The sequence below is a fragment of the Pan paniscus genome, chromosome 1 (genome assembly GCF_029289425.2).
Source record: "Pan paniscus chromosome 1, NHGRI_mPanPan1-v2.0_pri, whole genome shotgun sequence".
Classification (NCBI taxonomy): Eukaryota; Metazoa; Chordata; class Mammalia; order Primates; family Hominidae; genus Pan; species Pan paniscus.
The window spans coordinates 113,892,198-114,036,376 of record NC_073249.2 but is presented as its reverse complement, the minus strand read 5'-3'; the positions used below and the strand labels follow the sequence as shown (position 1 = coordinate 114,036,376).

Genomic DNA, 144,179 nt, shown 5'->3' with positions numbered 1-144,179 from the left:
ACAGTCATATCCCCTATGTGGTTTTAATGCACGCTAAAAGAATAGGGGGCTGGGCATGCCTGTAATCTCAACACTTTGGAAGGCCGAGGCGGGCGGATCACGAGGTCAGGAGTTCCAGACCAGCCTGGGCAACATGGTGAAACCCCATTTCTACTAAAAATACAAGAATTAGCCAGGCGTTGTGGCGTATGCCTGTAATCGCAGCTACTCGGGAGGCTGAGGCAGGAGAATCGCTTGAACCTGGGAGGTGGAGGTTGCAGTGAGCTGAGATCGTGCCACTGCACTCCAGCCTGGTCGAGAGAGTGAGACTTTGTCTCAAAAAAAAAAAAAAGTGAGACTTTGTCTCAAAAAAAAAAAAAAAAGAATACCACTTAGCATGACTACTGCTAGAATTAGCCTCTCTCCTTACTCTAGTGTAGGTGGAGAGGTGGAGGGTTATTGGTTTATGTCCCTTCAGAGTTATCACCCTAGTACTTGGAAATTGCACGCTGTTCCCAGGAGCATCATATGCTCTCCCCCAACCATCTGCTCCATCATGGGTCCCCACTCACTTAATTGCAGATCACTGCCCCAAACTCCTGGACACACTTTCTTTTGTAGGATATTATTCCCTGTGATGGGTGTAGCAAAAGAGTAAATGTGAGGCAAGGCACAGTTTTCTTTAATTCTTTATCCCCTCATTCTCCACACCTTCACCACATAAGATAGTATAAGTCTATTAGACTTAGTGAATCGTTGAAGTAACTTAAGGAAATAATATTTTAGGAAGAGGGAAAAATTAAACATAACACAGTCTGCTCTGATTGCACAATTATAGTGCATTTGATAGGTAGGAGCTCTATTTAAGCTGTCTTCCTAGAAGTCCCATCAATACTTTCACTTAATCTCATTCATTAGGAACCTAGACTCATGGCCACACAGACTCACTGCTTTAGGAATAAAGTCTGTGTTCCACTCTCAAATTTCTCATGTCACTATGGTTTTAGCTTAATGAACTTTTACCACAAAGGCTCTACAAGGGAGGCGAGCAAAATGAGTCAATTGCCCTGCAACTACCACCATAAGAGGAAGTCAGGTGTTGGGAAACAAAATGAGATTAGTCATACTAATGGATCAAGTTATGGATTTTTTGTACATCCAAGTTTTAGTGTATCAGTGATGGTCTTGCTAAATGACCTTTCTGATTGTCCCAGGAAAGCTAACAAGATATTACTTCCTTCCCAGGGGGTTGCCTTGTAGAAAACCTAATTTATAATCTTTTTACCTTACCCACAGGTCTGACAGTCCTGCCATTTCCTAACTTCTCCTGTGTGGTCATCCACCTACCTTTGGGAACCTCCAGTCATTACTCACAGAGTTGGTCTCATCCTGGGAACTCTCTCTTGCCTCTCCCAGTGGTTCATTCTCCAAGTCTGAGTTATTTGGTCAAAAAAACCCCCAAATGCTTCAGACAACTCTCGCAAACTTGTCATAGCTTTTGGTATTCCAGGCCACAGAAGAGCCCAGGTGGGTACATGGGCCCTCCAAGTGTTTGTTTCCTCACCACTGTGAGTGACAAATAGGCTTCTTTATCCTTAAAATTGTCCAGCCAGTAACTGTTGGAACACACTGACCTAGATCCACACATGCAAACACACCTTTCAAGGGCAAATGTTAATTCACAAAGACAATTGTAAAATCTAAGCTAAAGTTCACAAATGGGAGCTGCCTTTGAAGTGAATTCAGCCCACAGACATCTTTGATTAGCACCGTGTGTTGTTGTTGTTGCTGTTTTAAAATTTTTTTTTTTTTTTTTTTTGAGACAGCGTTTTGCTCTTGTTGCCAAGACTGGCGATCTTGGCTCACCACAACCTCTGCCTCCTGGGTTCAAGCAATTCTCCTGCCTCAGCCTCCCGAGTAGCTGGGATTACAGGCATGTGGCACCATGCCTGGCTAATTTTGTATTTTTAGTGCAGACGGGGTTTCTCCATGTTGGTCAGGCTGTTCTCGAACTCCTGACCTCAGGTGATCCACCCACCTCGGCCTCCCAAAATGCTGGGATTACAGGCATGAGCCACCAAGCCCGGCCCTTAAAATTATTTTTAATGTCTTTAGAAGAGGCATGCAATTTCGGATGGGTGCAGCACTCACGACTGTAATCCCAGCACTTTGGGAGGCCGAGGTGGGTGGATCACCTGAGGTCAGGAGTTGGAGACCAGCCTGGCCAACATGGTGAAAACCCATCTCTACTAAAAATACAAAAATTAGCTGGCCATGGTGGCGGGCACCTGTAATCCCAGCTACTTGGGAAGCTGAGGCAGGAGAATTGCTTGAACCCAGGAGGCGGAGGTTGCAGTGAGCCTAGATCACGCCATTGCACTGAAGCCTGGGCGACAAGAGCAAGATTCCATCTTAAAAAAAAAAAAAAAAAAAAAAAAGAGGCATGCAATTTCCATTCCCCACCCCCCACAGTCTCTACTCCTCCCTATTATATCTAATTGCTTCACCCATGTATAGTATAGCCTGTCCTCTGAAATAATTGGAGTTTAAGATCCCTGAATCTAAACCTGTAAGCAGGAAAATAGATATTTTCCTAATGCCCTATAATACATAAACATGTTTCCTTTTTCTCCTTCGGCTTTTATTTTTATTTTTATTTTTTTGAAATGGAGTCTCACTCTGTTGCCCAGGCTGGAGTGCAGTGGTGCAATTTCGGCTCACTGCAACCCCACCTCCCGACTTCAAGCAATTCTTCTGCCTCAGCTTCCTGAGTAGCTGGGACTACAGGCACCTGCCACCTAGTAGAGGTAGGGTTTCACCATGTTTGCCAGGCTGGTCTCAAACTCCCAACCTCAGGTGATCCACCCATCTCGGCCTCTGAAAGTGTTGGGATTACAGGTGTGAGCCTGGCAAGAAGGAACATTTATGGGTGCTTGGGTGTAGTAGTTAAGAGTGGTTCCACAGAGGCCGGGCGCAGTGGCTCACACCTGTAATCCCAGCACTCTGGGAGGCCAAGGTAGGCGGATCGCCTGAGGTTGGGAGTTCGAGACCAGCCTGGACAACATGGTGAAACATGGTGAAACCCCGTCTCCACTACAAATACAAAAACTTAGCTGGGCGTGGTGGCAGGCGCCTGTAATCCCAACTACTCGGGAGGCTGAGGCAGGAGAATCACTTGAACCCAGGAGGTGGAGGTTGCAGTGAGCCGAGATTGTGCTATATAGCACTTCAGCCGGGATGAAAGGAGTGAAACTCCGTCTCAAAATAAATAAATAAACAAATATGGAAAGGGGGATGGCTAGAATGAACTCTGCAGTGCTGGATCAGAATTGGAAATATCAATGGGAGCACATAGTTTTATAAATTTGTGTGTGTGTGTGTATGTGTGCGCATATGTGTGCATTTGTGTATTAGTGTGATAGTCTGTCCTCTGAAAGGGCCTACAAGCCATGATACTCCAGTACAAATTAGTACACCTAGAACCCAGATTGTTCTAAATACAATTATCCCTAAAGGAACCAGGGCTTTTTTTTTTTTTTTTGAGACAAGAGTTTTGCTCTTGTAACCCAGGCTGGAGTGCAATGCCACAATCTTGGCTCCTTGCAACCTCCGCTTCCAGAGTTCAAGCAATTCTCCTGCCTCAGCCTCCCAAGTAGCTGGGATTACAGGCGCCTGCAACCACGCCAGGCTAATTTTTGTATTTTTAGTAGAGACTGGTTTCACCATGTTGGCCAGGCTGGTCTCAAACTCCTGATCTCAGGTGATCCACCCGCCTCAGCCTCCCAAAGTGCTGGGATTACAGGCATCAGCCACCGTGCCTGGCCTTTTTTTTTTTTTTAAGACGGAGTCTCGCTCTGTTGCCAAGCTGGAGTGCAGCAGTGCGATCTTGGCCACTGCAACCTCCGCCTCCCTGGTTCAACTGATTCTCCTGCCTCAGGCTCCCGAGTAGCTGGGCTTCTGGGATTACAGGTGCCTGCCACCATGCCCAGCTAATTTTTTTGTATTTTTAGTAGAGACGGTGTTTCACCATGTTGGCCAGGCTGGTCTCGAACTCCTGACCTCAGGTGATCCACCCTCCTCGGCCTTCGAAAGTGCTGGGATTACAGGCATGAGCCATGGCACACGGCCAGAGGAAGAGGATATTTACATAGTCTCAGAGTATCTCCTCACAAGATATTTGTTAACTATTAAGGGAAAAGTAAAGGCCGGGTGCAGTGGCTCATGCCTGTAATCCAGCACTTTGGGAGGCTGAGGTAGGCAGATCACGAGGTCAGGAGTTCAAGACCAGCCTGGCCAACATGGTGAAACCCCCATCTGTACTAAAAATACAAAAAAATTTAGCTGGTGTGATGGTGGGCGCCTGTAATCCCAGCTACCTGGGAGGCTGAGGCGGGAGAATTGCTTGAACCCGGGAGGCAGAGGTTGCAGTGAGCTAAGACCATGCCACTGCACTCCTGCCTGGGTGACAGAGCAAGACTCTGTCTCAGAAAAAAAAAGAAAAAGAAAAATAGTCCTTTTAAAGTGAAGAAACCTGGTAGACATCCCCTTAACCAAGTAATCAAAGTTAACTTCAACAGTAATGGAACAAGTCAACTAATATTATGTAGGGGTCACAACATCACTTCTGTGCTATTCCTGCTAAGAATGCATAACCTGAATGTAATCATGAAGAAACATCAGACAACCCAAGTTAGGGGACACTCTATAAAACAACTGGCCTGTAACTCCTCAAATATGTCAAGGTTGTGAAAGACGAAGTGTGGAAAATTCTATTCCAGATTGAAGGAGACTAAAGACACTTGACAACTGAACACAATGTATGATATAGAATTTATTTTATCATAATGGACATTATTGGAACATTTGAGCAAATTCAAATGAGGTCTGTAGGTTAGAAAATATTATTGAATCAATATTGATTTCTTAATTTTTATAATTGTGGTTATGAAAGAGAATATCCTTGTTTTTAGAAAATATACACTGGCGGGGCGTGGTGGCTCACTCCTGTAATCCCAGCACTTTGGGAGGCCGAGGCGGAGTTTGAGACCAGCCTGGCCAACATAGTGAAACCCTGTCTCTACTAAAAATACAAAATTAGCTGGGCATGGTGGCATGTGCATGTAGTCCCAGCTACCTGGAGGCTGAGGCAGGAGAATAGCTGGAATCCAGGAGGCAGAGGTTGCAGTGAGTTGAGATCACGCCACTGCACTCCAGCCTGGGCGACAGAGCAAAACTCTGTCTCAAAAAAAAAAAAAAAACAAAGAAAAGAAAATATACACTGAAGTGCTTAATGGAAAGGGGCATCATGTCTGTAAGTTATTATCAAACAGAAACAAGTTCAGAAAAAAATTACGCACATACACATGCACAGAAATACAGTGAGAGAGAGAGAGCAAGTATGCAGTAGGTATTAGCCTAGGTTGCTAGGAGAATTAAAGTTAACAAGCAATTAATTCATGACTAACACCAGAAACTTGGAGAATATGCCCAATGCCCTTTTATCAAGTGCCCAGTGCCAATTTATCATTTAAGATAGCACTCCACATGGCAGAAAGACTTAAATGCCAGTAAGTCACTCTGTATGTTTGGGACATCTGTAGAACACTTTTTTTTTTTTTTTTGAAAACTCCTCTAGCAAAAAAATGTTTAAACTTTCATCTTCACGTTGGGTGATTGCAGTCATAAATTTCACACAATGATCCTGCTTGTATCATAGAATAACCCATTTTCTGATGAACAGGTTGAATCCAAATAAATTCCAAACACGTGTATAATGTAGAGTTAAAACATTTTAGACTCAAAGCTCAAAGCTAATTAAGAACCGGCATGGGCCACAGTTTGAACCACCACCAACTTGTCTTTGCTCTGTTATTGGTTTGCTGTCTTTGTCTGTTATTCCATATCACTTGCTGGAAGGAAGCAGCCATACTGAAATACAAATTTTGTTTGTTTCTTTTTTAAAAAAGGAAACAAATAGATGGTTTATTCTAAGAATGTACAGGAACTTATATTCTAAACGTCCATAAATGCATATTCTAGGGACTCTTATCATCTCAGAACCCTACTACAGATTCTCTTTAATCTTTTTAAACATCCTGTTACATAAATTGCAGCTGTATCTATAGCAGGAAGAACAATAAGATAATAATTGGTCAAACATCAAAAGCACTTGGGTGGGTCTTCCACAAACCTTTAGTCTTCTCTCCCACCAACACCATGTTCTTAGATTTTTTTTCCAACCACATTAATGTATTTTTTGTTTGTTTGTTTCTTCTTTTTCCTTTCCCCTGAGTAATTACTATGAATTTTTGCCAGGTCAAGAATTCTTCCCAGAAACAAACCCCAAGTATTAAAAAAAATCAAACAAACAGTACCTGAAGATAAGATGTACTCTTTCCAGGCCCACCCCCTCCCTTTGATTTCTTTCTCCAGATTGAGTGGGTTTAATTGGAATTGCACGTCCTCAGCGTTTCATGAAGGACAGATTTTCTATCTGACCTATGACCTGCTAGGAATTCCCTATTAACTTTCATGGGATGAATTTGGAATTGTCCTTACCACTCAGTATTTACTAAGTAAGAAATCACACAAACTCTTATGCAGGCTGTGAATCTAATGTATGTATACATATAGCAAGCATTTCTTGATGATTAATGTTAGAGTTATGGTCGGGTACAGTGGCTTATGCCTGTAATCCCAGCACTTTGGAAGGCCCAGGTGGGTGAATCACTTGAGGTCAGGAGTTCAAGACCAGCCTGGCCAATATGGTGAAACCCTGTCTCTACTAAAAATACAAAAATTAGCCAGGTGTGGTGGTGCATGCCTGTAGTCACAGCTACTCAGGAGGCTGAAGCAGGAGAATGGCTTGAACCCAGGAGGTGGAGGTTGCGGTGAGCCAAGATTATACCACGGCACTACAGCCTGGGTGATAGGGCAAGATTCTGTCTAAAAAAAAAAAAAAAAGTTAGAGTTAGGAAGAGTTTTAGAGGTCATTCAACTTGACGTCTTTTCCATAACTTTTTTTGTCAAATGGTTGCAAGCCAAAAACTCAGTTGTTATAACAAGGAGCTCCATATGGTGTTGGGCAGCTCAATCTATTGCTGGACAGCTCTCATCATAACCCTTGCTTCTTCCTGTGGTTCTCTGGAGCCTCACAGAATATGTCTACCTCTCTTCCATATGACAACCCTTCACACACTGGTAGCTGCTAATTTGTGCCAATTAAGCTGTCACCAGGTCTCATAATGATTTTTCAGATCACATTGGGTAACGCATGAACATCCAAAAGTTAATGTTTAACTCTGGAAGGTAAGATTATGGTTATGTTTTTACTTTCTTGTTTATATGTAAATTCTAAGTTTCACAATAAATATTTACTTTAATAGTGAAAACATTTGGCCGGGCATGGTGGCTCACGCCTGTAATCCCAGCACTTTGGGAAGCCAAGGCGGGAGGATCACCAGGCCAGGGGTTTGAGACCAGCCTGGCCAACAAGGCAAAACCCTGTTTCTACTAAAAATATGAAAATTAGCCAAGCGTGGTGGTGGGTGCCTGTAGTCCCAGCTACTCGGGAGGCTGAGGCAGGAGAATCTCTTAAACCCTGGAGGCAGAGGTTGCAGTGAGCCGAGATCATGCCACTACACTCCAGCCTGGGCAACAGAGCGAGACTCCATCTCAAAATAATAATAAGAAGAAGAACAACATTTTTATTGAGCTTATTCTAGATGCCACTTCCTTTTAAAAAAGGAAACAAATAGATGGTTTGTTTTAATTACTCTACAATAACCCTGAGGGATAGGCACTGTAATTATCCCCATTGTACAGATGAGGAAACTGGGGCATAGAGGGATTAAGTAATTTTCCCAAGGCCGCATAGCTAAGTAAGTGGCTGATATGATATTGGAACCCAGGTTTGCCTGATTTTTAAGTATTCCTCTTTTTTTTTCTTTGAGACAAGGTCTCACTTCATCACCCAGGCTGGAGTGCAGTGGTGTGATCACTGCTCACTGCAGCCTAGATTTCCTGGGCTCAAGTAGTCCTCCCACTTCAGCTTCCCAAGCAGATGGGACCACAGGCACGAGCCACCATACCCAGCTAATTCTCTTTTTCTCTGTTAGAGATAGGGTCTCCCTATGTTGCCCAAGCTGCTATCAAACTCCTGGGCTCAAAGGATCCTCCCACTTCAGCCTCCCAAATTGTTGGAGCCACCGTGCCTGGCCAGCCTCCCAAAGTGTTGGAGCCAGCTTCCTAAGGTGTGAGCCACCGTGCCTGGCTGACCATTCCTCTTATAAGAAAAACAATTTATTTATTTTGGCAGCAACAAGTAGGGCGTTATTTGTTTTGTTTTGTTTTTAGTGTGGTGTCCAGAAATTAATATGCTAGATTTGATGTGAACAGCATAAAGCACACTGGGATTATTATGTCCTTTGATTTGGTGACAGTATAATATATCAATGCCCCTAAGACTGCATTTGATTTTTTACCTGTAATACAAGATTACCGGCTCATACAGAGATTACAAAAAATCCTCTGGTTCTTATTTTACTTTTTCTTTCTTCCTTGACTCTACCATCCCCCGTCCTCATCTACTACCCCATCACCTGTCCCCTCCACCCCCATAATCAATTTATCAACCTAGTTGTTAATATTTTTCTCTATGCTCATATAATCACATATAGACAAATACAAATGCACACATATTCAATGCAGTTTTTTTGTCATTTAAAAAGTGACTACTTTTTTGCCTTTTACTCAAAACATTTTTGTGTGTAAAATCCCTCTAAGTCAACTGGTAGAGTACAAATTCATTCCTCTTCATGGATGTGCCAAAATGTGAATGTACTATAATTTTTACAACCATCACTCTATTGATGGACATCCATAGTATTCACAATTTGTGTGTGTGTGTTGCCACTTAAAATGCTGCAACAAATGTCCTTGTACATACATCCTATAGTGTTTTTACTCCAATAGTTTTATTGAAACTAATGGTTTTTTTCAGAGGATAGATTCCTAGGACTGTAATTGCTGGGTCAAAGGGTATATATATATTTTTATTTATTTTTTATTTTATTTTATTTTTTGAGACCAAGTCTCGCTGTATCGCCCAGGCTGGAGTGCAGTTGCACAATCTTGGCTCACTGCAACCTCTGCCTCCCGGGCTCAAGTGATTCTCCTGCCTCAGCCTCCTGAGTAGCTGGGATTACAGGCACGCGCTATCACGCCCGGCTAATTTTTGTATTTCTAGTAGAGACAGGGTTTCACCATGTTGGCCAGGCTGGTCTCAAACTCCTGACCTCAGATGATCCACCCTCCTTGGCCTCCCAAAGTGCTGAGATTACAGGCGTGAGCTGCCGCACCTGGCCAAAGGGTATATTTAAAATAATAGCTGTTGCCAGACTGCTTTCCAAAAAGGCTATAACACTTCATATTTCAGTAGCAGCACATGAAAATACCCGTTGCCCCCATCCCTGCAGCAATAGGTGTTATAGTGTATTCAGTAGCCATTCTAACAAAAACTGTGAAAGAAAATCAAAAGAAACTACTTCAACATAATAAAAACTATTTACCCCAAATGAAAAGCAACTATGATACTAACTGGCAAAATGTTAAAATTCTTTTATTCAAAATCAGGAACTACACAGGAGTTTTTAGTTAAGGCCGGGTGTGGTGGTTCACACCTATAATCCCAGCACTTTGGGAGGCCGAGGTGGGTGGATCACAAGGTCAGGAGATTGAGACCATCCTGGCTAACACAGTGAAACCCTGTCTCTACTAAAAATACAAAAAATTAGCCAGGCATGGTGGTGGGTGCCTGTAGTACCAGCTATTCGGGAGGCTGAGGCAGGAGAATGGCGTGAACCTGGGAGGCGGAGCTTGCAGTGAGCTGAGATTGCACCATTGCACTCCAACCTGGGTGACACAGCAAGACTCCATCTCAAAAAAAAAAAAAAAAAAAAAAAGGAGTTTTTAGTTAAATAAATCTCCCAAGTCTATTTCACTCTTAACTTTAAAATTAACATATAATAGGCCAGGCACCGTGGCTTACGCCTGTAATCCCAGCACTTTGGGAGGCCCAGGCAGGCAGATCACCTGAGGTCAGGAGTTCGAGACCAGCCTGGCCAACATGGTGAAACCTTGTCTCTACTAAAAATACAAAATTAGCCGAGCGTGGTGGCACATGCCTGTAATCACAGCTACTTGGGAGGCTGAGGCAAAAGAATCACTTGAACCTGGGAGGTGGAGGTTTCAGTGAGCTGAGATCACACCATGGCACTCCAGTCTGGGCAATAAGAGCAAAACTCCATCTAAAAAAAAAAAATGAATTAATTAACATAACACACATATAAAATGTGCACAAATCCTAAGTGCACACATCAATGATCAATGAATTTTTGCAAAGTAAACATATTTATATAACTACCACATAGGTCAAGAAAGTTATTACCAGCACTTCAGAAGCCTAACTCATGCCCCCTTCCTCCTTCCTATAGAGAACCAGTCCTGACTTTTAACACCACTGAATAGTTTTGCCTGGATTGGAAACATACATACATGTGGCATCATGCAATCTATACTCCTTTGTGTGTGTTTGGTTTATTTCTTTCAACATTTTCTTTGTGAAGTTTCTTCATGTTTCTGATAGCAGTAGTTCACTCACTTTCATTGCTGTACAATAGTTTATTGCTTGAATAATATACCACAATTCAATGTCCATTCTGTTGTTGATGAACTTTCAGGTCCTTCTGAATCTGAAACCCATCATCCAATATTTTAGCCATCAATACTCCCAGCTTTGTGTCATCAGAAATTTGGATGATCACAACATTTCTGATACAAATCATTGACTTTTAACTGTTTGACAGGACCAGACAGACTTGTATCAGCCAACTAGAGGTCTCCCTTCAGGTTAACCTTAATACTAATAAATATTATTTGGACAAAATTTAGTTAGCTAAAACTGTAGCTATCTGTAAAAATGTAGGTATCATTCAATGTACCTTTCTGCATTTCAGAGGCCGAGATAGGAGAATCACTTGAAGCCAGGAGTTTGAGACCAGCCTGGACAACCTAGTGAGACCTCATCTCCACAAAAAATTTTAAAAATTAGCCAGGTGTTGTGGTACATGCCTGTAGTCTTAGCTACTTGGGAGGCTGTGGCAGGAGAATCACTTGAGCCCAGGAGTTTGAGGCTACAGTGAGCTATGATCACACCTCCACATTCCAGCCTGGGCAACAGAGCAAGATCGCATCTTTAAAAAAAAACAAAAAACAGGCTGGGCACAGTGGCTCACGCCTGTAATCCCAGCACTTTGGGAGGCCGAGGTGGGCGGATCATGAGGTCAGGAGATCGAGACCACCCTGGCTAACACGGTGAAACCCTGTCTCTACTAAAAATACAAAAAATTAGCCGGGCATGGTGGCGAGCGCCTGTAGTCCTAGCTACTCGGGAGGCTGAGGCAGGAGAATGGCATGAACCCGGGAGGCAGAGCTTGCAGTGAGCCAAGATCACACCACTGCATTCCAGCCTGGGCAACAGAGCGAGACTCTGTCTCAAAAAAAAAAAAAAAAAAAAAAAGCAAAAGAACCATAAATATTTGTGGAGGTCTACTGTGTTCTAGGTACTGAGTGGGGTTAGAGAAGTGGAAAAAACAGACCACACCGAGACTCTCACGAAATTTACATTCTAGTTGATGAGATAGATGTAAATAAAAATTCAGATCATTTTATGAGGAAAGTGAAATGGAGCAACACTAAACAGAATAATGAGGAGAAAGGCACACAACTTCTGAAGGCACTAGCCATGTGAAGACTGAGAGTATACCATTCCAGGCAAGGGGAACAGCAAGCACAAAGTCCTTGAGGAAGGGATGGGCTTAAAAAAACAAGGAGGGCAGTGTACCCAGAGCAAAATGTGAACAAAGGCAAGTAGAGGAAAGGTAGACAGAAACTAGATTATGTAAGGTCTTGAAATTCTTTTATTTACTAACTTACTTTTTTAGAGATGGGGTCTCCCTGTGTCACCTGGGCTAGGGTACAGTGGCTATTCACAGGAGCAATCATAGCACACTGCAGCCTGGAACTCTGAAGCTCAAACAATCCTCACCCCTCAGCTTCCCAATAGCTGAGACTACAGACTCACACAATGTGCTTGGCAAGGCCTTTTATTCTAAATGCAGTGGTGAGATGGACAAGAGATGTACCATCCATATCCTCCTTTAAGGAAGGACTTGATGCCCAGATGTAAAGAGTGTAGTCACCAAACAGCCCTTTCAGAATCTGCCCCAGACACAGAGAGCCTCACTGCTTAAGGATATACCCTTCTTAGAGCAGACCGCTTCTAGAGACTAAGTGAGCAGGGTTATAAAGCCCCAGCTATTTTAACCTAACAATTCTGACGGATAATACTCGTTTTTCAGAGCTCCTTGATAGGTTGGCCAAGGCTATTTTTGGTCTGCATCACGGATTTCTTCCTCAGTCCAACTCAGATTTCTCTTTCTTCCTTGTCACAGATGTTAAACCTTAATAACATGTTGAATCCCAAACTCCACCTCTGCATCTGTGACAAACTTAACCTGTGACAAATGGGAAGCCATAAAAGGATTTTTTTTTTTTTTTTTTTTTTTGAGACAGAGTTTCACTCTTGTTGCCCAGGCTGGAGTGCAATGGCATGATCTCAATCTTGGCTCACCGCAACCTCCGCCTCCCAGGTTCAAGTGATTCTCCTGCCTCAGCCTCCCTAGTAGCCTGCCTAGTAATAGGCATGTGCCACCATGCCCGGCTAATTTTGTATTTTTAGTAGAGACGGGGTTTCTCCATGTTGGTCAGGCTGGTCTTGAACTCCTGACCTCAGGTGATCCACTCGCCTTGGCCTCCCAAAGTGCTGGGATTACAGGCGTGAGCCACCGCACCCGGCTGCCATTGAAGGATTTTTAAGCAAAGAATTCAAATGGCCTGATTTACATTTTAGATCACTCTAGCTGCTGTATAGAGGATGGACTGTGGGAAGTAAAAGTGAAAACAAGACCAGTAGCAGTAGCCCAGGGGAGATGGTGGTGATTTGATCTAGGGAGGAGAAAGCGGGAAGTGGATGGATTTGGGATATAATTTGGTTGTAGAAGTGATAACTGCGCGGTGGCTCACGCCTGTAATCCCAGCCCTTTGGGAGGCCGAGGCAGGCGGATCACGAGGTCAGGAGATCGAGACCATCCTGGCTAACATGGTGAAACCCCGTCTCTACTAAAAATACAAAAAATTAGCCAGGCGTGATGGCGGGCGCCTGTAGTCCCACCTACTCGGGAGGCTGAGGCAGGAAAATGGTGTGAACCGGGAGGCGGAGCTTGCAGTGAGCCTAGATAGCGCCACTGCACTCCAGCCTGGGTGACAGAGCGAGACTCCATCTCAAAAAAAAAAAAAAAAGTAATAACTGGTTCATCCCAACCATTTTGATCAGTTACCTTGCAGAAAACAAATTTAGTGTGTTGAAGGAAACCAAAATATTTCTCTCTAAAATACTGGGGATTTTAGTTTAAAAGCTTAAAACACATGGGCACACCGCCCTTCCTAACTCTGCCTTCATCCGCTCAGAAACAGCTCAGCGGTGCTAGAGGATCCAGGAGCAGACTTTACTCTTCCCATTAATTTACCTTCCCACATTTTCCTGCCTTTTGGAAGCCTAAAGATACTCTTCTTTGTTTCAGCACTTCGTAAGATTCATGGCTCTGGCCGAGTGCGGTGGCTCACGCCTGTAATCCCAGCACTTTGGGAGGCCTAGGCAGGTGGATTGCTTGAGGCCAGGAGCTCGAAACCAGCCTGTCCAACATGGCATTACCCTGTCTCTACTAAAAATACAAAAATCAGCCGGGCGTGGTGGCACACACCTGTAACCCCAGCTACTCGGGAGGCTGAGGCACAATAATCACTTGAACCCAGGAGGTGAGGTTGCAGTGAGCCGAGATCATGCCACTGCACTCCAGCCTGGGCGACAGAGCAAGACTCTGTCAAAAAAAAAAAAAAAAAAAATTCATGGTTCTTTGTTAAAATACTATTTAAACAAGGTCCCTAAGCCACTGCCTGGAGAGAGAAATACTTTTGAACTGAGGCCTCTCCCACTTGATGGGTACAGCATGTTAATAAACTTGTTTTTCTTTTGTTAATCTGACGCTTGTTTTCAAGTGTCTCAACTAAGAACCTAAAAAGGGTAAAAAAAGAAATGATGTTTTCTCTCCAACAGTGTGTTTTTATTTCTTTCATCTACCTGTCCAGTAATCATTTTAAAAAAGAAAATAGCATTAGTTACTGCCTGTGTGATGTGGCCCCTGCTTATCTGCACTCTCCCTCCTGTTTACTGTTCCAGCCACCTCAGCTTTTTCTCTGTTCCTCTAGCATGGCAAGCTTATTCCTGCCTCATGACTCTTTCACATGGTGTTTTCAGATTTTCTCTGTAGCACTCTGCACGCATTGTCCACCTAAATTCTATTCATCCCTCAGGTAGCAGTTTAAATACTGTGTCCTCACAGAGGATTTCTCTAGCACTGCCTCCTCTCCCGTGAAGCTAGTTCCTGTAATTATGGGCTCACATAAATCCCTGGGTTTTCTTTTTTGGCACTTATCACAAGCTGTAATTATACCATACGTTTTATTATTTGTCTTCCTCACCAGAGTTCCACAAGGGGCAGGAATGTGCCTGTTTTGTTTTCTGCTTCATCCCTTGTGTCTTGCACAGTAACTATAACTCAGAATTTGCGCAACAAATATTTGCTGAATGAAAGAACTTGCCCGTAGTGGCCCCTTGTTAGTGCCTAGAGTCAATTTCTTTACATGCTCGTAAAACATCTTTTGATAATCCATGCCAAAATGTTCTAGAGATCATTGAAAATTTTCCTACTAGTTTTCAGAATGTAATTTTTTTCCACCTGGGGAACTTTTTTTTTTTTTTTTTTTTTTTTTTTTTGAGATGGAGCCTCCACCGTGTCTCTACTAAAAATACAAAAAATCTCTCACTGAGTCTCACTCTGTCACCCAGGCTGGAGTGCAGTGTCAAGATCTTGGCTCACTGCAACCTCCGCCTCCCAGGTTGAAGCAATTCTCCTGCCTCAGCCTCCCAAGTAGCTGGGTCTACAGGTGCCAGCCACCAGGCCCGGCTAAGTTTTTGTATTATTAGTAGAGACGGGGTTTCACCATGTTGGCCAGGCTGGTCTCGAACTCCTGACCTCGTGATCCACCCGCCTTGGCCTCCCAAAGTGCTGGGATTACAGGTGTGAGCCACCGTGCCCAGCCTGAGAACATTTTTTAAAATAAAGTTTGATTATTGTATTGTATACATATATATATATATATATATATATTTTTTTTTTTTTTTTTTTTTTTTTTGAGATGGAGTCTCGCTTTTGCTGCCGTCCAGGCTGGAGTACAGTGGCACGATCCCGGCTCATTGCAACCTCCACCTTCTTGGTTCAAGGGATTCTCCTGCCTCAGCCTCCCAAGTAGCTGTGATTTCAGGTCCCACCACCACGCCCAGCTAATTTTCAAATTTTTAGTAGAGATGGGGTTTCACCATGTTGGTCAGGCTGGTCTCAAATTCCTGACCTCAGGTGATCCACCCAGCTCGGCCTCCCAAAATGCTAGGATTACAGGCGTGAGCCACCACACCCAGCCTATATGGATGTAATTTTAAGGTAATACCAAATATTTATAACAACAACAAAACCCTACTCTATTCCACAGTCTTACTCTCTAGATATGCAACTACTTAAGCTAAGCAGGTTTGGTCAATCTCTATCTTTAAAGGAAGTCTTTTTTCATACTTAAAAAATCAAAGACATTTTACTCTCTGACCCTTTCCCCACTGTCAATAATTTCAATAGTATTTCCATTTGCGGTTTGCAACCCCATTGGCAATTTCTTTCAGTATCTTTTAGTATTGGGGACTAGAAATTTTACTTTTTAAAAATTTATTTATTTCTTATTTTTTATTTTTCTTTTTTTTTTTGGTAGAGATGGTGCCTCTCCATGTTACCCAGGCTGGTCTGAAACTCCTGGTCTCCCAAAGTACTGGGATTATAGGCGTGAGCCACCACACCTAGCCGAAATTTTAATTGTTTTAAAAGTAGCAGAATATCTCTTATTATCTCACCTCAATGGTGTTACATTTCTTTTCTTTTCTTTTTTTTTTTTTGAGACAGGGTCTTGCCCTGTTGCCCAGGCTGGAGTGTAGTGGCACATTCGTAGCCTCAGCCTCCTAGGCTCAAGGGATACTCCTGCATCAGCCTCTTGAGACTACAGGTAAGTGTTCCCATGTTGAGACAGGGTTTCACCATGTTGGCCAGGCTGGTCTCAAATTCCTGACCTCAAGTAATCCACCGGCCTCGGCCTCCCAAAGTGCTGGGATTACAAGTGTGAGCCACCATGCTTGGCCTGATTTCAGGATTTTAAATGTGATATGTTTCCCCACAAGCCCCACATTTTCCAGAAGAGCTAGCTTGACACAAACTAAATTTTGCTCATGGGTGAAATGTAAAGAATTTATAATCAGCCGGGTGCAGTGGCTCATGCCTGTAATCCCGGCACTTTGGGAGGCTGAGGCGGGCGGATCATGAGGTCAGGAGATCGAGACCAGCCTGGCCAACATGGTGAAACACTGTCTCTACTAAAAATACAAAAATTAGCTGGGTGTGGTGGCATATGCCTGTAATCCCAGGTACTCAGGAGGCTGAGGCAGGAGAACTGCTTGAACCGAGGAGGTGGAGGTTGCGGTGAGCCAAGATTATGCCATTGCACTCCAGCCTGGGCAACAAGAGTGAAACTCTGTCTCAGAAAAAAAAAAAAAAAAAAGAATTTATAATCAAGCAGCTTCCTCCCCTCCCCAATGCCCTGCCACTGATCCCTTATGAACATTATTTAGGAAGACCCTTTGCCTCTATTTGTTTTTTAAAAAGTGAAATAACAGAAAGTGAAGAGGTTTTCTCAGGATGTTAGCAATTCTCCACTGTTAAGCAGGTCTTCTCTAGGTTTACAACAGAAATAGCTAAGGAGGCAGAGCTCACACCTACTTTGTCTATCTTTCTAATACTGAACAAAACCTTTACTCAACTTTGCTGCTTTCTAATGATTCTGTCCTATTTCTACTCTTTTTTGGCAAACTCCTCTAGCAAATTATCTGCACAGTCATCGTCACCTCTTAATGTCAAATAACAAATAATTTGGTTTTAGTCTCTATTGAAATATAATTAAGGGCCATTATCTACTCCTGAATAGCCACATTAAAATGCCTCTTCTCAGTCTTTACTGAGTTCCCTATTGAGTTTTTTATTGCAAACCACTCTATTAAGGAATGGTTTTTCTTCTCTTTATAATTAAAGAAAATTACATGAACAGTATAGCAACATTAATACAGCTCTAGATAAAAGACAGAAAAAGTCACCCACAATGTCACTACCCATCCAAAAGTAAACATTTTTTAAAAGTTGTTGTTGTTGTTGTTTGAGACAGAGTTTCGTCTTGTTGCCCAGGCTGGAGTGCAGTGGCGCAATCTCTGCTTACCACAACCTCCATCTCCTGGGTTAAAGCGATTCTCCTGCCTCAGCCTCCTGAATACCTGGGATTACAGGCATGTGCCACCACACCTGGCTAATTTTGTATTTTTAGTAGCGACAGAGTTTCTCCAACTTGGTCAGGCTGGTCTCAAACTCCTGACCTCAGGTGATCCGCCCTCCTCGGCCTCCCAAAGTGCTAGGATTACAGGCATGAGCCACCGCGCCTGGCCAAAAAATTATGTTTCTAGGACACTAGTGGCTGGGTGCGGTGGCTCAGCCTGGCCAGCATGGTGAAACCCTGTCTCTACTTAAAATACAAAAACTTAGTCAGGCATGGTGGCGTGCACCTGTAATCCCAGCTACTCAGAAGGCTGAGGCAGGAGAATTGCTTGAACCTGGGAGGCAGAGGTGGCAGTGAGCCGTGATCGTGCCACTGTACTCCAGCCTGGGCGACAGAGTGAGACTCCATCTAAAAAAAAAAATTCTTCACATTTCACCCATGAGCAAAATCTAGTTTGTGTTAAGCTAGCTCTTCTGGAAAATGTGGGGCTGGTGGGGAAATGTATTATATTTAAAATCCTGAAATCAGGCCGAGCACAGTGGCTCACGCCCAGGTAGGTGGATCACCTGAGGTTAGGAGTTTGAGACCAGCCTGACCAACATAGTGAAACCCTGTCTCTATTAAAAATACAAAATTAGGCCGGGCGCGGTGGCTCACGCCTGTAATCCCAGCGCTTTGGGAAGCCAAAGCAGATGGATCACCTGAGTTCGGGAGTTCGGGACCAGCCTGACCAACATGAAGAAACCCCATCTGTACTAAAAATACAAAAATCAGCCGGGCATGGTGGCGCATGCCTGTCATCCTAGCTACTCGGGAAGCTGAGGCAGGAGAATCGCTTGAACCTGGGAGGCGGAGGTTGCGGTGAGCTGAGATCACGCCATTGTACTCTAGCCTGGGCAACAAGAGGGAAACTCCGTATCAAAACAAAAAGGCTGAGTGTGGTGGCACATGCCTGTAATCCCAGCTATTTGAGAGGCTGAGGCAGGAGAATCGCTTGAACCCAGGAGGCAGAGGTTGCAGTGAGCTGAGATCACACCTTTGCACTCCAGCCTGGGCAACAAGAATGAGACTCCATCTCAAAATAAAATAAATAAATAAAATAAAATCCTGAAATCAGTTAAGCCTTAGTGAGGGTCTCTTAGGGCCTCCCCAGATGGGCGTATGTTTTCAGGAAGAAAGTAGAGAGAACAAAAACGACAAGGGGGCCGGGCACGGGGGCTCATGCCTGTAATCCCAGCATTTTGGGAGGCCGAGACGGATGGATCACCTGAGGTCAGGAGTTCAAGACCATCCTGGCCAACGTGGTAAAACCCCATCTCTACTAAAAATACAAAAATTAGCTGAGCATGGTGGCATGCACCTGTAATCCCAGCTACTTGGGAGGCTGAGGCACGAGAATTGCTTGAACCGTGGAGGTGGAGGTTGCAGTGAACCAAGATTGCACCATTGCACTCCAGCCTGGGCGACAGAGCGAGACTCCGTCTCAAAAAAAAAGACAAGGGAAAATAATGATTAGGTTGATGAACAGAAAGGCCCTTAGGCAAAATTATGCTTTTCCTATGTAGTTCTGGAAGTAATGTCCTCCTCTTAGTTTAGCAGAAAGGATTACCTCTCACTGGCAGAATTTCTTGCTAGGTAGAAAGGGAAGGTAGAAGCAAGCCAGTGGAGATGTATTTTTACAATGCATTGGATCTTTCCACACTTCTCAGATCACACTATGTAAAGAGTACCCTCTTCCAATACATAGAACACTCTTTATTTAGGCCAAATCAAGATTTCTGGATACTCTATAATGGTCAGGCTGGATAAACGGTTAGGGAGGGAAGGAAAGGGACTTTTCACATCATATCTGTTATATCTTTTAAATTTTGTATTATGATCATGTGTCATTTATTGAAAAAGTAAGTTGTTACTTTAAAGACTCAATTAAGGCTGAGTAGTGAAATTTAAGATTTAGTTTTTTGGTCAGCATAGCCTCCAGTATTTATTTCTTTCCTTGCCCAACTTGTTCATCCGCTTTGTGATTTTGTACTGTGGAGTTTTAGTTTAGAGACCTCTCCCTGCAAGTGATACCCCCAACCGAAGTTATCAAATCTAATCTAAACAGATCAATTTATGCGTGACATTTCATTTTCTTCCATAAGCTCTGTTTCCCACCAGCAAACAAAACATCTTGTTAAAACAGAGACTGTCCACTTCAAGCTTCAGATGAGAATTACAGTCAGATTCCAGCCCTGCTATTTACTAGCTACGTGACCTTCTGCAGGGCATGTTACCGCTCTGGGATTGGGTTTCCTCATGTGGGGCTGTAGAAGGTGCACTCAATTTACTAGATAGAGGTCAAAGGATGTACTTCAACTTCTGGCTCTGCCACTTTGTTGCTGTGCGACCTTGGACATGCTGCTTGGCCTGTAAGCTTCCGTTTCTATAAAATAGGGATAACGCTTCCTTCCAGGGAGGTTTTGAAAGTGGGATGAGGGATCTAAGATGCCTAGGACACATGAGTGCTTAAGCCATGTTAGTGTCTTCTCCTTTCTCTTCACCTGTTTCTTTCTGGGCTGTTTTTGTTTGTTTGCTTTTACTTTATAAAATAAGAACAGTGAACTACCTATTATGCAGATCTCCTGCCTTTCGTAGTGCTTTATAAACTGTGAAGCAGAAAGCAGAATGTGTGGTTGTTTGGGCACCAGGAGGACAAAGGGCCCCAGGCTTTGAATTTCTCTGACCTCTCTAAATTGTGTTTGAATTCCAGAGAAGAGCTCTGTTTTTCTAGGTGAGAATTAGGCAAGCTTTTCCTGGAGCTCACCCCAGTCAGCACCCTGAGGGCTGAGGGCTGAGGGCTTCCCTTCCACAAGACCTCCCTGTCTTTGTGAGGCTCAGCATCACAAAGCCACCTGGGGAGTCAAGGGTAGGTATTGTTCTTCAGAGACACCTGGATGCTGGCTCACTCCCTGAGGAGGAGGGAAAGCTGCTCTGGCCTTTGAAACATTGTATTGAAAACTCACACACAGAAGCCAAAACTGACAAGGATGATAAGCTGCTAATATGCTAATAATAATAATAATGAACTATGCCTGTTCTTCACATACTGTGCTCTGAGAGAGGTTAAAATGCCTTTAGGCCAGTACTTTGATTTTTTTTTTTTTTTTTTTTTTTGAGATGAAGTTTCAAAAAAGCTCCGTCACCCAGGCTGGAGTGCAATGGCATGATTTCGGCTCACTGCAACCTCCGCCTCCCAGGTTCAAGCGATTCTCCCACGTCAGCCTCCCGAGTAGCTGGGACTACAAGCACACGCCACCATGCCTGGCTAATTTTTTGTATTTTTAGTAGAGATGGGGTTTCACCATGTTGGCCAGGCTGGTCTCGAACTCCTGACCTCAGGTGATGCACCTGCCTCGGCCTTCCAAAGTGCTAGGATTACAGGCACAAGCCACAGTGCCCGGCTAGGTAGAAGTTTAGAAGAGTTCATTAAGACTCTGCCACTCGGTGGATTTGTAACCTGTATTAAACATTAACCCTCTCTGGGCCTGAGTTTCTCTATCTTAAGATGAGGAAAATTGGTGAAATAATACCTAACACACTTCCTAGCTCTAACTAACTTTGCTAGGCCAGATGCTTACAAATTGAAATTCTTTGATGTCAACCCTGTCTTATTCCTTGGACAAAGGGGAAGAGAAGAAAGGTCTTAGTTTTTACAGCGCAACCAGCATGTATGAGGCATTATATGAGGGACTTTATGTACACTAATGTATACACTGATTTCTAGCACAGCATTGCTTTGTTAATTTGACAAATGATCTTCTAAAAGGGTGGGCACGTGTGCCAAGGGTACTATCACAAGGTTCTCTAATTTTAATCTTATCAAGGAAACAAGTAATCAAAAGACAGAAATGGGAGGCAGAATTAGTACATAATTTAAAATTTGCATTGGTGTGATACTGTACTAGACACTGGAAATAAGGTAATCACAGTTAACCTACTAAACAGATATTTTACTTGATAGCAATAGAGAATACATAATATGTCTAAATCAAGTATCCTGTATAAATCACAGGTGAGCTATTTCTCAACACATTATTTGTTTCCTTCCTTCTCTACTTAAAAAAATTATACACATAATTCATAAATCATTCTCATTATAAAAGGGTCAACAACATAGAGCAAAGACTTAGGGGTCATTCTCTACTCAGCCTTCCTTTCAGCCCCCAGCCCCTTACCTCACTCTCCCACCACCCAATCCCCTTAACAGAGAACCACAATGATGTATATTTCAAGTCATTTTCAAGTTAAATTTCATTATTGGTATCCTTACATTTTCCTTTAAGAAAAAAGAAACTCTGGGCCGGGTGCAGTGGCTCACACCTGTAATCCCAACACTTTGGGAGGCCGAGGAGGCCGGATCACGAGGTCAAGAGATTGAGACCATCCTGGCCAACATAGTGAAACCCCATCTCTACTAAAAATACAAAAATTAGCCGGGCGTGGTGGTGCGCACTGTAGTCCCAGCTACTCGGGAGGCTGACACAGGAGAATTGCTTGAACCCAGGAGGCAGAGGTTGCAGTGAGCCGAGATCTTGACACTGCACTCCATCCTGGCAACAGAGCGAGACTCCGTCTCAAAAAAAAAAAAAAAGAAAAACTCTGAAAAGGGTAAGGAGGAAGTGGGATTCAGTAACCTACAAAGCATTTAGGCAGGATGCTTTTCAAAATGCAGTTGGCAGAAATGGAAGTTGAACTGAGTGTGGTTTCCAGTACAGGGCATCTGGCCACCTTCACCTCAGTAAATACTGCTGATCGACTCTCTCTGGCTCTGGCTGTCCTGCCAGAGACAGCCAAACACAGGAGACATGACAAATTACTATCATCTTTTGCTTCTTTATTTTTATTATTATTATTTTTCTTTTTGTGGAGAACAGCGTCTTGCTGTATTGCCCAGCCTGATCTCAAACTCCTGGGCTGAAGCTGTTCTCCTGCCTCTGCCTACCCAAGTGCTGGGGTTACAGGTGTGAGCCACTGCACTCGACCTTTATTTTTATTCTGTATACTCATCAGTCCCCTTGTGCCCTGATAATGGCTAGAAATAGGAGTTTCTTTTATATACAGTAGCAGGGACACACTTTCTCTCCTTCTCTTTCCTTTCTAAAGGACAATGTCAAGGACATGTCCAGGACAGGTCAGAGAATGTTATATCAGAGATACTGCTGCTATATTTACCCCCACTTGCCTTTCAAGCAAAGCAATTTATATGATTAAAAACAAAACAAAACAAAACAAAAAACAGCAGAGGCAAACTGTCCTGGGTATCTTCAGAGAAGAAAAACATTGAATTTTAAAGCTGTATTTTACTTTGCAGTAAATTTTTCTGGGGGCTAAATTTCCTTCTTCTCTTTGTTTTTACTTTTTAAAATTCTATTAGGAGAGAGTTAAAGAGATGTATTAGCCAGGTGCAGTGGCTCGTGCCTGTAATCCCAGCACTTTGGGAGGCCGAGGCGGTGGGGAGGGATCACCTGAGGTCAGGAGTTCAAGACCAGCGTGGCCAATATAATGAAACCCCGACTCTACAAAAATACAAAAATTACCCAGGCATGATGGCGGGTACCTGTAATCCCTGCTACTTGGGTGGCTGAGCGGGAGAATCACTTGAACCCAGGAGGCAGAGGTTGCAGTGAGCCAAGATCGTGCCACTGCACTCCAGCCTGGGCAACAGAGCAAGACTCTGTCTCAAAAAAACAAAACAAACTGTAACCCCAGTCAGCAAATAAGAGTCCCAAATTTTAGATAGCGAATGCTGAGAAAATTAGGAGGGTGTTAGGGGAAGCTTTAAAGGAGAGAGTGGTATTTGAGACGGGAGGGGCCAAGAAGACATTCCAGATAGAATAAAGAAAGGTGTAGAAGAGGAACCATTCAAGATGTGCTTAGGGAACAGTGACTACACCAAACTGACACATGTCAGGGAACAATGGGGTGATAAGTTGGGCTCACATTTGGAGAGGCTAAAAAGTCTGTACTTAATTCCATAGATAATTCCATAGAGTGTCTGATATTTTCGTTGAGAAATGACATGATTAAAGTAGTGCTTTAGGGCAATTAATATGGCAACTGCCCGGGTGGTGGGGACAGATTGGAGGGATAAAAGATCTAGGTGCTTCAATGCGGGTGATAGCAGAGCATAATAAAGTCTTCCTACCTCCGCATCAAATGCAGCTCAAGGGAGAACTTCCCACCTAGCACTTACATATTCAATATTTATACTTAACCAATTATGTTTTTAGTTGGTCTTCTTTCTTTTCCAAGCCTGACTCGTGACTCCCGTAATATTAGAGTGAGCTTCCTGAGAACGGGCCCTTAATTGTTCTTTTCCTCTTCCTCCCTTTGTAACAGAGGCCCAAATTCCCTCCACACTGTGTCCAGCCTAGTAGTGAACCTCACTCAGGAGGAACAAACTGACACACAACTTCTGGGTGGGGGCCCAGCCTACACTTTCCTTCTGCTTTGGTTTCAGGCATTTTTGACAACATCTAAAACATCCAATTAATTCAGGGGGTGAAAAAAAAGGAATTGGCAGGCAGGTGGGGATGAACAGATGTGCCTGTGTCATAGTGAAAGACAGATTTGAGTTATGGTCCGTTAAAAAAATTTGTGACATTCATTGAGAAGTTATTGTATGTCAAGCATCTTGTAGTTCAAATGTATTATCTCATTCATCTAGTTGGCAAGCCTATGAGATAGTTTCTATTATTTTACAAATGAGAAAACTGATGCACAGAGAAGTTCAATAATTTGTTAATTATTAATAGCAAGTGGCAGAGTCAAGATTTGAACTATGTCTCTTTACTATTAAAAGTCCATTATTTTGGCCAGGTGCGGTGGCTCATGCCTATAATCTCAGCACTTTGGGAAGGCAGAGGCGGGCAGATTACCTGAGGTCAGGAGTTCCAGATCAGGCTGGCCAACATGGTGAAACCCCAACTCTATTAAAAATACAAAAAGTAGCCGGGCATGGTGGCTTGCACCTGTAGTCCCAGCTACTCGGGAGGCTGAAGCAGGAGAATCACTTGAGCTCGGGAGGCAGAGGTTGCAGTGAGCCAAGATCACGCCACTGCACTCCAGGCTGGTTGACAGAGTGAGACTCTGTCTCAAAAAAAGAAAAAAGTCCATTATTTTAACCACCGTAGACTACTGATTCTACATTAGAGACCTAGATATCAAGGCCAGTGTATCTTCAATTCTTTAATCCATACCTTTCTCCTGAAACGCAACAGCACTGTTGCCTGAGTGTTTGTTGAAGAGGTTTATTTCTTTGGTTTAAGACTTTGTTCCCAGAGATTAAATTGCAGATCCCTAACCTTCTCACTACTAAGTAGCTCTTAGGAGTGGATCTCAAAGCTTCAAAAGATTTTAGCCTGCCAGACAAATATCATTAATTAATCCCTTTTCCCTTAAGACAGCCAGGCCTACCACACTACCTTGATGGGTTTCTGGACAAAAAAAAAAAAAAAAGCAAAGGTAGCATAAATATAATTGATGATTTCTATTAGACTTCTTTGGAAAGGAGAAAACAACTCTTACACCTTCATTAACACCTCCATGGAGCCTCCAGGTTAGTGGTAGTAGGGGTTCAGGACTCACATTAGAAATCCCTGTTTTGACCTTTTCTGTTAGAATGCTTGACTGCCTGGCATTTTCCTATTAATACTAGGATTTTATTTTTCTTTTTTTTTTGAGACAGAGTTTCTTTCTTGTCGCCCAGGCTGGAGTGCAATGGCGTGATCTCAGCTCTCTGCAACCTCCGCATCCTGGGTTCAAGTGATTCTCCTGCCTCAGCCTCCCAAGCAGCTGGGATTACAGGCGCCTGCCACCATGCTTGGCCAATTTTTTGTATTTTTAGTAGAGACGGGGTTTCACCATGTTGGCCAGGCTGGTCTCAAACTCCTGACCTTAGGTGATCCACCCACCTTGGCCTCCCAAGGTGCTGGGATTACAGGCGTGAGCCACCGAGCCTGGCCCTTTTTTTTTTTTTTAACTTATCCTATCTCATATATAACAATCCAAGAAATATTAATAGCTATCAGTTAGAATGTGTTTTAAAAAACACTTCCGCTGGCCCAGTGGCTCACGCCTGTAATCCTAGCACTTTGAGAGGCCGAGGTGGGCAGATCATGAGGTCAGGAGTTCCAGACCAGCATGACCATCATGGTGAAACCCAGTCTCTACTAAAATACAAAAATTAGCTGGGTATGATGTCAGGTGCCTGTACTCCCAGCTACTCGGGAGGCTGAGACAGGAGAATCACTTGAACCTGGGAGATAGTGGCTGCAGTGAGCCAAGATTGCGCCATTGGACTCCAGCCTGGGTGACACAGCAAGACTCCATCTCAAAAAAAAAAAAAGAAAGAAAGAAAAGGAAACATAGGCTGGGCACGGTGGCTCACGCCTGTAATCCCAACACTTTGGGAGGCTGAGGCGGGTGGATCACCTGAGGTCGGGAGTTGGAGACCAGCCTGGCCAACACAGTGAAATCCCATTTCTACTAAAAATACAAAAATTAGCTGGCATGGTGGTGCGCAACTGTAATCTCAGCTACTCGGGAGGCTGATGCAGGAGAATCACTTGAACCCAGGAGGTAGAGGTTGCAGTGACTTGTGATCACGCCACTGCACTCCAGCCTAGGTGACTGAGGGAGACTCCCTCTAATAAAAAAAAAAAAGGATTTAATAAACAAATGAGAAGTGATAGGAGATTTTAGCAGATACCTATTCTGCTCTGCTGTGGTGGAGCCTAGCCTTAGGACATGAGACACTACTCTATAAGCCTAGGAACCCGACTATGGCTGTGGCTGTGGATGCTTCTGAACAGTGCTAAGTGGAAGTCCATGAAAGAACAGACTGTTCTCAAGGCCCATGGAGGAAAAGATGTTACAAGCCATCCCTCCAGATTCCTGGACAAGCTCTGAGTCCCTGCCCAGAAACCAAAAGGTAAGTATAAGTGGGCCAAATGCAAGGACTCCCCGTTTTCAGTCTTTACCACTGACCAACAAAATGACCGGATTTTTTTTTTTTTTTTTTTTTTTTTGAGATGGAGTCTCACTCTGTCACCCAGGCTGGAGTGCAGTGGCATGATCTTGGCTCACTGCAACCTCTGCCTCCCAGGTTCAAGCAATCTCCTGCCTCAGCCTCCGGAGTAGCTGGGATTACAGGCATCTGCCACCACGCCTGGCTAATTTTTGTATTTTTTAGTAGACATGGAGTTTCTTTTTTTTTTTTTTTTTTTAGATGGAGTCTAGCTCTGTCACCAGGCTGGAGTACAGTGGTGCAATCTTGGCTCGCTGCAACCTCTGCCTCCCTGGTTCAAGCGATTCTCTTGCCTCAGCCTCCTGAGTAGCTGGGACTACAGGCATGTGCCACCACGCCCAGATAATTTTTATATTTTTAGTAGAGACGGGGTTTCACCATATTGGCCAGGATGGTTTTGATCTCTTGACCTCGTGATCCACCCGCCTCAGCCTCCCAAAGTGCTGGGATTACAGGTGTGAGCCACCATGCCCAGCTAAAATGACCTTTGACATCTGGCCTGACCTCTCTGTTTCTTCCTTTTTTGTTAAATGAGTACTCAAATAAACAATAATAGGGCCAGGCACGGTGGCTCACGCCTGTAATCCCAGCACTTTGGGAGGCCGAGGTGGGTGGATTACCTGAGGTCAGGAGTTCAAGACCAGCCTGGCCAACATGGTGAAACCTCGTCTCTACTAAAAATACAAAAATTAGCTGGGCATGGTGGCACATGCCTGTAATTCCAGCTACTCGGGAGGCTGAGGCAGGAGAATCGCTTGAACCTGGGAGGCGGAGGTTGCAGTGAGCCGAGATCGCGCCACTGCACTCCAGCCTGGCAACAGAGCAAGACTCTGTCTCAAAAACAACAACAACAACAACAACAACATTAATAGCTTCCATGGCCAGGCACTTTTTAAGATAATTTACATAAATTTTAAAAGTAGTATTAGTAAAAAAAGAATAATATTTTAATTTATAAAACATTACTCTCATTTTATAAATTAGAAAACTCAGGCCAGGAGCAATGGCTCATGCTTGTAATCCCAACACCTTGGGAGGCCGAGGTGGGCAGATCACAAGGTCAGGAGTTCGAGACCAGCCTGACTAAACTATTTTTAGTTTCTACTAAAAATACAAAAATTAGCCAGGCATGATATCATGCGTGCCTGTAGTCCCAGCTACTCAGGAAAAGAAAAAGAAAAAAGAGAGAGAAAAAAAAGAAAACTGAGGCACAGAGAGATTCAGTACCTTGCCCAAGAGTGCCCAAGTATTTGTGTACATGACTGAGTCAGGCTGTGTGACTCCAAGGTGAGTAACCTATGCCAGTTACTGGGAATGGGCTGAAAGGGTTTGCAAAGGAAGCTGAAGACCATTCTCACCCTGCCCTGGGGGAATCATGGAATGGTGCCGAATAGAAAAGGCAAGTTTAGGCTGTTCTAGGTTTCCCCTTCCAGAAATGACGTTGGCCTAAAACCATGGCTGTCAAATGTTTTTGTTCTTATATTTTGTAAGAGACTTGAAAAACCATGTACCCCTTGTACGTTTTAAAGTTAGCAACTGACATTTTTCATTGTAAGTTTAAAGAGCTGTAAGATAGAATTACTGGCTTTTTGTGATTAATATAATAAAACTATGAAAGCACTTTGTTTTGTTTTGTTTTTTGGAGAAGGAGTCTCACTCTGTTGCCTAGGCTGGAGTGCAATGGCATGATCGCGGCTCACCGCAACCTCCACCTCCCAGGTTCAAGCGATTCTCCTGCCTCAGCTTCCTGGCTAATTTTTGTATTTTTAGTAGAGACGGGGTTCCACCTGGCTGGCCAGGCTGGTCTTGAACTCCTGACCTCAGGCGATCTGCCCGCCTCGACCTCCCAAAGTGCTGGGATTACAGGCTTGAGTCACTGAGCCCAGCCGAAAGCACCCTTTTAAAGGAATCTACAGGAATATAAATATAGTAATTTGATATTACCATCATCAATTTAGAAAATTCATGACTACACTCTTTTTTCTTTAAATTTTTATCTTTATATATTTATTTGAGACAAGGTCTTGCTCTGTTGTCCAGCCTAGAGAGCAGTGGCACATCACAGCTCACTGCAGTCTCAAACTTCTGGGCTCAAGCCATCCTCCCAGCTCTCATATCACACTCTTTAATTTTACATTATTATTATTTTTTTTGAAATCATATTTTGAATCCATTTCTATGTAATCTTGTACTAATATAATTAGTGATTAAAAACATTTTACGGCCGGGCACAGTGACTCATGCCTGTAATCCCAACACTTTGAGAGGCTGAGGTGGGCAGACCACCTGAGATCGGGAGTTCGAGACCAGCCTGACCAACATGGAGAAACCCCGTCTCTACTAAAAATACAAAATTAGCCGGGCATGGTGGTGCATGCCTGTAATCCCAGCTACTCGGGAGGCTGAGGCAGGAGAATCGCTTGAACCCAGGAGGCGGAGGTTGCAGTGAGCCGAGATCGTGCCATCGCACTCCAGCCTGGGGGACAAGAGTGAGACTTCGTCTCAAAAAAAAAAATTTGGAATTGTCCCTTTGATGCCTTACATGCTTTTTTCACCCCAGAGTAATGCATCATTTGTCAGGATTAGGGAAGAGTAAGAGATAAACTTTTTTTGATAAAGTGAGAAGAGGGCAATTGAGAAAATGAGATGGGAAAAGAAAATCAGGGCTGCAGATGTCCTCTGGGGCGCATCAAATTGAGGATCTAGAAATTGATTTCTTTGAAACTAACCACTGCCCTGTACTCCTTGGAAAGTATTTACATACCTACCCTAACCACTACTGGCAGCCCTAATGATCTCCATGTTAAATATGTTTCTCCTAGCCACACCTGCCCAGAGGGAGAAACTGGGTCATGGTAGCAGTAACCAAGCAGTGCTCTTTGTTCCTTACCCCACCAGATTTACACAACCTATAACCCTCTCAGTGATCTTCTGAGTCATTCTGGAGTCTCTGGGAGTAGATTTCATATGCTCACTAATTGGTCTTCTTGGCCTCTTGGTGGTTTCTGCTCATTTCATTCATCTCCTATAGCTTGGCACAGTAGAACTGCTAGCCTCTTAGCTGCCAGAGCCAAACAGACTGTTCCATGTGAGAAAACCAACCTCCAGATTCCTGGGGCGTTTCTGGTGTAGTGACCTTCCAGAGGGAACTCTACCCCTACTCCTATCCAGTACTCTTCCCTGCCATGAGGGGATTTAGAAGGGAAAGCACTCCCTGCTGACAGTTCTTACAGGGGTTTGTGAAACAAATAATCCCATTTGGTCACCCTTTTGGTTGAGAAGTGGTGATAAATGCTCAAAGTGGTCTGAAGTGCCAGGTGCTATAAAAGAACAGAAAGGGGCCTGTAATCCCTGACTGCACTTTATATTTCAGCATTACCCACTATTTTTTCATATCCCACGACTCAAGATTCCCTCTCAAGTCTTTGCTCTTTGATCTCCTTGATGAACTCACATTCACCCTTCAAATCTCAGCTCAATCCCTTCTTTCAGGATGTGTTCCCATTCTGCTAATGCCCTTGAGGGTTTTCTGCTATCTCCATGCTTTTACTACATTTTGGTTTATTTGCTCTTACTATATATTTGCTTGTTAGTCTTTGTATCCAGTTAGACTATGGGCTCCTGAGGGTGTTGGGATTCAGGAGATACCACATTTAAGTATGACTGTAGGAGACAGAAATATGCCACCCCAAAACATGCCTTTTTGGCATATTAATAATTTCCGGCTGGTTATTTTGAGAAATTGCAGACATAGGAGTAGCTTTGGAAAGTTACTCTTGTAAGAGAAATGTGCAGTTGACCCTTGAACAACATGGGTTTGAACTGCACAGGTCCACTTATACTCAGATTTTTTCTTTTTTTTGAGACAGAGTCTCACTCTGTCACCCAGGCTGGAGTGCAGTGGCACGATCTTGGCTCACTGCAACCTCCACTTCCTGGGTTCAAGCGATTATCCTGCCTCAGCCTCCTGAGTAGCTGGGATTACTGGTATGCACCACTACACTGGCTAATTTTTTTTTTTTTTGAGATGGAGTTTTGCTCTTGTCACCCAGGCTGCAGTGCAATGGCATGATCTCGGCTCACCGCAACCTCCGCCTCTTGGGTTCAAGCGATTCTTCTGCCTCAGCCTCCTGAGTAGCTGGGATTACAGGCATGTGCCACCATGCCCAGCTAATTTTGTATTTTCAGTAGAGACGGGGTTTCGCCATGTTAGCCAGGATGGTCTCGATCTCCTGACCTCGTGATCCGCCCGCCTCGGCCTCCCAAAGTGCTGGGATTACAGGCGTGAGCCACCGCGCCCAGCCCAGAAATGTTTTTTAAATTAAGAAAAAGTTGGGCCGGGCACGGTGGCTCACGCCAGTAATCCCAGCACTTTGGAAGGCCAAGGAGGGTGGATCATGAGGTCAGGAGATGGAGACCATCCTGGTTAACACGGTGAAACTCCATCTCTACTAAAAAAGAAAAATACAAAAAATTAGCCAGGCGTGGTGGTGGGTGCCTGTAGTCCCAGCTACTTGGGAGGCTGAGGTGGGAGGATGGCGTGAACCCGGGAGGCGGAGCTTGCAGTGAGCCGAGATCGCGCCACTGCACTCCAGCCTGGGCGACAGAGCGAGACTCCATCTCAAAAAAAAAAAAAAAAAGAAAAAGTTGAGTGTGTCATAAATGCATAAAATATATGTAGATACTAGTGTACTTTATTATTTACTGCCATAAAAGATATATAAATCCATTATAAAAGGTTAAAATTTATCAGAGGCCAGGCATGGTGGCTCACACCTATAATCCCAGCACTTTGGGAGGCCACCAGGCGGATCACCTGAGGTCAGGAATTCGAGACCAGCCTGGACAACATAGTGAAACCCTGTCTCTACTAAAAATACAAAAAATTAGTCGGGCGTGGTGGCACATGCCTGTAATCCCAGCTACTTGGGAGGCTGAGGCAGGAGAATTGCTTGAACCTGGAAGGCGGAGATTGCAGTGAGCCGAGATCATGCCATTGCACTCCAGCCTGGGTAACAGAGCAAGACTCTGTCTCAAAAAAAAATCAAAACTTACACATAAGTACACTTACAAACACTTGCACCATTCACAGTGGAAATAAATGCAAACAAATATAGAGATGCAGTATTAAATCATAACTGCATACAATTAACTATAGTAGGCTGGGCACAGTGGCTCACACCTATGATCCCAGCACTTTGGGAGGCTGAGGTGGGTAGATCAATTGAGGTCAGGAGTTCAAGACCAGCCTGGCCAACATGGTGAAACCCCATCTCTACTAAAGATACAAAAAACAATCAGCCGGGCATGGTGGTGCACGCCTGTAATCCCAGCTACTTGGGAGGCTGAGGCAGGAGAATCGCTTGAACCTGGCTACTCGGGAGGCTGAGGCAGGAGAATTGCTTGAACGCAGGAGGCGGAGGTTGTAGTGAGCCGAGATTGTGAACATTGCCCTCCAGCCTGGGCAACAAGAGTGAAACACTGTCTCAAAAAAAAAAAAAAAAAAGTGATCTCTCAGTTCTCACATAGTTTTCATCATGTTTAGTGCAATACCATAAACCTTGAATAACACCTTGGGACCATATGAAGTGCCATTAGTGATGCTGGAAGTGCTCCCAAGAAGCACAGAATAGTTATATCATTACAACAAATAGTTGAATTGCTTGATATTTCCATAGATTGAGGCCTGCAGCTTGTACTTGTCTGCCATTTCGAGATAAATGAATCCAGCATAAGAACCATTAAAAAAAAAAAAAGGAAAGGAAATTTGTGAAACTGTCACTGCAGCTATACCAGCAGTCATGAAAACCTTGCACTTTTTGCAAACTACCTTTATATCTTGTATTGAAAATGCAACTTTTATATTGGTGCAGTATTGCTATAAGAAATTCATACGTATATACTCTAATATGATTCCAGAAAAAGTAAAGTCATTATATGACAACTTGAAGCAAAAAGAAGGTGAAATCTAAAGCGAGAGAATTTAATGCTAGCAAATGATTGTTTGGTAATTTTAGAAAGAGGTTTGGGTTTAAAAATGTCAAGATAACAAGAGAATTATTAGCTTCTGTCAACTAAGAGGCAGCAGATGATTTTCCAGACGTTATGAAAATCATTGAGGAAAAGGGATATCTACCTGAATAGGTTTTTAATGCAGATGAAAGTGCTTGATTCTGGCGAAAAAAATGACCCAAAGGACATTTATTAGTAAGGAAGAGAAGCGAGCACCAGGATTTAAGGCAGGAAGAGATAGGCTAACTCTACTGTTTGTACAAATGCAGTCAGGTTTAGATTAAGACTGCCCTTATCTGTAAAGCTGCTAACCCTCAAGCTTTGCAGGGAAAAGATAAATACCAGCTGCCAGTCTTTTAGTTGTGGAACAAGAAGGCCTGGATAATGAGAATCCTTTTCTCTGGATTGGTTCCACTGATGCTTTGTCCCTGAAGTCAGCAAGTACCTTGCCGGTAAGGGACTGCCTTTTAAAGTTCTTTTGATATTGGACAATGCCCCTGGCCACCCAGAACCTCATGAGTTCAACACCGAAGGTGTCAAAGTGGTCTATTTGCCCCCAAATATGTCTCTAATTCAGCCTCTATATGGGGGGTTCATAAGGACCTTTAAGGCTCATTACACATGATACTCTATGGAAAGGATTGTCAACAGTATGGAAGATAACCCTGATAGGAACATCATGACAGTCTGGAAGCATTACACCATTGAAGACATCATCATTGTTACAGAAAAAGCTTTGAAAGCCATCAAGCCCAAAACAATAAATTCCTGCTGGAGAAAACTGTGTCCAGATGTTGTGCATGACTTATCAGGATATATGACAGAAGCAATCAAGTAAATCATGAAAGAGATTGTGGATGTCCCAAAAAAGGTGGGAGATAAAGGGTTTCAAGATACAGATCTTGGATAAATTCAAAAGCTAATAGACACCACACCTGAGGAATTAACAGAAGATGACTTGATGGAGATAAGTGCTTCCAAACCAGAGCCAGATGAAGAGGAAGAACATGTAGAAGCAGTAGTTCTAGAAAACAAATTGACATTAGACAATCTGGCAGAAGGGTTCTGATTATTCAAGGCTGCTTTTGACTTCTTTTACAACATGAGCCCTTCTGTGATATGGACACTAAAACTAAAGAAGGATTGGTACCATATATGGAGGCTGGGAAGTCCCAAGATCAAGCTGCCAAAGAGGGCTGGTTCCTCATAAATGATGCTTTCTAAATGTGTCTCACAGTCTCCCTCCAGCTCTGTTTTTTGAGACAGAGTCTTGCTCTGACGCCCAGGCTGGAGTGCAGTGTCGCGATCTCAGCTCACTGCAACCTCCGCCTCCTGTATTCAAGCGATTCTCTTGCCTCAGCCTCCTGAATACCTGGGACTACAGGCATGCGCCACCACGCCCAGCTAATTTTTTAATATTTTTCGTAGAGATGTGGTTTCACCATGTTTGCCAGGCTGGTCTAGAACTCCTGACCCAAAGTGATCTGCCTGCCTCAGTCTCCCAAAGTGCTGGGATTACAGGCGTGAGCCACCACGCCAGGCCCCCCAGTCTCTTTTATAAGGGCACTAATCCCATTCATGGGGGCTGTAGCCTTCTGACCTAATCAATTCCTAAAGTCCCCATCTCTTAATTGGTATCACATCAGGGACTAAATTCCAACAGATGAATTTGTGGGGACATCAACAGTCAGACCATAGCAGCACTTCTGTCTGTCTTGTTATCTTCTGCTGCATAAACAGAAGGGAGTAGTGCCTTTAAATCAGCCCAAGCGCCTCTGGGTATCTTGAAGATAACCAGCTCTTTCCACAGGCCTTTGTGACTCTGGAGGTTCTCAGATCTGGAGGGTGCTAAGGAGGGGACAGGTCAGAAGCCTCTGGGCATGAGTTGTTGGACACAGCCAAGGTCAGAAGAATTCTTGATTTTTAAGTAGGTAGAGCATCCATCTCTGCTGGAGGGGAAAGGAGGGGCCTTCTGTGATTCTTCTGCCAGTTGGGATGAAAGAAACAGTCAATGGAGAACCAGCCTATTATCTGAGCTCAGCCCTCTCCAAACAATGCTCTTGTTGATACATTCTCTGCTTCTTTTTCAAGGGGAGGGAACGGCTGTAGGCTGATCTATGAAATCTTCTGGCCTGGAATTGGAAGGATCTGGCCTGACTCTTCTGGGGGAGGCCATCATATCAGGATTTTATCCAAGCAAGCCCCTGGCTCAGATCTATACCTTCTATTTCACTGCATTTGTGTACAGCAGTGCTGCTCAAAATGTGGTCAGTCCTCCACTGGCATCATTAAAATACCTTAGGAGTGTTAAGAATGCAAATTCTTGGGCCCCGGGAATTCCTGGGTAAGGCCCAGGAAGCTGTGGTTTAACAAGCTCTCCAGGTGATTTTTATGTTATGCTAAACTATGAAAAGTACTGCTATGTGGGATTCTCTGTCTCTCACACACACACATACACATACACGCACACCACACAGCTACCTAAAACTCCTGCAGCTGCTAATGCCACTTGGTCATTTTCCTGTGGTTTTCCTCAGCAGGGCCCTGGGATTTGTTTTTCTCCACTGTGGACCTTGTTCATTTCCTGCTGCTTCCAAGAGGTTGGGAGAGGAAAGAGAGCAGGAATGAAGGCGGGAGGGGGAAGGGGTTAGCTAAGGCAGTGTAGCTTTCAAGAATGAAAAGGAAAAAGCTTAGTGACAGTGTGCCTTTGTGAAGAATTCAGCTTTATGTTGATGGAGCTGCAAGTCATTAGCAACCCAGGCGTATGGCCCGAGTTGACCGGGTCATTCTCCGGGGCCAGATCGCCCTCTGCTGCTGACTGATAAATAACACTCTGGGACTCGAACTGCCAAGGAAAAGAGGAAGAGTCTCTGGGGCTAGGGTGGGAGGGAAAGAGGACATGACTAAGGCCAAGAGATCACAAAGTCACCAGGCTGTAGAAGAATCTTGTTAAATTCCTGTGTGCAGGAAAGGAAGAAGTAGCCAAATGAGCGGGCGTTTCTAGGACTCATTCAAGAAACAGTAGGATTCACCCAAGATCTCCACTAGCTCCTGTGATCCTAGCTCCCAGCTTAATGAGGCTCTGCAACCATTCTCCCTTTTATTCCTCACCTTTACCTCACTTGGAACATAAAGGGTGTTTAAAATGGGAAGACAGGCTGGGTGTGGTAGCTCACGCTTGTAATCCCAGCACTTTGGGAGGCCCGGGCGGGTGGATCACCTGAGGTCAGGAGTCCCAGACCAGCCTGACCAACATGGTGAAACCCCGTCACTCCTAAAAATGCAAAAATTAGCCAGGCATGGTGGCGCACGCCTGTAATCCCAGCTTTTCGGGAGACTAAGGCAGGAGAATCGTCTGAACCTGGGAGGCAGAGGTTGCAGTGAGCCAAGATCGCACCATTGTACTCCAGCCTGGGCAACAAGAGCGGAACTCCGTCTTGGAAAAAAAAAATAATTAAAAATAAAATGGGAAGACAGCCACAAAAAAGAAAAAAATGACAAAGTTTTGGTGTCGAGGCATTTAGGGGCAATTAGGCTTTTCAGAGGTTTTTGTTTGTTTTTTTGTTTTTGTTTTTTAATCTCCTTGTCTCAGACTTTCTTTGTTTCTTTTGCCTCCATGAAAGCCCTGTGTCTTTCAGTCTTTCTTCTCCTGCCAGGGAACTCTTACTCCACAGCTGTGGAGTCAGCCCTTCTCAGCCCTTCTCAGCCCTTGCCCCACTTTATTGCAGTTGGGAATGACAGTTCATGTGGGTCACTGGTGAAGAGAGCAAAGATTTGTTCACAGAATAAAAGCTCAGGCACAGCAGTTGCTCTGCCAGCCATGGGCAGTGACCCATTTCCTCCTTCTTCTTGCCTTTGTCCCTTCCCAGCTCAGACTATAGCTGGTCACTGAGGGTCTTCACCCCTCTACCACTCACCCTTGCGACTCCTGCTGGGGAGATAACTTCAGAGTCAGGTCTGGAAAATTACTTAAATCGCCCTAAGGGGCTGAGGTGGAGTAGGGGGAGGGGTGTAGGAGGTGGAGAATTGGGGGTGGAGATGAGAGTGCAGGTGGGCTGGAGATCAGTGCCGTAGCCAAATTCTTCAGAATGTTTTCGTGTCAGCTCGGCACGATGGCTCATGCCTGTAATCCCAGCACTTTGGAAGGCCGAGGCAGGTGGACTACCTGAGGTCAGGAGTTCGAGACCAGCCTGACCAACATAGTGAAACCCAGTCTCTACTAAAAATACAAAAAATTTGCCGGACGTGGGGGCGGGTGCCTGTAATCCCATCTACTTGGGAGGCCGAGGCAGGAGAATCGCTTGAACCCAGGAGGTGGAGGTTGCAGTGAGCCGAGATCCCACCACTGCACTCCAGCCTGGGCTCGACAGAGCGAGACTCCATCTCAAATAATAATAATAATAATAATAATAATAATAATAATAATAATAAAACAAATAGAATGTTTTTGTGTCATGAAACACTCTAGCCTCTCCCCCAAGCACCCTCATGTATAGGGTGAGTCCATCTAAGTGAGGCCAAGCCCTTTAACCAAAACAAACATCTTTAAATAAAATTTTATTTGCTTCGTTTTTGGTCTACATGGGACCAAATATCTGAATCTACCACATTTGGATAATTTTGCCAATATTACCCCAAATATATGCTGGTTATCTCTTCGTATCACTACCTTGTGGTTATGGTACTTGAAGGACAATTTCGTCACTCCTAAGTCTTCATCGTGAGCAAGGTTTTTTGCATCTCTGGAGCAATAGTGTGCCTGAGTTGACTATAATCATGGGCGCTTTTGTTGGCAAGATGTGGGACTGGTCTCTGCACATACAGGCAGGTAGGGGGTTAAAGAGAAGAATGGTTACTAGAAGGCATGAATCACTTACATAATTTGCAGGGCTAAGTGTAGAATGAAAATTCAGGATATCTTTTATTCAAAAATTATTAAGAATTTCAAGATGATGACAGCAGAACACTAAGCATGAAGCCCCTTCTAAGACTGGGGACCTGTGTGATGGCATAGGTCACAGTCCCATGAAGCCAGCCCTGGTAGAAGGTACCCTAGGGAGGGTGTGGGCTAACAGATTCAAAGAGCAGTGGGACATCCCCTCGTGTTTAGATTTTCCTCAATTTTAGTGTCATTCCCTTCTGTGATCCTCAAAACTTCTGTCAGGCTTTTTTTTCCTGGCACCTACTTGTTGGTTTTAGGTATTCTTTGGGGAGTAAAGGGTAGAGCCTGTGTCCAGGCTTGGGGAACCACATCTCGGGGAGAAAGCAACAGCAGTCAGGGGGAAGTCAGTCCCTAGATGGCATCAGGTGACCTGAGAGCTATGGAGCACAGCAAGGGTGGCAAATGTACTTGGGGAGGACACCTGCAAATGCCAGGGTCATATTGACTTTCTCCCAGTAGTCCTGCCACAAACAAACAAACAATTAAGTAAAGGGAAGTCTAATAATAAGAATTAGCCTCTCAGGCCAGGCGCGGTGGCTCACACCTATAATCCTAGCAATTTGGGAGGCCCAGGCGGGTTGATTGCCTGAGCTCAGGAGTTTGAGACCCGCCTGGGCAACATGGCAAAAGCCCGTCTCTACTAAAAATACAAAAAATTAGTCGAGTGTGGTGGTGTGTGCCTGTAATCCCAGCCACTCAGGAGGCTGAGGCAGGAGAATCGCTTGAACCTGGGAGGCAGAGGTTGCAGTGAGCCAAGATTGCGCCATTGCACTCCAGCCTGTGTGACAGAGCGAGACTTTGACTCAAAAAAAAAAAAAAAGAATTAGCTTGTCATATTCCAGAGAAGACGATTGGAATCATTGAAATTTGTATATTAAAGAAAATGTCGGCCGGGCATGGTGGCTCATGCCTTTAATGCGGGCACTTTGGGATGCCAAGGCAGGTGGTCACGAAGTCAGGAGATCGAGACCATCCTGGCTAATACGGTGAAACCTCATCTCTACTAAAAATACAAAAAATTAGCTGGGCGTGGTGGCACACGCCTGTAGTCCCAGCTACCTGGGCGGCTGAGGCAGGAGAATTGCTTGAACCTGGGAGGCAGAGGTTGCAGTGAGTCGAGATTGCACCACTGCACTCCAGCCTGGGTGACAGAGCAAGACTCCGTCTCAAAAAAAAAGAAAAGAAAATGTGGCCGGGGACAGTGACTCACGCCTGTAATCCCAACACTTTGGGAGGCCTAGGTGGGTGGATCGCTTGAGGTCAGGAGTTCGAGACCAGCCTGGCCAACACAGTGAAACCCTGTCTCTACTAAAAAAAAAAAAAAAAAACACAAAAATTAGCCTGACGTGGTGGCTCATGCCTGTAATCCCAGCTACTTGGGAGGCTGAGGCAAGAGAATGGCTTGAACCCAGGAGGCAGAAGTTGCAGTGAGCCAAGATGGCGCCACTGCACTCCATCCAGACTGGGAGACAGAACAAGACTCTGTCCCAAAAAAAAAAAAAAAAAAAAAAGAGAAAATGTAACCTGATTCTATAGTCTCAGGCTGATGAATTTTGGAACACTTAGCCGTATAATCAGGTGTCACTGGTATGACATACTCCACAGTTTGGGATATAAATATAGTCTCATCTTTTATTTTTCCATTAATCACTTGAGAGCCCAACTGCAGTTAGTGGCAGGAGGTCCAGTATCTCCCTGGAGACCTTCCTACCAACCCTCTGAATTGTTCAAGAACAAGGGCTTCTGCCTCTCTTGTCAAGTCCTTGGGAGAGAGTGGAGGAGATGGTGTTCTCATGTTAATTGAGGCTGAGAAAGCAGCACTGCTCACGTTTTGCTTTATTTTCTTCCTCTCCTAGGCAGAATCAGTGTTACATTTGTGGTCAGATGAGCTAACGACATCCTTCCTGACTTCTTTCTCAGAATTAGGAAACCCTGATTAGCATTTAGAACCTCATTTTCACAGACTTCACTCATTAAAACATCAAGACCTAGGTAACGCACCACTGAAATTTCATAATATGGAGGATATGTTTAAATATGTTTAAAATATGTATTTTTAACTGTGGTTAAAATATGTTTTTAAAATGTTTATGAGTCAAAATAATTAAAATTGCCATTTAATGTAAGAATTGATTGTTGCTTCTTCTTCTTCTAAGAGAGATGACAAAATTCTGTTTGGTGGGGAAATAAATCTCTATCTTATTCCCTGCTCTTCCCAGAAGCTATTGGGGGAGGCAAAAGGAAAAGAGAGCTCGAAGTGGTCCTGAGGGGTTGGATCTGGGGAAAATGCTCACAGGATAGCAGGGCACAGTCACAAAGCTAGCTCTGCAAGGAAGGCCTGGGGTTGAATAGGGGGTAGAGAAGTCAGTTGCTTGTGTAACAAAATTGAGGGGAATTGAGTTTCTGGGGAGGCCAAGGGAAAAGGAAGAGGTGCCCGAAAATGGAATTAGCAAGGAGGCGTTGGGAAAGAAATGATGGTCAGATTCACTTTTGCAGTGTTTCTGTCTCTCCACTGTAAACCCCCTCCCTCTCCAGGGTCTGATATACACACCAATACCTTTGGCTAATAACTAATAAAACAAGTAATTATGTAACATTTGCATGTACCATACTGTTCTATGTATTTTACATACATGAACTTATTTAATTGTCATAATCTTATGAAGTTGGTACTGTTATTATTCCATTTTCATAGATGAAGAAAATGAGGCACAGAGGGTAATTTGCCTATGAATACTCAGTTAATATTCTGAAGCCTCACTAGATATTAACATGCTATTATTTATTTAAATGTCAGTAATCCAATAGGTTAAAAACCATTGGTGAGAATGTAAATTACTACAACCTCTATGGAAAACAGTATGGAGATTTCTCAAAAAACTAAAAATAACTACCATTCTATCCAGTAATCCCGCTACTGGGTACCTACCCAAGGGAACATAAATCATTATATCAAAAGGACACCTGCACTCATATGATTATCTCAGCACTATTCACAATATCAAACATATGGAATCAACCTAAGTATCCATCAACCATAATTGGATAAAGAAAATGTGGTATATATACTCAACGGGATACTATTCAGCCATAAAAACAAATGAAATCATGTCTTTTGCAGCAATGTGGATGGAGCTGGAGGCCATTATCTTAAGTAAAACAACTCACACACAGAAAGTCAAATAACACATATTCTCACTTACAAGTGGGAGCTAAATAATGTGTACACCTATACATAGAGTGTGGAATGACGGAGCTTCAGAATGGTGGGAGGGGTTGAGGGTTGAGAAATTACTTAATGGGTACAATGTACACATTATTCAGGTGATAGATACACTAAAAGCCCAGACTTTGGCCGGGCGCAGTGGCTCACCCCTGTAATCCCAGCACTTTGGGAGGCCAAGGCAGGCAGATCACTTGAGATTGGGAGTTCAAGACCAGCCTGACTAACATGGAGAAGCCCCATCTCTACTAAAAATACAAAATTACCTGGGCTTGGTGGCACATGCCTGTAATCCCAGCTACTCAGGAGGCTGAGGCAGGAGAATCGCTTGAACCTGGGAAGCAGAGGTTGCGGTGAGCCGAGATCGCGCCATTGCTCTCCAGCCTGGGCAACAAGAGCAAAACTCTGTCAAAAAAAAAAAAAAAAAAAAAAGCCCAGGCTTCACCACTACAAAATATAACCATGTAACAAAACCACACTCCTTAAACTGTATTTCTTAAATTTATACAAATGAAAAAAACCTGGGAGATATTTAATGCTAAGAACACTGTGCAGGAGGCTTTAAATACATTTTCTCAGGCCGGATGCGGTGTCTCAGGCCCATAATCCCAGCACTTTGGGAGGCCGAGGCAGGCGGATCACAAAATCAGGAGATGAAGACCATCCTGGCCAACATGGTGAAACCCCGTCTCTACTAAAAATACAAAAATTAGCTGGGCATGGTGGTGCATGCTGTAGTCCCAGCTACTCGGGAGGCTGAGGCAGGAGAATCGCTTGAACCCGGGAAGCGGAGGTTGCAGTGAGCCGAGATCACACCACTGCACTCAAACCTGGTGACAAAGCGAGACTCTGTCTCAATAAACAACAACAACAACAACAACAACAACAAAAAGTGTTCTCATTTAACTCTAGCAACAATCTTGTATGGCAGCTATTACTATCCTCACTCCACAAACGAAGAAACTAAGGCATAATAAAATTAAGAATTTGCCACAAACCATACCACAATACTCAGGATTTGAACACAGATCTGGCAGACTTTTCCACCCATATGCTTAGTCACTAAGCACACTGCCTTTCAGAAGAAAGAAGACCTGGTCAGTACTTTCCTAAGTTAAACGGTGCCTTAACACAAACGGTTAAAGACTCTGGGTCTGTTTAACTTAGAGAAGTAAAGGGAGTGGAGCTATTTTAAAATATTTTTAAAGTCTTATTTAGAAAATATGGTTCCTGAGGGCACAATTAGGGCAAAAAGATAGATCACTTATCTGCTCCACGTAAGTTTATAATCGTTGGAACTGTCCAAAAAGGGAATGAACTGCTTAGAAAAGAATAATTTGTGTGTACATGTGTCAGGTCACTAGGTACTGGGATAGAGCAGTGACCTAAGTTCCTGTCCTCAGGGAGTTTATTTCCAGTGTTTCTTTTTCTTTTCTTTTTTTTTTTTTTTGAGACAGAATTTCGCTCTTGTTGCCCAGGCTGGAGTGCAATGGCGCAATCTCAGCTCACAACCTCCACCTCCCAGGTTCAAGTGATTCTCCTGCCTCAGCCTCCCTAGTAGCTGGAATTACAGGCATGCGGCACCACGCCCAGCTAATTTTTTTGTATTTTTAGTAGAGATGGGGTTTCTCCATGTTGGTCAGGCTGATCTCGAACTCCCGACCTCAGGTGATCCACCTGCCTCGGCCTCCCAAAGTGTTGGGATTACAGGCGTGAGCTACCGTGCCCAGCTATTTCCAATGTTTCTAAGTTTGCAAGGAAAATATGGCTGGTGGCCTCTCCAGATTCCTTCCAGAAGTGGTGACATACCTATTGGGCCTATACTAGATGGGCACTTGGATTGGTGAAATCTAAGTTTGCAATGAACTCAGTAATTCCTATTTGTCTCTTTTTTTTTTTCCTTTTTGTGGAGAACAGGGTCTCGCTATATTGCCCAGGCAGGTCTCGAATTCCTGGGCTCAAGCTACCCTCCCGCCTCTACCTCCCTAAGAGCTGGGATTACAGGCGTGAGCCATCATGCTCAGCAATAATTCCTATTTGTAAACATTTGGATAACTGGATGTTTACAACTTTATTAAAATGTTTGCTACTCACACATTGAAAAGGAAACAGCTCCCATGTTGCCACTATCACTCTACCCAGGTCCTCTCCTCAGTCACTCACAGCTGTTGCTATTGTTGTTTTAACAGTTATTCAAATCAGATTGGTTTGTATGTGTACACAGACTTGTACATAAACATTCAGAACAGTTTTATTTGTCATAAACAACTGGAAATGACTCAAATGTCCATCAATAATGCATGGGTAGACAAATTAAGGTACATCCATACCATGGAAATACAAAAGTATGAAAAGGAATCAACTATTGATACACATAACAATGTAGACAGATCTCAGAAACCTTATACTGTGTGGAAGAAGCCAAGAAAAAAGAGTACATGCTGTACTATTTTATTTATATAAGAGTTTAATGTATAAACTAATCTATAGTGACAAGGCAGATCAGTGGTTGTCTGCAAACAGGGTTGGTGGGTGGGGGAGTGAGGGATGGATTACAGAGGAGCATGAGGAATGATGGGTGATGGATGGTGCATTTTTTTTTTTTTGAGACAGAGTCTTGCTCTTGTTGCCCAGGCTGGAGTGCAATGGTGCGATCTCAGCTCACTGCAACCTCTGCCTCCCTGGTTCAAGTGATTCTTCTGCCTCAGCCTCCAGAGTAGCTGGGATTACAGGGACCTGACACCACGTCCGGCTAATTTTTGTATTTTTAGTAGAGACGGGGTTTCACCATATTGGCCAGGCTGGTCTCAAACTCCTGACCTCGTGATCTGCCCGCCTCGGCCTCCCAAAGTGCTGGGATTACAGGCATGAGCCACCGCACCTGGTGGATCACGTGCATTTTTAATCTTGACTGTGGTTATGGTTTCACGAGTATATGCATATGTTGAAACTCACCAAGTTGTACACTTAAAATATATGCAGTTTATGTTACGTCAGTTATACTTCAATAAAGCTGAAATTAAAGAAAAAGAAAATGTGTGAAAGGAAATTCAGGAAATTCTAAGCAGTACCCTTTGAAGTTAGGACTGTGGAAGGGATGACTTAATTTTCCTTTTTTGTGCTGTTTAAATCTGTTATAAAAAATGAGGGCCAGGCGGCTGGGTGCAGTGGCTCACGCCTGTAATCTCAGGACTTTGGGAGGCCAAGGTGGGTGGATCACCTGAGGTCAGGAGTTCGAGACCAGCCTGGTCAACATAGCAAAACCCCGTCTCTACTAAACAAATACAAAAAATTAGTTGGTCATGGTGGTGGGTGCCTGTAATCCCAGCTACTTGGGAGGCTGAGGCAGGAGAATTGCCTGGACCCAGGGGGTGGAGGTTGCAGTGAACCGAGATCGCACCATTGCACTCCAGCCTGGGTGAGGGAGCGAGACTCTGTCAAAAAAAAAAAAAAAAAAAAAAAATGAGGGCCGGGCATGGTGGCTCATGCCTGTAATCTCAAGACTTTGGGAGGCGAAGGCGGTCGGATCACGAGGTCAGGCGTTCGAGACCAGCCTAGCCAATATGGTGAAACCCTGTCTCTACTAAAAATACAATTAGCTGGACATGGTGGTGTGTACGCCTGTAGTCCCAGCTACTCAGGAGGCTGAAGCAGGAGAATCACTTGAACCGAGAAGGCAGAGGTCGCAGTGAGCAGCGATCACACCATCACACTCCAGCCTGGGCAACAGAGCAAGGCTCCATCTCAAAAAAAATAAATAAATAAAAGGAAAAAATGATAGGCTTCGTGTGATGGCTCATGCCTGTGACCCAGCACTTTGGGAGGCCAAGGCGGGCAGATCGCTTGAGGTCAGGAGTTTGAGATCATCCTGGCCAACATGGGGAAACCCTGTCTCTACTAAAATACAAAAATTAGTCGGGCATGATGGCGCATGCCTGTAATCCCAGCTACTCAAGAGGCTGAGGCAGGATAATTGCTTGAATCCAGGAGGCGAAGGCTGCAGTGAGCCGGGATGGCGCCACTGCACTCCAGCCTGGGCAACCGAGTGAGACTCCGTCCCAAAAAAGAAAAAAGGGGACGGGTGAGGTGGCTCACGCCTGTAATTCCAGCACTTTGGGAGGCCGAGGCGGGCGGATCACGGGGTCAGGAGATCGAGACCATCCTGGCTAACACGGTGAAACCCCGTCTCTACTAAAAATACAAAAAATTAGCCGGGTGTGGTGGCGGGTGCCTGTAGTCTCAGCTACTCGGGAGGTTGAGGCAGGAGAATGGCGTGAACCCAGGAGGCGGAGCTTGCAGTGAGCCGAGATCACACCACTGCACTCCAGCCTGGGCGACAGAGCGAACTCCGTCTCAAAAAAAAAAAAAAGAAAAGAAAAAACAAATCTGGTTTTTGTTCATCTTCAACATGTACTTCGCTTAGAACATGCAAGGCACTAGAATGGAAACGAATGGTTGTCTTCATAGTAATTGTCACTGTAATCATCATTATCATCATCACCATAGTTAACCTGTACAAGGCACTCAGTTAGACGTCTTTACATGGAGTATATTGTTTGTTTAATTCTAACAGTCATGTACACTATTACTATTATTATTGAGATGGAGTTTCGCTCTTGTTGCCCAGGCTGGAGTGCAATGGCACGATCTCGGCTCACCGCAACCTTCACCTCCCAGGTTCAAGCGATTCTCCTGCCTCAGCCTCCTGAGTTGCTGGGATTACAGGCATGCGCTACCATGCCCAGCTAATTTTGTATTTTTAGTAGAGACAGGGTTTCTCCACGTTGGTCAGGCTGATCTGGAACTCCCGACCTCAGGTGATCTGCCTGCCTTGGCCTCCCAAAGTGCTGGGATTACAGGCATGAATCACCGTGCCCAGCCAGCTATTATTTTTAATCTTCATTTTACAGATGATGAAATTGAGTCAAAGAGAAGTATTTTATCTTAAGTTACAGAGTTAATGAGTGATAGAGTTGGGATTTTATTCTAGGCTCTTCCAGAACCAGTTTACTTAACCACCACTTTATACTGCCTCTCTAGGGTACTGAAATGAAAAAGATAGAGGCCCTGCTGTTGAGGCATTCATGGACTGGTGGGGAGATGGGTACCAAAACACATTGACCCTACCACAAGGTGTGTACAAAGTACCGTAAGAGGACCAAGGAGGCCAGGTGTGGTGGCTCACACCTATAATCCTAGCACTTTGGGAGGCCAAGGTGGATGGATCGCTTAAACCCAGGAGTTTGAGACCAGCCTGGGCAACATACAGAAACCCTGTCCCTACAAAAAAAAAAAAAGAAAAAAAAGAAAAGAAAAAATTAGCCGGGCGTGGTGGTGTGCACCTGTAGTCCCAGCTACTCGGGAGGCTGAGGTGGGAGCATCCTGTGAGCCCGGGGAGGTCAAGGCTGCAGTGAGCCATGATCACGCTAATGCACTTCAGCCTGGGCAACAGAGTGAGACTCCGTCTGAAAAAAGAAAAAAGAAAGGACCAAGAAAGTCCCCCTAGCCCTGCTTGGGGAAAGCAGAGAAAGTGGCATTTGAGCTGGACGTTGCAGGATAGGTGAGATTGCCACACAGAGAAGGGGGAAAGGATATAGCAGGCAAAGGGAACTGTATGTACAAAGGGCACGGGAGAATGAAACACAAAAGCATTTCATATTTTGGAGAAAAGCAAATCACGTGAAGAGAGAATAGGGTGTTACAGTGGGAGGTGAGGACGGAGCCAGGTTATGAGAGGCCTTGATGGCTGTTCAGGAGCTGTGAAAAGTGTATGAACAGAATGAAAGGGTCAGAGCTGTGGTGAGGATGCTGGTGTGACTCCACCTTATCAGCTTAACATGGAGAACCTGAGACTTTCACCACAAGTCCAAAGAGACCCTGAGCTCAAACTGGTTATGACTTTGAAAGAAGAGGAGTTACTGCTCTGTTTATTGTTTATTTGCTTTTGCTTTATTTGCTTGGGCTACTGGTTTTAGAAGGGGCAGGAAGAGGCTCCGGCAAAATACTTGCTATTTTCTTGTAAAATAGAAACACCAGGCATGCTTCCCTCTTCATTGTTCTTACAACCTATATAAGGAAGGTTATTATTCTATTTGGATGCTTTCAGTTTCAACTAACAGAAAAATAAACTTGAATAAGGAATTTGCACTTCATTATGCTGGAAAGTCCAGAGGCAACTGGCTTTAGATAAGGCTTGATGTAGCCCCAAAACAATGTCTTTCTTTCTTCTCTGCTGTCTTTATACTAAAGCTGACCTCCTTTGCAATCCCAAGATGGGCTACCTACCTGCCTTCTCTTTATGCTCAGCAAGAAAGACAGCATTTTTGTCCCAGTGTTTCCAACAGTCCTGAGAATCACCCTGATTACAAAGCTTTGGCCATATGCACCAATCATAATAGCGGTGGATAAAATGCAATATTACCTTTGCCTTTAGGGATTTCTTCCTTGACCCCTGAAATCAGGGAAAGAATCAACTTTTCCAGGACTCAAGATGTCCAAATGTAAAACAGGACTCCTGGGAAAGTGGAAAGGGATCAACCAACAACCATCCTCTACAGTCATAATGAAAATTCAGAGGACTCACTAAAAGCCTTGATTTTCACATAATCTTACTCTTCTTTAGTAGCCCTGAAAACTTCACACTCAAAGCCTCTGTTTAATCCATTGATTCTCAATGCCTTCAGAGATTCTGACTTCACTGGCCTAGATATAAGCATTTTGTTTTGAGCTCGCCAGGTGATTCTAATGAGCAGACAGAGCTGAGAACCATTGCATTAATCTTTCATGATTGCCACTTCTGCAGTCATATGCTTAGTTTTACATACAGCTGAACTATGTTGAAACTAAACAAGAATGATAAAGTTAAACACATAATACAAATAATAATAACTCTTATTGAGAATTATGTTTCAAGCACATTGCAAGATGTTTTACATACATTGTCTCATTTCATCTTGTGAAACACAGAATATTATTATTATTATTATTATTTTTGAGACGGAGTCTCACTTTGTCACCCAGGCTGGAGTGCAGTGGTGCAATCTCAGCCATGGCAACCTCCGACTCCTCTGTTCAAGTGATTCTCCTGCCTCAGCCTCCTGAGTAGCTGGGATTACAGGTGTGCACCACCACGCCCAGCTAATTTTCGTACTTTTAGTAGAGACGGGGTTTCACCATGTTAGCCAGGCTGGTCTCGAACTCCTGACCTCGTGATCCGACTGCCTCGGCCTCCCAAAGTGCTGGGATTACAGGCATGAGCCATTGCGCCCAGCCTATTTCTTAACTTAGTTGTCCAACTTAACTTAGTTGTCCAAGATCATGTATCTAGTATGTGGCTAAGACAGAACTTGAACCCATATGTACCTGACTTCAAAACTCCATGCACTTAACCCCTGTTATAAATTGTTTGTTCCAGAACCATGACTAGAAGAGATCTCATTTAGAATTCAACAATTTCCCAGCACTCTTTAGTCCCTGACCCACCTGTGTATTTGTCAGGGCCTGCCAGGTCACATTTAGGTGGGGGTTTTTTTTTTTTTAACTACCTCTTAGTGCCTCCTGTACCATCTTCCATGTTTTATATATACTGTATTGCACACACCCAGATTACATTTAGTATATAGCCACAGGTATAAAAAAGGGTGTGACAAATGTGCTTACGGATTACATATTGTGCACTTTAGAGTTTATATACACACTTATATTTTACACACATATAAAAATGGTGAATATAATGTAGGGAAGAGAATATTGACTCAGAGTTCCATATTTGACTAGCACTGTGACCTTACAGGCACATTTGTTGAATTTCTTTTTAATCATATGTAAAATGGGGAGATAATGCATGCTTTTCCTAATTGCACTATTATCTAAGGATCAAATGAGATCCCACACCTAGCAAGGTGTCTTGCTTGTACATTTTTATTTGCCAGCTAATGAGCTGTACCTATGAAGTCTTGTAAATATATATGTAAAAGCTGCTATCACCTTTTACAGAGTAATATTGCACCTTTGTGTATCTTTGTTGATTAGCCATAAACTCTCCCTCCCCTGTTTCTCACCTACTGACAAATTTCTGGAATTCTGTGTAATAAGCATGGGTCAGAGGTTGGAAATGTAATAGAAAACAGAGGAAAGGACAGAAGGAAAGGGAGTGAGAGAAATATTTGTTCAGTTGACATACTAGCATGTTTTGATTTGTTTTTAACTAAAAAACGAGTCACTGTTGGCTAGGTTGATACACTATTGTTGGAAGTGTAAATTGCTAAAAATTTTGAAGCGGGGCTGGGTGATGTGGCTTATGCCTGTAATTCTAGCACTTTGGGAGGCTGAGATGGGAGGATCACTTAAAGCCAGAAGTTCAAGACCACCTGGGCAACACAGCAAGACCAACAAAACTCTATTAAAAAAATAGCAAGACTTTACTAAAAATTAAAAACAAAAAAAAAATTATCCAGGTGTAGTGGGATGTGCCTGCAGTCTCAGGCCTGTAGCCCCAGCTACTTGGGAAGCTGAGGTGAGAGAATCGCTTGAGCTCTGGAGGTCGAGGCTGCAATGAACTATGATCATGCCACTGCACTCCAGCCTAGGTGACAGAGTGAGACCCTATCTTCAAAAAAAAAAAAGAAATTTAAAGAGCTAGTTATCAAATTGAAGATCAACATATAAATCCCACTTTGTATTAGATAATAAAAAACAAAAAATTAAGCTCACATTTATACCAAGATTTACACAGAGAAGGTACAAAAAGATAAACAAATGATTAAATTAACTATGGCTATACCTCGTGGGTGGGGTGTCTGGGAGGGGAAGTTTCACTTTTTATTTAATATTCTTCTGTATAGCTTGTTTACAAGCATTTACTATTTTTTGCAAAAGTGAAATAAGCCCAGAGCAGAGAATAGCTAGATATGCATACATCAGCTGTACTCCTGTGTTCTTCTTCCTTGGCTCCTCTCTGCAAGGCCAGTTTACTGTCCCGGGAGGGTGCTGACCCCTGCCTGCCTGGTTCTTCTTGTTCTGTTTTGCAGTTCATTACCAGCTGCTTAAGCAGCAGGTTCCCAGTGGCTGGTCAGCTGGAACTGCTTCAGGAGGACAAACAGGAAGGATGCAGCTGCCAGTGCAGATTACCCTGTTAGCCTTATTGACAGGAAAAAAAATTTAAACCTTAAAATGTTGAGGAAAATGTCATGCTATTAACAACTCCCTCATGCCTCTGCCTAGATCAGGCAGTGAACTGGATTTGGGTTGTTCGGAAGGAATCCTCACAATTGCATGTAACAAACTTCCAGCTCCACGTCCTAGCAACTTGCCCCCAACACTTGGTTAGGGGTTACGTTCCACAGGCTAAATCCCGTGGCAATCCTATCCCCCTACGTCAAACTAAAGCTTCCTCCATGGAAAAATAAAACGTCTCACCATTCCTGCAGCTAGCCTTCTCTCACGCAGGATGCCTGCAGGAGCTCAGAGTAAAGGGAAAATTCCTTATAAGACAATCAAGGCAAGAAGTGCAGCTGTAGTGGATGAAGTGCAGGTAGATGGGTATCGTATCTCTGCTCTGACACTTTCTAATCATGTGGCTTTAGGCAAATGACTTCACCTCTCTTAGACTAAGTTTCCTCATCTGTAAAATAGGGAAAATAAATATACCTGCCTCATAGGGTTGGACATAGAGGAATGCAAGTGCTATATTTATTTATGCAGTAAGCCTCATTTCCTATCACTCCCCACAGTAGCAGTGGTTAAGAGTTCGGGCTCTGGGCCGGGCGCAGTGGCTCACACTTATAATCCTAGCACTTTGGGAGGCCGAGGTGGGCAGGTCAGGAGATCGACAACACGGTGAAACCCTGTCTCTACTAAAAATACAAAAAAATTAGCTGGGCATGGTGGCAGGCACCTGTAGTCCCAGCTACTGGGAGAGGCTGAGGCAGGAGAATGGCGTGAACCTGGGAGGTGGAGCTTGCAGTGAGCCGAGATCCCGCCACCACACTCCAGCCTGGGCGACAGAGCAAGACTCTGTCTCAAAAAAAAAAAAAAAAAAAAAAAGAGTTTGGGCTCTGGAATCAGATTGTCTAGGTTCAAATCTTAGCTCTATTACTTATTTTATTTATTTATTTATTTTGAGATGGAGTCTTGCCCTGTCACCCAGGCTGCAGTGCAATGGCGTGATCTCGGCTTACTGAAACCTCTGCCTTCTGGATTCAAGAGATTCTCCTGCCTCGGCCTCCGAGTAGCTGGGATTACAGGCACATGCCACCATGCCCAGCTACTTTTTTGTATCTTTAGTAGAGACAGGGTTTCATCATGTTGGCCAGGCTGGTCTCAAACTCCTGACCTTGTGATCTGCTCACCTTGGCCTCCCAAAGTGCTGGGATTACAGGCGTGAGCCACTGTGCCTGGCCTATTCCTTATGATGAGCATGATTTTGGGCAAAGCTCTTTGGACCTCAGCTTTTTCATCAGTAAAATGAATATTCTCATCTCATAGGAATCTTACGAAGATTAACTGAGTACATGTAAAACAGTAAAGTGCCTGGAACACAGGCAATCAGGAAATGAGGCTGTTCTAATTTGCTGCTGATGAAAAAATAGCATGTTTCCTATACAGAATATTAAGTTTGTAAAACCATCTTCTAAGTCCCTCCCCGGCCTCTCCCCAAACACTCAGAAAGTGAGCCGCTGGCTCTGGTTTTAAATCTAGTTCTGTCTTCCTGTGCTATACAGTGTTCCTCTCTTCATCCCTTTCCTTCTCACTCTTCCAGCTTCTCTTTCTCTCCCTGCCCAGGCCTCTCATTAGTCCAGTTAATAAACTGTTGCTGTCATTTCAGTTCAGCTCCAGGATCAGGGTCCCTTGGGGATAGGCATTATGCTGGGGAAGTGAGATGATGGGGGAGCCGCAGGGACATCCTAATTTCCACAGTGGAGTGGAAATAGGAACCAGGGTTGACAGCAGATGAACCTCCCTAGGCCCAGGTCTCCTGGGCCATCATCAGGATAATCAGTGAGAACTTCATTATATAGGGTGAGAGTCTGGCTGTTTGGCATTGTGCCAGGGTCCTATTCAGGGACAGGAAGTTTCTGGCTTGGAGATAATGACCAGCCTGGGGCCTCTGGCCTTCTGTGCACTGGCCTTCAGCTCCCTCTTGGGCATGCACACATATGCATTCATGCAGGCACGCACACAAGTTCCCTGGGCTTTCAGTCAGCTCAAGGGTTTGTGGGTACATTCCCAGCCTGGAAAGCTGGTGAACAGAGTGAGGCTGGAGGGCCCAGAAATGCATGACTGCCTCTGCTGATTGCTGAGAATAATCAAACTCTGAAGTTCCCACCAAGAGCCCATTAAACCAATACAAACGTCTCATCCAGAGTGACAGCAAGGTTTCCTCCCAACCTTGGAAGGATAAAGGGGCAGGTCTGGGGAGTAGCCCAGCTAGCTGAAAATGCAAAAATGGGACTCGCTGCAGGTTAGCTCAGAAGCTCAAGCAGCCCAGGGACAAGATGGTTTGCTGGGTATGGGATGGAGGTCAGCATTTTCAATCCCCTCCTCCCCACACCTTCAGGGTATAAATCAAGTTTGTGCTGAGGATGGGGACTAGGGTGGGGGCATGAGGGGCATGGTTTGATTTTCTCCACCAGTTACATTGTACTTACTTCTTCAGGCATGTATTTGGAAGAGGGGGTTCACATCACACTAATTCTCCTGACATGTGGCTCCCACCTGCTGCACTGTCAATACTCCTATTCACCACCTAGAATTATGAGCTTCTGTGCTGGCCTCAGCCCAAAGAGAATGTAGAAAATGGCAGGCTTTCATTCACTGCCTCTTAATTCCTCACAACCACAAAAACACCTGTGTTATGTAGACAGACTTTACTGTAGGTCTCACAGTGTGGTTTTTAAGCATAATCCATGGACCAGCCACTTCAGCAATACCTGGGAACTTGTTAGAAATGCAAATTTTCAGGTCCCACTTTAGACTTACTGAATCAGAAAGTCTGGGGGCCAGCTCAACAATCCATATATTAACAAGCCCTCCGAGTGATTCTTTTATGGTTGTTATTATTATTATTATTATTTTGAGACAGAGTCTGGCTCTATCACCCAGGCTGGAGTGCGGTGGTGCCATCTTGACTCACTGCAACCTCCATTTTTTGGGTTCAAGTGATTCTCCTGCCTTAGCCTCCTGAGTAGCTGACACTACAGGCGTGCACCACCACACCTGGCTAATTTTCTGTATTTTAGTACAGGCACGGTTTCACCTTGTTGCCCAGGCTGGTCTTGAACTCCTGAGCTCAAGTGATCCACCCATCTCGGCCTCCCAAAGTGTTGGGATTATGGGCGTGAGCCACAGGCATGAGGCACTGCACCCTTCACAAGCCCTCCAAGTGATTCTGATACTTGATGAAGTTTAAGAACTTACGCTGTATATTTGAGGGTGACTTGAAAAAAGTTACAATGTAAGGAAGGAAACTTAAAACTGATTTTTTTTCTTTTCTTTTTTTTTTTTGAGATGGAGTTTCACTCTTGTTGCCCAGGCTAGAGAGCAACGTCTCAAACTTGGCTCACTGCAATCTCTGCCTCCTGGGTTCAAGCGATTCTCCTGCCTCACCCTCTCAAGTAGCTGGGACTACAGGCACGGGCCACCACGCCCGGCTAATTTTTTTTGTATTTAGTAGAGATAGGGTTTCACCATGTTGGTCAGGCTGGTTATGAACTCTTGACCTCAGGTGATCTACCTGCCTCAGCCTCCCAAAGTGCTGGGATTATAGGCATGAGCCAACATGCCAGGCCAAAACTGAATTGTAAATAGAACTGTTTAAAAGCCTACAGGAGCAGCTGGGTGCGGTGGCTCATGCCTGTAATCGCAGCACTTTGGTAGGCTGAGGCAGGTGGATCATGAGGTCAGGAGATTGAGACCATCCTGGCTAACATGGTGAAACCCCGTCTCTACTAAAAATACAAAAAAATTAGCCGGGCATGGTGGCATGTGCCTGTAGTCCCAGCTACTCGGGAGGCTGAGGCAGGAGAATCGCTTGAACCCAGGAGGCAGAGGTTGCAGTGAGCCTAGATTGTGCCACTGCACTTCAGCCTGGGCGACAGAGCAAGACTCCATCTCAAACAAACAAACAAACAAACAAACAAAAGCCTACAGGAATATAAAAAGCGTCTTTCATGGGGTTTTGCTTCCCTCTCTGGAGGTCCACGTGGTAGAGGTTGATTTTTTTCTCCTACTAAGTTAATAGAAAGCATGTACCCATACATTCACACATTAACTCATTCCTCACCTTTTCTCCACAGAGGTCACATTTTTGAATTTGGCATTTGTCATTCCTGTGCATGTTTTTACTACATATTTCCTACATAGTATTTTCGTTTCTTTCTTTTTTTTCTTTGAGACAGAGTTTCCCTCTTGTTGCCCAGGCTGGAGTGCAATGGCGCGATCTTGGCTCACCGCAACCTCTGCCTCCCACGTTCAAGCGATTCTCCTGCCTCATCCTCCTTAGTAGCTGGGATGACAGGCATGCGCCACCATGCCTGGCTAATTTTGTATTTTGAGTAGAGATAGGGTTTCTCCATGTTGGTCAGGCTGGTCTCGAACTCCCGACCTCAGGTGATCCGCCCGCCTCAGCCTCCCAAAGTGCTGGGATTACAGGTGTGAGCCATCATGCCTGGCTCTACCTAGTATTTTCCACATATTTTGAACATTGTATATTTTAGATATATTGTACATATTTGTTAGCAGTTTGCTTTTTTCCCATTTGCCACTGTTTTTAGATTTATCTGTGATCCTACTACATCTACCTTTTTTTTTTTTGAGATGGCTTCTTGCTCTGTTGCCCAGGCTGGAGTGCAGTGGCATGCTCTCAGCTCACTGCAATCTCCGCCTCCCGATTTCAAGCAATTCTCCCGCCTCAGCCTCCCAAGTAGCTGGGATTACAAGCCTGCGCCACCACACCGGCTGATTTTTGTATTTTTAGTAGAGACGGGGTTTCACCATGTTGGCCGGGCTGGTCTAGAATTCCTGACCTCGTGATCTGCCCGCCTCGGCCTCCCAAAGTGCTGGGATTACAGGCGTGAGCCACTGTGCCTGGCCATTTCTACTTTTTTAACCCTGAGAGTGTCTTTGTGATTATTTTCACCTTAGAACACCATGCACATTTGGGATTTTTACTGGGAATGCATTCAATCTATAAATCAGTCTGAGAGAATTGACATCTTTTATTTGTTTATTTTTAATTTATTTTTATTTTTAGAGAAAGGGCCTTGCTGTGTTGCTTAAGCTGGCCTTGAACTCCTAGGCTCAAGCAATCCCCCTGCCTCAGCCTTCCAAATAATTGAGATTACAGGCCCACACCACCACACCTGGTCATCATCTTTATAATAGTGATTTTTTTTTTTTTTTGAGACAGAGTCTCACTCTGTTGCCCACGCTGGAGTGCCGTGGCACAGTCTTGGCTTGCTGCAATGTATGCCTCCTGGGTTTGATTGATTCTCCTGCCTCAGCCTCCGGAGTAGCTGAGATTACAGGGACCTGCCACCACACCCAGCCAATTTTTGCATTTTTAGTAGAGACGAGATTTCACCATGTTCGCCAAGCTGATGTTGAACTGCTGACATCAAGTAATCTACCTGCTTCAGCCTCCCAAAGTGCTGGGATTACAGGCATGAGCCATTTTGCCTGGATTATAATATTGATTCTTTCAGTCTGAGAGCATAGTATTTTTCTCCATCTATTTAGATCCTCTTTTATTTATTTATTTATTTATTTTTATTTATTTATTTATTTATTTATTTTTTAGTATTTATTGATCATTCTTGGGTGTTTCTCGCGGAGGGGGATTTGGCAGGGTCATAGGACAATAGTGGAGGGAAGGTCAGCAGATAAACAAGTGAACAAGGGTCTCTGTTTTTCCTAGGCAGAGGACCCTGCGGCCTTCCACAGTGTTTGTGTCCCTGGGTACTTGAGATTAGGGAGTGGTGATGACTCTTAAGGAGCATGCTGCCTTCAAGCATCTGTTTAACAACGCACATCTTGCACCGCCCTTAATCCATTTAACCCTGAGTGGGCACAGCACATGTTTCAGAGAGCACGGGGTTGGGGGTAAGGTTATAGATTAACAGCATCCCAAGGCAGAAGAATTTTTCTTAGTACAGAACAAAATGGAATCTCCTATGTCTACTTCTTTCTACACAGACACAGCAACAATCTGATTTCTCTATCTTTTCCCCACATTTCCCCCTTTTCTATTCGACAAAACTGCCATCGTCATCATGGCCCATTCTCAATGAGCTGTTGGGTACACCTCCCAGACGGGGTGGTGGCCGGGCAGAGGGGCTCCTCACTTCCCAGAAGGGGCGGCCGGGCAGAGGCGCCCCCCACCTCCTGGACAGGGAGGCGGCCGGGCGGGGGCTGCCCCCCACCTCCCTCCCGGACGGGGCAGCTGCCGGGCGGAGACGCTCCTCACATCCCAGACGGGGCGGCTGCCGGGCGGAGGGGCTCCTCACTTCTCAGACGGGGTGGCTGCCAGGCGGAGGGGCTCCTCACTTCTCAGACGGGGCGGCCGGGCAGAGGCGCTCCTCACCTCCCAGACGGGGTCGCGGCCGGGCAGAGGCACTCCTCACTTCCCAGACGGGGCGGCGGGGCAGAGGCGCTCCCCACATCTCAGACGATGGGCGGCCGGGCAGAGATGCTCCTCACTTCCTAGACGGATGGCGGTGGGGAAGAGGCGCTCCTCACTTCCCAGACTGGGCAGCCAGGCAGAGGGGCTCCTCACATCCCAGACGATGGGCGGCCAGGCAGAGACGCTCCTCACTTCCCAGACGGGGTGGCGGCCGGGCAGAGGCTGCAATCTCAGCACTTTGGGAGGCCAAGGCAGGCGGCTGGGAGGTGGAGGTTGTAGCGAGCTGAGATCACGCCACTGCACTCCAGCCTGGGCAACATTGAGCACCGAGTGAACCAGACTCCCTCTGCAATCCCGGCACCTCGGGAGGCCGAGGCTGGCAGATCACTTGCGGTTAGGAGCTGGAGACCAGCCCGGCCAACACAGCGAAACCACGTCTCCAACAAAAAAATACGAAAACCAGTCAGGCATGGTGGTGCACGCCTGCAATCCCAATCACTAGGCAGGCTGAGGCAGGAGAATCAGGCAGGGAGGTTGCAGTGAGCCGAGATGGCGGCAGTACAGTCCAGCTTCGGCTTGGCATCAGAGGGAGACCGTGGAGAGAGAGGGAGAGGGAGACTGTGGGGAGAGGCAGAGGCAGGAGGCAGGAGGCAGGAGGCAGGAGGCAGGAGGCAGAGGCAGCTAGATCCTCTTTTATGCTTTCCAATAAAGTTTTATAATGTTCTCTATATACTTTTTCTCTTGTATTTCTTTGTTTGATCTACGTATCTTTTAGTTTTTATTGCTATTGCATATGCCATCTTAAAAGTATTTTATAATTGCTGATTTATTATGATAAAATTGATTTTAGTATATTGATCTTGTAGTCACATCCTTGTTGAAATTTTTTGTTAGTTTAAATAGTTTACTTGAGATTCTTTTGGATTTTTTTCTGCAGAGAATCATATCCTGTGTAAGTAAGGGCAGTTTTGTTTGCTCCCTTATGATTTTATATCTTTAATATCTTTTTCTTACCTTGTACTGGTTAGGAACTCTAGAATAGTGTCCAGTAGAAGCAATGATAGGCATCGTTGTCTTGATCCTAATGTAAAAGGAGTTTTTTTAATGTTTCACTGTTAAGTAAAAGTTGCTATAGGTTTTGGTAAACACCTTTTATTAGCAAGAAGAAGTTCATTCTATTCCAAGTTGGCTAAGAGTTTTTGTTTGTTTGTTTGTTTTTTGTTTTTTGTTTTTTTTTTGAGATGGAGTCTCACCCTGTTGCCCAGTCTGGAATGCAATGGTGCGATCTCGGCTCACTGCAACCTCCGCCTCCCAGGTTCAAATGATTCTCCTGCCTCAGCCTCCTGAGTAGCTGGGATTACAGATGCCTGCCACCAGGCCCAGCTAATTTTTGTATTTGTAGTAGAGATGGGGTTTCACCATGTTGGCCAGGCTGGTCTTGAACTCCTGACCTCAGGTGATCCACCCGCCTCGGCCTCCCAAAGTGCTGGGATTACAGGTGTGAGCCACCACACCCGGCCAAATCTTGGTGATATATTATATATCATACATTACGTATTTACATATTTTCCATATATATGTGATATATATTATATATCAAATAGTACATATGTGTTAAAGAGGAAAAACCATACTATTTCAGGATGTACAAATATATGCTATATATATATATGACATATCACATATATCATATAAAAAGTCATATTTTTTCATATACTAAAATAGTTATGCTTTTTCTCCTTTACTCTGATAATGTAGTGGATTGCTAGCACTTTCTAGTTTACCTATTAAAGAGGCCATTTATAGGCCCGTTTGCTGTGTGGGTGGTTTTGATGGGAACAAGATAGAAAGAAGAGTTCAGTTACGAGGCTACTAAGGTTGTATAGATGAGAGATTATTGTGTCTTGGATTGGTGTGGAGGTAAGAGAGATGGAAAGAAGTAGTCAGTTTAAAAATATATTTTGGATTTGCTGATGGGTTGCAGTAAGGTAAGGAGTAGATGGAGAATAAAGGGAAAGGAAAGAAAAGACTCAAAGATGAGTTCTAAATTTCTGGAGATTTTTCTTTAAAAATTGTGGTAAAAAATATATAACATAAAATGTAACAATTTGGAACTATTTTTAAGTATACAGTTCTGTGGTAGTAAGTACATTCACATTATTGTGCAACCATTGCCACCATCTATCTCCAGAACTTTTTTCATTTTCCCAAACTGAAACTCACTATGCATTAAACAATAACTCCCCATTCTCTCCTCCTCCTAGCCCCTCCCAGCCCAGACAATCACCAATCTGTTTTCTGTCTGTATGAATCTGACTACTCTAAGTACCTCATATAAGTGCAATCACACTATTTGTCCTTTTATAATTGATTTATTTCACTTAGCATAATGTTTTCAAGGTTTATTTATGTTGTAGCAAGTATCAGGATTCCCTTCCTTTTTTATTTTTGAGATGGAGTTTCGCTCTTGTTGCCCAGGCTGGAGTGCAATGGCGCAATCTCGGCTTACTGCAAACTCCGCTTCCCAGGTTCAAGCGATTCTCCTGCCTCAGCCTCCCGAATACCTGGGATTACAGGCATGTGCCACCACGCCCGGCTAATTTTCTGTATTTTTAGTAGAGACGGGGTTTCACCATGTTTGCCAGGCTGGTCTCAAACTCCTGACCTGAGGTGATCCACCCACCTCGGCCTCCCAAAGCACTGGGATTACAGGTGTGAGCCACCATGCCCGGCCAGGATTCCCTTCCTTTCAAAGGCTGAATCATATACATATATATATATACATACACACACATATATACCAAATTTTGCTTGTTTATTCATCCATTGATAAGACACTTAGGTTGCTTCCACGTTTTGGCTATTGTGAATAATACTGCTATGGAACATGGGTATACCCATATTTCTTCAAGCCGTTTCAATTATTTTATGTTTAATTTTTTGAGGAAATGCTGTACCATTTTCCACAGCCTCCCCTCCCCTCCCCGCCCTTCCCTTCCACTCCCCTCTCCTCTCCTCTTCTTTCTTTTTGAGATGGAGTCTTGCTCTGTTGCCCAGGCTGAAGTGCAATGGCTTGATCTCAGCTCACTGCAACCTCCGCCTCCTGAGTTCAAGCAATTCTTCTGCCTCAGCCTCCTGAGTAGCTGGGATTATAGGCATGCACCACGAGGCCCAGCTAATTTTTGTATTTTTAGCAGTGATGGGGTTTCACCATGTTGGCCAGGCTGGTCTCGAACTCCTGACCTGAGGTGATCCACCCGCCTTGGCCTCCCAAAGCGCTGGGATTACAGGTGTGAGCCACCGTGCCCGGCCAGGATTCCCTTCCTTTCAAAGGCTGAAATATATGTATGTATGTGTGTGTGTGTATGTATATATATATATATATATACATACACACACACACATATATATGTATATGTGTATATATATATATATATATACATACATACATACATACCAAATTTTACTTGTTTATTCATCCATTGATAAGACACTTGGGTTGCTTCCATATTTTGGCTATTGTGAATAATACTGCTATGGAACATGGGTATACCCATATTTCTTCAAGTCGTTTCAATTATTTTATGTTTAATTTTTTGAGGAAATGCTGTCCTATTTTCCACAGCCTCCCCTCCCTTCCCTTCCCCTCCCTTCCCCTCCCCTCCCCTCCCTTCCCCTCTGCTCCCCCTCCTCTCCTCTCCTCTCCTTTCTTTTTGAGATGGAGTCTTGCTCTGTTGCCCAGGCTGAAGTGCAATGGCGCGGTCTCAGCTCACTGCAACCTCCGCCTCCTGAGTTCAAGCAATTCTGCCTCAGCCTCCTGAGTAGCTGGGATTATAGGCATGCACCACGAGGCCCAGCTAATTTTTGTATTTTTAGCAATGATGGGGTTTCACCATGTTGACCAGGCTGCTCTCAAACTCCTGACCTCAGTGATCTGCCGCCTTGGCCTCCCAAAGTGCTGGGATTACAGGTGTGATCCACCATACCTAGCCAGCTACACCATTTTATATTCCTACCAGGAATGTACAAGAATTACAAGTTTCTCTACATCGTCACCAAACTTGTTATTTTCTGGTTTCTATACATATACATATACATATAATATATATATAATACCCATCCTACTAGTTGTGAAGTAGTATCACATTGTGCTTTTAATTTGGATTTCCTTGATGATTAGTGATCTTGAGCATCTTTTACTTGTGCTTATTGGTCATTTGTGTATCTTTGGAGGAATTCAAGTCCTCTGCCTATTTTTAAATTAGGTTGCTTTTTTGTTGTTAAGTTGTAGGAGTTCTTTATGTTTTTCTGGATACTAATCCCTTATCTGATATATGATTTGCAAATCTTCCATCACATGGCGTACCTTTTCACTCTGTAGATAGTGTCCTTTAATGAACTGTTTTTAATTTTGATGAAGTACAATTTATCTATTTTTTCTGGCTTTAGGTTTCACTTCAATAAATAGTAGTTACAATTGTTATCATTATTCCTTCTTTGCTTTAGTGGGAAAAGGAAACAGGGGAAGGAAGAGCTGGAAGAAGACAAAAATGCATTCTCACTAGATTTGGGCATATTTACAGAGAAGCAGTGAAATTAACAGTAATTTTTTTTTTTTTTTGAAATGGAGTCTTTCTCTGTTGCCCATGCTGGGGTGCAGTGGTGCAATCTCGGCTCACTGCAACCTCCGCCTCTCAGGTTCAAGCAATCCTCGTGCCTCAGCCTCCCCAGCTGGGATTACAGGCGTGCAGCACCAAGCCTAATTTTTGTATTTTTAATAAAGACGGGATTTTGCCATGTTAGCCAGGCTTGTCTCGAACTCCTGAGTTCAAGTAATCTGCCCGCCTCGGCCTCCAAAAGTGCTGGGATTACAGGCATGAGCCACTGCATCCGGCCAAATTAACAGTAATTTAGTCAACAATAAATATTTATTCAGCATTGCCTATATTCCAGACACTGCTCTTAGCAATGGAGATATAAAATGAGAAAACATATCTGTAACATTATGCTTTGGAAAGATAATTCTAGTGACAGCTTAGAGACTTGGAGACAGGAGAGACTGGAGGACAGGAGATGGGTTCAAAGGTTATTGAAATAGTAGTCATATGAGATGAAGGTCTGAACTAAGTAGCAGTGGGGATGGAGAGCTGGGGAAAGATCTGAGACATTCCTGAGGGGGAATCAAGAGAGTCTAGTGATTAGATGTGACAGGAAAGAATGGGGGGAAAGCACAGGCAATCCTGAGACTTCTAGTTTGAAAGAATAGAATTGATCAGGTTAGTTAGCTATGACTTTGCAAAGAGTAAAGTCCCGAGGTAAGGAGATATAGGGCAGCTAAATTGTAAGGGATTGGGGTTTATGTTAAGGTGTGGAACAAGGGATATCAAGTGAGTAGTTTTTTTTTTTTTTAAGTAATCTGGAGCTGGGGTATTCTGTGCTTATGGATTCCACTGAACTCTAAAATCTCAGCCCAGGTACTTTGGCACCCATGAATTAATTAGACAATTTAGGGCAATGAATATAAAAGCTCTATATTCCATTGTTATTCAGAAATAAATCATTAAATTCTGTTAAAAACACATATTTGCGGCTGGGTGTGGTGGCTCATGCTTGAAATCCCAGCACTCTGGGAGGCCGAGGTGGGCGGATCACCTAAGGTTGGGAGTTCGAGACCAGCCTGACCAACATGGAGAAACCCCATCTCTACTAAAAATACAAAATTAGCTGGGCGTGGTGGCGCATGACTGTAATCCCAGCTACTCAGGAGGCTGAGGCAGGAGAATCGCTTGAATCCAGGAGGCGGAGGTTGTGGTGAGCCGAGATCGTGCCATTGCACTCCAGCCTGGGCAACAATAATGAAATTTTGTCTCAAAAAAAAAACAAAAAACAAAAAACAAAAAAAATGTGTATTTGTGGCCAGTCACAGTGGCTCATGCCTGTAATCCCAGCACTTTGAGAGCCCGAGGTGGGTGGATCACCTGAGGTCAGGAGTTCGAGACCAGCCTGGCCAAAAAGGCAAAACCCCGTCTCTACTAAAAATACAAAAATTAGCCGGGCATGGTGGTGCACACCTGTAGTCCCAGCTACTTGGCAGGCTGAGGCAGGAGAATCGCTTGAATACGGCAGGCGGAGATTGCAGTGAGCCACTTACTGCGGAGGATACAGGTTAGAGAGCATTAATTTCTAATGGCCCCATTTGGTATAGTTTCATAGGAAAGCTCTGAAACTATAATGTAGAAAGGAACTAAACTGCCTCCTTTTTTTTTTTTTTGTAAGGTTCTTGCCTATGCCGGATTTCTTACCAGAGTTTGTTAAGTCTGCTCAACAGCTAAGGGAAGAAGGCTAAGAGTAAGTTTCATTCCGCTGTCTTGGCTTTAAAAGTTTGGTTTGGACTGTAGCATTGGATATGGCCTTGTTTCCAATATATACTTCAATATTAAAAAAAAAAACAGAAAAAGGTTTTTAAAAACATAATTATGACTCCATAATCTGCCATGGGAAAGATTGCTTTCAGTTACTTTCTATGAGAACCCTAACCTAGGCATTATCATTCTTTTTAACCTGCTCAGATTTTCAATTTATGTCAGAAAACCCATGTTAATGTCGAACCTGCCCCTGCCTCAAGAGTAACCTGGTTTAACCTCTTGGGGCTTGTTGCATCATCAGCAATAATTGTCTTGCCAATGTCACAGTCACTGAAGGAGCAAACAAGATAACAGATGCAAACGCCCTTTGAAAAGTTCACTACATATAAGTGAACCATCACTATTATTCTCAAAGTCTTATTTACAACCTTGGATGGCTGAATGAGCATAAGATGGCCAGACTTCACTGTTCCTAGTAAGTTTTCCATAGCCTCTGCTTTAGGAGAAATAAATTTCCTCACCTCCAGTCTTTGCTTTGTTGACTGCTCAACACCCCCTTGTCTCGCTTGCTTTTCTGAGAGTGACCTTGACAGCATCCCTCCAAAGAGAAGGGTATTTCCCTTATATAGACATGCAGGTGCAGTCCCACCAAAATTTATTGAACTCCAAGCTAGAACAACAGGTGGAGGTGCACCGATGAAGAAACAGGGCCTCTGCCTTCAGGAGCTTACAAGGCCATTAACAGAGAGTGATATTGATCTTATGCAAATGACAGTTGCCGCCTACTTGCAGAAGAGCAGGGGCTACAGCCAAGCAGCAGGGGGCAGAAGAGGCTCAAGCTCGGCTCTGGAGGCCGATCTGGCCAAAGCCAGGATAGAAGCTCCCGTGACCCATTCGTGTGTGCGACTTGGAAGGCAGCCCTTCTGCCACTCCCCTTTCTTAAAGCCTAGAGCAAATAAAAGATCCTTTTCTACTACAGTAGATATACCTGTAGTCAGGACTTTGAACTCACAGCTATTCGCCGCACCATTCCCTCTTAAGGAACTACTGCGCCCTCCAGCGGAAGAACAGCGGCAGAACTCCACAGCGGCAGCTAAAATCCCTGAACGCTTTAAAGTCCTTCTCCTCAAGATACTCGGCTGCGTCTGGCCCCGCCCCCTCACTGAGTTCCGCCCCGGGCGCAACCTCATCTTATGGCACCGATTGGCTGGCCCCTGTGCGTGAGGACGTTGCGCCGTGGGGAGGGGCGGACGAGAAGTGTCAGTCAGGCCGTGTGTCCCAGGCCGTCGACCCCGCTGTCGCGCTGCGTCTGCTCCTTGCATGCCTTTAGATGGTACAGCCTTCAGCCGGGGCTTCGGGAGACAGTGCAGCCGCCGAGCATCTCTGCTGAGCTTCTCCGCCGATCCTCCTTTTCTAGCAGGCAGCTCTTCTAGGCCACGTCCAGGTCGAGGGGGAAAATGGCGCCGGCGCCCCTAGGCGTCCCGGAAGAGCAGTTGCTGGGTTGTCGATCTAGATTGCTTTCTCGGTTACTCTTCATTGCCCAGACCGCTCTCCTCCTGTTGCCCGCCGCCGGAGCAGGTCTCTGCCCCGCGCCCTGCTCCTGCCGCATTCCTCTCCTGGACTGCAGTCGCAGGAAATTGCCCGCACCGAGCTGGAGGGCGCTGTCGGGCTTGCTGCCCCCCGACACCGCTATCCTGTGAGTAGAGCGGCCAGGCAGAGTGACCAAAAGGAGGGGGAGCCTTCCCTCTACAGGGGGCAGGCAGGAGGGAGACAGGCGTGGTCGGAGGGTGTGGTCGAGAGTCTAAGCTCTGAAGGAAACTGCCGTCAGGATTTTATGAACTTTGTTTTAGGTGGTGGGAGCCTGAAAAAGCCGGTGTTAAGGTTTCTGGAGAATTGTATGAAGACGAGGGTTAAGATTCTTGGGGCCAAGGAGTCTGTGATTTCCTCAACTGGGGAGGAAATGGGGCGGGCATATTTAATGGTAAGGACTCACGGGTCCTGGGCACCAGCATTGACTTTGGATGGTTGGTGAGGCGGGGGGTGGGTTGAGCACGGAACAGTGCTTTCTGCTTATTTTGAGCTGCATTATTTGGTGTGTACCTCAGACTTAGTGGTCCTCAGGCACGTGATTTTATAATCACAATCGCCAAAGACCTATGAACTGTCTTTAGTCCTTAGTTCGCATGTTGGCTGATTTTGTGTTGCAGTTTTGATACTTAACAGGGTTGGAAAGTTCATTATGATGAATCAGGAGATCCTGTAATTCAGAATATCTTTGTAAGTAGCATTCTCGATCTAATTTAAACTTCACTGTAAAGAGGAGGAGTATTTTTTGCAGAACCATTTGATGCTTTGTTTTCAGCGCATCTTCTTGTGGCAAAGAACCCAAAAATCAGTTCTGCTTATTTATGTATGTAAAGCAGGTACAACGGTTGAATGAATTCTGGAGTTTCCACTGTTGAGTTTTCACTTTGACAGGTCTTTATTAGACAATGGAACTTGGAGGGCTCCTTAGTCTGAGTCAGCCTGGTGGTATTAGGAACAACAGCAGGTATTAAATGCTGCAATTATGGGGCTTCTTAACCACTAACATACAGTTATTTCTCGTCACTAACTGAGCAGCACGTTTATTAACTGACAGATTTCTGATGGAGTCGTTAAGAAAGAGTCATCACTGGGCCAGGCGCAGTGGCTCACGCCTGTAATCCCAGCACTTTGGGAGGCCGAGGCGGGCCGATCACGAGGTCAAGAGATCGAGACCATCCTGGCCAACATGGTGAAACCCTGTCTCTACTAAAAATACAAAAAAATTAGCTGGGTGTGGTGGTGCGCGCCTGTAGTCCCAGCTACTCGGGAGGCTGAGGCAGGAGAATCGCTTGAACCCGGGAGGTGGAGGTTGCAGTGAGCTGAGATCACGCCACTGCACTCCAGCCTGAAAACAGAGCGAGACTCCGTCTGGGGGAAGGGGGGGTCGGGGAGGAAGAGGGGCCGGGTGCGGTGGCTCACGCTTGTAATCCCAGCACTCTGGGAGGCTGAGGCGGGCGGATCACCTAAGGTTGGGAGTTCGAGACCAACCTGACCAACATGGAGAAACCCCATCTCTACTAAAAATGCAAAGTTAGCTGGGTGTGGTGGCGCGTGCTTGTAATACTAGCTACACCCTGAGGCAGGAGAATCACTTGAACCCGGGAGGGCGAGGTTGGGGTGATCCGAGATCGTGCCATTGCACTCCAGCCTGGGCAACAAGAGTGAAAGTCTGTCTCAAAAAAAAAAAGGAGTCATCACTAAAAAAATAGGTTGAAGTGCAATTAAAATATGAGAGGCTGCTTGGATTTTTATTGGAAATAGAATACAAATAAGAGGTGTTGCGGAGGTTAAGAAGTATTTATATATTTGCAAATAGGTTAGCACAGATAGGAAAGAAAGCTACCTCGTAGTCATTGAAAAAATTAACATAAATAATCAAATCTTTTAGTAAACATAGAACTGCAGTGTAGTAAGATGCTTTCTCTTTCATGGTAGTGACACCTGTAGTCACTTCTGGTTTTATTGACCCAAATTTAAAAACAACTATCAGTGTGCAGTGTAGTGTCAGTTAAACCTAGCACAGCCTCTTTGTTATGCAGCAAGTGCCTTTTTCTAAGACATTCTTGGAAGAGCTATCTGATTATAACAATAAGTCTGGCACAGATTTGACAAAACAGCTTCATTTAGCTGTAATTGAAATGAATGTGGCCTATACTTTTTTTTTTTTTTTTGAGATGGAGTCGCGCTCTTGTTGCCCAGGCCGGAGTGCAATGGTGTGACCTCGGCTCACTGCAACCTCTGCTTCCCAGGTTCAAGCGATTCTCCTGCTTCAGCCTCCCAAGTAGCTGGGATTACAGGCGTGCGCCACCATGCCTGGCTAATTTTTCATATTTTTAGTAGAGGTGGGGTTTCACCATGTTGGCCAGTCTGGTCTTAAACTCCTGATGTCAGGTGATCCACCCACCTCAGCCTCCCAAAGTGCTGGGGTTACAAGCATGAGCCACCAAGCCCGGCCTGGCCTACTTTTTTTTAAATTTTTTTATTTAAGAGAGAGTCTTGCTCTGTCACCTAGGCTGGAGTGCAGTGGCACGATCTCGGCTCAGTGCAGCCTCTGCCTCCTGGGTTCCAGTGATTCTCCTGCCTCAGACTCCCAGGTAGCTGGGTTTACAGACTTGAGCCAGTATGCCCACCTAATTTTTGTATTTTCAGTAGAGACGGGGTTTCACCATGTTGGCCAGGCTGGTCTTGAACTCCTGACCTCAGGTGATCTGCCCACCTTGGCCTCCCAAAGTGCTAGGATTACAGGCACGAGCCACTGCGCTTGGCCACAGCCAGGCCTACATTTAAGATTCTCCGTTGGTTGGTAAACATTTAGAAGTAATTTTATGTAAGATATATTTTTGTGTTAAGGTTTGATTTTTGTTTAATCAAGACCAATTGCCTAGAGCCAAGTGACATTCAGAATTTTTAATGTCCTATAATGAAATGACATTTTCAGTTGAAGTGAAATGACTTAGAGAACAATTCAGTTGTAGAAATGTAATTGGATGGAAGTCTTACATTGGTAGAACTCTTAGAATATTAAAAGATAGTACCGTACTATTTTAAATTGAGAAATGAAACATTCTTCAGCAGTTGCCTTTAGCTGTAAAACCACCCAGTACATTTGGGTTTCTTTATGTAATTTTGAATGTTGAAATACATGTAATGCTTTAAATATATTAGGGATTCAAATATATGCTCAAACTTGTGACCATCAAAATGATTATGGACAAAATTCATTAATACTGATTTTTGGAAACATACTGAGATACTGTCTTTATGCTTCTCTGTGTGAGAAACTCTCTAGAATATTATTTGATCATTCAGAGCTTGACTGGGTTCTCTGTGGGTATAGAGCTCTGTTTCACGTTGTTCTGATTACACACACATACACAGCATTGAAAGACTAGGTTTATGACTCAACTTCTTATTTTGCAAAGTAACTTTGTTAGAACCCCTTTCCCCCAATGATGTGTTGTCTTGGTCATTTCACGATAGTACCAAAACATTAAGAAGTATGTATTTTTAGGGTTAAGGATGCTTCTATAGATTATATAGATTTAGCTTTATGAAATAAAAGTAACCTTTTCCTTACTGTTTTATTTCACTGTAGACTGTTAAATTTTTTTTCTTTTTTTTTTGAGATGGAGTTTCTCACTTTCGCCCAGGCTGGAGTGAAGCAGCCTGATCTCGGCTCACTGCAACCTCTGTCGCCTGGGTTCAAGTGATTCTCCTGCCTCAGCTTCCCGAGTAGGGATTATAGGCGCCCTCCACCATGCCCAGCTAATTTTTGTATTTTTAGTAGAGAAGGGGTTTTGCCATGTTGGCCAGGCTGGTCTCGAACTCCTGACCTCAGGTGATCCGCCCACCTTGGCCTCCCAAAGTGCTAGGATTACAGGCATTAGCCACTGTGCCTGGCCAGCTGCTAAAAATTTTGTCTTGGATCAGTATTGGGAACCAGTGCTGTACTTGATTAATTTATTGAATTATATATATACTTAGTTACCTATAGTTTTTTAGTTCTTTCTATTTTCATTATAATTGTTTAAAATTTGTTTGCATTTGTTTCTTTATAATAGTTGTGAACAGATTCGTTTTTTAGCATAGAGGACATAAGCTTATGTTGAATAGCTCTAGGGAAGTCTTTCCATGTGTGACTTGAGCTTCAACCTCTGTAGCTATTTTAGTAACCCTGGCAAAATGTTTTCACTATTTATTTATTTATTTATTCTACTTTAAGTTCTAGGGTACATGTGCACAACTTGCAGGTTTGTTACATATGTATACATGTGCCATGTTGGTGTGCTGCACCCATTAACTCGTCATTTACATTAGGTATATCTCCTAATGCTATCCCTCCCCCCTCCCCCCACCCCATGACAGGCTCCGATGTGTGATGTTCCCCTTCCTGTGTCCATGTGTTCTCATTGTTCATTTCCCACCTATGAGTGAGAACATGTGGTGTTTGGTTTTTTGTCCTTGCAATAGTTTGCTGAGAATGATGGTTTCCAGCTTCATCCATGTCCCTTCAAAGGATATGAACTCATCCTTTTTTATGGCTGCGTAGTATTCCATGGTGTATATGTGCCACATTTTCTTAATCCAGTCTATCACTGATGGACATTTGGGTTGGTTCAAAGTCTTTGCTATTGTGAATAGTGCCACAGTAAACATACGTGTGCATGTGTCTTTATGTTTTTACTATTAACATGTGGATTTAGTCTTTTTTTTTTTTTCAGATGGAGTCTTGCTGTGTTGCCCAGGCTGGAGTGTAGTGGTGGGATCTTGGTTTGCTGCAACCCCCGCCTCCTGGGTTTGAGCGATTCTCCTGCCTTAGTCTCCCAAGTAGCTGGGATTACCGGTGCCCACCACCACGCCAGGCTAATTTTTGTATTTTTAGTAGAGACGGGGTTTCACCATGTTGGCCAGGCTGGTCTTGAACTCCTGACCTCAGGTGATCCACCCACCTCGGCCTCCCATGGATTTAGTCTTGATCCCTTAAAAGAGTATGAGCTCACTAGCAATGACTTGTGTGATGTCAAGCAAAAACTTCATAGCTTTGCCTGTATTTCATATTTCCTTCCTAAAGGGGCAGATCATTTGCAGTTCCTTTCTACTTTTTTTTTTTTTTTTTTTTTGAGATGGAATAGTTTCATTCTTGTTGCCTAGGCTGGAGTGCAATGGTCCAGTCTCAGCTCACTGCAAACTCCGCCTCCCAGGTTCAAACGCTTCTCCTGCCTCAGCCTCCCGAGTAGCTGGGATTACAGGCATGCACCACCACGCCCAGCTAATTTTGTATTTTTAGTAGAGATGGGGTTTCTTCATGTTGGTCAGGCTGGTCTCGAACTCCCAACCTCAGGTGATCTGCCCACTTCGGCCTCCCAAAGTGTTGGGATTACAGTTGTGAGCCACCACAACCGGCCAGAGGAGGCAAAATTTTTTGAGATAACTTTGTAACTTGCGGTTGGATAATCTAGCTGAAATGTGAAAGTAATCTACTTTAATAGCTTTAAACCACAAGTTGGTAAATTGAAAATGAGCCCTGTGACCTGGTGCAGTGGCTCACGCCTGTAATCCCAGCACTTTCGGAAGCTGAGGCCGGCTGATCACTGGAGCCTAGGAGTTCAAGATTAGGCTGGGCAACGTGGCACAACCCACTGTCTGTCAAAAAAAGTGCAACAGTTAGCCAGGTATGCTGGTACACACCTCTAGTCCCAGTTAATTGGGGGGCTGAGGTAGGAGGATTGCTTGAGCCTGGGAGGCAGAGGTTGTAATGAGCCGAAATCGTGCCGCTGTATTCCAGCCTGGGAGATAGAGCAAGATCCTATTTAAAAAACAAAAAAAGATAAAGAAAATGAGCCCCTTTAAAAAAGGTACAGATGGCCGGGCACAGTGCTCACACCTGTAATCCCAGCACTTTGGGAGGCAGAGGCGGGTACATCACGAGGTCAGGAGTTCGAGATCAGCCTGGCTAAGATGGTGAAACCCCATCTCTACTAAAAATACAAAAATTAGCCAGCCGTGGTGGCGGGCGCCTGTAATCCCAGTTACTCTGGAGGCTGAGGCAGGAGAATTGCTTGAGCCCGGGAGGCAGAGGTTGTAGTGAGCTGAGACCACTGCACTCTAGCAACAGAGCAAGACTCCATCTCAAAAAAAAAAAAAAAAAAAAAAAAAAAAGAAAAGAAAAAAGAAAGATTATACCTTTGGAGGGAAATCAGGAGAAATCTTTTTTTTTTTTTTTTTGAGGCGGAGTCTTGCTCTGTTGCCCAGGCTAGAGTGGAGTGGCACAATCTCGGCTCACTGCCACCCGAGTTCAAGCGATTCTGCTTCAGCCTCCCAAGTAGCTGGGATTACAGGCGCCCACCACCATGCCTAGCTAATTTTTGTATTTTTAGTCAAGACGGGGCTTCACCATGTTGGCCAGACTGATCTCGAACTCCTTACCTCGTGATCCGCCTGCCTCAGTCTCCCAAAGTGCTGGGATTACAGGTGTGAGCCACTGCGCCTGGCCCGAATTTTTTTTTTTTTTTTTTGAGACGGAATCTTGCTCTGTCGCCAGGCTGGAGTGCAGTGGCACAATCTCGGCTCACTGCAACCTCCGCCTCCCAGGTTCAAGCGATTCTCCTGCCTCAGCCTCCCAAGTAGCTGGGACTACAGGCACGTACCACCTCACCCAGCTAATTTTTGTATTTTTAGTAGAGACGGGGTTTCACCATGTTGGCCAGGCTGGTCTCCAACTCCTGACCTCATGATTGGCCCACTTTGGCCTTCCAAAGTGCTGGGATTACAGGCGTGAGCCACTGCCCCCAGCCTATCAGGAGAAATTTTAAAACAAGTTAAAGCAACCCATTCTCATTTGCTTCTGGTCTTTTTTATTTATTTATTTTTTTGGAGACGGAGTCTCGCTCTGTTGCCCAGGCTGGAGTGCAGTGGCGCAATCTCGGCTCACTGCAAGCTCCGCCTTCCAGGTTCACGCCATTCTCCTGCCTCAGCCTCTGGAGTAGCTGGGACTACAGGCACCTACCACCACGCCCGGCTAATTTTTTGTATTTTCAGTAGGACGCGGTTTCACCGTGTTAGCCAGGATGGTCTTGGTCTCCTGACCTCATGATCCACCCGTCTCGGCCTCCCAAAGTGCTGGGATTACAGGCGTGAGCCACTGTGCCCGGCCTGCTTCTGGTCTTTTAACTATCTTACTATGTGGTTTCTTTTCAAGGTACCTCATTATCCATAGTAAATGTTGTGAATGAATCAGGGCATTATCTTAGCTAATTATTTCAAAATCATCTTTTTAAACAAGAAAAATTCTAAATATGGGAACACTGAAAGTTTTTTTTTTTTTTTTTTGAGACGGAATTTTGCTCTTGTTGCCCAGGCTGGAGTGCAATGGCGCAATGTTGGCTCACTGCAACCTCTGCTTCCTGGGTTCAAGGGGTTCTCCTGCCTCAGCCTCCTGAGTATCTGGGATTACAGGCATGCACCACACGCCTGGCTAATTTTTGTATTTTTACTAGAGACGAGGTTTCACCATGTTGGCCAGGCTGGCCTCCAACTCCTGACCTCGTGATCTGCCTACCTTGGCCTCCCAAAGTGCTGGGATTCCACGCATGAGCCACCGCGCCTGGCCCAAAAAGTTATTACTAACTCTGGTTCCCATCTGACTCTGCATCTGGGATGTTTCGTCTAATTGCCTCAAAATTCGGAAAAACGTATCCACAAGTAATCTTTCATTTTTTCCTTATCTTTGTTTTTATAGAGCCTTGCAGCATCCATTAGATAGTTACTAAATATTAATGAATAAGTAGTTGCATGCAGTGTCACGATGGCTGACAGCTGTAGATGGAGGTGTTTTTAGTGGTCTGAAACTGTATACTGGTCACCCATTTCTATTTTTTTTTTTTTAATTTTTTGAGACAGAGTCCTGCTCTGTCGCCCAAGTAGCTGGGACTACAGGCACGTGCCACCATACCCAGGTAATTTTTGTATTTTTAGTAGAGATGGGGTTTCACCATATTGGCCAGGATAGTCTCGGTCTCTTGACCTCGTGATTGGCTGGAATGCAGTGGGGTGATTTCAGCTCAGTGCAGCCTCTGTCTCCTGGGTTCAAGCAATTCTCCTGCCTCAGCCTCCCGAGTAGCTGGGATTACAGGCACCCGCCACGAGGCCTGACTGATTTTTGTATTTTTAGTAGAGATGGGGTTTTACCATGTTGGCCAGGCTGGTCTCAAACTCCTGACCTCAGGTGATCCGCCCACCTCAGCCTCCCTAAGTGCTGGATTACAGGCGTGAGCCACTGTGCTCGGCCTCCAGCCACCCATTTCTAAAGTTGAGATACTTCAAAAGTATTATGGATGTCTCTCACATAATCTCATGTAATAGAAAGATTATCTTTTTTAGACAGTAGCAGAAACAGCAGTTTTAGTTTGCAAAAGAAACACTTTAACTGGATATTAGTGGCCAAGTAAAAAAATTATGTAAATAAAAGACGTAGTAAATCCCTAAACCAAATTGGGGATGAGGCGTGGGAAAAGCTGCTATGTTTCCAGAATCCAATATACTTTGCCCCTGGCTTGCATGATACTGTTACAATGAACTGTTTCACTTGCAACAGTCATTTCAAAGCATATACGATGCTTTCACTGTATTAAGGATTTTAACATATTTTGTCTTCTTTATCCTGGTATATCTGGGGAAGTGGTAAACAGCAAATGTGAGCCTTTAAAATCTAGTGATATCTTGAAGACATTTTTGTTAGTTTATAAGATATCTGAACAAGAAAATCTGCAACAAGAGAGCCTAAAGAAATCTGATCTAATACAGATCTGATACAGATCACCTGGGCTTGGTTGTTACACAATTATACCCTGGTGTATTAGTCTCTTGCACTGCTATATACAATTAAATCAGACCGGGTAATTTATAAAGAAAAGAAGTTTAACTGGCTCACAGTTCTGTAGGCTGTACAGGAAGTGTGGCACTGGCATCAGCTTGGCTTCTGGTGAGGCCTCAGGGAGCTTTTACTCGTGGCCAAAGGCAAAGCGGGAGCAGGCAATTCACATGGCAAAAGCAGGAGTGAGAGAGAGAGTTGTGTAGGGGAGGTGTCACGCTATTATTTATTTATTTAGAGACAGGGTCTCTTATTTATTTATTTGAGACAAAGTCTCTCTCTGTTGCCCAGGCTGGAGTGCAGTGGTGAGATCTCAGCTCACTGCAACCTCCACCTCCCAGTTTCAAGCAATTCTCCTGCCTCAGCCTCCTGAGTAGCTGGGATTACAGGTGCTTGTCACCATGCCTGACTAATGATTTTATATTTTTAGTAGAGATGGGGTTTTGCCATGTTGGCCAGACTGGTCTCAAACTCCTGACCTCAGGTGATCCACCCACCTTGGCTTCCCAAAGTGATGGGATTACAGGCATGAGCCACCACGCCCAGGCTGGAGTTCAGTGTTGCAATCATGGCTCAGTGCAGCCTCAACCTCCCTGGGCTTTGAGGATCCTCCCACCTCAGCCTTCCAAGTAGCTGGGACTACAGATGTGTGCCACCATGCCTGGCTAATTTTGTGTAGATTTTATAGAGACAGGGTCTCGCCATGTTGCCCGGGCTGGTCTTGAACTCTGAATCTCAAGCAGTCTGCCTGCTTCAGCCTTCTAATTACTGGCATTATACATATGAGGCACCATGCTTGGCTACTGCACACTTTTTTTTTTTTTTTTTTTGATATGGAGTCTCCCAGGTCTGGAACTCCTGAACTCTAGTAATCTGCCCACCTCAGCCTCCCAAAGAGCTGGGATTACAGGCATGAGCCACCGCACCTGGCTGCTCACTTTTTTTTTTTTTTTTTTTGAGACGGAGTCTTGTTCTGTTGCCCAGGCTTGAGTGCAGTGGTGCCATCTTGGCTCACTGCAACCTCTGCCTCCTGGGTTTAAGCGATTCTCCTGCCTCAGCCTCCCGAGTAGCTGGGATTACAGGCACGTGCCACCACACCCGGCTAATTTTTGTATTTTTGGTAGGGACGGGGTTTCTCCATGTTGGCCAGGCTGGTCTCGAACTCCAGACCTCAGGTGATCCACCTGCCCTGGCTATCCAAAGTGCTGGGATTACAGACGTGAGCCACTGTGCCCGGCCAGCTGCACACTTTTAAGCCACCAGATCTCATGTGAACTCAGAACATCCTCTGCCCATCAGGCTTTGGGTTATTAGATGGATTTCTGGACTGGTAACGTTCTCAGCCCCACCTGTACCTTAGACTGTTGCTTGGAGAGCTTTTACAAAATACCATTGTTGAGAACACTTGGACACAGGATGGGGAACATCAAATGCCAGGGCCTGTTGTGGGGTGGGGGGAGGGGGGAGGGATAGCATTAGGAGATATACCTAATGTAAATGACGAGTTAATGGATGCAGCACACCAGTGTGGCACATGTATACATATGTAACAAACCTTCACGTTGTGCACATGTACCCTAGAACTTAAAGTATAATAATAATAATAATAATAATAATAATAATAATAATAATATTGGCCTTATCCCAGTGATTCTCTGATTTGTTTGGTCTGGGGTGGGACTTAACTATCAATATTAATCTTCCCTAGTGAGGCTAATGTGCAGCCGTGATGGAGAACCACTGAACCATAAGCAAGTTTTGCTTATTGAATGTTAGTTGAGGAAATCTGTGCTTTACTTAATTCTTTTTTTTTTTTTTTTTTCTGAGACAGAGTCTCGTTCTGTCACCCAGGCTAGAGTGCAGTGGCGCAATCTCGGCTCACTGCAACCTCTGCCTCCCGGGTTCACGCCATTCTCCTGCCTCAGCCTCTCGAGTAGCTGGGACTACAGGCACCCGCCACCATGCCCGGCTGATTTTTTATATTTTTAGTAGAGACGGGGTTTCACCGTGTTAGCCAAGATGGTCTCGATCTCCTGACCTTGTGATCCGCCCGCCTCGGCCTCCCAAAGTACTGGGATTACAGGCATGAGCCACCGCGCCCGGCATACTTAATTCTTTAAAATTATTTTCTGCTTTGAAGGACCCGTTTATTTTTGTAGAGATTAATGTCCTAATTATGTTTCATTATATTAAAAATGTTTTGCATTTTCCAATGTAAAACAAATAAAATCAGCACATGAGTAATCAAAGGATTACTTGTATATTAAGATAATCACTTGGTTCTTTAAAGGTCTTTCAATCCTGATGGAAAACTGGCATTTAACCAGTTGAGAAAAGATCACATCATATTAAGTAAAGGCTTAGCAAAATGTTTTTTAGAAATACTCTGAAAGCATTCTTATATTTCCTATGCTAGAGAAAATGACTCAACACATTTATTCTGTATTATTTCAGTCATGAAAAATGTTATAATATTCAGTTGGTGCAAATAAAAAATAAAAGCAATTTAAGTAATTACACTCTATCCAAATTATTGATTTCATGTTTGGCAGAAAAACCTGGAGAATGGAATAGTTAATTGAACTTTACTTTGTTGTAAACCAGTTTTTTAAGGTATTTGTATTCTCTATTTCTTCTCCTTTTGCCTTCCTCAGCCTTTCCCAAAAAAGACTGTAATTACATTATTTGTAACAAATAACTGGCAGAATAATTGCCAGAATAACTAGTGGGTGATTAGCAGTTTTAAAGTTAAACCATTAACAGAGGAACAGTAGTGAAGTGTGGTGTAAATCAACTTGTAACTAAATTCTTGTTTTTTTGTTTGTTTGTTTTTTTGAGACAGAGTTTCATTCTTGTTGCCCAGGCTGGAGTGCAATGGTGGGATCTCTGCTCACCGCAACTTCCGCCTCCCGGGTTCAAGTGATTCTCCTGCTTCGGCCTCCCAAATACCTGGGATTAACAGGCATGCGCCACCATGCCTGGCTAATTTTGTATTTTTAGTAGAGACGGGGTTTCCCCATGTTGGTCAGGCTGGTCCCGCACTGCACTTCTGACCTCAGGTGATCCGCCCGCCTTGGCTTCCCAAAGTGCTGGGATTACAGGCGTGAACCACTGTGCCCGGTCTATCCTGAAGATCTTTACCTAATGTTTATCCAATATAGCTAGCCATTTCTAGTTCAACCACAAAGCAAAAATGCTTCCAGGAAGCATTTATTCACAGAAAAGACTCAGATCTCATTTACTCCTAATTCAGATAGTTCTAACAGGAGGTGGGGTCTCCTAGCCTATGGCAATTGATTAGAAACAAATTTTGTAAAAAGTTAAGTAGCCTGTTACAGAAAGGAAGACTGAAAGTTCCAAGAAGTGAGAGCTTTTAGTGTAAAGCTGTTAGTTGTAGAGGAAAAGCCAACTTACAAGAGCAGACAATTTTCAGAGTTGTTTTAGAATTCTTGTGTTTAGTTCAGTTTACTCCAAGAATATTCAAGATCATAAGCACGTTAAATCACAATATGATAATTGATTATAATGGTAACCCTGAGGTTTGTTTTTTTTTTTTTTTTTTTTTTTGAGATAGTTTCACTCTTGCTGCTCAGGCTGGTGTGCAGTGGCACCATCTTGGCTCATGGCAACTTCCGCCTCCTGTTCAAGCGATTCTCCTATCTCAGCCTCTGAGTAGCTGGGATTACAGCCACACGCCACCACGCCTGGCTAATTTTTTGTATTTTTAGTAGAAATGGGGTTTCACCATGTTGGCCAGGCTGGTCTTGAACTCCTGACCTCAGGTGATCCACGCGCCTCGGTCTCCCAAAGTGCTGTGATTACAGGCGTGAGCCACTGTGCCCGGCCGAGTATTATTTTTAAAACTAAATTACGCTAGGTACACTCTTAACAAGGCAAGGATTTCCATTCACAAAAGGAAGCGTAAATTATGCAGGCTAAATGAAGCACTGCCATACCCAAAATATTAGATACAATATTTTCTTATGCTTTAACTTTTACAAAGGGCCTCTTTGTCAGAAGTTGCTGAAGTTCCCGGTTCAGCCTATTATTGCTGCATATTCTTGAAAACAAAATTGTTGATGATTCAGATGTATGTGTGACTCTGCAGAAGAAAACCCCTCCATTTCTGTTGCTGTAGGACTTTGTTGCAATTAGCTTGCTGAACTTGATTTTCTCTTCGAACTGTTGTGATTGCTTTGTACATCCTATAAATAATTTACCCCTGATGGTACTAAACGACTACATTAATGGCACCTCTGGCTCCACATGATATCAAGGACATTAATAATTCATCATTTATTACAGCTACATCCTTGTAGATTAGCATGAGTGGGAACTGAGTTTACAACATTGAGATCAGGCCCTCTGAGAGACCTTTACTCCTCTGTCATCATATCTATAAATATTCAGATATTAGTGGTGTTAGAAAATAAAGGGAGGACTGTTACAGAGCTAGACTTTAGGTTAAGTTTATTAAGCATTAGGTTTACAGCCTGGGCAACATAGGGAGACCCCATTTCTACAAAACAGAATAAATTAGCTGGGCTTGGTGGCATTTGCCTGTGGTCCCAGCTGTAAGGAGACTGAGCTAGGAGCATTGCTTGAGCCTGGGAGGTGAAGGCTGCAGTGAGGTGTGATGTCACCACTGCATTTCAGCCTAGGCAACAGAGCTTTAGATTACTTCAAGTTCTTAAGTACATTTTAGGGATATTTGAAAGAGAGTTCTCCATTTCAGGACTCCTGCTTTTTTAAAAAAAATTATGCAAACCACCTGGAATTAATGGACATTGGGAAGGACAGTGAGAGACTTCAATTTTTAAAATCATCCAAATCCATATTCCAAGAGTTTTAAATCTGGTATTTGAAGTCTTCATTTATTTGTTTATTTTTAATTTTTTAATTTTTTTGGGGATGGAGTCTAGCTCAGTCATCCAGGCTGGAGTGCAGTGGCACGATCGCAGCTCACTGCAACCTCCACCTCCTGGGTTCAAGCGATTCTCCTGCCTCAGCCTCCCGAGTAGCTGGGATTACAGGTGCCTGCCACCATGCCTGGCTAATTTTTGTATTTTTAGTAGAGACGGGGTTTCACCATGCTGGCCAGGCTTGTCCCGAACTCCTGACCTCAGGCGATCCACCCACCTCGGCCTCCCAAAGTGCTGGGATTACAGGTGTGAGCCACTGCGCCTGGCCCCGAAGTCTTCATATTTTAGTCTTCTGTCTTTTGGGAGGTACTTTTAAAAAAAGAAATAGGAAAGGCATGCTTACGGGGAACACGAGTATGCCTGTGCACTCCTGTGTGCACGTGTCATTTGATCAAATTCCAGAGTGAAATTAGGCGTAAAAGCTAATTTACCCATTTGCAGTAAAGGAGAATAATAGAGTTGATGTTGAATTTTCTTACAGTTTTGGAGTGACTGCACCTCTGAGAATTGTTAAGTGTTGCTTTCGGAAAAAGAAAAACGTTACTAAAGTTGACAGTGCTTACAACCCTAGCGCTTAGTCCACTGCCTGGCACATGGTCCAATAAGTGTTTATTGTATGCATGACTGATCAGATCAATCCATGTAATTCTAGTTAGACACTTGATAACTTAAAACAGTTGTACTGATGCTGATGTATATTAGTTGCTTTCTATGATAGTACTGCTTTGGGAGTATATTTCAGTTCACCTTTAGTGTTTTTCAATCTTAATAAATGTGGGTTTGTTTTAGAGGGTCCAGAGAGCCTCATTATATGGGGCTCTGACCTATGAGGCTGTTTGAAAGCATATATCCTTTCAACAACATTATCCGGTACAGAGGCTGCAAAGCATTTCAGGTATCCTTTGGGTTGCATTGAAAAGCCTATAGGTTCTTCAAAGATAGGAGAAAATTACTCTTTCCCAAAACAGAGGACACTGGACAGTTTTCACTAATACCAAATACTAAGTTATTTATAATGTATAAATTGAGTTTCATTTTATTGCTTTAGATTTCTTTAATAATTATTTTCTTTAAAAATGATTATGTGGGTCAATGATTATTGACAATCATAGGAGAACTCTAGGGGATGAATACAGTCAAGAGTTACATTGCCAGGAAGATTTAGGGTTGGGAAAGGCATTATGAACACTGTTAGGATTAAAATGAAAGCCCTTAATCTGGAAGGGGAAAACTGCTAAGTTATAGTAGTCACCAGATACAAAATTAGATCATATTATGCTAGCCTGCTACACAGATGATATTAGCTCTTCATTTGCCAGACTAACCAGCTTGGAGTAGAATATAGAATATCTAACTTAAATTAGAACAGTTGAATTTCTCCTTGAGTCAAAACACCACAAAACAACAACAAAAAAATCTTTTCACTTATATTTTTATACAAGTGTATGTGTTTGTTGTTTAGTAGCAAGAGTGAATTGGATGAAGTATCTGAATATGAGATTTTTATGTGTAGTGAATTCATATTTTTATCTTTTATATTTTCTGACACCCTCCTCCATTCATGAGTGTCCTTGAGCTGATACCTTGTGCCAGACATCTTGGAATATTTTAGAACTGTTGTGGAAAAGTGATGGTTTAACACACAGCTTTAGTTATGATATGGTGTAAATTAAGCTCTTAAATGAAAGTGGCTAGCTTTTACAGATAGGCCGGCATGAATCTAGCTGAGAACAAATTGTTCTAATGTGATAGAGACATTATTCAAACCTGCATGCATCTGTCAACTGCCTATGGTGGCATAGTGAGATAAAGTGATCTGTAATGTTTCTGTAATGTGTCCCTGTTGCTAGCCATATTGTAACATACAGCACATCTTTTAGGCAGACAGCTTGTGTGGGCTGCATTCCACCTCAGCCTTGTAAAGATGCCAGAAGCTTCAAGGTGAATTTTTAAAGCCTATTTAACTATTTAGACTTGACTAATTTCAGTGAAATCTCTACTGTATCTAATAAAGTACTTGCTAGAAGTGAGATGAAATTTCAAATTTATAACTTTTACTAGTTGTGTGACCTTAGATTGGCCAATCAGTGATCTTTCTATGCCTGTTTCCATATTAGGAAAGTATTTTAAAAGTATTTGCCTCATAAGATTGTTGTGTGGATTTAGCCAGTTAATATGTGTCAGGTGCATAGAAGAATGCCTGCCTGCCTTTATAAATGCTGGCCACCAATGCCGTCATTATTATTAACATAATTTGGGGTGAGATTAATTTCCTCTTCCTGAAGGTGGATTGCTTTTTTTTTTTTTTTTTTTGGAGACAGAGTCTTGCTTTGTCACCGAGGCTGGAGTGCAGTGGTGCAATCTTGGCTCACTACAACCTCACTACAACCTCCGCCTCAAGGGTTCAAGTGATTCTCCTGCCTCAGCCTCCCGAGTAGCTGGGATTACAGGTGCATGCCACCATGCCTGGCTAATTTTTTTTGTATTTTTAGTAGAGATGGATTTCACTATGTTGGCCAGGCTGGTCTTGAACTCCTGACCCCGGGTGATCCACCCGCCTTGGCCTCCCAAAGTGCTGGGATTACAGGCGTGAGCCACCATGCCTGGCCTTTTTTTTTTTTAAAGGAAGACCACATCCCTATCAAGGATGTGGTCAACTTCAATTTTAATTTAGAAGCTCACCATTTTGACTTGTGAAATATATCTTCAGATGTATTTACAGTTAAGGCATAATACATAATCACTACAGGGAATAAAGAAACTCTTTAAATACTGCAATGGAATGATCTAAGATGTATTATTGAGTGAAAAAAGCAAGGGGCAAAATGTGTAAATTGTTGTGTCATTTCTGTAAAAATTTGCTGTACATGCATAAAATATCCAGAAGTCTGCACAATAAATGGCATATTTTCATTTGTTGTTACTGGGAAGGGGAATTGGGTGGCTGGAAACAAAAGTGGGAGACTTTTTACACTTTTTGATTATTGGACCATGTGAATATATTCCCAAACTCAGAAGCTACACACACATATATAAATACACACACGTAAAGTAAAATAGCTATTTTGAAATTCAGATACATTTTTATTCATCCTTTATAAACATTCTTGTCTATACTACTCAAATTGACATTTAAGAGGACTTTTTTTTTTATTAAAAAATTTTTTTTGGCTGGGTGTGGTGTCTCACGCCTGTATACCCAGCATTTTGAGAGGCTGAGATGGGCAGATCACGAGGTCAGGAGATCGAGACCATCCTGGCTAACACGATGAAACCCCGTCTCTACTAAAAATAGAAAAAAATTAGCCGGGTATGGTGGCGGGCGCCTGTAGTCCCAGCTACTTGGGAGGCTGAGGCAGGAGAATGGCGTGAACCTGGGAGGCGGAGCTTGCAGTGAGCCGAGATTGCGCCACTGTACTCCAGCCTGGGCAACAGAGCGAGACTCCGTCTCAAAAAGAAAACAACAAAAAAATTTTTTTTTTTTTTGAGACAGAGTCTCGCTCTGTCACCTACGCTGGAGTACAGTGACGTGAACTTGGCTCACTGCAACCTCTGCCTCCCGGGTTCAAGTAATTCTCCTGCCTCAGCCTCCTGAGTAGCTGGGATTACAGGCGTGTGCCACCACACCTGGCTGATATTTGTATTTTTAGTAGAGATGGTGTTTCACCAGGTGAGTCTTGAACTCCTGACCTCAGGTGATCTGCCACACCTGGCAAATATTTGTATTTTTAGTAGAGATGGTGTTTGCCAGGTGAGTCTTGAACTCCTGACCTCAGGTGATCCGCCTGTCTCAGCCTCCCCAAGTGCCAGGATTACAGGCATGAGCCACTGTACCTGGCCAAGAGGACTTTTTGTATTTCTATTTAGTTTCTTTTTTTTTCTTTAGGTCTACTTTCCAGGACTAAACTAAGAATGATATTTTGTCCTCTTTCAGGGATTTGAGTCATAATCAGTTGTCTAACTGGAACATCAGCTTGGAATCACAAACATTACAGGAAGTGTAAGTTATTTTTATTTATTTAAAGTTATGTTAAATTCCTGAGGGAACTTAATAAATTGTGATTTGTGGGATGTTTAATCCAGAGATGCCATAAAAAAATTGAAGGAAAAAATTAGTTAAAAGAAATTATTTGAAAACCTAAAATGTTTTCTTTGGCTTTGTTATTATCAGACTGTCTTGGCATTGGGTTGGTGATTTCAAGTTGCAGGCTGTGGGGGAAATATTTTACCTTCCTGGGGCTAAAAGTAAGATTTACGCCTCTTCAGAGTAAATGTGTTTTGATTTTGGCCAAGTTTTCAGCCAGTGAAACTCTGTTGTATAACCTTTTTAAATGTCTTGACATGTTATCTAAGATTGGGAGCATCATGTCTAAAGTAGATTTATATGAAATAGAGTATTCTTGATATTGTATGAGAATGTAATGATTGATAGAATTAAGTTTTTCTCTTAACTAAAGTTTTTCCTTTAATACTGAGATGTATTATGTAATTTTGGAAGGAGTTTTCTAAGATATTATTAATATTAGTTTTTGCGTTGTTACATTCCTAGAGGCACAACCGTTAAGGTATATAGGCCTATTTGCCTCTACAATTAACACCATCAGAACCCTGAGATTTACTTTCCTTTTTAATTCTTTGCTAACAGGGATAACTTCTTCATGCTCATTGTCTCTGCATTCTCTCCTCCTGGCCCCAGATTCACTGCTTCTAATACATTGTGGATGAGTACACAGTTGACAAGTTTGTTAGCTGAAAGAGTAGGCACTGAGGAAAGGCCTGAAAATGCTTCAGTGGGAAGTGCATGAGCTTTATTGCATGGACTTTGTAACTTTGGTTGGTTTCCTGAAGGTCTTTACTTCTGGTTTCTTTTCTGTGTTCTAGATTGTTGAGGTTGTTCAGTGACTAAAAACCAGGTTAATGAAATGTGATTGTATTAGATTTGCTACTAAAACATTTGAGACAAACTGTTTAAAGGGCTGCTGGGATCAGATGCAACATGTTATGTTATCTGTAACATTAGTCATAGGTTCCATCTCTGGGTGGGCTGATAAATTTCATCTGTGGTCTCAAGTAACACTCTAACATTTGTATAGCTTTAGAAAAAATATATATACATTTGTGTGTGTGTGTTTATATATATTTAGAGAAAGAGAGATCTGGATGGACTGATTATGCCTTCTTTGTTTAAGGACTCAAATTAGCTGCCATAAACCCAACTTATTCAAAGAACTTTGCTTGAACTAACAATATTTAATGTGCAAAATACTTCGTAACCTTTCTGATATTAATATCAATAGTAGATCAACACTATGAAAATACATTTCTTGGCCAGGCATGGTGGCTCACGCCGGTAATCCCAGTACTTTGGGAGGCCAAGGTGGGCAGATCACCTGAGGTCAGGAGTTTGAGATCAGCTTGGCCAACATGGTGAAACCTGTCTCTACTAAAAATACAAAATTAGCCGGGTGTGGTGGTGCATGCCTGTAATCCCAGATACTCAGGAGACTGAGGTAGGAGAATCACTTGAACCCAGTAGGCAGAGGTTGCAGTGAGCCAACATTGCACCATTGCATTCCAGCCTGGGCAAAAAGAATGAAACTCTGTCTCAAAAAAAAAAGAAAGAAAATACATTTCTCATTAAAACCTCTAATTTCTCAATAAATACATTTTTATTTTCGTCTAACTCATTCTGAGTCATATTCTTTTTCAAATTTGGCACCTATTCTAAAGAATATATGTTAGCCAGAAGGTAGAATCCAAGAGGTAATATTTCCCTCACTAAACATTTAAATCTGTTTTTCCTCTTGCCTAGGAAAATGAATTACAATGAACTAACAGAAATCCCGTATTTTGGAGAACCTACATCTAATATTACTCTACTTTCATTGTAAGTTAGTAAGTTTTCAGGTTTTTTACTTAAATTATGAAAAGTATACATTTTTTTTTTTAAAGCACATATATTGTTGATTCTAATTAACATTTTTGTGGCCTGGGGTGGATCAGTGGCAGCAGCTTCATTATAATCTTTGTTTTACAGAGTCCATAATATAATCCCAGAAATAAATGCACAGGCGCTCCAGTTTTACCCTGCTCTGGAGAGTTTAGACCTCAGCTCAAATATAATATCAGAAATCAAGACATCTTCATTTCCTCGCATGCAGCTTAAATATCTGTAAGTAACACAGATTAAATTAGATTTACTTTAAAGCACATGTTTATGGGGACTGTTGTGGGGTGGGGGGAGGGGGCAGGGATAGCACTGGGAGATATACCTAATGCTAGATGACGAGTTAGTGGGTGCAGCGCACCAGCATGGCACATGTATACATATGTAACTAACCTGCACATTGTGCACATGTACCCTAAAACTTAAAGTATAATAATAATAAATAAATAAAAATAAAATAAAATAAAGCACATGTTTATTATTCATCAGTACCTATCCAAAAATATTTGGTTATTTATTGTGCTTTTTATATGCATATGTGAGACAAACCTAGAGTTGGTGTGTTGGGTGGTTGGCTTTGCCACTCACCCCACAAGCCCCCTAAAGAAAGATCGCACTATTGTCAGAAAATATTGATAGATATCAAGGGTAATTTTGAGATTCAATTTTGTTTGTTTTTTTTTGAACCAAGCTTTCTAAAAGGTAAATAGAGATTTGTTAAACAATGGCTTACTGTATATAATGATAATTAGCATGTGTGCCAGTGTTTTCCAGTTTACAAAGCATATTCACACATGCTGTTTTGTAACAACCTAAATGAAGTAGGTAGCCTCTTAATTTTGTAGATGAAGAAACAGAGCAGTTAAATGATTTATAAAGTTGTGGATGGGCATTAAGTGATAGACCTGGGGGCTTAGACATAGATTTTTGGCAGCTTTCTAGTGGTAGAATTTTTATTTTACTAAATTTTTTCTTTTGTTATTATCTTGTTTATTTTAGGAATTTAAGTAATAACAGAATAACCACCTTGGAGGCTGGTTGCTTCGATAATTTATCAAGTTCCTTATTAGTGGTAAAGTTAAACCGTAACCGAATTAGCATGATTCCACCTAAGATCTTCAAGCTGCCTCACCTCCAATTCTTGTGAGTAACGAAATAGACGGATTATAAGAAGATAGTTTTTTCTTACAGGGTCTTTTTCTTTTTAATTTAATTACTGTTAGAACATTTTAGCAAACCAATTTCCTGACTGTAAAACTATTTTTGTTAAAGGGAACTTAAAAGAAACAGAATTAAAATTGTGGAAGGTCTTACATTCCAAGGGCTTGACTCCTTAAGATCTTTGAAAATGCAGCGGAATGGAATTAGCAAACTTAAGGATGGAGCATTTTTTGGCTTGAATAACATGGAAGAACTGTAAGTACTCGGGACTAGAGGTGATTATTAGGAAAGTAGTCTGTTTGGGACTTTTCAGTGTCGAATGGCTAGGGTAGTTGTTCTGATTATAGAGATACATTCATTCATTCCCTGGTCACTGATGTGAAGTAAGTGTACATAAAACCTTTAAAGTTTTGTTAGCTAACTGATCAGTTTTGAAATAATTCTTACAAACTTCTCATCTAAAAAGTTTATATATATATATATATACTTTTTTTTTTGAGATGGAGTCTCACTCTGTTGCCCAGGCTGGAGTGCAATGGCGTGATCTCAGCTCCTGCAACCTCTGCCTCCCAGGTTCAAGTGACTCTCCTGTCTCAGCCTCCTGAGTAGCTGGGATTACAGGTGTGTGCCACCAGGCCTGGCTGATTTTTGTATTTTTAGTAGAGATGGGGTTTCACCATGTTGGTCAGGCTGGTCTCAAACTCCTGACCTCATGATCCACCCACCTTGGCCTCCCAAAGTGCTGTGATTACAGGCATGAGCCACCGTGCCCGGCCAAAAAGTTTATATTCTTAATGTTTTGGCTAATGAAAATTATCAGAATTTATCCAAACAGGTATACTATACCACTTGGCCTGTTGGTTTTGTAGAGCTCCTATTTTAGACAGTCTTACTACCTTCTAGCACTAAATCTCTTTTTTTGTTGTCGTTGTTGAGATAGAGTCTTGCTCTGTTGCCAGGCTGGAGTGCAGTGGCACAGTCTCGGCTCACTGCAACCTCTGCCTCATGGGTTCAAGCGATTCTCCTGCCTCAGCCTCCCGAGTAGCTGGGACTACAGGCGTGCGCCACCGTGCCCAGTTAATTTTTGTATTTTTAGTAGAGATGGGGTTTTACCATGTTGGTCAGGGTGGTCTTGATCTTTTGACCTTGTGATCCGCCCACCTCGGCCTCCCAAAGTGCTGGAATTACAGGCGTGAGCCACTGCGCCCGGCCAAGCACTAAATCTTAAATAAGATATTCATTTTTATTGAATAGAATTGGTCAGCTCAGTTGGGTTGAACAAAGGTATATGCTTCTCTGGGAAAAACTTAAGATTTAAAGCTAGTTATTGAACTGCCTTGTTTTGGAACGTATTTTCTTCTCTTTCTCTAATTCTGCAGAGAACTGGAACACAACAACCTTACACGAGTGAACAAGGGGTGGTTGTATGGCTTGCGAATGTTACAGCAGCTCTATGTGAGCCAGAATGCTATTGAAAGAATCAGCCCTGATGCATGGGAGTTCTGCCAAAGACTATCCGAACTGTAAGTGTTGGATAGCATTTCACTGGAGGCAGTTAAGACTAGAGCAGATTGGAATAAATCATTCCCATGGGCAGTAATGAGATGTAACATCCCTCTTTACTAGAAATTTGTAGAAAGCTCTAAATTTACCATGTAGATATAATAAGAATTGTAAGTTGAACCAAATACAATGAATTCCTTACCTTCCACATTTCTTGTTTTCAGTGATTTGTCCTATAACCAGCTGACCCGCCTGGATGAATCTGCCTTTGTGGGTCTGAGCTTATTGGAGAGATTGAATTTAGGAGACAACAGAGTCACTCATATTGCTGATGGTGTATTTAGATTTCTTTCCAATCTTCAGACATTGTAAGTATATCCATTCTCCTTTTTGGTTGTTGTTACTGATTTTTTTAGTACAATAAAGCAAATTAATTAAAACAACTAATCAGTCTGCAAATTCTGTATGCTAACATTTTGTGGTTCTTCTGTCCTATGCCTCAGAGCAAGACAGTCTTATTTGTCTCCATCCCCATAAAAATCCCAATTCAGTTTGTAGTTTAATTCTGAGTTAATCCCATAAGCATCAAAGCATGTCTTATTGTGTTAGTTGCTGTGGAATAAAACACAGTTGCTAGTGTCAGGAGAGCAGTCATTTTCTTGTTCCTTTGACTTTGACAATACACCAGAGCTACTAGTTCTCATTCGAAAGGATGCAGGATGTGTAGTGGGAACTGCCGTGGTAGGAGACCAGTTCACTGTTACTGGTTTGCTACATGACTTTGGACAGAAGAAACTAATACTTATTATCTGATATGTGCCAGGCACTTTCAAATACTAGGATGATACTGCTGTTTTCCATATTAGGAGGCTGAGGTTCAGAGAAATTTAAATAATTTTCTCTAAGTCACATAGCTTGTAAATGTTGGGCCAGAATCAGATCCCAGGTCTGTTTGATGCTAAAGCTCATGTCCATTTTATCATACTAACAGAAGAACAAAATCACTTAGCTTTTCCTGGCCATCATTTTTTTTTCTCCTTTATACGGTGAAGGAAGGATATAGGATTAGATGGTTGCTAAAGGCAGTTTCCACGCTAAAATTCTGTGGTTCTGTAAGTTATTCAATTTACAGAATATAAGAATGTGTTTTTATGAACTTTATATATTTATATATAAATATATCTAATTTTAGAATATAATTTTATTAAATGAAGAGGTATTTTAATGAACTATAGTAATCTCAAACACAGAGCAGAATAAAAGAAAACAAAGAGTAATTAGTAGAATTTGTAGATTCTTAAGCTTCCTGAATAGAGGACTTTGTGGTCATTAGGTTTCGAGTTGAAATGGTTCAGAGAAGAGGCAGGTTCCCAACTTGGAGACCTAACCATCAATGAGAGGGAAAACAAGATAATTTTGTGAAGGGCATATACATGCACAGGTGTGTATTTGATTTTTTAAAAAATTCCTTTAGATTTGGCCTTGAAAAATTAAAAGTGATTGTATTTTTCCTTTTCCTATATTATCAGAAGTGAAACTGGATCAATGCAATCTCAGAAACTTAGATGTAGCTGCAGCCTTTTGGCAGTTGAAGGGATGGCAAATAGGTTATTTTAGTATACCACTGATTATTACTTTTAGAATTAAAGTTTAGGGAAGTAATAGCAGAAGTAAATGGTTGTGTAGTGCCACAGAGATAGTTAAGACAGAGTTAGGATCAAATCTGGGGAATTCTGGCTTTAGCCTCATGCTCTTGCCAGGGTAGATACAGTTCTTAATTTGTTGAATGGTTTCTATTTATGCTGTGCTGTGGAGGAGGGGGAAAATCCTGAAGAGTTGAGCCATTGGTTCTTTCATTATTTATTCCTTAGTAAAATAAAATGAGCTTTATTAGCTTTTCACTTAAAGAAAGCTAAGTGAAAACAGGGATCTCCTCTTTACTGCTAATCACACAACTCTACATATCCCTTATAAAGTAGAAAGCTTTGTGCTTTATTATGAGATGACTTAAGGAAGCAAAAGCGATTAAATATTTTTAATTATATGGAAATAATTCTTTTATCATAACATGATGTGGTACAATTGCATTTCCTCTGAGAATGGAACAGTGAATTTTAGGAGATCCATACTTTCCCTTTGAAAGAAAATCTGATGACACGCTAACACATGGGTTTATCATTTTTGCTTCCCATGGGGCATCTTTAATTGCTCTTGAGCAATGAAACTGTATTGATATTACTCTCTGTCAGCCATTGTAAGTTCAAGGTCCCAGAGGAAGGCTTGGGTCACCCAGAAATCCCGTTAATCTGAAATCAGATTTATAAGCCATATACCCTGCATCTTGAAACCCTCCTGCTCTTTTCAGGACCCTGTTTATAATTTTTAATATGCTAACATAATGAAGGGCTCTTTGCTTGGAAGAGTAATACTTTTAGCAGGTTGCTTTATTTACCAAGGCCAGCTTAATTCTTAGCTTATAAGAATCAGTTCTTACGTGTTTATTACAGATATTTCTTAAGAAGCAGAGTTGAGCCTTCATCATAAATAACTGTTAAAGTAAGGGTCAGAATTAGCATGTGCACCTTGACATCACCATACCAGGATACTGCTCAATGTTGTGATGGTTGTATTGACTAATAGAACCTGTCTTTCTCTGACATTTTTGTAGAGACTTAAGAAACAATGAAATTTCATGGGCCATAGAAGATGCTAGTGAAGCCTTTGCTGGACTCACAAGTCTCACTAAACTGTATGTATTATAATATTTATGTATGTCTACATAGGCATGTTTTCAAGAACTGGCTGTAAATATGATTGAATTATGTTTATTTCATATGGCTACAAAGTCTGAGCTTTCTGACACTCTGGGAGCTCTGTGGGGTTTCTTTGTTTGTTTGTTTGTTCGTTTTTTTGAGACTGAGTCTCACTCTGTATCCCAGGCTGGGATGCAGTGGCGCGATCTCGGCTCACTACAACCTCTGCCTCCTAGGTCCTGGTTCAAGCAATTCTCCTGCCTCAGCCTCCTGAGTAGCTTGGATTACAAGCGCATGCCACCACGCCCAGCTAATTTTTGTATTTTTAGTAGAGACAGGGTTTCACCATCTTGGCCAGGCTGGTCTTGAACTCCTGACCTCGTGATCTGCCTGCTTCAGCCTCCCAAAGTGCCCGGATTATAGGTATGAGCCACTGAACTTGGCTGGTTTTTTTCTTTTTTTTTTTTTTTTTTTGAGACAGGGTCTTGCTCTGTCACCCAGGCTGGAGTGCTGTGGTGCAATCACAGCTCACAGCAGCTTCAACCTCCTAGGCTCAAGTGATCTCCCACCTTGGCCTCCTAAGGAGCTAGGACTAAAGGTGTGTATCACCATGCCTAGCTAATTAAAATTTTTTTTTTGTAGAGACAGAGTCTCACTATATTGCCCAGGCTGGTGTTGAACTCCTGGGCTCAAGTGATCCTCCCACCTTGGCCTCCCAAAGTGCTGGGATTATAGGCGTGAGCCCCCATGCCCAGCTAGTTTTTTTGTTTTTGTGTTTTTTTGTTGTTGTTGTCGGGGCACTTTTTATTGAAAAAGCATTCCTGTGGACACTTAAAGAGAAGTTATTTATGGAAGTAGAATTTCTATTCAAGTAAAAGGAATGCATTGAGAAAGTAGAGTAATGTGTTGGTAATCTGTTTAATTTGTAGTTTGTTTAATTGTAGGAGATTTATGAGTAATTTATCTAGCAGAAGTAGAGCATTCTCTCACACAAGATTTTAGATCTTTTCCCATGAGAAGAATTTCTCCAAAGGTTCACACTTGTCTGAATTTCTTTCATCTGACAATCTTTTGCTCTGAATGGAGACATGAGGAATATAATGAATTTAACATCTGAAAATTACCAGTTTATCAGTGGTCAAGATGGTTGTTCACCTCATTGAGCTTTAACATCTTGATAGACACTTTTATGCTATGTTTTGCATTGATTAATAATTAAATTTCATAACTTTCTTAAAAATGCACGTTCTCATCAAATTGTACACATTAAATATGTGTAGTTTTTAGTATATCAATTGTACCTCAGTAAAGCTGTTAAGTATATAAAAAAGTACGCTAGGCTTATTTTCACTTTTTATAGGTAAATGTTTAATGAATTTAATTTTGTTTAGTGGAGAGCTTTCTTAGAAAGATCTGTTTATATTTCAGAATCTTACAAGGAAACCAGATTAAGTCAATTACAAAGAAAGCATTCATTGGTCTTGAATCCCTTGAGCATCTGTAAGTATTTTGCATACATTTTGCTTACTCTATAAATAATCTTTGCTATTAGCAGAGGTTTTCATGACCATGTAAAGTGTTTATGTAACTTGATATAGAAATGGTGACTGATAATGTTTCATTTCTCTTTATTTCAGAGATTTGAACAATAATGCTATAATGTCTATCCAAGAAAATGCTTTTTCTCAGACTCATTTAAAAGAACTGTAAGTAACTTGTCTTTTTAAAATCACCAGTTGGATCATTGTTCCTGCTTGTTGTGCTTAAAGTGTGATGGGAGTGACCCAAGTTATTTCCAAAAGCACACAGTTCAGGCAGGAAAAAAGAAAGTATTAATACTCAGTTATTTAAGCGGCTGGAGGTAATTTTAAAATAGCCAACATTGAAAAGCCCAGAGTGTGTGGCACCAAGACCTTCTGTTTTGCCTGTTCTACCAATGCTTATAATTAGGAGACCTCAGCACTGCTCCTTATGCTTTATGTATACCCTACTGTTCCTTTTTGGATTATCAGAAACATGTGTTACCAGTTCTTAACACCTTGTGTGGGTTACAATAAAGGTATTATGTGATTTTGTTTTATAGTTTCCGAGGTGATTTAACAGTTAGTATAATTGTCAGAGACGGTTCTCTAACCTGTTCAAACTACTAAAATGTCAAAATAGACAAGTGTGTGTATGTATCATTTTATACCCTTTTTCATTGATGAGTTTTAAAAATTGTTCTTACTGGTTTCGAGATTTCCCTAGGGGATTGGAGGTTAGTTGGGCATTGGTATTATTTATATTTATATATTTTTATATTTTTTTGGAGACAGTCTTACTCTATCCCCTAGGCTGGAGTGCAGTGGTGCGATCTCGGCCCACTGCAACCTCTGCCTCCTGGGTTCAAGCGGTTCTCACCTCAGCCTCCTGAGTAGCTGGGATTACAGGCGCCTGCCACCACACCCGGCTAATGTTTGTATTTTTAGTAGAGACAGGGTTTCGCCATGTTGGCCAGCTGGTCTCGAACTCCTGACCTCAGGTGATCTGTCTGCTTCAGCCTCCCAAAGTGTTGGGATTACAGGCGTGAGCCACCGGTCCCACCTGGTATTATTTTTAAACTCTATTGATTCAAATATGCAGTCAGGGGTAAGAACCACTAGATTATAGAAATTATTTTGCCTTGCCTGGGAAGCTACTCAAAGGATACTCTGTGGAGCAGAACTGGTTGATGAGAAGATAAGGATAGAAATGCAGAATAAGCCTTTAGAAACTTTTAGAACAATTTGACATTACTGTGACACTTTTGTTGTAGTTTATAAAAGTATTAGTCTGCAGTGGATTGGAAATTTAAAAGACTGGTCCTTACCATGGATAATTTGAGATGCACTGGAAATGTGTGAGTTTTCAAACTGCCTAGGTTCAAATCCTTACTCCATTCCTTACAACTGTGTGATAATGGGCAAACTGTTAGCCTACGACTCAGTTTCTGTTCCCAGAATGGGAATAGCACCTCCCTCAGGGTTATGTGAAGATAAAGTGAGATAACTTGTTTACTCAAATATTTATTCATAATCTGCTATGTAGGATACTGTTCTGGATGATGAAAACATTAGTGCACAAGACAGAGTCGCTGTACTGATAGCATATTACAGTAAATCCTAGTGAGGAAGATAAATAATAGACCAGTAGATATATAATATCTCATCAGGTAACAACTGAAGAAAAAAAAAACTAAGTCAAAGGTATGAAGAGTGGTGGGGATTGCTATTTTAGATAAAGCAGTGAGGGGAAACTCTTTTGAAGATACAGCATTTGAACCAGGACCTTAATGAAATGGCAAACCATGTGAACACTGGGTGAATGGCTTTCCAGGCACAAGGAGTAGGAAGTAAAATGAGTTTAGAGAGTTAAGCAGAGTAGAATAATTAAATATCTACAATTTTTTTGATATTAATCATCTTATTTCTCATTAGTCGTTCTCTTCATTTGTTCCAGTATTTTTTTTTTAATTTAAAATTTTTTTTGAGATGCAATCTCGCTCTTGCCCAGGCAGGAGTCCAGTGGTGCCATCTCAGCTCGCTGCAACCTCTGCCTCCCGGGTTCAAGTGATTCTCCTGCCTCAGCCCCCTGAGTAGCTGGGACTACAGGCGCCCCCCACCACGCCCAGTTAATTTTTTTGTATTTTTAGTAGAGATGAGGTTTCACTGTGTTAGCCAGGATGGTCTCAATCTCCTGACCGCGCCGCCTGCCTCGGCCTCCCAAAGTGCTGGGATTACAGGCATGAGCCACCGCGCCTGGCCTGTCAAGATATATATATTTTTTTACCCCAAACTGCTTTGTTCTAACCTACCTTTTTTGTTGTTCTTGAAAAGCATATCGAATTTACAGTTTTAATAGGTCCAACAATAAAATTATGTTCATATTTTTCTTTTTAAAGAGAGAGTTAGGAGGCAGATCATAATAGACCACGAGGAATTAGGATTTTTGCTTTCTTGTATGCATTAGGAAACTGGAGGGTTTTGAGAAAATGCTCAGCACAGAGCTTGGCACAGAGTAGAAGCTGAGTAATGTTAACAATAAAAACTAAAATTAAAATGTTATGAAAATCATCATTAGTTATTTTCTGCCAGATTATTAAAGTAGATATTTTGATCTGTTGAGATATTTTGAGTTATTTCTCATAGGCTTAGTTTAATTATAAGTTGTGACTTACTACAAATTAGTATACTCCGCCCCCATCCTTTTTTTTTTTGCCAGTGATAACCTGAGAGCTGGCAAGAAAGTTTTAACTGTTACAAGAACTCAGTTTAACATAAAATTTAAACAGTAGGTCAAGGCAAATATTGCAGTCTCAATCTTCAGAGAGTCATTTAGTAATTTGAGAGTTGTCACAAAGATTCTTTGCTTAACCAACCCGTAGGCAAGCCCTTAAACCTTCTCCTAGGCCTAGCTGTGTAAAATCCAATTTTAGCACAGACCCTGTAAAACCAGTTTAGCAAGAACTCTTCCTCATTGTAGACCATTCCCAGGTGATGTCTGATCACCCTGGCCTGTCTTCAGCAAGAATCCTGTTAGGGTTTAGCCAGAGTCTTCCTTACTCTGGATGTTATTTTTTAGTAATTTCACATCCACTGAGTGGGATGAAAGCAAACCCACCTTGCTCCTTGGCTATACTTGCCCTTGCTGTTTCCCTACTGTCTCTCCCTCACTGAGTCGAACCCAGTCTCTCTCCCCAGCTGCAACATCACATTGCCGTGGTCCCTATATCTATTGAGATGATCCTGAATAACGTCTACCTTACCATGCTTTAACAAGTATCACTGAGTAATTTTTTATTTAACAGTTACGGTGCTGTGACTGCGATAGGATCAGATTCATCATTGGACCCCCAGACCTCTCACCCAGGACCCTAAGTGTGCACCTTTGAAGCCATTGTCTTCACTCCTGACTGATAGATCGGGGATCCAATGGTGAGTCAGACTAACGAACCATTGCTCCGGACAAACATCTGTTGAAGCTGGTAAGGAAAGATTTCGATTCTCAAGATTGTGAATATATTCTCTGGAGTTGGGCTAGAGGCCAGACTTCTTTTGAAAGGTACCTCCTGGGCTTGAAGGTCTTCTTCCTGGCTCTCTTTCCTGAGTGGGGTTTATTCCCTGACTCCCTGGACTAAAAGTCCTTGGAACTCTGTGAGGCTACTCTGTTGTCTCTAATGGATCCTACTTCTCCCATGGCAATTTCTCTGGCATCTGAATACCCTCTGTTTGAGCCCCTGCTAACTATATTGCTCCACCACTGGTTCTGTCCACCTCCTCCTTGTTGGACCTTTATTGGCCTGTTTGGAATACTTAAGATCTCCCCAGACCGCATCCTGTAAGCTGTCTTTCTTCCCATTGCTACTGCTCCTTATTCCTCCTCTTACCACCTTTAATGTTCCTTCCAGTTCCCTTGAGCCCTTTGATATGACTCCCTTCAAATTCTTACATCCTTCATCCATCTGTCCACCCACTGCTAGACTTTTTCCTTCTCATTCTGGACTCTTTGTCACTGGGACTGTAGGCCCCCCACCCTTCCTGGGGATCTCTCAGGGGACTTGGGGACTCCCAAAAGTAATGACTTGGGTTGAAAAGGAAAAAGAACAATTGAAAATAGACTAAGTATTTTATCTACACTCAGATGGGCTTTGGAGATATCCAGACAGCCCCTAGATGTCTCTTCAGCCTCCATAAGATTACACATCATGGCAAAATAAAAGTTTTTTTTTTTGAGATGGAGTCTCCCTCTGTCACATAGGCTGGAGTGCAGTGGCACGATCTCAGCTCACTGCGGCCTCTGCCTTCCGGGTTCAAGCAGTTCTGCCTCAGCCTCCTGAATAGCTGGGATTACAGGCGCCCACCACCACACCCAGCTAATTTTTGTATCTTTAGAAAAGAGGAGTGACCTCGTCCAATTTATGTTTTCTTAGGTATAATATAAGCTGGACTCAAAAGACCTGGGCTCATATCCTAACTCTACCATTTATTTTAGACGTGATACTGAATGCCTCCAAAATCTCAGTTTCCATTTCTAGAAAATGGAATTGAAAATGCCTACCTCAACCGGGCGCGGTGGCTCATGTCTGTAATCCCAGTACTTTGGGAGGCCGAGGCGGGCAGATCACGAGGTCATGAGTTCGAGACCAGCCTGGCCAATATGGTGAAACCCTGTCTCTACTAAAAATACAAAAATTAACCAGGCGTGGTGGCATGTGCCTGTAATCCCAGCTACTCAGGTGGCTGAGGCAGGAGAATTGCTTGAACCCGGGAGGTGGAGGTTGCGGTGAGCTGAGATCTCACCACTGCACTCCAGCCTGGGTGACAGAGCAAGACTGTCTCAAAAAATAAATAAATAAATAAATAAATAAAGTATTTAGCCCAGTGCCTGGCCACAGACGAAACTTAATTCACAGTAGCTTCCTTCACTTCTATGTCTTTTGCTTCTTTCCATTCTTCATATACTAACCAAATCCTGACCACAAGTACTTAACAGAGTATACGGTATTCTCTCAACAAATGTGTGGATAGATTATACTAAAATATTGCTAGTGGTTGTCTTTGAGTAGTGAGGATTTGAGGAGCTTTCTCTCCCTCTTGGTTTAGTGGTACTTTCTAATTTTCTACTATAATTATATAACTTTAATGGAAAGTATTTTAAAATTTATATGCAAGTTTTTCATACACCTCCTATTATTGATGCAAAGCCTTGTGGGGAATACCAAAAAGTATAGAGAAATTTTAATAAATGTTGACCCAAAAAGTATTATAAATATGACTTTTAAAGTAACCAAAAGCAACCAACAATTCTCAGTAAAAAAGTTGCATTAGAGCCAGGTGTGGTGGCTCATGCCTGTAATCCCAGATACTCAGAAAGCTCAGGTGGGAGGATCCTCTGAGTCCACGAGTTAGAGACCAGTCTGGGCAACACAGCAAGTTCCTGTCTCACAACACAGTTGCATTAAAGTTCCTGCAATAGCAGTTTGTTCAAACCAACTGTTAGAGAAAAAATTACTCAGTGAAACTTGTTAAAGCATTATAAAAGCATAGTAATCTTTGCCAGTGCCCCTCTTGTTTAATAACAATATGTCAACTTTGAACAGTTGAACAATGTAAGTCAATTTTTTTCATTCTTAAAATTGAAACTTTGCCAGGCGTGGTGGCTCATGCCTGTAATCCCAGCACTCTGGGAGGCCAAGGCAGGTGGATCACGAGGTCAAGAGATCAAGACCATCCTGGCCAATATGGTGAAACCCCGTCTCTACTAAAAATACAAAAATTAGCTGGGCATGGTGGCACGCACTTGTAGTTCCAGCTACTTGGGAGGCTGAGGCAGGAGAATCGCTTGAACCCGGGAGGCAGAGGTTGCAGTGGGCCGAGATTGCGCCACTGCACTCCAGCCTGGGCAACAGAGCGAGACTCTGTCTCAAAAAAAAAAAAGAGTTAAAATTGAAATTTCTGTGGAATCAGATCTTAGATACTTTATGCCAAACATTAAACTTGATAAGGATTTGATCATGCACATAAAGCAAGTTCTCAAAATCATTTACTTTCCCTGCTTCTAAGTGGATGGGACATTTAAGGGGTCATTGAGAGAAAATACTGATTTTTCAGATATGTTTTACAGGGTTATAAACCACAAATACTTTTTCAGTGCTCTTAGTTTAGATTGCATTACACATTGCACGGTGTTGAAGTGGGTTTTCTTTTTGTTTTGTTTTTGGGAGACAGTCTCACTCTGTTGCCCAGGCTGATGTGCAGTGGCGTGATCTCGGCTCACTGCAACTTCTGCCTCCCGGGTTCAAGCAGTTCTCCTGCCTCAGCCTACCAAGTAGCTGGGATTATAGGTGCCATCCACCACGCCCAGCTAATTTTTGTATTTTTAGTAGAGATAGGGTTTCGCCATGTTGGCCAGGCTGGTCTGGAACTCCTGACCACAGGTGATCCGCCCGCCTCTGCCTCCCAAAGTGCTAGGATTACAGGTGTGAGCCACTGAGCCTGTCCTAGTGCTGAAGTGTTTTTAGTGTTGATGAAATAATTTGACAATAATTATATGTTGTCTACAACAAAGATCTCTCAATGCTCCAATATATAGTAAGTGTTTCCCCATACTTTCATGGGAAAAATTTAAACCTCAAAAATTTAAAGAAAGGTACAATTAACACCCCTATACCCTTTATCTAGATTCACCAATTGTTAACTTTTTGCTGAATTTGTTCTATTTCCCTCCCTCCTCCTCTCTCATTTTATCTCTTGCTCTCTCTCCACATACACACAAATATATATATACATATATGCACAGTTTTTTTGCTGACCATTTAAAAGTTGCAGCCATGATGACACTTCACCTCTAAATATCTCAGCATGTATTTTTTAAGAACAAGTACATTTTCTAACGAAGACATCACCATTACCACACCCAAAGAAATTAACATCGATAAGGTAATATTAACTAATACAGAGTCCATACTCAGATTTCCCCAATGTTAAAAAAAGTCATTTGCAGATTTTTTTTTCAATCAAGGATCACACATTTCATTTTATTGTAATGATTCTTTAGTCGTCTTCAAAACAGATCCCTGGCCACCCTTCTTCCCCTCTCTTTTTTTAGTGTCTTTCATGAGGTTGATATATTTAAAGAATTTTGGCTGACAGTCTCAATTTGTTTTCTCATGATTTATGTTAAATGTTTTTGGCAAGAATAATGGATAGGTGTGTGGTAAGGTTTTAATACTGAAGACGTTTAGAATGAAAAGTAAAACAAAGGATGCTTTTCCTCTTTTCTTTCCTGCAGGATTCTGAACACAAGCAGTTTGCTCTGTGACTGCCATTTGAAGTGGCTACTTCAATGGTTGGTTGATAATAACTTTCAACATTCTGTGAATGTAAGCTGTGCACACCCTGAATGGCTAGCAGGGCAAAGCATCCTGAATGTGGATCTGAAAGATTTTGTCTGTGGTTTGTATTTTTGTTTTAAAATTTTATATATTACACACTTATAATCTTAACAGAATTAAAAAAATTAAACCAGAATGGTTTTCCACTAGGAATTTTTGTAATCATACAGTTTTAATTGCCATTAAAAATGATCACAGGCATTTTAATGAATGAAGGCTTTTCTCTTTTAGAGGGACTGTTAACCTTAGGTTAGGTATTTGGTAGTCAGATTCCTGAATCAAGCAATATGAGTTTTTTTATATGAACATTTTTAGAAGATCTTGAAAAGTGCCACCAGGTACTTTCCAAAAACATAGCACTAGTTTAAAGTTGTCACCAGCAATGTATGAATATACTGATTCTGTGTGTTTCATATTTTTTGTGTGGTTTCATAACATTAAAGTGGCAGAGTTTTGTTTTTTCCTTGAGGGGAGAGAGATAGTCATAGACAAGTTGTCCTGATTCTAGCACTTATAATTTCAAATATACTTTTTTTTTTTTTTTTTCTAATGGAGTCTTGCTGCGTCACCCAGGCTGGAGTGCAGTGGTGCGATCTCAGCTCTCTGCAACCTCTGCCTCCCGGGTTCAAGCGATTCTCCTGTCTCAGCCTCCTGAGTAGCTGGGATTACAGGCGTGTGCCACCATACCTGGCTAATTTTTGTATGTTTAGTAGAGACGGGGTTTTGCCATGTTGGCCAGGCTGGTCTTGAACTCCTGACCTCAGGTGATCTGCCTGCCTCTGCCTCCCAAAGTGCTGGGATTACAGGTGTGAGCCACCGTGCCCAGACAATTTCAAGTATACTTCTATATTATTCTTTCTCAATTTGGAAAATTTTCCTTTACACTTAAATGTCCTTTAGGCCGGGCACTGTGGCTCACACCTGTAATCCCAGCACTTTGGGAGGCTGAGGCAGGTGGGTCATCTGGGGTCTGGAGTTCGAGACCAGCCTGGCCAGCATGGCGAAACCCTGACTCTACTAAAAATACAAAAATTAGCTGGGCGTGGTGGCACACGCCTGTAATCCCAGCTTCTCTGGAGGCTGAGGCGGGAGAATCGCTTGAACTGAGAGTTGGAGGTTGCAGTGAGGCAAGATTGTGCCACTGCATTCCAGTCTGGGCAACAGAGTGAGACTCTGTCTCAAAAAAACAATTTTTTTTTTCTTTAAAGTGGAATGACTGATTCTTAGCTTTACATAGGAGAACTTTTAGATCAGTGTATCTATGTTGGATATCCCTAGTATCTCTGATCATTTGAGTACCTATATATTGCCAAATCTGTTTTCACAATGTACTTAAAGATGGTTGGAACGGAACACACACTTGGAAGTTCGGGCTCACAAAATACATCCATTGTTTTTTACAAAGTTTAAAGAAGAAAACAGAATCTAGTAAAGGTTAAATTCTGCTGACATTGCCACACATTCCCTTTTTACTTAGTTTTAAATATAGACATACCATATATTTCTTCCTCCCCTTCCACTTAACTGCTTTTATGGCACAATGAAATGTTACCCAGTGGAGATACTGGTTAAGAATTTATATACCTGCTTCTCTCAATCAGTCCAATAACATTATTAATTATGAATCCATATTTTATTAGCCAGTCCTAAGCCAATCTTCAGCTGGACATTTGACCTATTTGGATTTTTTCACTACTTCAGGTGAAACCTGTGCACATACAAAATGCTTTCAAATAATTTGTTTTATTAGGTATTCTCTGTGAAATATAAATCATTCATAATCCCCCCATTTTATATTGGCTCAGAAAGGATAATGGTTATATATATACATATATTTTTTGAGACAGAGTCTCGCTCTTTTGCCCAGGCTGGAGCGAAGTGGCGTGATCTCAGCTCACTAGCCACCTCTACCCCCCGGGTTCAAGTGATTCTCATTCCTCAGCTTCTCAAGTAGCTGGGATTACAGGCAGCCGCCACCTCGCCTGGGTAATTTTTGTGTTTTTAGAAGTGACGGGGTTTCGCCGTGTTGGTCAGGCTGGTCTCGAACTCCTGACCTGAGTTGATCCACCCACTTCGACCTCCGAAAGTGCTAGGATTACAGGTGTGAGCCACCACGCCTGGCCATATACATGTTTATCTATCACATACATATATACAAGGGGTAATAGAAGTAGAACTTGTCTTGAAATCCTAATATAAGGTTTCTGTTTTTCCCCAATAACTGATAATGCTTGAGAAATATATTCTGAGCACACAGGTGACAGTAAGGGCTAGTAGAAAAGTGCTGGATCCTGAAGTCAGGAAACCTGAGTTCCAGTCCAGGCTCTGCCACTGACTGACATGTCTTTGAGCAAGTCATTTGAATTTTCTGGGCCTCATTTCCCCCATCTTTAAACAAGGGAATTGGACTGTAGCTCTGTAGTCTCTTTCAACTTTAATATGCCACTTTGTAAACAGAACACACAATTTTATAGTATTTGTTTTAAAATTGAATCTAAAGCAAAAATAAATAACTGACTTGGCTACGGATGCATTTTTTTCCCCTTAGATGATTTTCTCAAGCCACAGATAAGGACACATCCTGAAACCATAATTGCTCTAAGAGGCATGAATGTGACTCTGACGTGCACTGCAGTGAGCAGCAGTGATTCACCCATGTCCACTGTGTGGCGCAAAGACAGTGAAATCCTGTATGACGTGGATACTGAGAATTTTGTTCGTTATTGGCAGCAAGCTGGAGAAGCTCTGGAATATACTAGTATCTTACATCTTTTCAATGTGAATTTCACAGATGAAGGAAAATATCAGTGTATTGTTACTAATCACTTTGGTTCTAATTATTCTCAGAAAGCCAAACTGACTGTAAATGGTAAGGAATTATGCTCCTTGATTTTTTTTAGTTTAGAAGGATTTTTCATGTTCAGTTTTGAATCACTTGAGAGAATTAGACTAAATCTGACATTTAAGTAGGACTCTTACTGTTATTGTCTTTTGAGTTGTGATAACTTATCAAGTGGGTGGGATTTTTGGATTAGTCAATCTGCCCACTTATGGTCTCTAATTGGTCTTTGGTTGAAGGGTAAGTGCTGTGGCCCTAGGAGATGTGCTACTTTCACTGCTGTTTATGCTTTTGAAGACATTCTTATGAAATTCTCAGTTTTCATTCCAGAACCATAAATCTCTCTTGATAACTATGAAATTTATTCCTGATGGGCCTTCTAATAACTGGGAATATTTAGGACATTTTTGGGTCTAATGGTCATTATCATTGTCTAAATGTAGTTACACAGGATCATTTGTGTGTGTGTGTGTGTGTGTGTATTTTTATTTATTTATTTTAATTTCTCTTGTTTTTTGTTTTGAGATGGAGTCTCGCTCTGTCGCCCAGGATGGAATGCAGTGGCATGATCTTGGCTCACTGCAAATTCCGCCTCCCAGGTTCAAGTGATTCTCCTGTCTCCTGTAATTCGAGTAGCTGGAATTACAGATGTGCGCCACCAGGCCCATCTAATTTTTGTATTTTTAGTAGAGACAAAGTTTCACCATTTTGGCCAGGTTGGTCTCAGACTCCTGAGCGCAAGTGATCCGCCTGCCTTGGCCTCCCAAAGTATTCGGATTACAGGCATGAACCACTGCACCCAGCCTTATTTCAGTACCTTTTGGGGTACAAGTGAGTTTTTTTCCCATGGATGAATTATAGTGGTGCATTCTGAGAATTTAGTGCACCCATCACTGAGTAGTGTACATAGTATCTAATGTGTAGTTTTTTATCCCTAGCCCCCGCTCACCCTCTCCATTCTGAATCTCTAACGTCCATGATACCACTCTGTATGCCTTTGTGTACTCATACTTAGCTCCCACTTATAAGTGAGAACATATGGTGTTTGGTTTTCCACTCCACACAGGATCATTTTAAAAATGAATACTCTTCTTTCCTGCAAAAGCTTCTTAAAAACAGCTTGATTTATCTATTGCCTATTAAATTGAATAACTACAACATTTTAGGGTTTGTACAACCAAAAGATTACTTATGTTTCACTTCTGTGTTTTTTAATGATACTTTTGAAGGCATAAGTTTTTTTTAGCATGCAGTTTCCTTGATAGCTTTGTAGATGTTGGTTTGGGAACATTTTTGAGATGGACTCTCACTCTGTCATGCAGGCTGGAGTGCAGTGGTGTGATCTCAGCTCACTGCAACCTTCGCCTCCTAGTTTCAAGTGATTCTCCTGCCTCAGCCTCCCAGGGAAGCATCGTTTAGCTTCATAAGTGAGAGAGTCATAGTAAATACTGGGTTCTAAAATACGAAGTTCAAAGAAGGTTTGTGGCCTTCTGCTTTCCCTAGTTCCAGCTGATGATTAAGTGTATCATGCATCCTAGAAGACAGAGTCATCAGTGTGCTCCAAATACTCTGAGGTTCTGGAAGAAAAGGTGTTCTCAAAACCATATTCACTCTTGGCTGGGTGCTGTGGCTCAGGCTTGTAGTCCCAGCACTTTGGGAGGCCAAGGTGGGAAGATAGCTTGAGGCCAGGAATTTGAAGCTGCAGTGAGCTATGATTGCGCCAGTGTACTCCCGCCTGGACAGCAGAGCAAGACCCTATCTCTAAAGTTTGTTTTTGTTTTTTTAAATTTATAAAACTATATTCACTCTCAATCAGAGAGCCTGTCTTCACAAAGAAATGGAACATTAGGGGGTGTCTTGCCTACTAGATTCTTTCATGCCTATTTGTATGCATATATGTGTCTTTGTTCCCTTGCCCACTTTTTCTTGGTGATTTTTCTGGAAACAGAGATGCCATCTTTTCTGAAAACGCCAATGGATCTGACTATTCGCACTGGTGCCATGGCCAGATTAGAATGTGCTGCAGAGGGACACCCTGCACCTCAGATTTCCTGGCAGAAAGATGGTGGTACTGACTTTCCTGCGGCTCGAGAAAGACGCATGCACGTCATGCCCGAGGATGACGTCTTCTTTATTGCCAATGTGAAAATAGAAGATATGGGAATCTATAGCTGCATGGCACAAAATACAGCAGGAGGTCTCTCAGCAAATGCTTCCCTAACAGTGTTAGGTACGTTTACTGCTCCGTGGGTCCCTGCTTTTGTTGGAGTCTTTGGGAGCTACTCTTGGTCTTAATGAGCAAGAAAAATAAGTTTGAGATTACCTCTGTGATTCTCAGATCTTTATCTTATTTCACAGTTTTATGCAAGGTTATGTCAGTCTAGGAATTAGTGGGTCAGATAACTGAAATGTGGGAAAATACATAGGGCAAAATTAGGTAGGCATCCTTGTCACAATAATTGAAAGTTCAAATTCCTTTATCAGCTTATCTTTTTAAGTCCCTCTCTGTAAGGTTTCTGTTTCATGTAGGTGTGTTTACTATTCAGTGAGTTTGCATTGAGAGTTCCACTGTTCTTTTAGGAGTATCCCAGCCATTTGATGCTGCTTCACTTATTGCTTGATAGGAACCTAAGATTATTTAACTGTTTGCTCCTAGTTCATTTTCAAAAAAAATTTAATACAAAAAAAAAAAAAAGATGTGTTTTCTGGTTAGAGTTTCTGCTTTCCTTTTCAGTGTGTTCTTCTTAACCCTATTTCTGGTAAAATGCCTTTTTTTCCTAAAAATTTTCCCCTGCTAGCCTGGGTTTTTTTTGTTGTTGTTGTTTGTTTGTTTTGTTTTTTCTTCCTTATTACAATACTTTTCTTCATGGAACTGAAATCCAGGGTAAATTCTACTTTCCAGTTCTCTATTTTCCTAGATGTCAGTTATTATTATTATTTTTTTAAGTTTGTTGGTTTGTATTGTTTACTTGTATAACCAGAAAAATAAGAAGTCATTTATTTATTTATTTATTTATTTATTTTGAGACAGAGTCTCATTCTGTTGCCCAGGCTGGAATGCAGTGGCACAATCTCGGCTCAGAGCAACCTCCACTTCCCGGGTTCAAGTGATTCTCCTGCCTCAGCCTCCTGAGTAGCTGGTACTACAGGCATGTACCACTGCGCCCAGCTAATTTTTGTATTTTTTTTAGAGACGGGGTTTCACCATGTTGGTCAGGCTGGTCTCGAACTCCTGACCTCATGATCCGCCTGCCTCAGCCTTAGAAAAATAAGTCATTTATTGTTTTAAAATGTTAAGATATACAGAAAATTAGGAAAAGGGGAGGAAAGTCACTCAAATACTTAAGGATTTTAGCATATTCTAGACTTTCCCCTCTCACTTTTATGTAGTCAAATATACCTACATTTTTTTCATTTAATATTGTACCACAAGTTGCCTTGTTATTAAAGTCTTTGTAAAAGATCATGTGACTATAATTTACTTAATCATTTTTCTGCTAGATTTAAAAATATTTTTCTTTATTCTTTAAAGTTACACATTTTGTAGTAAACATCTTTGCGTATAAATCTTTGAATTTCTTTTTTTTTTAAGTTATTTTTAATCTTTTTTAATGGGTCACCCCTGCTCACCCCCTCCAGCTATTGCAGCTGCCCTGAACTTCTTTCTTAGGATAGCTTGCCTAAGCTGGAATTATCGAGAAAAAATTGAGGCTTTTTTCAGGATTTTGTTCTGAAACATTAACTTCTAATCCTCCCATGAGTATATAAAATTACACATTTTATTATACCCCCATTGGTCTAATTCAGTAGGAATTAGGGAATAAAATTGCCTAACTTTTCATTTTTTTAAAAAAATGTTTTCCTATTAGAGACACCCTCATTTATTAGACCCCTGGAGGATAAGACAGTAACCCGAGGTGAAACTGCGGTGTTACAGTGCATAGCTGGAGGGAGTCCTGCCCCTCGTCTCAACTGGACTAAAGATGATGGGCCTTTGCTGGTGACTGAACGACATTTCTTTGCTGCAGCCAATCAGCTTCTCATCATTGTAGATGCCGGGCTAGAAGATGCTGGGAAATATACCTGCATTATGTCTAACACCCTTGGGACAGAACGTGGCCACATTTACCTAAATGTCATTTCATCCCCCAATTGTGACTCTTCCCAGAGTAGCATTGGGCATGAAGATGATGGCTGGACCACAGTTGGCATTGTCATCATTGTTGTGGTCTGCTGTGTTGTTGGCACTTCTTTGATCTGGGTCATTGTTATTTACCACATGAGAAGGAAAAATGAAGACTATAGTATCACAAACACAGGTAAGTGTACCCACATGACACCTATGGCTTGTACTTCAGTCAAGAATGTAGTATAGGATTAATTGTACAATATAAAAAACTGAGAGCTGGTCATAGTAGCACATGCCTGTACTCCCAGCTACTCAGGAGGATGAGGTGGGAGGACTGCTTGAGCCCAGGAGTTCAAGGCCCACCTGGGCAACATAGCGAGACCTCATCTTCCCCCTCAAAAAACTGAAGAGCTGTGGTACATTACCTGATATGTGATAGAAGGGAGTTTTTGTTGTTAAAATGTTCAACTTCTTTGATATAACAGAACCTCTTTGAGGAATAGGTTCATAACAGAACCTCTTTGAGGAAAGAATTTTGTTTATTTGAGATAGGGTGTTACTGTAATGCCCAGGTCAGAGTGTATCGGTACATTCATGGCTCACTGCAGCGTTGACTTCCCAGGCTCAGGTGATTCTCCCATCTCGGCCTTCTGAGAAGCGGGGCCTATAGGCATGTGCCACCGCGCCTGACTAAGTTTTTATATTTTTAGTAGAGTCGGGTTTTCCATGTTGCCCAAGCTGGTCTCAAACTCCTGGGCTCTAGCAGTTTGTCCACCTTGGCCTCTCAAAGTGCTGGGATTACAGGCATGAGCCACTGCGTCTGACCAATTTTAAGAATTTGTAAATACTTTTTTTTTTTTTTTGAGATAGAATCTTGCTCTGTTGCCAGGCTGGAGTGCAGCGGCATGATCTTGGCTCAATGCAACTTCCACTTCCCGGGTTCAAGCGATTCTCCTGACTCAGCCTCCCGAGTAGCTGGGACTACAGGCATGTGCCACCATGCCCAGCTAATTTTTGTATTTTTAGTTGAGACGGGGTTTCACCATGTTGACCAGGATGGTCTCAATCTTTTGACCTTGTGATCCACCCACCTTGGCCTCCCAGAGGGCTGGGATTACAAGCATGAGCCACCACGCCCGGCCAAACTTTACTTCTAAAAACGCATTACAGATGCATTCTCTTTAATGTCTAAGGCTCCTTTTCATCATAATTTTGCTGTAAGGAAGAGTGGAGCCCTTGTGATTGAGATCAGTCTCTTTTTTTCCCTTGAATATCAAACTGGATCATTGAGGTCAGTCTTTTACACCTCTCACCCTGGAATCCTGCAAGAAAAGAAATCTAGGCAGATAGATTATGAAAGCGTGGCAGTAGATAAGATTTCAACCTTTAGGTTTTGTTTCTTTCAATGAAACTTTTAAAGTGAAACTTTGAGAAGAATTCTAGTGAGAAATAGTTTTAGGGGAAGTACCAAGAGCTGTTGCGGTCCTAGGTACGTACAGTTTTTCTTGCTAATAGTATCAAAGTGGAACACATTTGCAAAATAGTCTTCTGAGTGTTGGCTTCAACTGCCTACCTTTGAGAGTTAAAAATGTCTCTTTTACAGAGGAGCTCAATCTGCCTGCAGACATTCCCAGCTACTTGTCTTCCCAAGGAACGCTGTCTGAGCCACAGGAAGGCTACAGCAACTCTGAGGCAGGCAGTCATCAGCAACTTATGCCTCCTGCCAATGGATATATACACAAAGGCACTGACGGTAATGACTGTTGTTTATGGTTACAATTTTAGCCTATTCTATTGAGTTTACTTTTCAGTGTGTAGTTTCTCCATTAATCTGAAGCAATATTTTAAAGTAAGATACCTAATGAAAGCATTTAGCCACATGCAAAATAGGATGAAAATTGACTAAAGTCTTAAAAGGATATGAAAATCATCTTACAGAGTGGAGAAACACATTAAACAAGAGATCAGAGTACACATCAGAGGCTCCCAAACTTGTGTAATTATAGGAAAGGGATATTCTGCAAACTTTTTTCAGGTATCTCTTTCTTACCCTTTTCAGGCGTGGGCATCCTTCAGACCACATCCAAGGGAGGCCGGTTTCTCTTCCTGACAGGTAGACATTCAGTAAAGTTTAAAAGGTAGCTAGGAGCCAGGCATGGTGGCATGCCTGTAGTCCCATCTACCCACGAGGCTGAAGCAGGATTACTTGAGGCCAGGAGTTCGAGGCTGTATTGTGCTGTGAGTGCACCTATGAATAGCCACTGTACTCTAGCCTGGACAACATAGCAAGACTCCCCACCTCTAAAAGAAATCAACAAATGGTAGCAGTGGTTCTCAGCATATACTGGAGAACATCAGAGAGATGTAAAGAGTTCTCTAATTAAATGAACCTGACATCCCAACACGTAGAGATGCGTACCCATACACAGAGTTCTTCTCCCTCCACCCTTTTCATAGCCTCGCTCCCATAGGGAGTGACAGAACTGAATGAATTAAGGGACAGAAGAATTGGGTTTAATTGATACTTCTTCCTTTTTCCAGCTCTGTGACCATGAAGCTAGTTACTTAAGATCTGAGCTTTACTTTTCTAATTTTTAAATAAAGAGACAATAATTTGTAAAGCACTTCCCCCAAGATTCTCACAGATCTTTTCAGCAAATCTGTGTGGTACTTCAAATACTATACAAATGGAAGATTTATTCCATTTCTTCAGAGACTTTTTTAGGCTGGGTGTCAACAGAATTTTATCTAATTGATAAATTGGATTTTGGCTTTTCATGAAAAATATAGTAGTTCTGACTCTTTTTTTGTTTTTGAGAAAGCGTCTCATTCTGTTACCCAGGCTGGAGTGCAGTGGCACGATCTCAGCTCACTGCAACCTCCACCTCCCAGGTTCAAGCGATTCCTCTGCCTCAGCCTCCTAAGTAGCTGGGATTACAGGTGCGCGCCACCATACCCGGCTAATTTTTGTATTTTTAGTAGAGACGGGGGTTTCACCATGTTGGTCAGGCTGGTCTTGAACTGCTGACCTTGTGATCTGACTGCCTCAGCCTCCCAAAGTGCTGGGATTACAGGCATGAGCCACGGCACCTGGCCGGCATTTCTGACTTTTAAAAGAATACTTAAAAGTCTGTTCTTTGAAGTATGTGGGAAATAACACTGCTTTCTGGGTTAAACTAAATTACTTTTCACTGTCTTCCAATTCTAACATTCTGTTGCATGATTTTTTTTTGTTTGTTTTTTGGTTTTTTTGAGACAGAGTTTCATTCTTGTCACCCAGGCTGGAGTGCAATGGCACCATCTCAGCTCACTGTAACCTTTGCCTCCCGGGTTCAAGCGATTCTCCTCCCTCAGCCTCCTGAGTAGCTGGGATTACAGGCATCTGTCACCATGCCCGGCTTATTTTGTATTTTTAGTAGAGATGGGGTTTCACCATATTGGCCAGGCTGGTCTCAAACTTCGGACCTCAGGTGATCCACCTGCCTCGGCCTCCCCAAGTGCTGGGCTTACAGGCATGAGCCACTGCTCCTGGCCTGTTGCATGATTTTGAATAAGTAACTCACTCTTTATTTCTCACTCTCTCTTCTCTCCTTCATCATTCAGTTTTCAAAGCACATAATAATCCAGGGAGTTCATTGTTAAACCTATACTTCTGTCAACCGTGTACTTGTCAGGCAGGACTTCTCATTGTCAGAAGCTTTCCCTAGGGATGCTTGTAGCAATTGGTGTTACTTAACCTCTTGACTCATGAAAGTAACATGGTTTTTCATGAAGTGAAGTCATCATAACTCCTTATTCTCTGACTTAGTTTGCTTAAGCCAAGCATGTGTCTTGTAGCACAGTACCAGCCTTATCTTGCTCCCTTAATTTGGGCATGATCTGTCTATCCACGATAGACAGAGATGGTTCAGTGTAGTTTTCAAGAGCATGGGCTCTGGAGCCAGAATGGCTGTTTCTGCTCCTCACTCTGGCAGTATGACTTTGTTTTTTTTTTTTTGGAGACAGAGTCTCGCTGTGTCGCCCAGGCTGGAGTGCAGTGGCGTCGTCTCGGCTCACTGCAAGCTCCGCCTCCTGGGTTCACGCCATCTTCCTGCCTCAGCCTCCCGAGTAGCTGGGACTACCGGCGCACGCCACCACGCTTGGCTAATTTTTTGTATTTTTAGTAGAGACGGGGTTTCACCGTGTTAGCCAGGATGGTCTAGATCTCCTTACCTTGTGATCTGCCCGCCTCGGCCTCCCAAAGTGCTGGGATTACAGGCGTGAGCCACCGCACCCGGCAGCGGTATGACTTTGGTTAAGTTACTTAACTTCTCTGTGCTTTAGTTTACTCTATCTGTAAAGTGGGGATAATAATAATACCTACCTCATAGGGATGTTGTGAGGATTAATGAATCAATTCACAGAAATGGCTTGAAACTTCACCTACTTTATAAAGTAAGTGCTCAATACATGCTAGCAATGATGATGACAACTTTTGAAGAAAACTGATGATTGGCAAAAAATAATTCCTTAACAGAAAGATATTTAAGATTCTTTTTCTTGTTATTAGGTGGCACTGGTACCCGGGTGATTTGCTCAGATTGTTATGACAATGCCAACATCTACTCCAGGACCCGAGAATACTGTCCATACACCTATATTGCTGAGGAGGACGTTCTTGATCAGACACTGTCCAGCCTCATGGTCCAAATGCCTAAAGAGACATATTTAGTACATCCTCCCCAGGATACTACTGCCCTAGAGAGCCTGATACCATCAGCCAACAGAGAGCCATCTGCCTTTCCCACCAACCATGAGAGGATAAGTGAGAAGAAACTTCCCTCCACACAGATGAGCAGTGGTAAGGGATGTATTTTTGTTGTTATTTTGTTTTTACTTTTGTCTAATTGACTCTTCCTTCTATCATATAGGTAGTGCTCTCATTTGACGGGAAGCAAGCAGATGGGTATATAGGAGTAACTGGCCATTGTTAAATGGTATAAACTATAGCCAGAGATTTCTGCATACTAGAGTTACAAAGAAGTCTTCATCTATAGGATGGAAACAACTTTTGTGGGGGTAACAGGATCACACTACTGAAAATTCAGAGGCCATACACAAAAAGCTTTTAAAAGGTTTCATACAGGCTATTTATTTATTTATTTGAGACAGAGTATCACTGTGTCATCCAGGTTGGAATGTAGTGGCGCAATCTTGGCTCATGCCAACCTCTGCCTCCCTGGTTCAAGCAATTCTCATGCCTCAGCCTCCCAAGAAGCTGGGACTACAGGCGTGCACCACCACACCCAGCTAATTTTTGTATTTTTAGTAGAGGTGGGGTTTAACCATGTTGGCTAGGCTGGTCATGAACTCCTGACCTCATGTGATTGCCTGCCTTGGCCTCCCAAAGTGCTGAGATTACAGGTGTGAGCCACCGCACCCGGTATCATATAGGGTATTAATTTTTCTCCGATCTTTATTTAAATAAAAGAATAAAATATGGGGGGCCGGGCACAGTGGCTCATGCCTGTAATCTTAGCACTTTCGGAGGCCAAAGCAGGTGGATCATTTGAGGTCAGGAGTTTGAGACCAGCCTGGCCAACATAGGGAAACCCTGTCTCCACTAAAAATACAAAAATTAGCCTAACATGGTGGTGCATGCCTGTAGTCCCACCTACTCGGGAAGCTGAGGCACGAGAATCACTTAAGCTCGAGATGGAGGTTGCAGTGAGCTGAGATCATGCCACTGCATTCCAGCCTGGGCAACAGAGTGAGACTCTGTCTCCAAAAAATAGTAATAATAAAATTTGGGCATAATTTGGTGATGGTTTTTACTGAGAAGATTTTTTTTTCTTTTTTTTTTTTGGGAAATGGAGGTTCGCTCTTGTTTCCCAAGCTGGAGTGCAATGATGTCATATCGGTTCACCAGGACCTCCGCCTCCCGGGTTCAAGCAATTTTCCTGTCTCAGCCTCCTGAGTAGCTGGGATTACAGGCATGTGCCACCATGCCCAGCTGATATTCTATTTTTAGTAGAGATGGGGTTTCTCCATGTTGGTCAGGCTGGTCTCAAACTCCCGACCTCAGGTGAGCCACCCACCTTGGCCTCCCAAAGTGCTGGGATTACAGGCATGAGCCACCGTGCCCGGCTTACTGAGAAGTTTTTTTTTTATTATTTGAGATGGAGTCTAGCCCTGTTGCCCAGGCTGGAGTCCAGTGGCGTGATCTCAACTCACTGCAACCTCTGCCTCCCCAGGTTCAAGCGATTTTCCTGCCTCAGCCTCCTGAGTAGCTGGGATTACAGGCATGTGCCACCACAACCGGCTAATTTTTTGTATCTTTATAAGATGGGGTTTCACCATGTTGTCCAGGCTGGTCTCGAACTGCTGACCTCGTGATCTGCCTGCCTTGGCCTCCCAAGGTGCTGGGATTACAGGTGTGAGCCACCATGCCTGGCTGAGAAGAGTTTTAAATGTTTTGTTTTGTTGCTGTTCTAGCAGGTAAACATTTAATTTCAGCTTCACTTGGCGGGTGTTTTTTTCTATGAGGTATGATCAAGGTCATAAGTGAGAACGCAGTTTTGGGCTTGTGTCCCCTGTCTCACATGGCCCAGGAAAAGAAATATACATTATATTGTATAGATTAGGCATTTGATAACCACTTGGCATTTGAAACAAAACTCTTTCTAAATCATGAAGAGTAATGCTGAGCATGTGTGTCTTCCTGTCCATCCAAGCTTTTCATCAGCTTTCATCCTGTCAGCCTGACATGGAAGAGCACTGGAATAGGGTAGGAGGTCATGCTGGGCATGGTGGCTCACGCCTGTAATCCCAGCACTTTGGGAGGCTGACGCGGGTGGATCATGAGGTCAGCAGTTCGAGACCAGCCTGGCCAACATGGTGAAACCCCATCTCTTCTAAAAAAATTAAAAATTACCTGGGCGTGGTGGTGGGCACCTGTAATCCCAGCTACTTGGGAGGCTGAGGCAGGAGAATCACTTGAACCCAGGAGGCGGAGCTTGCAGTGAGCTGAGATTGAGTGATTGCACTCCAGCCTGGACATCAGGGTGAGACTCCGTCTCAACAAAAAAAAAAAAGACAGGGTAGGAGGTGAGAACTACAGGTTTACAGAGGAAGGCAAAGTATACTGTGATACTCCCAGGGATGGTTCTGGCAGGAGTGAATAATCTAATGTCCCACGTTAGATTATGTCCCACAGGTTACAGGATCATGCTTTTGATTTTAATTTTAGTAGGACTTGGAACATTCAAGATGGTAGTGAGGGCACATGAAACTCTTCAGGATGAAATCTGGGCAGAGACTTATTAATTAATTTTGCATTTACTACTTCATGTCCCACATTAGATCATTTACTCCTGCCAGAACCATTCCTGCAAGTATCTGAGTTAGGCTCACTTTTTTTTTTTTTTTTTTTTTTTTGAGATACAGAGTCTCGCTCTGTCGCCCAGGCTGGAGTGCAGTGGCACGGTCTCGGCTCACTGCAACCTCCGCTTTCCGGGTTCAAGCGAGTCTCCTTGAAACTGGGAAAATGAGAAGCCTTGCCCACGAATCTCCAGCGCAAAAAGCAGCAGCTTTTTCCTCCCCAGCTCCTTTCTGCGTCGGCGGCGAAGAGAGAGCTCTGCTCCCTGCTTTTTTAGAAAATGGATTTGACGTGGCCGAACCTGCGGCTAGCCGTGCGACCCGCACAAGGGAGGGACTGTTCTCAGTAGGAGGCTGGACTCAGAGCGGCGCCCGGGGCTGTTTCGTGAGCTGGAGCCAGCGGCTGCCCGGGCGGCGGTGCGCGCACTCTCCAGGCTGAGACACGACTGGCTGGCACGAGTTGCTCGGCACCAGCTGAGCTGTCAACCGCGAGCGGAGGCGGGGCTCCCGACAACCAGTGTGCTGGGGCAGAATCGGCCCAGGTTGCACGCCCCCTGAACCACCCTCGCGTCTCCCCGACCCCTCTCTCGCTGGCTCAGATGAATGATGACGGCAGAGGGCAGAGAGCTTAGAGGACGCCGTACCAAGCCCCGTCCCTCGCCCATCCCAACGAAGGTCTTAGAATACAATCAACCAACTACAGGAAGAATTTGTAGAGGAGGTTTTCTTGTGTGTCTGCATCGCCCCACCCACAGGTAACCCCAGAGCCAGAGATGGAGTCTAGGAAGGTTTAGGAGCAATCCCGGCTGAATGCAGATGTATACCCTACGTGGTCATGGAACACGATGTTGTCTTCCTAGAGATGTGACATGCCAGTTTCACCATTAATCCAGGGACAGGACCCTTCATCAGGAAGGGAAGCATCCCAACAAAACCTTACAGCCCTATTAGCTGCCTGTATCTCAGACATCTCCTGTTTTAGGGTATTCTACCTCCTCGTTTTTCAGTTTCGCCAGCAACTGGGCTCTACCAATAGCTTCAAGGAGGGAGAAGCTTCCTGACTCCCAGAACACTAGAAAAGCCTCAAGACAGTAGCCATCAGGACCTAGACACTCCCTTGTGACTGTTTTAAGATCATGGAAAAGGGCTCTTTGGAGATGGCATTGCCTCAGGCCCTGTACCATGTACTTATGTATCAAGATTTAAACAAGGCAGACATACTATAATTAGAGTGCTTGCCACCCTGAAGCTCCTTTTTAGCTTTCAATTGAGACCGTTTTATTAAATGACATAATCACTGTTATTATTAGCACTATCACTGACCTTTTTTTTATTTGAAAAAGGCTTTATAGTGCCCACATGTGGCAATGTTAATTTCGTTGTACTTGTTTCAGAGATGATAAATTTGAGACCCCAAAAGGCCCAAAGTCTCTGCTAAGGTTCTGATACAGGCTGTGTTCTCCATTGGATGGCCTCAGAGACATGTTCCCTGAATTTCTAAAGCTACGACCCACAAGACTTCTCCAGGATGAATTTATTCTTTCAGGCCTCCTAGGCATTTAACTCAGGAAGAACCTGGCATGCCTGGGTATTGGTGAGACTGTGGGGAGTCTGTGTTCTTGGGGGAACCTGTCGTCTGTCTGTTATCTCTTGGATTGGTTCCCCTACATACTAGTACAAAGTAGGGGTGGGGAGGGGAGGATAACAAAACATTTGAAGGTTTAGCAGAACTGTCTAAAAAGCCCCTAGTCTAGACTCCTCCAACACTTGATTTATTGGTAGGACCACACTGCTCCAGAGCTCAAAATGTTACCAGGAAAAATTTCAAGGTCCAGTTTGATCTTAGACAAGGCTCACAGGCCACCTGTCTTGAAAAGAATATCCTGTTGCCTCTGATGGGGGGGAAGAAAAGGCAGGGAGAGTCAGATTCCCATCCTTCCTACCAAAGTTGGGGCTATATTTAGGTTTGTCTCAAATCAAATTATGGGCTACCGAGTTGTGGCGAGGAACTCTGTCTACAGGCAGCTCACTGGATTCAAGAAATGATAGCACTAACTAGGTGAGCTGTGGGGTCTCAGAAGTGACGCTAGAAAATACGTTCATGTATTTTTAAAATAACTTTTTTCAAAAGTTTATGGCACATTCATTGTAAAAATATTTGAAAAATACAGAAAGTTATATAGATTACTCAGAATACCCAGGGATCTTCAATATTAAAAATGTGTTGCATTTTTTTCCCACTCTTTAAAAAATGCATCTTTTAATCCAAACACCAACTCTTTCTTACACACATGGGTATATTCTTGAGAAGAGAAATTTCCTTGTTGTTTTAAAAATTATACTTATTGTCAAAAGAACAATTTTTTTGCGTTAGATTTCAGAAGAAAAATATTCACCCATATAACCACTGCTACAGCACAAATGTTTAAATTTCTCCAAATTCCCTTTAGTCATTATCTATATATATTAAATATCTATTTACATAATTACGATTATAGCTTAGGTATATGTTTATATTCTCCTTCTTTCACTTAGTAAATATTTGTCCATGTTTTTAGGGAAAGTTCATAGTTATTATTCTAATGAGTGTACAATATTTTATAATATTAGTAGGACCATAGATTACTTAAAATATTCTACTATTGCATAGTTATGCTGTTTCTGATATTAGACTGTTATAAATAATGCCTTAATGAAGAGCTTTCTGCCTTTATCATTCTCCTTTTTTGAATTATGCTATGGTTGAATGTATGTATGCCTTCAAAATTCATACATTGGTACTTAATACCGAGTGTTATAGTACTACAGGGTGGGGCCTTTTAGGAATATGTCTTAGGAAGTGATAAGGCATGAACACTCCACTCTCATGAATGGGATTAGTGCTCTTAAAAAAGAGGTTGAAAGGATTGCTCTGGTCCCTTTTGTCCTCTGTCCCTCCAGCCATGTGAGGACACAGCATCTGTGGCAACAAGGAGCCATCTTGGGAGCAGAGAGCAAGCTCTTCCAGACACTGAATCTGCCAGCACCTTGATCTTGGTCCAGCCTTCAGAACTGTGAGAAATAAATTTCTATTATTTACAAATTACCCAGTCTAAGCTATTTTGCTATAGCAGCAGGAATGGACTAAAGATGATTTTCCTGGGATAAAAGGACTTTCTAATTTTATTATCTTAGCCTCAAAAGCACTAGAAATTCTCCTTTTATTTTTTTATTTAATTTGTAAATAATTGGATAGTTATATTTTAGTTCTATATCTAGCTAGTATACAAATAATGTAACACCATCTCATTTTGCTTTACATTTCTTAGAATACTAGCTAGTAAGGTCTTATTTCATATCCTTTCTTGGAAACCATATGTGTAGTAGCCAGTCTCATGAAATCCTTGTGTTGAGTCACTGTATTAGTCATCTTTTTGCTGAAACAATGCTGCTCAACAAAGAACTCCCCAATCTCAGTATTATACAACACACATCCATTTCTCCCTCAAGGATCTATAGTTTAGGTATGGATTGGTTTAAGTCTGTCATTTTCATGGCAGAGTGCAGGAGTGCAAGAGAGTTGGCAGAGACTCATGATGACTGGTCTCTGCTCAGAACTGGCACAGTCTCGCTTCTGCCATTTTCCGTTCACCAAAGTAAGTAACATGGCCAAGTCCAAAGTCATTGGTGCAGAAACGTACAGTCTGCCCACAGAGTACAGGAGGGGAGAGTAATATTTGTGGAACAATAATGCAATCCACCAGTCACTGTATGTGCTGCTTTCTTGCTTTTTGTTAAGCTTTTCTCTTTGTAGATACATGGTAACTTTATTCTTCCTCATCCCATTTTAACTTAGCTATGACTTTTGAACAGTGAAATGTAACTTGTTTCGTTGGCTGAAACGTGAGAGGAAGTCTCATGTGGTCACTTCTGGGAAGAACGCAGACATTTTTAAGAGCTAGTACATAATTGGCCCTTTTCAGTTTCCACTGTTTTATTGATCCTTGAAGATCAATAAGATGAAGTTTTCATCAACCTAAGTCCCTGAGTTACTGTGATGGTCAGAGCCTTCCTGCTAACCCTAATTGAACATGTAGAATGAGCAAGAAATTCATTTTTGTTGTATTAAGTTACTGAGATTTGGAGATTATTTATTATTGGAGCATAATCTAGCCTATCCTAACACATTGCTTTTTATTTCCATTTTGCAACCAAGTATTGTTATGTGTGTGTCTGCTCTCAGTTTTCTGGCTTAGAACTCAAATAATCGGCCGGGCGCGGTGGTTCACGCCTGTAATCCCAGCACTTTGGGAGGCCGAGGCGGGCGGATCACGAGGTCAGCAGATCGAGACCATCCTGGCTAACACGGTGAAACCCCGTCTCTACTAAAAATACAAAAAATTAGCCGGGCGAGGTGGCGGGCGCCTATAGTCCCAACTACACGGGAGGTTGAGGCAGGAGAATGGCGTGAACCTGGGAGGCGGAGCCTGCAGTGAGCCGAGATCGCGCCACTGCACTCCAACCTGGGCGACAGCGAGACTCTGTCTCAAAAAAAAAAAAAAAACTCAAATAACCTGGGTAAATGATGTTGATAAATTAAACTATTCATTTTATTCTTTCCTGAGGGCACTGCTCTTAGTTTGGTCAACTGATTGTGCTTCAGGGAATACCTGAATTGATGATAAGGGACAAAAAATCGGAAGGTGTCACAGTCTTTACAGTCAGTTCCAAATATTCCAATGATACTTTTACCTTTCATTCAGTTTTTAAAATTCATTTTCCTTTTCTTCTCTCCAACTTGTTTCTGGGTAAAAAGGATTATTGATGTTGATATAGTTTACTGCATAATCTATACATCAATAATAAAAATAGCTATGTCTAATATATTTTTGCCAGATCCTCCTCTAACAATTGTGTGTGTACTAACTCTTTTCATCCTCGCAGCAGTTTTTTGAGGTAGGCTCTAGTTAATGCCCACTTTACAAATGACTAATGTGGAGCACAGGGAGGTAAATTATACTGCCCACATTCACAAAGCTGATTGATGGCAAAGCCGAGATTTGAAACCAATCAGTTTTGTTTCAGAATGGCCTGCCTAACCATTTTGCGTACTGCTTCCCTAATTTTGACACGTAACATTGGCTGGGACTTAGATAGGAGGACAATATGTCTGCAACATCTGTCACTTCAGTGATCCCTGTGATCACCTGGTTAGTCAGAACATGATGTCTTCTTGATCCATCACAGCTGCATGTCTGTCTCTCTAACCTTGGGCTTAAAAAACAAATGCCCTTTCCAGACAAAGAGGCATCATTCTGAGATCAAGGATACAGTGTCTGTAGTAGATTAAAGATGACCACAAATTACTTGCTACTTCTCCCATTGAGAGGTGGAATCTAATTCTCCTCCCTATAATATGGGCTACGCTTAGAGACTTACTTGACTAATAGAATACAGCAGAAGAGATGTCTGACTGGCCAGGCTAGGTAAGTAAGAAGCCTTGTAGCTTCCATGTGAGACTCTTGGGATATGTCTTCTAAGGCCTAAGCTGCTGGATAAGTCAAACTACCATGCTAGATAAACCACGTGCAGAGGCCATGAGACCACATGACAAGGGGAGGGGCCTAGCTGAGCACAACGACCAGCAGTTCCCATCAGGGTGCCAGGCATTATGTGTGAAGCAGTCTTCCATCAGCTGGACACAACTGAGCAACCCTAACTGTGGCCACTATGGAATAAATTTGCCCTGCTGAACCATGCTAGAATTATTGATTACCAAAATGATGAGATACAATAAATTGCGTATTGTGCTAAGTTTTGGAGTAGTTTACTAAGTAACAATAGATAACTGGAACTAAATTTGGTATCTGAAAGTGGACTTTCACTATAACAAAAACTGAAAACAAATGGCAATGACTTTGTACCTGGTTGGCACAGAAGTTAGAAAGGCCTCGAGAAAAATGTTAGTGAATACTGGAAGGACATCGAGGAGACTGCTGGAGAGACTGAAGGACAGTAAAGAAAATACTATGGGGGGTGGCTGAAGAAATGACCTGTGTTATGTAGTGGCAGAAAGTTTTCGTCTTTGATAATGTGGGAAAATAGAAAAGGTGCCCAATGAATGGGAGGATCTGGCTAAGGAGATTTTCAGCAGAATTTCAAAACTACAGAGAGGTTTCTTTTAGCCACATTATTATAAGATATTGATTAAAAAAAAAAGAAAAAAAAGTGGGCTAAAAAAGGAGCCATTTGGTTTTTAAGCAGAATTTAGAGGAATTATAAAGAGGCAGGACTTGCTGGGTTCAGAAGAGATCGAGTACATTCAGGGTGGCATGGCCGTAGACTTTGCTGGGTTCAAACATCAAACTGCTTCTCATCCTCAATCTCTCTAGACAGGGAGAGCTTTCAAAATAAGAAATGGCTTCAGGGCAAAAATAAATTCCAAGCTGTGACAGCTAGACACATGATTAAGACCTCAATTAAGGTGGTGCCTCATATATCCTTTCAGTTAAACAAAAAGCCTTCTACAGTCTTGGGCAATGTACCTCTCCATTGGACAAAAGAGTTTCTAAGAATTTTAAGGTTCCGTTATCCCATGTCAGACTCACAGTCCAAGCAAGGTGAAAAAGCTGGCTTCAGAATGAAATGTGGGTGTGGCTTTTGCCTAGTAAAGTTCGTTATCAATTAGTATATAAGATGCCTTAACATTTTTAAGTGAATTATACCAGCTTGGACTGACTGAAAAGGATGAAGAGAGTACAAAGTGAAAAGATGCCTTTGGACCCTCAACGACTGCCTCAGAGAAGCAGGCTGAGAAAGTTACCCAGCCAAAAACAAGGATTACTTCTTAGGGAAAAAGAAGAACGGCTCAAAGAATGGAACCAAGAGCCCAGAGGATTGATGGATAGCCAGAGGGAATCATTCCCAGGAGTAGGACTGGGCCCTAATCAAGGAACTGGTAATATGTACTCAGCTAGATTTCAAAATTGCTGTGGACTACTGACCGCTGTATGCCTCTGTTCTCTGACTCTTCGAATGGGAGTGCCTATTATGGTTATCCTATCTCTGTCCCATTGTTTCTTGGGTGTGAGAGCCCCAGTGACTTCAGATCAAGGGGAACTATACTCAAGGAGCTCAATCTATGTGTCATAGCTATCCCACAATCTCTTCTTCAACTTCTCCAACACACCAAGACATTCTTCCAGTCTTGCATTGCTCCCCAGTTTATATAGATATATATGTTCCTCATTCAGCATTTATGTAAAACATATATTATTGAGCACTTATGTGATAGAAACCGGGGCAAAACAGAAAATAAAAGAGTTTTATTTTGAGAGTTTTTTACAGCTTATTGGCTCTGAGAGGACAGACATGAGAACAAATAAGTGCCCAATTCTGCATTTATTTTGGAAGGCAGTTTTATGTGAGTTTAAATCAGTAAAGACATAGATATGTATTTTTAGTTTTGATTAAAACTAAAACAATTGGTAGCCCTTATTCATATTTTTCTATCATTAAAACTTATCTTTAAAAAATGTCTTCAGTCATATTTTCCCCTTACTTCCATTCATATTTACTCTTTACTTCTCTTGTCCTTACCAGAATGTATGCAGTAAGTTTTCATATTGTAACACATTCAACAAAAGTTATATGTGAACATAATAGCTGCTTTCTTTAAAACGGTTACTTTGAGAAACTGCATACCTTTTTTTTTTTTTTTTTTTTTTTTTTTTTTTTTTTTTTTTTGAGACGGAGTTTCACTCTTGTTGTCCAGGCTGGAGTACAGTGGCACGATCTTGGCTCACTGCAATCTCTGCCTCCTGGGTTCAAGTGATTCTACTGCCTCAGTCTCCTGAGTAGCTGGGATTACAGGTGCTCGCCACCATGCCCGGCTAATTTTTGGTATTTTTAGTAGAGACGGGTTTCAACATATTGGCCAGGCTGGTCTCGAACTCCTGACCTCAGGTGATCTGCCCACCTCAGCTTCCCAAAGTGCTGGGATTATGACATAAGCTGCCACGCCTGGCCTGCACATTTATTTTAATAATGTTGTCATAGCTATAGTCGCTTCTAGAGTTGCTCTTTGGGGATAACTATCTTATATTCTTCTGAATATATTTTAATAGTGACAAAACTTATCTTTGCAGGTGATTTTTAAAATTTGTATGCAGCCAAGTCACTATGAATTATCTTTAGTGAGTAAAGAGGAAGATCGAACTGGTAACACTGTGGGTAAACAACTGAAAAATAATGTTATCTTTCTCTGAACATACTTGCACAAGACAAATTCCAAAAATATTTTGACTACGTTATTTTTGAAAAGGGTTTCCAGTATTTCAATGTGACTACTTTCACTAATGGTACTTGCTTACCTAAAGTGCTTGTTAACATGCAGTTTTGGAACTTCATAGGTCTATGCCCATACTGACTTGTACTTGCTTAGTGTTGTTTTACATTCTAGTTCAACATCTGTTATGTGATAGACACTGGGGATTAATAGGCTGTGGTCTTTGCCCATGAGGACCTCAAAACTTAGTTGAGAACACAGAAATACAAAGAGTCCTGTGTGAAAAATAAGTATCGGTGTTAAGATAAGGAAGCGGCAGTGGAAGACAGTGGAGGGACTGTCTGTTAGGGGGAGGAATTTATTGTGGTGTCGGCAAAGCCTTCTTTGGACTGAAGGATGAATTATGATTAGAAGTTCATTAAGAGGAGGAGGGAAGGGGACTACAGGAGTCATTCCAAGCCAAAGGAACAAAAGATACAGGGACAGAAACAGCAAGATATGTTTGGGGGAATCTCAAGTTAGTCAATACTGTTATTGTGTGAAGTTCACAACATGGGCAGGGAGGACAAGAGATGGGGCCCAATGACGAAAAGGCCTTGTATGTACCATGTTTAGAAGTTTGAATTTTATCCTATAGGAGTCAGGGAGAGGTTCTGTGGGTAGGATTTCCCATCCCAACAGGATTGTAAACTCCCACATCCAATTAGTCACACCTCCATTTTTTTTTCCTGTTTCTTTAACATTGTCTCAGATTCATTCCTTCTGAAATCTACCTTATTAGTTCAGGTCTTCTTAAATTTGTGCCTGGACTGTTCACTAACTCTTGACTGGTCCTGGGCTCCAGTTCACCTCTTGCTCCCAACAATCAATTTTCTATAGAATTATCAGAGCAATCTTCCTTTCCATCAGTCTCAACTCTGTTCAAAAACTTTCAATAGTTTTATGTGACCTAAGAGGTAGCTGCCTCCCCACCCTTTCAGCTTGCCATTCAAGGCTGCATAATTTGGTCCCAACCCCCTTTCCATCCTTGACTCCTCTCACTGCTAACAGAGACAGAACTCATTTACTTACTCTTTTGACTGTACCTTTGCTTTCACGAGGGCTCTTTCCTGGAATGATACGTCCATACAACTATTGTTGTTGTTCTTACTTTTAGCTCTTTTCTTAGAAGCCCACTTGTACCCAGGTTTGATCACACCCCCTACTCTCCTGCCCTGGAAGTAACTACTATTCTGGTTATAGTCTCTTAATACCTATATCTATATATATGCATCCACAGATAATGTGTAGTATTGTCTTGAAAAAAATATACATAAATGGTATACTTTGTCTCCCTCTGCGATTAGTTTTTTCACTATCATTTAGTTTTTAAGATTTATCCCTATTGACATAAATAGCTATAGTCTTTTCAATTACTGTGTTGCATTTCATTTTATAAATATACCATACATTATTCATCCATTCCTCTAAGGGTGGGCATTTATGTTGTTTTCAAGGTTTTGCTATTACAGTGTTACAATGAATATCCTTAGCTTAGCTGGTCTCCTTGTCTTATACAAATTTTACTGACCTTTCAAGATCCTGCTTTCATCCCAGTTCCTCTGGGAAAGCCTTCCCTGAATCCCCCAGCCCACAGTGGCAAAGTCTTGGTACTCAAAGTTGCTTGTGCATCTTTGGTATCATCCCACTGCCAAGCACACAGCTACGCAAAGTAAGGCACTTAAGAAATATTCGCTACACGGATGAACAAATGAATGAGTGAATGGGGCAGCACCACTCCGTGATGGCTCTATTCCTTTTTAATGGACTTTGGCGCCTTGGCCCACTTTCCTTCTTTGACAGCACTGGTCCTACTCCAGAGCATTCCTCTAGCTAGCAAAGCAGTGTGTGGATGTGTGGGTGTAGGTGGCGATACAGACCTCACTGGATGAGGACCGCCTCTCCCTGCAAGTTCACGATCCCGGCAAACTCCAGTGCTTGAAGTTCAGAGTCCTACCCCACCCCCCTCACCCCCACGCCGCTTCTGCACTGGTCAAGCCAGCGAGCCGCTGCAGCCCTGATCGAGTTAAGGCGCGGCGGCCCCCGGGGCCGCTGGAGAAGGATGCGGACGGGGCCAGTGACTCGTAGTAGATCCCTCCGCGCGGAGCTCGGGCCGGCGCTTCTTCCTGCGGGAAACCCCTGGGTGCCCAAGGCGGCGGGGCCGAGGCCGCGGCGACAGTGGGGTGGGGCTTGCGGTGGGAGGAGGCGGCTGAGGCGGAAGGACACACGAGGCTGCTTCGCTGCACACCCGAGAAAGTTTCAGCCAAACTTCGGGCGGCGGCTGAGGCGGCGGCCGAGGAGCGGCGGACTCGGGGCGCGGGGAGTCGAGGCATTTGCGCCTGGGCTTCGGAGCGTAGCGCCAGGGCCTGAGCCTTTGAAGCAGGAAGAGGGGAGGAGAGAGTGGGGCTCCTCTATCGGGACCCCTTCCCCATGTGGATCTGCCCAGGCGGCGGTGGCGGCGGAGGAGGCGACCGAGAAGATGCCCGCCCTGCGCCCCGTTCTGCTGTGGGCGCTGCTGGCGCTCTGGCTGTGCTGCGCGGCCCCCGCGCATGGTGAGTATCGGGCTGAGGGTCGCTGTCCGCGGCGCCCGGGGCTGCCACCTGGGGCGACCCTTCTCCCCCTCGGTCCTTCTCTGTGTGGGAAGGCCAGGCTCGGCCGCCGGCGCGGAGCGAGGCCACTCGCTGGGTTCCCAAGAGTTTGGACATCGCCGGGGGCCCCTCCCGTGGTGTCCCGCCATCCCCGGGGTTCCCCGCCGCCTCTGCTCCCCGCGGCCCGGGACCCCTCACACGCCTCCTCGGCAGGAGGGAGGCCGGCAGCCAAGTCTCAGAAACTCCTTTTTCGTAGTGCCAGGGTGCAGGGAGGTGGGCAGTTTTGCCCTTCAGGTTCCGCGTTTCCTGGGGTCGAGCGAGAGCCGATGGCGGGCCTCGGAGGGGCTGAGCGAAGGAATGCCAGATTCTGGCGTGGAGAGCGGGGGCAGGGCCGCCAAGCCAAACGGCCTGCACCTTCGGAGCCAGCCTCGCCTTTGCCAGGGGGCGGCACATGGGCCGGGTGTGTGGGCTTGGTTTGGATGGGGACGGGGTTTTGCGGCGCGCCTGAGTTTTGACACTCCAACCCCACCGAAAGTCCGGAGGAGCCGGGTGTGCTGCTCGCGTCTTTGAAAGGTGGAGGCAGGAGAAGTAGGGCAACTGGTGTGGCTGCATGCTGAGGCACATGATTTAAAAATCTCAACTGCTGTTATTCTTTCCGAGGCGCGGAGCTGTGCTGCTGTTTCAGACTGTGTCCAGACCCAGGAATGTGGTGTGGCGATCACCAATTCCTCCAACCTGGCAGCAGCATTTGCTGCTCCTTTGGCATGGCTGAGGGTGGGGCACGGGCGGGTGAGAAAAAGTGGATACGTTAATTCAAAGGGCTTCCTTAGACAGCTTCTTTATGGTTGGCTGTTTCTAACACGGTTGGACCAAGGAAAGGGAATCAAATCATATCTTCCCCATCCCACCCACACTTTTAGATTCTACATTTCTTCAGACCCTTTAGTGGAAATAACTTGGGCTTTGGAGCCCTGCTCTGTAATCCTGGATTCAAATCCAGCTCTGCTATATGAAGTCACCAATAAAATGGGAATGAAATTATCCAGCTAATAGGATTAATTAAAATAATGTATATTAAACGGATGACACTCCAAAGGTGTTCAGAAAGTCCTTTCAGGGCCGAGGCTGTGTTTTACTGCTTCTGAGATTGATGCTCCCAGTGGGATGGTGTCTTGTGCATATTTGTTGAACGGAAAGCAGCCCCTTCTTTTTCTGAGCCTAATCTGAATAAAGATTTTTACCTTCACCAAAAAACTAGTACATGAACTACATCTGTTTTCAAAGAAAAGGTTAGGAAGATGATGAGCTTCAGAAAAATATGGTCTTTGTTCATTGTTAACAGTCAGTCGACATGTCAATCGCAGATGTTTGAAAAGAGAACAAGGTTATTTATCACCCGAAAATAGTACTGGGTTGTTCAGCACCAACTAGATACTTCTTGGAAAGTTCAAATTTCGTACACGTCTAGGTCACTAAGAATTTCAGAAGTGGACCAGGAGGCTTTGTAGTGATGAAGCAGAGCTGTTGTTTCTGAAGCATTTAATAAAGAGCATATATGATGGTGTTTTTGCTTTTCCTTTTTCTTTGAGTGAAAGCTTTAAGTGTAGCTTTCGGATAGAGAGGAGTATAATCAATGAGACAGTCTGAGGGTAATAATCCTTGGTCTATCATTAACTTGTTTTGGTAAATAACTTAATCTTCATGATATGTAGTCTCCTCACCTATGAAGCAGGACTAAAGGAATAACCTGCTTTAGAGAATTGTAGGGAATAATAAATATGATTGTAAAGTGATTTGAAAAATTAAGTATTAAATAATATGATGTCAGAAATGGGATTACTCTGACACATAGGGCTTCTTTTATTATAGGATCTCAGTGCATAAAACTATGCCCTCCACCTCTGCTCTGCTGAGGTGCTGCGATTATTAGCTAGCTTTTAGGTAGTCAAGTTGAGTGTTAGTCAAGTTGACTCAAAGGATAGGATTTAGATATTTTGATTTTTAGACAGGTGTTCTTTAGATGCTAAACTAATGCAGTAGAAGAGATTTAGAAGCCTGTTTCTTGGTACAAATCTTAAATCTTCTTAGAGTCTACAGTGAAGGCTTCTTGAATCCTCTTAATTTGTTATTGTGTTTTGCTAAGGTACCAATTACAGCACACTCTTCTAAACTTTTGAGTGTTCCTGTGTTTGGCTTGTGGCCAATTGTTAATTTAAACATCACGGAGTTTCTAAGGCAAGGAGATGTTAGCAGTGTGTCTGATTGTCTAAACAGCTATCCAGGACCATCCTCTTGCTCCTTGTTTTCTTTTGCTTTGCAATGGGAAGTGACTCCCTGATTTTGCTGCCTGCTAGATAATTTCTCAGCTGAATTCTTCTCTTGCTTAAACAAAATCGGAGTAATTTTCTTTCAGATGGTGATGAAATTTAACCTAAAACTATTTTTCCTTTCACTTTCTTATTATTCCTTTTTTTTTTTTTTTTTTTTTGGTGTGGTGGAGAGGAGGAGGAGAATGATTCCTAGTCTCTCTTATTTTTCTGAATGTTTAGATTTAAAAAATATTTACCCATAACTTCTTGGGATCTCTCTGCTCCATTCCCACCCTACTGCCTCTCCTGTAGGCTTCTATGACATAGAGGAGCAACTTTTGGTTCACCTGGATTGTAGTTGCTGACTTCAGGACCTTTAGAGAATGTTTAAATTCAGTGGGATATGCTTGGATGGTTCAGAGCAGCCTTACAATACATTTTAAAAATATCACACCCACAGAAATTCTATTTTGCCCACAAAATTTGCATTGATCTAGTTCCCACTCTGTGTTGCCATTCCTAGTGATCCTCCTCCCTACCTCTCCCATTATGGTAGAAAAAAATTCTGTGTTCTGGCTACATCAAAATCTGTTGGGGTGGATCTTGGACTCAGCACCCAGGGATTCTGATAAGGTAAGTTTGAGAATCCGTATTTTTTCAAGGTTTACAGGTGATTCTGACAAGTAACTTGGTTGCAACCCACTGATTAAGTACATTTTTTTTTTACCTTCAGGTGTGTGTATGATGTCTTTCTAAATTTAAGAAATTTCCATAAGAAATGTAACCTTAGTCATTCCAGTGTTTAACGCTTCTGACTCAAGGAATTTTAAAATTGCTAACGTAAGAGATATAGAATATAATGTCATTTCTTCTGTTTATCTGGGTGCAATATGTCTGCATTGACCCTTTAGAAGGGCTTCATATATTTAGATGATATAATAAATTCTCCACCTCTCCTTTTCCCTTTTCTTCTGTTTTTTCTTCTGTTTTCTTCTCTTTTTCCTTAAATGTCATTCATACATGTTGTTTTTTGACCCTTTATCTATATACGTCTGCAATGATTTTAGAGCAAAAAACTGCAAGGCGTGATTTGAATAAGGATATAAGAAATTTTACATCATTTTCTTTATATTGTGTTCACAGTCCATAGTTACATGCTTCCTTTCTTGATGTCTCAGTTCGAATGCCTAAATTTGAACTATTAATTTTCCTTCCACCCTTTCCTGATTTTCCTGTTTTTGTTTCCCCCCCTTTCTCTGCAAATGACTTGAAACCAAAAGGTCTTCTGTTCTTTCTTTGTCAGCCTACCATATGTGTAGTATTTTGGACAGATCACTGAACTAGGAGCCAGAAGACCAGAATTCTTCTCCAGGTCTGTTATTAATTGGTTTGGTGACCTTGTAGGAGAGCCACTGTTTTGATCCTCCATTTTCTGATGTTCATTGTTCATGGAAATAATATGGAGTGTTCGAGTTATGGATTACTAAAGAGTAAGATGGTTAGATGATTGGAATGGGACAGACAAGCAGATCAGAGATTGTAAAGAACTTGGATTTGAAAGGCTTGGTATTAATACTGTTGCTAGTTTCTGAGCAGAAGAATGACATGAAAATTATGCTTAGGAAAGATTATTCTTTTAGTCATATGCTTAGGTTCAGCAAGGAATTTCCAGACTGTCCTTAGGGAGAGGAGAGGTATGGATAGGATGCTGGTCCATTTAGGATGTTAGAGCTGATTGAATAGGTGCTAGTCTTGGGGCAAGACTTAGTCATACACTTTCAGTTAAGTACTATTTCATTGCAAGGTCTAGGTGAAGATAGGGATATATTTGTAAAACTGGGGAAATTGCTAGATTCACAGATAACCAACTTTGGGTAGATCAGTTAGTTTTGGTGTCCTTTTCAGTGCTATAGGGGTTCAGACCATTTGGTTTCTGAGATCACTGCTGAAATTCTGTGATTGAGTATAATGTAAAAGTTGTCTCAATCAAGGAAACTTGGAGTAAAGACTCAATATGATGGATTTAAAAGGAATGAATGACAGTTCCAATTATGGGGTTCAAAAAACATGTGCTACAAGTATAAGATGAGAAAAATAGGGTACACTAGTAGTTCATGTGAAATAAGGCTCTGAATATTTTAGCTGAGTGTGTATTCCATAGCACATAGTAGTATTTTGTGGCTTCTAAAAAAGTACACATATCCATTGGGTATGAGTCGGAGCATTATTCTTTCTTGAACTGCGCTCTCACGATGCCTCCTCAGTTTAAGAACTTACTCTGAAATAGTAAAAGCATAGTGTCCAGATCAGGAGGTCATGGTTCAGCTCTGTGCTGCACTGGTAAGAACATGTGTTAAGTCTTTTTCCATTTTGAGCCTCACTTTTTAAAGAGGTTTTTGATGAACTGGAGTCATCCAGTGATGGGGAGGCAGGATAGCCTAGTGTTGAAGCACACGCACTCTAGAGTCTACTTGGGTTTGAATCCTGCCTCTTCCATCTACTAGCTGTGAATTTTTTTTTTTTTTTGAGAGGGAGTCTCGCTCTGTCGCCCAGGCTGGAGTGCAGTGGCGCGATCTTGGCTCACTGCAACCTCCAACTTCTGGGTTCATGCCATTCTCCTGCCTCAGCCTCCCGAGTAGCTGGGACTACAGGCGCCGGCCACCACGCCTGGCTAATTTTTTATATTTTCAGTAGAGACAGGGTTTCACTGTGTTAGCCAGGATGGTCTCGATCTCCTGACCTGGTGATCTGCCTGCCTCGGCCTCCCAAAGTGCTGAGATTACAGGTGTGAGCCACCGCGCCCGGCCTAGCTGTAAAATCTTAATCTTTCTAAGCTTTGAGTTCCTCATATATAAAATGGAGATTATAATATAGCACTGGAGCGAGTAATACAAGAGACAATAGCTATCAAATGCTTAGCAAATATACAATACATAGTTAAGTACTTAGAAAATATGTTTTCAGTTATTTTGGGTATATACCTGGGAAGGGAGGCAGAAAATTTTGGTCATTCTGATTATTATTACTACTATTAAGCATAGAAGCACCACTAAAAAGGTGAAGAAGCCTGGAAATAACCCTATACTGAGGAATACGCCAAACCATTGAATCCTGGAAAAAAGAAAACAAAAGGCCCACATAACTATCTTCAGATTCTTGAAGGGCTACGTGTAAGAGAAGCAGAAGGCTTGTTCTTTTTTGTTCTAGACGGTAGAGATAACCTGGAAATTGTAGAGAGACAAAGTTTGTTCTTTTCAAAGTTAAGACATAATTTATGTATCATAAAATTTACCCTTTTAAAGTGTTTAATTTAGTAGACTTTAGTATTTCCAGAGTTATGAGACCACCACCATTATCTAATTTTGAAACATTTTTATCACCCTGAAAGAAATTCTCTACTGCTTAGTAGTCACTGTCTATTTCCCTTTCTTTACAGCTCCTGGCAACACTAATCTACTTTCTATCTCTACGGATTTGCATATTCTGGACATTTCATATAAATGGAATTATATAATGTGTGGCCTTTTGTGTGTGGCTTCTTTCACTTGGCATGTTTTCAAGGTTCATCCATGTTGTAGCATGTATCAGAATGTCATTCCTTTTCATGGCCACATATTTCATTTATGGATATACCACATTTTATTTATCTGTTCATCAGCTTATAGGCATTTGGGTTGTTTCTACTTTTTAGCTATTATGAATAATGCTGCTATGAACATTTTTATTATGTGGGCATATGTTTTCAGTTATCTCGGGTATATACCTAGGAAGGGAGGCAGAATTTGAAGAATTAAGAAAGAAAGAGCTTTCTCACAGTGGGATCCACCCACATTGAAGACTGTTCTTTTGTTGAAGTAGTCAGCCAGTAATTTCACTTAACAAATGCATAGTGTTTACTATGTGCTGGATAGTGTTCTAAGTGCTTTACCCTTATTTAAAAATCCTATGAAGTAGGCACTGTTATTACATCTCTTTTACAACAGGGAAGTTTAGTACCTGACCCAAGATTACACATTGAGTAAATGGTGGAGTTGGGATTGAAATCCAGGTGGTCTGGTTCCAGAGTCTGTACTCTTAAGAGCAGAACAATAATAACTCCAAGCATTTATTAAATTCTCAAGATTTATCCAGCACCATGCTACATGCTTGTATTCAAGCAGAGGCTGGTGATCATCTTTTAGAAATATTTTAGAAATGATTACTTAATTGGATAGAAATTAAATTTCTTGAATCTGAAGGTTCTGTTATTCCAAGGATGGCTGGAAATGGGGGAAAAGCCAGCAACAAGATGATGTCTGGCCTGAGGCTTTTAAGATGATCAGAATTTGTATCAAAAAGGAAACTGTGAACACGAATGATAAGTATTATAGGAATTCAGTTAACAAGTCTTGTCAGAATGTGGTAATAAATTATATACAACTTAAAGAGATGAAGTTACTTTAAATTGTGTGTGGAAGCCTTAGAAAAATTGAATAATTAAAGTTTCTTGGGAAGATGATCTCCTTTTACAAATGTTTAGTTTCAAATAGTGGCCGCACATATTAGGATAGAGAGATGACTTCTAGAAAACTGAACATATGGGACTGGAACAGTGTATTTTGGAGTCAGTTACAGGAAGGAAGTTGTTTAAAACCAAGTGAACAACAACAGTAACAAATGCATTTGAGAGAAAGAGCAGTGCAGTCCAGACTTAAACATTAGGGTGGCCGTGATAGATGGGGAAGAAGGAGAAATCACCAATCCAGACTAAGGCTTCACTGGGTTTTGAGTTAGACAGAGGGAGTCATAGAAGCCAAGGTAAAATGATTAAAACGGTGCATGGAGTGGTTAGCAATTCTCCCTATAGGAGAGAGAATTTCCTTATGAAGTTTCAGATGAGACCACTGAACTTGACTAGAGGAAAGTCGTTGTTTTTAGAAAACAGTTTCTAAGCAATAATTAGAATTAAAGTTTTGTTGCAGAGGGATAAGTAAGAAGTAGATGGAAAAGAAAGAGAAATATCTGAAATTAGGCTACAGTCATAGAAGGTTAGCTGTGAAACAATAATTTGGAAAGGGAAATGGGACCTCATGAAAATGTGGGTTAAAAGAGACTTGTATATCTTCTAAGGTAAAAGTAAAGAACTAAGCTGATGTCCAGCCCTCTAAAACATTTTAAATAGAAATCAAACTTTATTAATACAGTAGGTCTAGTTTCACATAAAGCAAATATGTGGTTCTGTACACGGGCTTTAGGAGAGTAAGTCTGTTGTACCTCATATGTAAATATTATCCCATTTAGAGGAAAACCCTAAGTCTTTCTTTACAGTGGCTTAAAGGCCCCAATTGATCCACATCCCAGTTACAGCTCTCATCTATTTTCTGCTGCTCCAGATATTCTTGCTGCTTCTCAAACACGCTAGGGCTGCTCTCTGTGTTATGGCCTTTGCATTTGCTGTTCCCTTTCTCATGAATGTGTTTCCCTAAGATACCTGCATGATTACTCTCACCTTATTTAGGTCTCAACTCGAGTATTGTCAGTGAAGGTCTCTGATTTTCCTATTCTAAACTGAGATACTTCTCTTTGCTCACCCCACACCCTCATCCCCAGCTCCATTCCTTCCTGTTTAATTTTTTTTCACAGCACTTAACTCCATCTATTGTGCATCTTTTACTTAGTAATTTTGTTTTCGTCTTCCGCTATTAGAATGTAAACTCCAAGAGTGTAAGAATTTTTCTAGCACTGGAAAAATGCCTGGCACATAATAGGCATTTACTAATTGTTGTGTGAATGAATGATTATAAGTTTAATATTCTTTGTGGAAACTAATAAGGTTGATTTCCTATCAGAAACCGATCATTATTAATAAGCATATTGGATGGTATTTATAGAATTAGCCTTCATATGTTCTCTACTCAGAAGTTGGCAAACTTTTTCTGTAAAGTGCCAGAGAGTAATTATTTTTGCAGGCTTTGTGGTCTCATTACAGCTACTTGACTCTGTTGTTGTAGTGGAAAATCAGCCATAGACAATCTATAAATGAATGAGCATGGCTGTGTTCCAGTAAGACTATTTATGGACACTGAAATTTGAATTTTATATAATTTTGAAATGTCAGAAAATATCCTTCTTTTGTTCTCTTTTTCTAATCATTTAAAAATGTAAAAAACTATTCACAGGTCAAACAAAAACAGGCAGTGGTCCAAATTAGACTTGCAAACTGTACTTTGTCAATCTCTGGTTTTACTGATTTCTTAAATATATCTTAGGTTAAAACTTATTTTTCCATACTTGATAAGGAGCAACAATGTGAATTAAACTGTAGAAACAAATAATTCAGAAATACATCTGTTTAGCTTTAGAAACTTCCATTTTGCTTCATTTTTGTTTTCCTGGGAACCTTATGTTTCCATTATATGTTTATGATGCTACCATTTAAATGACTTTGCATTCTCTTAGCATATGCCACATGATAGTGTTAGGGTGGTGTAATAGTTCAGGAGCAAAGCTGAGCAAAGCCCACCCACGTTTAAAAATTTGCCATTATTTAGAAGGTGCATAATTCCCATATGGGAGAATGAAGAGTCATCTAATAATGCCCAGAGGGCTGCACTGTGAGTGAGAATTGTGTTGCAGTTTTTAACATTCATAACACATTTCTTGAATAAGCTGCAAATGCTTTTAATAATATATCTCAGAGTTAATTTTAGCTATGCTACATTGGCACTTTTTGCTCCTCCACTTCAAAAAACCAACACAAGAAACTATTCTCAAATCAAGCTGTGATTTGGCTGGGGCATTGTATTTTCCTCAATAAGCACAAAGAAGAGAGAAAAGATGTTTTCACTTGGCAAAACTTTTTTTTTTGAGATGGAATCTCACTCTGTTGCCCAGGCTGGAGTGTAGTGGCACAATCTCGTCAGCTCACTGCAACCTCCGCCTCCCGGGTTCAAGCAATTCTCATGCCTCAGCCTCCTGAGTAGCTGGGATTACAAGCGTGCACCACCACCCTGGCTAATTTTTGTATTTTTAGTAGAGCCAGGGTTTCACCATGTTGGCCGGGCTATTCTCAAACTCCTGACCTCAGATGGTCCTCACACCTCAGCCTCCCAAAGTGCTGGAATTACAGGTGTGAGCCACTGTGCCCAGCCCACTTGCAAAACGTTTTAACATTTATAAGGTTTTTTACATACTTGAGTTTGTTCAGTTCTTAGAATAATCTCATGATGTAGGTGACCTTATTAACTATTTACAATGTGAGAAAATGGATAGTCAGTGAAGATAAGTAACTTGTCCAAGGTCACAGCACCAGAACCCCAAACCAGACCTTCTGACCTTCTTGATACAGACTCCTCACAGTCACCTGCATGCCATCTTTGGTTTCAGTGCTATGAACTTTCTTCACTGCCTGTTGGTCTGTAGCTACACCTACTCATGAAGATGCCCAGAGCCTTAGCCGCTCCTTGCTCCGCCATGCTTATCTTATGCAGCTCTGGGAGGGGTGAAGAGGCTGTGGCCAGTTACCTCACTACCACTATAGCTATTCACCACCCTGTTTTCTCCTTTAGCCATTTTAGCTACTACAGAATTCTTCTGGGCATTTTCTGTCTTAGTTCCCTAGTATCTGGCCTTCCTTCTTTTCTCAGTAACTGTGACCCCTGCTAGCTAGCCTTGCCAACCAATGGTTAATGAAAGGTCTTGGATATGACTGTCAAAGACAAAAGCACTCATGACCCCAATGTTTCAGGTCACAATGATTAGGAAAATCAGGACAACAAGGCTTGGGCACAGAAGAGCTGGTTTTTGAGAGGGGGATTTAGAGTTTGGTTTCAATGTGTAATCTTTGAGGTAATGGTGGAACAGCCTACTAGATTCAGTTTTCTAGTCCCTGAAAACTAAAATGAGGAATAAGTTGAATCACATATTTGGGGCACCAGCCAAATATATAGCAGCATTTATAGTTAGAATCAAAGTGTTTGTGTTTCTTAATTTCAGTGCTTCTCAGAGATTCCATTTAAACAACTTCATTATGAAAATGGAGACTTACCATGCCTTTTTGATATTGTTCAGAGAAAATTGTCATAAATAATACACACAGTTTGAAATGGTTGTACATCTTATGAATCAAGGGGTGGCATGTAAAAAGGTTCCTCAGTGCCTCAATGTGGAAAATATCATAGAATGTTATTCTTCAATTGATTCCTTCCTTCACTTTGGTGTTTATATGGTATCTTAGATATTTTATGTTATTTTAATTATATTTTGTGCCTTTTTATTTGGTTAAAAATGCCTACTACTTAAATATTAACAGATTTTTAAATATCCCTTTGAACTCTTCCCCATTCCTGTACCTCCTTTCCCTTTTTCCGTTGTAATGTCAGCCACCTGAACATAACCCAGAAAACTAGGTATCAGCCAATTGATGTTTCAGTGGAAATAAGAGAAAGAAGCACTTACTATTTCTCAATGCTTAATTGAGGAAAAGCACATGATATCTTACATATTTTAAATTGGAGGGGATAATAGGGTCAAGTTCATGCATTATATTGTGGACATCTTAATCCTATCAAATGGCTTAGTCAAAATGAGAAAGTTAATGAATTTAAGCAGACAAGTACGAACAGTGCTCTAAAAAAGGTGCTGTTACACCATCCCAACCTGTACACACATGAAAAAAAGCTGGGGTGCATTTTGCGTTTGAATAAGGGTCATGTTGACTGGCCATGGCAGACCCTGCTAGACCATACACCTGATACTCTGTCACCTGCCAGGACTCAAAAGGACAGGGGAGTATGTGGTTAAGTTCTCTAAGGACTCTTTCTTCTAAAGGGAAGCAGTTTTATAGGTGGTACTTGTAGGTCTGTTGATTCACAATCTCGTGCTTTCTTGATTGGACTGTATTGTTTTACTGTAATTTTTTGGACTTACAAGAAGTCAGGTGTTTTCATGGACTCTTCTCTTTTCCATACAGATGTCCAGAAGGCTTCTTGGGGGAATATTGTCAACATCGAGACCCCTGTGAGAAGAACCGCTGCCAGAATGGTGGGACTTGTGTGGCCCAGGCCATGCTGGGGAAAGCCACGTGCCGATGTGCCTCAGGGTTTACAGGAGAGGACTGCCAGTACTCGACATCTCATCCATGCTTTGTGTCTCGACCCTGCCTGAATGGCGGCACATGCCATATGCTCAGCCGGGATACCTATGAGTGCACCTGTCAAGTCGGGTTTACAGGTAACTAATGAGACCAAAGCCAGTGCTTTCCTACCTTCAGCAGATACCTTTATTTAGCATCTTTTAGATCATGGTGTCTGGCTCTTAAATGTCCCCCAGCTCTGGTGCACATTTAGCATTGTGATAAGGAACTGGGATGTTCCAGACAACTATCCCTAACTTCCTTTTAAGAGTTTCAGGGGGCAGAGAAAGAGAAAGAAAAAGGACCAAATACTTTGACTGCTTAAAGTATATATGTCAGGGCCAGGTGCGGTGGCGCACGCTTGCAATCCCAGCACTTTGGCAGGCCAAGGCAGGAGGATCACTTGAGGCTAGAGGTTTGAGACCAGCCTGGGAAACATAGCAAGACCCCATCTCTACAAAAAAACAAGAATAAAAATAAAACAAAATTAGTCATGTGTGGTGGTGTGCACCTGTAGTCCTAACTACTTGGGAGGCTGAAGTGGAAGAATTGCTTGAGCCCAGGAGTTTGAGGCTGCAGTGAGCTATGATCGCACCACTGCACTCTAGCCTGGGTGACAGAGTGAGACCCTGTCTCAAAAAAAAAAAAAATATGTACACCAGGATGGGGAATCAGAGTTTACTTCACTAAAAGAAATAAGTACACTGTCACCAGAGGAAAAGTTGCTGATGTTATTGACTATTTGCTTTTAGAAATCTCCCTCCCTAGACATTCAGGGCACTGGCTTTTCTGGTTTTCTGAACCCTGTTCCTTTTGCTTCTTCATCACCTTGTTCTTATCCATTAAATGTCTGTGCTCCCTGGAGCACTGTTTTGCGCCCTCTTTTGAGCCACATCACAGCTCTCCCTAGGGAATTTCACTGTGTGTATTCGCCTCCACTGCCACTGTCTTCATTAGCTTGCTGATGAATCTCACCATCATTCCCTTAGCTCCACCCAACCCTGACATTCAGGCTCATGTTTCTAGCTATCCTTTGTATGTTCTCCTTGGAGATATTCTACAGGTACTTTCAGCTCACCTTGTTGACAGAAATACGTAGCAACCATGTACATCCCAAATACCCACGCTAGAAACTCCCTGTCCCTTGTTCTGACCTCATTTCAACTCAGTCACCCAAGCCAACCTCTGAGTTGCCTTTCACCTGTCTATTCCTCCCATTTCCTCTGCTACCCTGTAGTTGAGGGCCATGTTATCTCTCACCTGGACTTCTGAAGTAGTTTCTGAATATGTTTTCTTGCCTTTCTTCTCTCCCCATCTCATTCACCCATGATATGACTACATCTTTGATTATAAATGCAAATATTCTAACAATCTCACCTGCTTACAATGTCTAATATTTTTTCATCATCCGCAGAATAAACTGCAAACTCTTTTACATGACTTCCATAGCTCTCTACAGCCTAGACTTTACATCTTTTTGTAGCCTGGCCTCCCCACAAGCATCTAGGCCTAGTCACACCAAATTCTCCTTATTTCCTGAAAATGTTGTACTTATTATTGCTTCCATACAGTTACACACCCTTTTGCCTGGAATGCCCTTTTCTACAACTGGTGATTGTCCAGTGTTATTTAAAACTGTGTCTTAGTGACCCTTTCATGATTCCTTTAGGCAAATGGTCTCTAGGTTTTATTATTTTTATGTATCACATTTTATTGTAATTTTTTTTTACACATATCTCACCTGAATAGATTGTGGGTTTTTCTAGGTGGGTCTGAGCTTTATTCAAAAGTGTTTATTAAATTAGATGAGAAAAGGAGGAACATTCTTCATTTTTTCTCCTGCTTTAAGCACTAAACCAAGAGTTCTATAAATGCAATAAGCAAAAAAGTGAAACATGTACTCAGAAAACTATACTGGATCAGTTAGTGTAGAATACTGTTATATTAATTTTTCATTGTATTAGGGTTCTCTAGAGGGATGGAACTAATGGAATATATATGTATGTATATATATTCCAACCCAAAGTGTCTTGGTGGCAATCTTAATATATATATATTGGCAATCTTTATATATATATAAAGGAGAGTTTGTTAAGTATTAATTCACATGATCACAAGGTCCCACAATAGGCTGTCTGCAGGCTGAGGAGCAAGGAGAGCCAGTCTGAGTTCCAAAACCGAAGAACTTGGGGTTCGCTATTTGAGGGCAGGAAACATCCAGCTCGGGAAAAAGATGTAGGCTGGGAGGCTAGGCCAGTCTCCCTTTTTCATGTTTTTCTGCCTGCTTTATATTTGCTGACAGATGATCAAATGGTGTCCATCCAGATTAAGGGTGGGTCTGCCTTCCCCAGCCCACTGACTCAAATGTTAATCTCCTTTGGCAACACCTTCACAGACACACCCAAGATCAATACTTTGTATCCTTCAATTCAATCAAGTTGACACACTCAGTTTTAACCACCACAAATCTACCCCTTGTCAACTTGAACCCATACACATCTCCTGAGATCACACATAATCTTCAAATAAAGACAATAATTAGGTCATAATTACACCTAATGTTGTACAACTATTCTTCGTACATCCGGAAACACACCAGTCCCCAACTGAAACACTCTTACATAAAGTTAACGATACTTAAATGCTGATGTGAAGTCAATAAATCTTATGTCACATGATAAAGGAGAAAGGAAATAAAATGAAGATATTTTCTTAGTGCAAGTGTGTGCAAGCACAGACATGTTTTTAATAAAGGAAGGAGGAAATACTGAGGACAATTACAGTCCTCATTTCTGCAGCTGGTCACATGGTAGTAGCTGGTATTGATGACTACCTTCTTCTACCCATTTTGTATTCCTTTTGCCTTCAGCAAACACCTCAGCAGGTTGTGTTTCTTTTTTTCCTGATGGAGAGGCCCAAACCTTCATTCATCCAGGTGGGACCATTTGTAGTCCCACCTGGATTGGGCTGTTGTAGTTGCCCATTGACCTTAATCACAGGGCATGGTAATACTAAGAGACGCCCTAATGGATCTCCTGTATTCCATGAATACTCTTTCTTACCTCCGTTCTGGAGTAGTAGACTGATTTCATCTTGATAGCCTGGGTCTTGATAGCCTTGATGTCCCAGCCAACACTGTAACGCCTTTCTTAGCCTGTTTACTTAAAGGTAGGAACCCAAAGTGTCCTGGTGGCAATCTTAACTACCAGTTGAATGGAATTGTTGTTGTGTCTTCTGGTGGCAGCGTTCCTCCCTCTGGAACTAAGACCTCTAGGCCAGCAGAACTTAATGTTGCGGGAACAGGAAGCAAACATTTTGCTAGTGGATCACTAGGGGTGATGGTGAGTGGTACCACTTCCATTTCCACCCCTTGATTCCTGGATCTGTGAATCCTGGCTATGGGAGAAACAGTACTACATATTGGACTCTCATTCAGAGCATTCACAGCCTTCTTGAGAACTTTGCCCCAACCCTGCAAAGTATTCTCACCTAGTTGGCATTGTAATTGTGACTGCAAAAGGCCATTCCACCGTTTTGCTTCAGGATGTTGGGGAACATGGTAAGACCAGTGAATTCCATGAGCATGAGCCCACTGCTGCACTTCTTTAGCCATAAAGTGAATGCCTTGGTCAGAGGCAATGCTGTGTGGAATACCATGACAGTGGATAAGGCATTCCATGAGTCCGCGGATGGTAGTCTTGGCAGAACCATTGCATGCAGGATAGGCAAACCCACATCCAGAGTAAGTGTCTATTCCAGTAAGGACAAACATCTGCCCTTTTCACAATGGAAGAAGTCCAACATAATCAACCTGCCACCAAGTAGCTGGCTGATCACCCTGAGGAATAGTGCCATATCAAAGGCGCAGTGTTGGTTTCTGCTGCTGGCAAATTGGGCACTCTGCAGTGGCAGTAGGCAGGTCAGCTTTTCACCGGCCCATGTTGTTTTCTGCACTGGGAAGGTGGGGCATGAGCACAAATGTTAGGACCTGAAAGGTGGTGAACTCTGCCTGGGCAGGGCAAAGCCAGAGGAAACTCTGGTGGAGGTCCGTAGCAGTCCTGATGTGCAAATCGGTCATCCAACCTGGGTGTAGGGGCGAAAGACTGATTGAACCATCTAGTAGCTGGTTCCCTCCAAAGTTTCCCTCGGGATAGCTGGCACTCTCGCAAAAACCCCACTCTTGGTACCAATTTACTGTATTAGTCCATTTTCACGCTGCTGATAAAGATATCCCCGAGACCGGGAAGAAAAGAGGTTTAATTGGACTTACAGTTCCATATGGCTGGGGAGGCCTCAGAATTATGGTGGGAGGCAAAAGGCACTTCTTTCGTGGTGGTGGCAAGAGAAAATTAGGAAGAAGCAAAAGCAGAACCCCTGAGAAACCCATCAGATCTCATGAGACTTATTCACTATCATGAGAATAGCACAGGAAAGACTGGCCCCCATGATACAGTTACCCCACTGGGTCCCTCCCACAACACATGGGAATTCTGGGAGATACAATTCAAGTTGAGATTTGGGTGGGGACACTACCAAACCATATCATTCATCAAAAGGTGTTGGTGGGGTAGACGGTAGTTAGGATGATCCATTATCTCCATCATGACGATGATGGTATTGATGATGTAAGTCACTGAAAATATTTGGTGTTATAAGAATAATTTCTTCCTGATTGTCAGTTTTGAGTTGTTTTGCTATTAGGAGGCAAAGTAGGGGGGCATATACCCACTTAAAATATTTTAATTCTGGCTAGTGGAAATGACAGTAATGCCTTCTTCATAATTAAAATGTCACTCTGAAATGGTCCCAAATTAAAACTTCTTCCTTTGTTGTTAAGAAGGATCTCTTCTTGGTGTGTTCTGCAAGATTCTGATCACCTTTTTTTTTTTTTTTTTTTGAGATGGAGTATTGCTTTGTCGTCCAGGCTGGAGTGCAGGGCGCAATCTGGGTTCACTGCAAGCTCCACCTCCCGGGTTCACGCCATTCTTCTGCCTCAGCCTCCTGAGTAGCTGGGACTACAGGCACCTACCGCCATGCCCGGCTAATTTTTGTATTTTTAGTAGAGATGGGCTTTCACCTTGTTAACCAGAATGGTCTGGATCGCCTGACCTCATGATCCACCCGCCTCGGCCTCCCAAAGTGCTGGGATTACAGGTGTGAGCCACCACACCCGGCCGATTCTGATCATCTTTTATACATATGCTATTTTTGTCTATCACTTTAGGAATCATCACAGATCAAGGTCATCCTTTTGGTTTTTGTGATAGCGCTATACCTCAGTCAGCTTACTAGCTCGTCTCCACTCAGAGATGAAGAAGCAGAGGCAGCAAGTTAGTGCCTATACATAATATATATGGAAACCAAATTCAGGGTTGATTCTTTCTTTCTTTCTCCCTTTCTTTCTTTCTTTCTTTCTTTCTTTCTTTCTTTCTTTCTTTCTTTCTTTCTCTCTCTTTCTCTCTTTCTCTCTCTTTCCCTCTCTCTCTCTCTTTCTTTCTTTCTTCTCACTCTGTTGCTTAGTACAGTGGCGCAGTCTCGGCTCACTGCAACCTCCACCTCTTGGGTTCGAGTGATTCTTGTGCCTCAGCCTCCCAGGTAGCTGGGATTACAGGCATGCGCCATGAAGCCCGGCTAATTTTTTATTTTTAGAAAAGATGGCGTTTCACCATGTTGGCCAGGCTGGTCTCAAACTCCTAACCACAAGTGATCTGCCCACCTCAGTCTCCCAAAGTGCTGGGATTACAGGCATCAGCCACCACTTCCGGCCCAGGGATCTTTCTGTTTCAGTTGTGGGCATCACTCTGAAAATCACACTTGCTAGAAGTGAGCATTTATATCTCTTCTGCACTGTAAATAAGTGCCTCTTAGTGACATGAGTGGAAAGACAAGAAGAATTGCAGTTCCTTCATTTTCTGTCTTAGCTCCCTGAGATGTATATGCTGTGCCTAAATTTGTGTTATAGTTTTCTCCTTTGATTTGACATTCCTTGATAGGCAGAGAGCACTTTTCTGTGCTCATATGTCACATCTCGCATCTTTTTCCCTTATAGAAAAACTCTTGTGTCTCCCATTTACCTTTCTATGAGGTCAGAGATTTAGATACTTTCCTAGACAATGAACTGGAGTATTAACAAATTCAAGGAGTTCTCGCCATCCCATTACTGGGTATATACCCAAAGAATTATAAATCGTGCTGCTATAAAGATGCATGCACACGTATGTTTATTGCGGCACTATTCACAATAGCAAAAACTTGGAACCAACCCAAATGTCCATCAATGATAGACTGGATTAAGAAAATGTGGCACATATACACCATGGAATACTATTCAGCCATAAAAAAGGATGAGTTCATGTCCTTTGTAGGGACATGGATGAAGCTGGAAACCATCCTTCTCTGCAAACTATTGCAAGGACAAAAAACCAAACACCGCATGTTCTCACTCATAGGTGGGAATTGAACAATGAGAACACTTGGACACAGGAAGGGGAACATCACAAACCGGGGCCTGTCGTGGGGTGGTGGGACGGGGGAGGGATAGCATTAGGAGATATACCTAATGTAAATGACGAGTTAATGGGTGCAGCACACCAACATGGCACATATATACATATGTAACAAACCTGCATGTTGTGCACGTGTACCCTAGAACTTAAAGTATAATAATAATAATAATAAAAATTCAAGGAGTTCTCATCTCTGTAGTTTAAATAATAAGCGACTTAGACTAATGACAACAAAAAGCCAGCCATGTGAGTACCAAATTTACTAGTTCTGTGAGGATATTTTTTTCTCTTTCTCTTTCTGCCTCAAAGAATCTGCTTTGCTTCCCCTGGCATCATGATTTAGTTTTCAACCCGTCAGAGTCTTCCTGCTAGTGCTGGTACTTTCCTACTTGAGAAAGTCCACGGAATACCTTCTAGACCTCTGTCCTCCTGATGGCTTCTATTTTATTTGTTATATAGGGACCCAGAGGTCCTTCATCATTTTCAAACACATCAACAGATATTTATAGCAAGGCCACAATTAATAAAATGTTTCCCAGAATATATGTGTGTGTTACATTTAGAGGAAACAGAAGTAGTATTGACTTGTTTCTATCACCAGAGGTCTATTTAGTAACTATATTTTGTGGAAAATATCGATATATTTTATCCATTCAACAGACATGATTTGAGAGCATACCATGGAGACCCAACCCTGCCAGTGTGGCAGGTGGTATAATAGAATAAAATAGCAAACTCGGTGTATCTGTGTTTGCGCACATGTATGTATGTGAGGGGCACTAAGGATGACTTTACAGAAGTTGGAACTTTTGAGTAGAGTTGCCAAGATAGGTGAGAGTTCACTAGGAAAACAGAAGGGAAGTTGATTTTTTTTTTTTTTTTTGAAATGGAGTCTTGCTGTGTCGCCCAGGCTGGAGTGCAGTGGTACAATCTCGGCTCACTGCAACCTCCGCCTCCTGGGTTCAAGTGATTCTTCTGCCTCAGCCTTCCAAGTAGCTGAGATTACAGGTGCGTGCCACCATGCCCAGCTAATTTTTGTATTTTTAGTAGAGACAGGGTTTCCCCATATTGGCCGGGCTGGTCTTGAACTCCTTACCTCATGATCTGCCTGCCTCGGCCTCCCAAAGTGCTGGAATTACAGGTGTGAGCCACTGCTCCTGGCCCGGAAGTTGATATTCAAACAGGAGCAGCATATGCAAAGACAGTGAGCTCTGAGAGTAGATGGATCCAGACTCCTATTGCTGATAGCGTCCTGCAGGATTGGGCTTCAATGTGACTAACGTACAATTGCCTCCAGGTGCTCCACCCCACTGAGTCCTTGTGTCTCTGCTGAGGTCCTTGGAGAGTTACTGGAGAGGGCTCTGTGTCAGATGACCTTGAGGGGCTCTGATTTAGCCTTTTGTAAAATGCAAAGAGTTGAGGTCTTCTCCACGCAAGAGCTCGCTGATGTCAATGAGGTATTGAGGATGGGGCCATCTCCTATTTCTGTGGCCAGTACTGAGTTTTGTTATCCTTCCTTTAGGTAAGGAGTGCCAATGTACTGTTGCCTGCCTGTCTCATCCCTGTGCAAATGGAAGTACCTGTACCACTGTGGCCAACCAGTTCTCCTGCAAATGCCTCACAGGCTTCACAGGGCAGAAGTGTGAGACTGATGTCAATGAGTGTGACATTCCAGGACACTGCCAGGATGGTGGCACCTGCCTCAACCTGCCTGGTTCCTACCAGTGCCAGTGCCCTCAGGGCTTCACAGGCCAGTACTGTGACAGCTTGTATGTGCCTTGTGCACCCTCGCCTTGTGTCAATGGAGGCACCTGTCGGCAGACTGGTGACTTCACTTTTGAGTGCAGCTGCCTTCCAGGTAAGGAGCTCCCTAGTGTCCCAGGATTAGGGGACAAACCCCTAGCACAGGAGGTGGTGGGTGTGACTCAATTGCTTTTTTTAGGAAGCGCAAGGAAAAAGGGAAGTGAGAATTTTGTGTGGGTTGGGTTGCTAGTGAGGGAGGAGTTTTATGGGCCCACTGTGGTCCATAAACTGAGCAGGGGATAATTTAGCATGTCAGGGTTTATGATGATGAGTGGCTAGAAAATTGTTTATTGTCCTTTTTGTAGAAACAGTGAGAAATAAGAGGAACAGAGCTCTGGGAAAGAGACAGGCAAGTCTGGAATGGAAAAGAACACGATGAGAATTAGACACTGGAAAATATATATGTGTGGTTAATAAAGTGCTTTAAACTGAATTGACATTTACAGTAGGTGATCAACTTTCCTATGTGATTGTGCTTTTGCTTTTGATGGTGTAATTCATTGTTTTTTTATCCACCTAAATGCACCCAGCTGCCCTTGATTTTCTCTGGGCTACTGGCCTTCACAACCCTCTCCCATGTACCCTCTCTGACTTTGGGGTAACCCTCCCCTAACTTAAAGCTAGAGAATTCTGAAACTGAGGAGGGGATCCTCTGTTAATCAGTGAGCACTTTTTGATGAGCTGATAGATGATATATGAGAGACTATGCGTGGCACAATACTTTGTTACACTCTTCACTGATACAAGTGTTCTAGAGTGCACACACAACCCAAA

General features: G+C 42.7%; 2 protein-coding genes and 1 long non-coding RNA gene across 3 annotated transcripts; 2 read left to right on the top strand and 1 right to left on the bottom strand.

Annotated features, from left to right (window-relative positions):
* Window positions 1-5,236: 5,236 nt before the first annotated feature.
* Window positions 5,237-47,018, bottom strand: LOC134730811 (uncharacterized). The gene is made up of 2 exons (XR_010112779.1): window positions 41,088-47,018; window positions 5,237-10,286 (listed from the first exon to the last, which is right to left on the bottom strand). It is a non-coding gene; the product is annotated as an uncharacterized LOC134730811 (long non-coding RNA).
* A 16,792-nt stretch (window positions 47,019-63,810) lies between these two features.
* LOC117978217 (leucine-rich repeats and immunoglobulin-like domains protein 2) lies at window positions 63,811-112,839 on the top strand. Its single transcript, XM_055111575.2, has 19 exons — window positions 63,811-64,501; window positions 82,118-82,183; window positions 83,996-84,070; window positions 84,221-84,355; window positions 85,130-85,273; window positions 85,403-85,546; window positions 86,671-86,814; window positions 87,019-87,162; window positions 89,463-89,543; window positions 90,976-91,047; window positions 91,185-91,253; window positions 98,356-98,519; window positions 101,007-101,327; window positions 103,246-103,527; window positions 105,167-105,616; window positions 107,030-107,179; window positions 109,976-110,266; window positions 112,140-112,192; window positions 112,608-112,839. The coding sequence occupies exons 1-19, from the start codon at window positions 64,263-64,265 to the stop codon at window positions 112,692-112,694; spliced, it is 3,111 nt and encodes a 1,036-aa protein (XP_054967550.1). The 5' UTR covers window positions 63,811-64,262; the 3' UTR covers window positions 112,695-112,839.
* A 112-nt stretch (window positions 112,840-112,951) lies between these two features.
* On the top strand, window positions 112,952-143,663 carry LOC129397603 (notch homolog 2 N-terminal-like protein A). Its single transcript, XM_055111550.2, has 4 exons — window positions 112,952-113,167; window positions 115,684-115,835; window positions 134,935-135,194; window positions 143,125-143,663. Exons 1-4 carry the CDS (start codon window positions 112,952-112,954, stop codon window positions 143,646-143,648), a joined length of 1,152 nt encoding a protein of 383 aa, XP_054967525.2. The 3' UTR covers window positions 143,649-143,663.
* The last annotated feature ends 516 nt before the right edge of the window (window positions 143,664-144,179 follow it).

Bases quoted from the DNA above. Each gene is read 5' to 3' on its own strand.
- LOC117978217 (XM_055111575.2), top strand. From the start codon at position 64,263: ATGGCGCCGGCGCCCCTAGGCGTCCCGGAAGAGCAGTTGCTGGGTTGT. The intron at 84,071-84,220 runs GTAAGTTAGTAA...TTTGTTTTACAG, and splicing joins AATATTACTCTACTTTCATT to AGTCCATAATATAATCCCAG. The intron at 101,328-103,245 runs GTAAGGAATTAT...TTCTGGAAACAG, and splicing joins AGCCAAACTGACTGTAAATG to AGATGCCATCTTTTCTGAAA.
- LOC129397603 (XM_055111550.2), top strand. From the start codon at position 112,952: ATGAGAAGCCTTGCCCACGAATCTCCAGCGCAAAAAGCAGCAGCTTTT. The intron at 113,168-115,683 runs GTGAGCTGGAGC...AAAAGAGGTTGA, and splicing joins GCGGCGCCCGGGGCTGTTTC to AAGGATTGCTCTGGTCCCTT. The intron at 115,836-134,934 runs GTGAGAAATAAA...TTTTCCATACAG, and splicing joins TTGGTCCAGCCTTCAGAACT to ATGTCCAGAAGGCTTCTTGG.